Consider the following 144,179-nt stretch of genomic DNA (forward strand, 5'->3'; position numbering starts at 1 on the left):
TCAATTAAATGAATAAATCATATTTATTCAATTTAAATCCCCATTTCCTCTTTTAAATAAATAATTAAAAACATTTATTTAAATCATTCACCCCCCCCATTTTCCTACAAATGCAAGTTGCAACCACAAGTTGAAATAAATTAATTTATTTTAATTTAAATCCTATTTTCCCTCACCCATCAAACCCACTTGCAATCCTAATCCCCTTCTAGATTCTTCAAAGCCCTTCCTAATTAGCCTAATCCATCCCCTAAATATTGTCACATTCATAAGCAACTTGACGTCACTTCTCAAAGACTCCAAAGTCTTTGAAAAGCATTTAATGCTTTATGTGGTCAACAAGCTAACCTCTAAAGTCTTCTAAACCACTAATGGCTCTTACATGACCATTTATGGTTAAACCCTAACTCAACCCTCATGTGATCCATGTGTCTTCTAAAGCATTTATTGCTTTGACCATGGTTATCCCTTTAACCTTTGCACAAGAATTTATCCATTGGATAAAAGCATTATCCTTTGGATAATAAATTTATTCACTCAACCAAACCTTAACCTTAACTCCCAAGTTAACCCTCGGGTCATGTCAAGCATTTAATGCTTATTCCCTCTCCTCTCAACGCATCTCATGTTGACACTATTCATCCTGGGATTGGGTTGAAAGTCTTCACATGGATTGAATATCATTCAATTCTGACCCTTGTTGAGATTACTCAATCTCAACCATCCATTTCTCCATTTTTCCTATAAATAGAGCCCATTTCTTCATAATCCAGATCCTGAAAACTTGTATGCATTTACATTATAGCAATTTTTAGAGAGCATTAGATAATCAATCATATTCACTCTTTTGTCATAAAATCAACACTAGCTAATTAGATAATCTCTTATTTTAGCTCTTGTTTACATTTGCATAACATTTTAGATTAATCATCATTTCAATCTTGAATCTTCATAAGCCATCCATAGTGCAAAAAGATGTTGAGAGCTACACTAATTTCGAACTTGGAGATGAGAAGAACAAAGGAGAAGGAGCTAAGAGCATGGTAGATCACATTTGGAGATGTCTTGTTGTATTTACTTCCATAGTTAAATATTTCATCATGTTTTTAGTGTCTCTTTTGGTATGCCTGCTTAGACTAGTTTTTGGTTGAATAACACTAACATTTATCTTTGTTTTTTGTGTTTTTGTGTGTTATACGACAACAGGTTTTTAGTCTAACATTGTTCTTTTTGCAGAGCAACAGAGACAATCAGGGAATTGCACAGCTAGTGATGCAAGAGCATCCCCGGTTCATAGCAATCTTGCATCAACCAAAAACATTTTCTTTCTGTTTTGCTTTCTGTTTGCAGTTTCAATATTTATTTCTCTGTGTCCCAGTTTTGGCTCATCGGATCCTGTGGAGTTGGATTCTACTTGAAGACTTGATCATATTTATTTCTAGACCGCATCACAATTGGATCATTTTCCGACAAGATATCGCTATCGGTTTCCCTGATAGTTTCCTTTTACCGGTTGACAGTTCTTGTTACCAGTTGCCTGGACCTATTTTGGTGATCTACTAGAACCCCTTCTAAAGCTTGCAGAGCCTTAGGCATTGATTTCAATGTTCCTTGGCGTGCGGCCGACCTTTTCCCGCGATCTACACTTCATCCTTTTGATTTTCTGGAGGAATCTCTTGGCGGAGGCCGACCTTGTTTATTTTAAACGTTAGGTCTTGTTCTTCGGGTTTTGATCCATTTTGGGCCGACTGGATCCTTTGGATCACATATATAATTATAATTGTGCATTAGAATATAATCGATCAAAGAATCAAGTAGCAAGACTGTGCATAGAAGATAGATCTTAAGATTCAAGGTCCTGGTTTTGACCTATTTTATAAGTTCTACCAAGCTTGTGAGCCGGTTATGTTGTAACCCGGTTGTTACCGGTTGGTTGTAATCAAATTTTCATGAAATAAAAAAATATGTTCTACACTGCCTCCATCATATCTTTGTGTTTCTATTGTGTTTACTCTTGCTGACTGGTCTGGATTGATCTCTTTGAGGTCCCTCCTCACCGGTGACTACTTCAAGTGGTATCAGAATGAAGTTTCGTTCCGGAGGTTGCGTGTCCTGAAATTTTGTTGTAGGATGGCAGATTGTGGATCCGACCTGCAATTACAGAGTACCAGCGTGAACGATTGCCCGAAGAGGATCTAGGAATGGTGGAGTGCATGGGAATGTAGACCCTATTGTGATGGATATGTTGTGAGGTATAGCAGCCCAGTTGGAAGCCATGGAGACAACCCAGAGAAGAGGCCGACATATCAAATGACAAAGATGTAAGTGAAGATGAAGGAGAAGAAGCCCCTACAAAACAAGCAAACCTACCGGCACTTGATCTCGATGAGGAAAGGTTTTTGAGGGTTTTGAGTAGGGCGAGCACTAAACCTCATTTTACCCCACCAAAATATGATGGGAAGTTAGATTCAGATGAATTGATGGATTGGATCTCGGAGATGGAAAATTACTTTGATTTTGAAAACACTGCAGAAGAAAGGAAAGTGAAATATGCATGTACCCGGTTGAAAGGTCATGCATCTCTTTTGTGGGAGAATTTGCAAGTTGATAGATAGAGAAGAGGTAAAGAGAAGATTAAGACATGTGATTAGATGATTGCTAAGTTGCAGTCAAAGTTTATGCCAGCTAATTATAAAGTGAATCTGTTCCGGAAGTTGCAAAATTTCAGACAGAAGGAATCTAGTGTGAAGGAGTATACCGAAGCATTTTACAAGTTGAATATCAAATCCAGACATGTTGATGATGAAGTTGAACAAATTGCGAGATATTTGAATGGATTACAGATGTCTATACAAGATGAACTTAGTTTGATTAAATTGGAGAGTGTTGAAGAGGCTTACCAGTATGCCCTAAAAGCGGAAGAGAAGATAAACAAAAGACATGAGAAGAGGCAGAGAGGCAAAGGTGGAAGGTTTACCAGAGGAATATTTCAAGGAGGAAGAGGATATGCCTGAGGAAGAGGAACTAGTACAAATTAGAACAAGGATAAGGAAGTGAACAAAGAAGGTAATTCATACCAGAAAGAATATAGAAATTTCTACCGGAGGAGAGAACTGGATGGCTACCAGAATGACAATTTTGGAAGACAAGACAAGTGAACATTCAGAGGAACCTACTATAAGTGTGGAGGAGAAGGACATTGTGCATTCGAGTGTAGAAAGATACAAAATATCGGAAGAGCAGCAGTGGTGGAAGAAGACCCCACCGGATCAGACAATAAACTAGAAGATGGAGAACTTTTGGTGATGAGAAGAGCTTTGTGTCATACCGGAGGAGATGAAGAGCCCTTGCAGAGGAAGAATTTGTTCAAGACCAGATGTAAGATATCTGGTAAATGTTGTAAAGTTGTTATTGATAGTGGTAGTTTTGATAATATTGTTTCAGAAGAGATGGTGAATAAGTTGAAATTAGAGAGATTGAAACACCCTAAGCCATGTCAGATAGCATGGATTCAAGATGAACATAAGTTGTTAGTAAGTGAGCAATGTTTGGTAAAATTGAAAATTGGGAATTGTCATGATGAAGTCTTGTGTGATAATATGCCTATGGGTATTTGTTATCTTTTGTTGGGTAGACCTTGGCAGTTTGATACACAGGCAGTACATGATGGAAGAAAGAATACATACACTATTGTGGCCAATGGGATGAAGCAAACCTTGTTGCCTTTGGAGGAACCTTTGAAGAATGAAGTCTATACGAATGCTAGAATTTGTTTTGTAGATGCGAGGAAATTCATGGATGGATTGAGACATGAGAATGTGTCTTTTGCCTTAATTCCTAAGAAGACAAAGAAACTGGAACCGGGAGGAGAACAACCAGAAGAGATAAAAGATCCACTGATAGAATATGAAGACATAATTTCAGATAATGTACCTGATGGATTGCCACCTGTGAGAAGTATTAGTCATTGGATGGACTTGGTTCTCGGAGATAGTCTGCCTAACAAAGCTGCACACTGATTGACACCGACAGAGAATGAAGAATTGAATAGACAAGTGCAGGAGCTATTGAAGAAAGGTTTGATCTAGGAAAGTTTGAGCCCTTGTGCAATACCGACAGTATTAGTACTTAAGAAGAATGGAGAGTGGAGAATGTGTATTGATTCCAGAGCAATAAAAAAGATCACAATGAAATATCGGTTTCCTTTGCCTACGATGGATGACATAATGGATTGTTTGAGTGGAGCAAAATACTTTACAAAGATAGATTTGAAGAGTCGATATCATCAGATCAGGATCAAAGAAGGTGATGAGTGGAAGACAACATTTAAGACAAATGAAGGACTATATGAATGGTTGGTGATGCCTTTTGGGTTAACTAATGCACCGAGTACTTTCATGAGGCTGATGAATGAGGTATTGAAGAAATTCTTGGGTAAGTTTGTTATTGTGTATTTAGATGACATTCTGATTTTCAGTAAGACAAAAGAGGAGCATTTGTTGCAGTAGAGACAAGTTTTGTAGAGGTTGAGAGAAGAGAAGTTGTTGATAAATATCAAGAAGTGTACTTTCATGAAGGATGAATTAGTCTATTTGGGATTTGTGATATCTGAGGATGGTTTGAAGATGGACCCTGAGAAAGTGAAAGCAATTGTTGAATGGCCTACACAAAAAGCATTGGAGAGGTAAGATCATTTCATGGATTGGATAGTTTTTATCGGAAGCTTATCAGAAATTTCAATTCAGTTTGTAACCCTATGACTGAGACCATGAGAGGAAATCGGAAGGAATTTAAGTGGATCACCAGAGCAAACAAAATTTTTGAATTGTTGAAGCAGAAAGTGACTGAGCAGCCTGTGTTGGCTTTACCGGATTTCAACAAAGTATTTCAAGTGGATTGTGATGCAATTGAAACAACAATAGGAGCAATCTTGAGTTGAGAAGGGAGAGTTGTAGCTTATTTCAATGAGAAATTGAATGATGTCCGGAGGAGATATTCAGTGTATGATCAGGAGTTTTATGCCATAGTTCAAGCCTTTAAGAAGTGGAGACATTACTTTTTGCTTAAGGAGTTTGTGTTGTATACAGATCATCAAGCTTTGCAGTATTTGAACAGTCATAGTAAGTTGAATCAGAGACATATGAGATGGGTAGAATTTTGTAGAGTTACACCTTTGTGTTGAAGCATAGAAGTGGGAAATCTAACAAAGTTGCTAATGCATTGAGTAGGAGAAGGAATTTACTGACAAAGATGAAAGTGATAGTATTAGGATTTGAAGAGTTGAAGACCTTGTATGATGATGACCTGGATTTTGCAGAACCTTGGAAAGCATGTAGAGAACCGATTACGGTAGATAGAAGCAAGTGGTTGGATTATTTCATACATGATGGAATGTTATTCAAAGGAGCTCAGTTGTGCATACCTAAGAGTTTTATGAGGGAGAATTTGATAAAGGAGAAACACAATGGAGGACTAGATGGACATTTTGGCATTAACAAAACAGTAGCATTGGTGAGTGAGCAGTACTTTTGACCCCAGATTCATAAGGATGTTAAGAGATATGTGCAAAATTGTAGAGTTTGTCAAGTTGCAAAGGGCAGTAGTCAGAATGTGGGATCGTATAAACCTTTGATAGTACCGGTAAGACCTTGGGAGGATATAAGCATGGATTTTGTACTTGGATTGCCTAAAACACTAAGAGGGAATGATTCTATATTTGTGGTAGTGGATAAATTCTCGAAGATGGCTCATTTAATACCTTGTAAGAAGACATCTAATGCATTACATGTAGCAGACCTATTTTTCAAGGAAGTAGTGAGATTGCATGGATTACCTAAGAGCATAGTTTTAGACAGAGACACTAAGTTTGTTGGCTATTTTTGGAGAACACTTTGGAAGAAGATGAAGACAAATTTGAAGTTCAGTTCTACTTTTCATCCACGGACTGATGGATAGACGGAAGTAGTTAACCAGAGTTTGGGAAACTTGTTGAGATATTTAGTTGGAGATAAAACCGGAAGTTGGGATTTGATCCTTGCACAAGAAGAGTTTTCCTACAACAATTCAATGAACATGAGTACCAGAAGAACACCTTTTGAGATTGTTACCAGAGTGCATCCTAGAGGTATATCAGAATTAAGAGATATTAGTAGTGAAGACTGGAGAAGTTCAAAAGCAGAAGACTTTGCAGATCACATGGAAGCCTTGCATATTCAGGTTAAGCAGCATTCAGAAGACATGAACATCAAGTATAAGGAGAAGGCAGATGAGAAGAGGAAACATAAGGAATTTGAATTTGGCGATGAAGTGATGGTATATCTGAGAAAAGAGAGATTCTTGATTGGAACTTATAACAAGTTGTAGATGAAGAGGTTTGGACCTTGCAGGATTTTGAGGAAGTTAAGTTATAGATATGCATATGAAGTAGAGTTATCGGATAGTCTGAGTATTTCACCTATGTTTAACATTGCAGATCTTCATGAGTATCATGAACTAGAGTTTAGTGAGGACAGTATTACAGACTTGGAGAAATAGTTGCCTCGGAAGGAACCAAATCAGATTGAAGAGATTTTGGATAGTAGGACTGGGCGTAGTACCCAGAGCAGTCAGTATAAGGAGTATCTTGTGAAGTGGAAGGATAGACTAGTTGAAGATTCATCTTGGATTTCTCAGGCAGAGGTAGACTACCTTGGTTTTCCTCTAACCCCAACAAAGTGAGAGGCTGACTTTTTCATTAACCCCATATGTCTAATGCAGGAGCATCCCCAGTTCATAGCAATCTTGCATCAACCAAAAACATTTTCTTTTTGTTTTGCTTTCTGTTTGTAGTTTCAACATTTATTTCTGTGTCTCAGTTTTGGCTCGTTGGAGCCTATGGAGTTGGATTCTACTTGAAGACTTGATCATCTTTCTTATTTCGAGACCTTATCGCATTTGGATCATTTTTCGGCAAGATATCGCTATCAGTTTCCTTGATAGTTTCCTGTTACCAGTTGACAGTTCTTGTTACCAGTTGCCTGGACCTATTTTGGTGATCTACTGGAACCCCTTCCAAAGCTTGCGGAGCCTTGGGCATTGATTTTGATGTTCCTTGGCATGTGGCCAACCTTTTCCTATGATCTACGCTTCATCCTTTGGATTTTTCCAGATGAATCTCTTGGCGAAGGTCGACCCTGTTTATTTTACGCGTTAGGTCTTGTTCTTTGGGTTTTGATCCCTTTTGGGCCGACTGGATCCTTTGGATCGCATATATAAGTGTAATTGCACATTAGAATGTAATCAATCGAAGAATCAAGTAGTGAGACTATGCATAGAAGATAGATCTTAAGATTCAAGGTCCTGGTTGTGACCTATTCTATATGTTCTACTAGGCCTGTCAATCGGTTATGTTGTAGCCCAGTTGTTACAGGTTGGTTGTAATCAATTTTTATGAAATAACAAAATTTGTGTTGCATTGCCTCCATCATATCTTTGTGTTTCCATTGTGTTTACTCTTGCTGACCAGTCTGGATTGATCTCTTTGAGGTCGGAAGATGGTTGTAGGATAAATTCCACCTTTTGAAATGTTATCTTGTTATCACATTTTCATATCCACTTATAGTGGAATGATAATAACACCTTCGGTGGGTGATCCACCTTTAGTGTAATTATCTATTATTTCTCCTACCTACTCCTAACTATCCTTGCATCTCATTGAGCCACATGTCATTATTGTGTGCTCTATGTTCCCTATGGCCTTGCCTTTATAAGCAGACTCATTTGCATTGTATGTAATCCAATTTTATCAGTTGGGCATTTGACATCTTGATGAGAATACAGTTTGTTCTTTTCTATCTTTGTCTCCCTTGTTTTTTGTGCTATTCATTGGCCTCTAGATCTTGGTTGTTATTGACAAATTCTCATAGAAACATTACACAAATTCAAACAATACATTTTATTTAGCTTGCAAATGAAAAGATTCATTTTTCTTTTAATAATTATAATCAATCAATAGTTCATCTCCAATCACTAAATATTTTCTAACTTCAACATGATATATTATTTCAATCTTAATAGGCAAATATTCCTCACAATCATCAATATACTCCATAAATTAACAATTGGAGACCATTGTAAATCTCTCTAGAGAGATAGTAACAAAATGAGTAAATCACACCTTTTTTCCTACATGCATTATGCTTAAATGATATAAATTTTGTTTTCAACAATGACGTATGTGGACATCTTAAACTTATACTCAACAAATGTAATCAATCTCAAGAAATTATACTCTAGATTTGATAATGAGAAAATCCAAATCATGCTCAATTGCTCAAAAGTTGGATATGTTGAAGAGATGTATCAAATATTTATGGTCCTAGAAAGGTAGTAGATCACTAACATAAAAAGAAGGGCTCATGTAAAAAGGCTAATCCATATAACTTACAAATATATTTATACTTTTATGAGTGTTTCATATTCCCTAGAAGGTTGTACTCTCCCTTACCCTCTAAATTATATTCCATGTACTCTTTTCCATCATTCCCAAGGCATCTCTTCAGGATTTCAAAGTTCCTACCCCTTATATCATAATTTTGTTACTCTATGTTATTTGAACAATTAGATGTCGAACCTTTATAAATATGTTAATGAAAAATAATGTACAACATTCTAAAGATTTTGATTGATCAAAATATATTAACAACATAAATTTGCATCCACCATTGGTTTCTACTCCTTTATGCTTCTTCCTCTTGATCTTCCATACAAGAATCTACTCTTTACTTGTATTTTGTTGTCATGCCAAAATAATTGTATTAACAATTGCATTGGCATGTTACATAAGAAATACCATCAATATTTCTTCTTAAAACAAATATTATTTTATCAATGATGATAACATAAGCTTGATAAATGCAATTCTATATTGGATCTTTTGAAAACCATAATTCATTTTCTTCAAAATTCCATGTTTTCCAAAATTTATGTATCTAGAAAAAAAAAATTAAAATGATTAGATTATGGTTTTCATACAAATTTCTAATAAGTGATAATTTCATTTAATATTTCATATATTTATTCTAAATTTATTTATACAATTTAATCTAATGTTAATTGTGATAAATGATTTGATAAATGTTAACAAAAATAGTAGTAAACATGCCAATTTCTAAAAATAGATAAACCCTCCAATGAAATTCAATTAAATCCTATTTCTCCAATAAGATTATATAAAACCTCTTCCAAAAAGCATATTAAATAAAGCCCCTTCAATCACAATCAACAAATTATTGGATAAATGATTAAAAAATCCCTAATCTTTACTGAGATGTAGGGTGAGTATATTATTTGAAAATAAAGTCAACTCCAATCAAATTTAAATAAACCATCTTTCTTATCAAACTTTCTTCCACCAATCAAATTAGGTAAGGCCTCTTCAATCAAAATCTACAAATAATGGATGGAGAATTTAAATAGGCAATCAAATCATGTGGAGTGAGAAAATGCTTTAAAAAAGGTGAACTGTATAGATTTATATAGATTTAACAACGGTGAACGGATATCCCGCCTCATTGAATTTGAATGGGCCTACTTCCTGTGCCAGGGATGGTGATGGCCCTCTGCATCTCCCGTCTAGCTCCCTTGTGGTGCTCTCACCCTCCGCTTTCCCTCCCCTTACCCCTCACATTGAAGTCATTGGTGCTTCCCATGCAACTGCTTCTACTCCCTTGGTTCCCATCGCTATGGATGTCGTGTTTTGCGATGGTGGTGGAATTGTGCTTGCTGTGGGGATTGGTGGTGACTTCTCTATGCTGGTTGTGTCCATGCCTGCTACAAGAAATTGAAGAGGCTCTGTGTTTCCCCCAACACGAAATGCTAAATCCTCCCTAGTTGTGGGCAACGGTTTTGGGGATTTCGTTGTTGCTAGGGGCAAGGTGACCCATTATGTTGCTACGAATGTTGCTCCCCCCAAACCTCTTGCTGGTGGGCGAAGCTTTACTCGCATGGCTAGATCTGTTGCTCACCCTTCCAAGGGAATTCGTCCCCTCCCCTATGCCAAGACCTCCTCTGTTGTGGTCTATGATCAAGAGGTTGTGGAAAATGTTGATTTCTTTCAACGCTACACTTTGCTCTGCCAATTTAATGGGTTTTGGCCTTCTCTTTCGGACCTTCATCACTAGGTGAGCAATTTTTGGAAGCCTCTTGTTGCTTACATCATTGATCTTTTTCCTTGTGCTAAAGGCTTTTTAATTGCTTCCTTTACATCTACTCTTGATTGCGATCTGATTCTAGGTAAGTTGTGGGATTGGGGAAATAACTCTCTCTCTATTAAGCCTTGGACACCTTTTTTTCAACCCCCTTACTAAATCCCTTAATGTTTTTCCAGTTTGGGTATGTCTCCCTAATCTACCCATACATTTATGGGAGCCTTCTTGTTATGAGGCTATTGGTAACTCTATTGACAAGTTTCTCAAGGTTGATGATGTCACAACTTCTATGGGTTGTTTTACTTTTGTTCGTTTGTTACTTGATATTGACATTTTGTTGCCCCTCCCAAGGGATATTGTTCTTATGGTTGGGGATAGGCCATGGACTCAACTGTTGGATTATGAGGGCCTCCACTTTCGATGTAGGCGATGCTTCTCGACAAGTCACTTACCTTCAGAATGTTCTCTCTCTCGTCGCAAAGGTATTGCCACTTATTGGATGAATGCTATTGAAGATCACTTGACAGTTAATGCTGCTAAACTTGATTTTGTTCACTCCTCTTAGGAGGATGATATTAGAATATCCTTATTAATATCCTTATTTCTATTTGTTTAATGGTTAATTATGTATGATATTGTAAATATTAGAGTGTTTCTATTCTCTCTTTTGTTATCGTTTGTTTCTAATTAGAAACATCGATCCTTGTAACTCTATTTAACGATCAGTTTGATCATTAGTAAATATATAAAAAAAAATTACCAAATACTTTTGTATTATTGGTACCAGAGTCGTAGGTGAATTTTTAATTTTCTTTGAAATTATTTTCTAGTTTAAAAAACTTGTCTAGGGTTTCTGTTATTCCTGGGCGCTCTGTCTGTTTCACGGGTACTAGTTTTTTGCGAATCGCGTGTTTGTGGTCGTGATATGTTTTTGGCGAAGTTCGTGATTTTTTCATTTGCAGGACCCGCATCGTGGTTTTTCGTGATCCATCTAATCTCTGCAATTTTTCAAATGTTTTTCGCGCAACCTAGTTTTTCTATTTTGAATGTGTGAGATCCACACGATTTTATTTCGTGTTCGTTTTGTTGTCTGTGTGATTTTTCGTGCCCGACTTTTGCATTTTTTTCAGCCCTTGCTGCCCTGCACGCGATGTCTAGTTTTTTCGTCACGTTTTTTGACGTGAAAAAAAGGGGCTTCAAATTCGTGGCGGATTCCTTGGGTTTTTCAACCCACGTTTTGCATTCTTCATGTAATCTGTTGTCTCTCCAAACCCTATTTTTGTGTGCATATTTGCGGATTTTTCACGATTGTTGGCGATTTTTGTATACCCAACCTACGTCGGGGTTTTTTTTTTTCCCGCCGACCATAGATGATATTCGATTTTTTGCATTTCGGCCTCTATGCTTTCTGTCTAGGGTTTTTACCCTCAATAAAATATTTTTTTGGCAGCCAGTACTAACTTTCCGAGTCATAGGTTTACAAATTTTCACGTCTAGGGTTTATATCGAGCCCTCTGTTCTGTTTTTGCGGCCAGAGATTTTCAAAAAATAATTTTCAAATATCAGTCGCCTGGGTTTTACTGGGTTTTTTGAAAACTCATCTGGGTACCTGTCAAAAAATTTTGGGTCTTCACAAATCCATACGTTGGGATCCATGTCGAACTAGTTTTCAAAATCTGCATCAAAATCAGTGGTTGTTTTTTGCCTCTGTCCTCTTGCATGTGTCGAGTTTATGCGATTTCACACCTTTACATCTGCCTTGATATTTGTGCCATTATTCGGTCAACCAACTTTGACCTCAGTCTTCCATAATGGCATCTTTGACGAATATTCTGCTCGAGGGCAATCAGAAATTCAATGGTAGAAACTACAATACCTGGAAATAGCAGATGCTCACCATTTTCGAGTATCGCATTATAGATGTTAGCTCTTGGCAAAATCCAACATCCTTCTGTAGCTGGTCCTGATTAGACCAAGTTCGATGAGCAAAATCATGAAGTTGTCATGCTCATCAAGCTATCAGTGACCGACAATCAGCTTCCTCATATTGCTTCTGGCAAAACAACTACTGAGATATGGGAGCACCTCAAGACGTTGCATGAGACATCTGATAAGAGCAAAGCCTTCTTTCTAAAAAATATGCTCTTCTCTATTGTCATGGATGAGCACAAATCCCTTGAGGATAATCTCAATCGGATCAAAGAAATTGTGACCAGTTGGAAGCCATCGGCCAAAAAATGGAGGAAGAGAAGATGGTTGTCATAACTTTGAAAAGTTTGTCAAAGTCATATGAGCATTTTGTCGAAACCCTCAACATCACCTCCACTGGTGTTGATTTAAAGTCCGTTGATCTCTGCACTAAACTTCTACAGTAGGATTGGTGGAAGCAACAATTTGGCAGTAGTCATAGCTCATCCTCTTCAGAACAAGCATTCATGGCCAAATCCTTTCAGAAGGATAAAGGCAAATCTTCTCAACCCTCTCAGTAGAAAACCTATACTTCGTCATCAGAAGGCTTGAAGAAGAAAAATGTTCAGTGCAATTACAGCCATAAGTATGGTCATATGAAGCTTGAGTGTCGTAAACGCTTGGTTGCATGGGCTAAGCAAAGTGGTTCACAACTAAAAGCAAATGTAGCAGAGCACACTAAGTAGAGCGGGTCTTCCTTTTATGCCTTCATGGATAAAAGACCCGCAAACCATGTCAAATCCTCTGCCTGGTATATAGATTCAGGTGCCTCACGCCACTTCACTCATCACCGGGACTGGTTCACTAACTTTTAGCCTTACTCAGATTCAGTTATCTTTGGAGGAGGGGAAGAGTACACCGTTGTTGGAAAGGGTAATGTGCAGATTCGGACTAGAGGGAGGAAATTAATTTTCCTCGACGTGTACTATGTTCCAGGAATGGAACTCAACCTTCTCTCAATCAATCAAATTTTGACACATTCTCCTTGGCTAGACGTGACCTTCAGTTCACTTCAGTGCAGTATCATTGATCGAGAGACTCAGACAACTGTTGTTGTGGGTCGTGAGGATTATGGTCTATTCAAACTAGTTGATTCTGGCGATTCTCGAGAGCTCGCCATGGCAGCCAAGTGCTCCTCTGTTAGTACACTCTGGCATTAGCGATATGGGCACTTGAATGTGCACTGTCTTTCTCAGCTTGTTCGGGAAGATCTTGTCATTGGATTGCTAGAAATTTGGATCCAGAACCTTGGAGTTAGCGGATCATGCCAGCCTCGCAAGCAACATCGGACTCCATTTTCGGATGGCAACTCCTGGAGAGCTTTTAAGGTACTGCAACTAGTTCATGCTGATATATGTGGGCCTATGGCTGCTCCTTCTGTTACTAGGTCCAGGTATTTTCTACTTTTTGTTCATGATTTCAGTAGAAAATGTGGGTGTATTTTCTTCATCAAAAATCAGATTTGTTTGTTGTGTTTGAAAAGTTCAAAGCATTAGTAGAAAAAGAGTCTGGTAATCATATTATTACTCTTCGGTCTGATAATGGGGCAGAATTATTTTCTTCTGCCTTCTCTCATTTCTGTGAACAACATGGCATCAAGCGCCAACTCACTACACCTTACACCCCTCAGCAAAACAGTGTCGTTGAGCAGAGAAACTGCATGATTATCGAAATGGCACAGTCTATGCTTGAACACAAGAGTGTTTCGAAGAAGTTTTGGGTTGAAGCAGTTTATATTGCAGTCTATCTTCTGAATCAGCTTCTACAGTGTTTGTGAAGAAGAAGACTTCGCAAGAGGCTTGGTCAGGCTGCAAGCCTAGAATTAGTCACCTGAAGGTTTTTGGCTCCACTACTTTTGTTTCGATCCCTGATGCTAAGCGCACCAAGTTGGATGCCAAGAGCTAGAAACTCATGCTCACTGACTACAGTGATAATCATAAAGCCTACCGACTGACTGACATCAAGACAAATCGTCTCATCTTCAGTCATGATGTGGTTTTTGATGAGGGTCGAAGGTCATTTCAACTCTCTCCTCCAGTTGTGGATCCAGAAGGAGCAGCCTTTGACGGCTTCAGACTTGGGTGTTCGTCCTCCATTAGGTCCACCTAATGGGAGGGCTCCAGTTGTTCCAACTCCTACTCCTACACTAGTTCCTTCTCCTACAGGATCGCCTAGAAACACAACTACTCCACCTGATTTTCCTCAGCATTCATCTGATCTTTTGTTTGATGAACCCGATCCTGTTGCACCTCCTGCATCTAATTTTGGAACTTCTACTCTTCGACCTGAATGGTGGGCTAAGACACTTGCCAATCTTCATGATGATAAGCTCATCGAGGGTAGAACTGCTCAGAAGAAGAGCAAGCATCTTGATTATGTTAATTTTGCTCCCATGGTGAACATTCATAGTGTGTATGAACCTCAATCATACACAGAGGCGAAAGGGATACCTAAGTGGGAACAAGCTATGGCAACTGAGCACCAGAGCTTGCTGAAAAATAATACTTGGGTTATGTTAGATCTTCCTCCAAGGAAGAAACCCATTGGATGCAAATGGGTCTATAAGGTCAAATACAAGGCTGATGGTACTTTGGATAAGTACAAGGCTCGTCTCATTGCCAAAGGCTTCTCTCAGTGTGAAGGAATTGATTACGAAGAAACCTTTGGTCCGACTACAAAGATGAGCACCATCAGATTAGTCCTAGCCATGGCAACTCAGTGTGGTTGGAAGGTCCATCAAATGGACGTCAAGAGTGCCTTCCTGAATGGTGAGTTACAGGAAGAGGTCTACATGACACAACCTCCTGGATTCAAGGTTGCTGGAAAAGAACACCAGGTGCTCAAACTGGTGAAAGCACTCTATGGCCTGAAAGAGGCTCCTCGGGCATGGTACATCAAAATTAATAAGTACCTCACAAATCAAGGTTTCTAGAGGAGTCCTTCCGACTCAAATTTGTATGTCAAGACTACTAGTAGTGATATTGTCATTCTGGTTATTTATGTTGATGATCTGATCCTCACTGGAAGCTCGACATCTTTGGTTCAGGGAATCAAGTAGAATTTATGCCAATCTTTTGACATGATTGACCTTGGTCTTTTGCACTACTTCCTAGGTGTTGAGGTTTGACAACAGTCTCATGGCATCTTCATTTCTCAGTCCAAATATGCCAGGGCTCTACTAGACAAGTTCCAAATGTAGGACTACAAACCTACATCTACACCTATAGAAAGAGACCTAAAGTTGTTGACCAAATCCGGTTCTCTAGTTGAGAATGAATATGATTATCAGGCAACTAGTGGGCAGTTTAATATATCTCACCTCCACTAGACCTCATCTGAGCTATGCAGTGAGTTAAACATATCCCGCTTCATGACAACTCCTACATAAAAACATTGGGCTGCAATGAAGCAAATCTTGCGCTATGTCAAGGGCACTGCAGACTTTGTTATCCTTTATGGACGGGCCAAAGATCCCAGACTCATCGGTTACACATATTCGAACTGGGCGGGCTCTATTGATGACATAAAGTCTACATCCAGATATGTCTTCAATTTGGGCACAGGTGCTATCACTTGGACCAATAAGAAGCAACAGGTTGTAGCTCTTTCCTTAACTGAAGTTGAATATAGAGGAATACTCAAAGCAACTTGTGAGGCAGTTTGGCTTTGTCGAATGCTTTCAGACATCCAATTGTCCCAAGCCGGTCCTACACCCCTCTTATGTGACAATCAAGGGATGTTGAAACTCGCTAAGAATCCAATCTTCCATGAGTGGACCAAATATGTTGAGCTTCATTGTCACTTCATCCGCAAGCTAGTTGAACACGGATCCGTGGATTTGCACTATGTTCCTACAGAGGACCAAACTGCAAATATCCTCACCAAGTCCCTACTTCCAGATAAGTTTGCTAAGTTCAAGGGGCTACTTCGTGTAGTAGATAGATTAACCATTAAGGGAGGGTATAAGAATATCCTTATTTCTATTTGTTTAATGGTTAATTATGTATGATATTGTAAATATTAGAGTGTTTCTATTCTTACTTCTATTATCGTTTGTTTCTAATTAGAAACATCGATCCTTGTAACTCTATTTAATGATCAGTTTGATCATTAGTAAATATATAAAAAAAATTACCAAATACTTTCGTATTAGATGATGCCTCCTCCCGGGATGAGTTGCCCCTTACTGCTCAAGATTTTGTTGCTCCTGCTCCACTACCTTCTCTAGCTGATCTTGCCCCTACGATGGTTCCTCTGTAGCAAACTATTGCTAGTTTACTACAACCTACTATTGATCTACGACAACACGCTACTACCACTACTGATCACAACCCTAAAGAGGCCCTTCCAAACGATCTTCCTCTTGATGGTCCTAATGATAGTATCGCCTAGACTATGGTCTGTCGCAAGCAGAAAGGGAAGTCTTCTACCCTTCCCCAAACTCCTCCTTGTCAAGGCTTGGGTGCCTCTACCCCTCCTTATGTTGGATTTGGGGTGCTGGCTTGATAGGTTTTCTTTTGCCTATCAGCTTTGTTTGTTGTGGAAGTGTCGTTTTGGCTTGTTTTAATTTTTGTAGTTGCGATTAACGTGTTGTTAATGTGCTGCTACTGGTAATCTGTTTGTCTTTACGCCCTCTGGGTTGTTGTTTGTAAGGGCCAACACCCAATTTTTGCTACTTTTAATATAAAAAACAATGACATGCTTTACAATACACTTGCAAGATACAAATATAATGGTAGGAGAGAAAAATGCATTTTTTGGCATTGATGAAGATATAGAACTAGCAGACTGGCGGGGATTCTGATCACTGGAGGGGTAGATCCATGTACTCATCAACAGTTTGTTGATGACACAATGATTATGGGGAAAGGGAAGCTAAAGGAAGCTAAGGAAATCAAGAAAATATTACAATCTTATGGATTGGCTTCCGGAGAGATGGTAAACAAGGAGAAATCGGAAATATTCTTCTTTAATATGGAGGCACAGGAGGAATACAAGATAGCTTCGTATCTAAGGTACAAAATAGGTCATCTACCATTCTCATATTTAGGGATGCCTTTGGACAAAGGTATCATAACCAACAAACTCTGGGATCCCCTGATTGAAAGGGTGAGGAAGAAGTTGTCATCTTGGAAATCCTTATGGCTAACAGGGGTAGGAAGATTAACCCTCATAAAAACAGTATTAGCAGCAATGCCTATTTACCTTCTATCATGTATACCACTTCCAAAAGGGGCCTATAAGAAACTATCTCAAATAATTAGATATTTCTATTGGAATGGTGTAGAGGATATAAACAAAATGAAACTGATATCATGAGAAAAGATATGTCGAGAAAAAAGTGATGGAGGCACGGGAATAAGAAAATTACTATGGAAAAATAAGGCTTTAGGGGCAAAATTGGCCAAAATCCTTAGGAGCAAATACATATCACAAAATCAGAGAGAGGCAGTATTTAGGGAAACAAACCTACCCAAGGGATCTAGAATCTGGAATTTTATAAAAGAAAGTCGATCGCTCATAGTGAACCACCTATCCTGGGATATTCGCAATGGTAAAACCGCCTTGTTCTGGGAAGATTCCTGGGGGGGTTACCCCTCAATAGACAGTCTAATGAATACAACTGGTATAAAGGAGCAAATGAAATCTTTATGGGGTAATCATGTAAGGGATTATACAACATTGGCACCAAAATCGACAATGGGATGAAAATGGAAAAACGTGCTCCCATTCTTGGTGGACAACAAAGACCAAGAATTGTTGCAAATTCTTGAGGGTACAATAATAACACTCAGACCTGGGCTAGATGAGCTTATATGGTCGAGATCAAAGGATGGACAATACAACTGCAAAGATGGTTTCAGAACCATATATGATGAGGCAAACAATATCAAGGACTATATCCTTAACACAATATGTTGGGACAAATTTTGTCTCCCAAAAGCTGGCTTCTTTGCCTGGGCGGCATTTCAGGGGAAGGTCCTAATTGCGGAGCATTTTAAACTTAGAGGCTACGAAGGACCCTCAATTTGTTTCTTATGCAAAAAAGACAAGGAAACAAATGATCACATATTCACAACCTGTAACTACACACAGAAATGTTGGTATTGGCTGATGGCACAACTAGGTTGGTCAGGTGCCCTTATCCCTTACCTAAAGGGTTGGTTCAGAAGTTGGCCAATTATCAAAAGGAATAGCATCTTCCACAATTTATGGATATGCAGCCCAGCAATAGTAATCTGGGAGGTTTGGAAGGAGAGGAACGGGAGAATTTTCCAAGAAACAGAAATGAAGGTAGAGAATTTGATAGCAAAAATAGAAGCCTCCATCACAGAAACCTCCAATAGTAGGAATGCGACCATTCCCCAACATGACAAGACATTTACAGACTGGGATAACTGCATCAGAAAGCAGTGGAAGGGGATTAAAATCTCTCCTTTCTTTAGGAAGGGGAACAGAGACAAGACCGAAGTTAGGAAAGCATGCAAATGGGTGCTCCTGGAGACTAGATGGTGCAAACTCAATTTTGATGGAGCATCCAAAGGCAATCCAAGGGAGGCATGGGCAGGATGTATAATCCACTCACATGAAGGGATATGTATTGGATCGAGATCTCGATATCTAGGTCATTGCACTAACAATAAGGCTGAATTGTTGAGCCTAATAGAGGGTTTAAACCTATGCAAACAATTAAAAATATCCAAATTGGAAATAGAAGGGGACTCAGCCATCATAGTTAATGCAATGAGGACTAGGACAATGCCAAACTAGGAACTCAGAAGTTTATTGGATAGAGTCATTTCTCTAATGGAAAGCTTCTTAGATTACACACTCAATCACATATATAGGGAGGCTAATACATTGGTAGATAATCTAGCTAATTTAGGGGCAGATGGAACAAATAGAACCACATCATTAACATACAGGCAATCAGACCAGGATACTCATAGGCAGGCAGGGATTTAGACATAATCCTAAACAGCACATTCACACACATATTGGAAGGTATACATATGTATATGCACAGATAGCGATATATATGTACATATATATTTGTACTTATATACTTATATGTGTACACATGCATACATATGGTAGCAAATACATATATAGATGCGCGTATACATATATAACTATATATAGATACATAATCACACATATACAAATATATGCATATATAATCATGTATATACCTATCAGTAGTATTCTTAGAGCAGAGCTCACTCCTTTGGTTCTGAATAGACTTTTATAGATGCATATGATCATTTGTATACAGAAAGTATGTTGGTATGCATATAGGGTTATATGCATACAAATATATGCATATATGTACAAACATATGCATATGTATATATATATATGCATACAGCTATATATGTATATACACACACACAGACATATATATATATAGGTCTATATAATATATAGATATGCATAGGCATCATCATACGTCAAGACATTATCATTTAGGCACGGTTCGAACCCTTAGCAAGCTGGAGATGCTAGGGTGTAAGACAAACAGAGAATAAAGGATAAAAACAATCAACAACCCTACAGTCGATATGACAGGACAGAATAGGGATGGAACTCTCACAGATGTGACAGAGATACATATGCTCATTTGTATACATATAACAAGATTATATACTCAAATCTATATAGATATACATATATATGCATATATATAGATATACAAATATGGATATAGATATATGTGCACACACACACACACACACACACACACACACACACACACACACACACACACACACACACATATACATAGATGTATGTATATATATATGTATATACATAAATGTATGTATATATATATAGGCATATATATATATACATACATGCATATGTATGTATGTACACACGTAAATGGACATAAATATAATTAAGCATATATATACTTACACAGAGATATAGATATATATGCCCATATATATATATGATTAAACATCATATGCTAGAAATCATCGTGAAGACACTGCTCGACTGCTTGAGCAATCATGTATTGGAAAGGCTAGGGAGTAAGGTGAACCGACAATCATGAAAAAGTAATCAACGCTCCCATGGAAATATGTCAGAGTTATCATAAAACAATCATAATATATACTGAGAGGCAGATAGGAAACCATCATGAGATTAGCCTGGCATAACCGGGGTTACAAATTGTCAATAATACCGGTTAACATAACCAGTACATCTAAGTAGAAGAACCCACCATTTATCTTTGTTTAAAAATGGACTCTGGTATTTGTCTTTGCCCTGAGAAGCGTGAAATGTCCTTCCTCGGAGAGATCTATAAAAAACGTTGGTCGGTTATTTTGAGATCAGAAGATGATCTGGTCATATATGCGACCAAAAGGATTCTGGGTGATGAGATTATACACTCGGAACACAGAAAACGAGTTCATAGTAGCATTTCAGTAGGGTTTGCAGCAATACTACTCACAATGGGAGAAGAAAAAGTAGTCACAGTCACACTATGCAGGCTAATATTCAAAGAAGAGTACTTGGTTAACTTGGAAATGGCTATTAAATGTGTGGATGATAAGCTTCATATACCTTACCCGGAAGATTACACCAAAGTTGCAGAAGCCATACATAAGGAAGAGGTGCTCAATATAGAGTTCACGAGGCCTATTCTCAGTAGCAAGGATCAGAAACTATGTCGTCAAAGACAAACAGAGATAGCAAGGAGCATTGCATTCCTCAAACAATGGCTTGGTGTGGTAAAAGAACCAAAAGGGGAATGGTGGGTAAGTTATATGGTAGAGGAGAGGTGGACCTTGTTTTAGGCTGATAATCCTAGCGATATGGAGGCTGAAGAAACACAAGCCTCTGGCATGGAAGCCGTAGATGACAAGGAGGAATAATAAGTTTTCATAGCATAGCTTTGTTTGCAGTTACTAATATAACTAATCTTATACCCAGGGATGTAGGATCTACAGTTAGCACAAGGGACATATTGAACTGTTTACAAAAATACTTTGATATAGCATAGATAGCGAAGGGTAAGATACTCACTTGATGACATTTTCAAAACATATAGATATACTAAATAAGTGAAGTTTAGAATGTGGATGTTTCTTGAATCAGGCATATACTATTATACAGTAATAGGAAGTACTCTAGTAACTCTTGCATATTGGTTTACTTCAGCATTTATATTTAAACATATATAATTCTCGAATATCATGGTAAGAGCATGAACTATAGGCTAGATAAGTTGTGTTATTATCAGTCCTTTGCTGATCAGTGTTTATACCCCAAATATTATTGTAGACTGGGTAATCTTTCATAGTATAGCCAACAATTTCTGATTCTGACTTAATATGAAAGGAATCTAGGCTATAATAACAACAGGGGTAAGTATGTAGAGATAATATTAGCTCTTCTTCTTCTCTTTGGCACTAACACTTAATAAAGTGGTTTGCAAAAGGATTGTTTTGAGAATCTGTTTTGCAGGAAAATCAGAAGATGGCAAAAATGGCAACAGTCAACTATGAAGTCTCGCAAAAGCATATTATCTCATGGAAATTATAGATGCTACCTATGAAAGGCTTTTTGATCAGCCAAACTAAAGAATTTGTAAAAGATTATATGTAACTCAATAAATGATATTAGATACTGACTGGACCTATGGTCCTGAGAAATGCTAGAGTTTTTCTCCTCTCCGCTCTTTCCTACCGGCACCCGCACTGAGCGGAGATTGTAATACTATTTATTAATAAAATATGGCTTAGGCCTTAGATACTGACTGGACCTATGGTGTCAAGCAAGGTCGAAGGTTTTCTCCTCTCCGCACTTTCCTACCGATGCCCGCACTGAGCGGAGATTGTAATACTATTTATTAATAAAATATGGTTTAGGCCTTTTACCGAGCAAAAAAAAAAAGATATAGAACTTAGCAAATGAACTTAGGACATGAGACTAACTTTAATGTGAAATTGAAGCATTGCAATGCAAATATGTCAAAATTGATGCATGAGAGTTGTTATGCAGATGCAAATGTAATGCAACATCAATGATAGATGGATGGTTCCCAAAGAGACTTGGGAAGAAAGAACATGTGATTTCTACAATAAAGGAGTTGTTGAAACTGAATGGCACTTCATTTTTTAGTGTGCTGCTTACCAAGATATATGTGGGCAGTATGAGAACAACTTGAAAGAGGGTTGTCTAAACCTACTTTTTAAAGAGGAAAGGCTACACAACTGTTGGTTTCTTTATAAAGATCCATAACCGAAGAGCAGATATCAAGAACAACATGAAGACGACATAAGTTTGGTGATGGGTCCCTTAGACTATTGGTCCCGTGGATGTCACTAAAGTAAGTTCATTCATTCATTCAAGATAAGGCCTTAGAGGATGGGGTAGGTAGAGATTTAACTTGCTACAGAAGCGAGTTTTTGGAGGAGTGTAAAATTTTGGCAAGCTTAAAAAGTATTGTGTAGATAAGGACTGAAAAAATAGCAACAAGCTCAAGAGGAAATGGAGCAAGGAGCTAAATAGAGGCAAAGAAAGAGTGAAGAAATAGGCGGCTGCAAAACAAAAGAAGGTTAAAGATGAGATCAAATGATTGAATAAGAGATCTTAATAACACTTTAAGGTGACCCTTAGGAAGAACCTGTAAATGAAAGATGGCAACAACTAAAGAAAGAGCACAAAAATATGTAAGGAGGACATTGACATAGTCAAAACCCATTAAGGAAAACAGAAAGATTCATTCCAATAATGATGCAAGCAATAGAGGAATATGGGGAATTAAAAAATAGAGTTGCAATCAAAGAACCGTGCAATCTTATAAGAAATGAATAAGTAATGAAAGGGAAATACTAGCTTCGAGGAAGGCTCATCAGCATGATAAACTACAATTGAATTTCAGTCAATACCAATGTCCACCCACGTACTTGGGATAACATATCTAGTACCACTTGGCAGTTTGAGAAGACAAGTGTGGATACAATGGATGAATCTAAGTATGTTGGTATCTAAAGCCTAGCCTAGAGGAAGGCTTGTTAATACCCATGTATGGGTCATTGAGAGGACTACTTGATAAGGTATTACTTATTGTAGGGAGGGGTTAGTTGTAGAGGAAGCCGAGCATCCATTTAAGGATGAAGATCAGCTACACAATTTCTATGTTAGCATTTGTTGGGATGGAATAGTAAAGGAAATGAGCATTCATGTTCTATCTTAAGCTTCCATGGCTCAAAATTCTAGCCATTAAACTTCACAATTTCCATTGTTAGTGTTTGTTATTTCCTTCACATACAAGATTCATTTATGCAAAGCTCACTCAAGAGAAGGTTTAATATATGGCCAATATGCCCTTCCTCACTCAAAGTTCTGGCCATTAAACTTCTCAATCTCCATTCTTAAAGTGTTTGTTATTTCCTTCATACACGAGATCTATCCATGCGAAGCTCAAACTCAAGAAAAGGTTTATTATAGGGTCAATATGCCCTTCCTCACTACAGATCCAGCTAAACCTAACTCTGATACCAAATCAAGAGAAAAAATATTGATATACAAATACAAAAGAAACAATGCTTAAGACATGATATTTCCACCAACCATGTGATGAATTTGTAAATGCTTCAAGAGAAAAACTATATAGTTTTTTTAGCATCAATATTTTGGATTACACTTTGTGATACATCATCAAGATGAGTATGAAATTGATGGATAACAGAGTGTGATCCAGAATGTTTATGCAAAAAAAGCTACATACAGAAGCATTTACAGAATCTTGAATGCAATAGAAATAAAACAATGGCACTCCCTTAATAACATGATTAGTTACCTTGTAAAACCAGTTTGGAGCAAGGGCCAGCAAAAACAACCCTTGCAGTATCATCTCGACCTCCACAATACAACAGATATTTCTCTCGTCTTTTTAATATTAACTCATTTGCAATTATTTATACACACATCAGTATGGAAACTATAATGATTTTATTTATAGACACATCAGTATAAGAAACTACAAGTGATTTTACAAAACAAAGGGTATAGAAATATAAGTCAAAAAACCCACTATTGTGGACAACTGTTTGGTATATAAGGGGTATATAACATGCAAAGCATACAATACACATACAACAGAAGTTTTCTATCATTTGCTTTTTCTAAGTTAAAAGAATATTCTGACTATAGCATCTATTAAAAAGTTGCTGAGAGTGAAAACCTACATTTAGATGCTTGGATCACAATTAACTTGGATAATATCAAGGTATACAAATAAAATTTACAAAGCATGTATTTGAAATAGATAAAAGAATGCAGTGTAGGCTCTGAAAGCCATTCATGCAGGACACAACTGAAGGAAGCTAAAATACATTGACTCTGAAATTCTAGATAATTGTTTACCTAAAGAATTAGATTGTTTACTCTCTTTCAAGACGAGATCAGGATAAAACATGCTATCTGTGTTATTTACATAAATGAGCTGCTGAAGCACTTGCTCATAAACAGAATCACAAATTTAATGCTTAGTATGCATGTACTGATGAACTCTTTCTTGATAATTGCTGTATTTTCTGATGACATTACTGCAACTTTGAATAGATCTGATATTCAGTAACAAATTGATGACAAATTTATCTGGAAAACACAATGAAACTGTTGAGCTTATCCTGTAAATTAATCTCATTAAGTTTTCACCCGAGAAAATTGCTGTTTCTTTTGGGAATTCTTTCTTTTTCCCAGTTTTTTATATTTTTTATGTCGCTTTGCTGCTTTTGAGAAATTATCATTCGCTTTTCCATTCTTTCCAGTTTGGTTTTTGGCAGGGTGATGATCATCTTCAAGATCTTTTTCACTATCATCTTCAAACTCTTCAAGTGCAGAATCATCTTCATCTGAAGAAAATTCTAGAGTTTCTACTATGTCATCCTCTCCAATTGCTATTGCATCATACATATGAGACTTGCGGGGCATTTTGGAGTCGGAAGCAATATCTCTGAGACAGATTTTTAACAAGAGAAATTTCAATATCTCAAAATCCATTTTGTTTCTCTTTAAGCAAATAATAATTGATATAGAAAAATCAGAAGGATAATGGATGAGTTCAAGTATTTCATGCAACAACTTGAACAATAAAATCAAGCTTACTTATTTGACTTCTTTTCAGGCAGCCAATTCTTGCTGAATACTCTAGATCCATCTTCAACGTCATCATGATCACTTTCATCAGTAGTTTTAGAAATATCCTTTGTTAAGTGTGTACTTTTGTCATCCACAACATTAACACTGTTGACAAAAGAAATTGCTTGTTAATGATTTGGAATTGATTCATGTAGATCTTACGTAAACAGTAACATAGAGAACAATGCAGCACACAATAACCTGACCAACCTGGATTCTCGCAGATTTGCTTTTCTTTGCTCTGACCTTCGTTGCAGAATTACAAGATATTGTGACAAGGGACTTGCACCAGCTTCCTTATCAGTCTACAAATATAAAGAATATTGAAAAGATTATGATATCAAGATTGAAACAAAGTGAGAAAACAACAACAACAACAACAAATGTACAAATTGTACAGTGTATGCTCATTTATTTGGGATAAAGTTCAAGTATTCATATTGATAAAAGAGGGGTGTTACATCAAACACAGTCCCTAAAGAAAGCAAAACTCAGGGAACTGGACTTCTGTTGAAATAGAAGTACATCATCACAAATATCTCTATTCCCATGCATGTTCTAGTTACATTAAAAAATGCTCATATATAGAGAGAAATAATACCATAGCAACATAAATCTTTTGGAAAGAAAAATTGGCAAACCAAAAGTTTAAGAATTTTTCAAAAAATTGGGATTTAATAGGGGAAAAATTGAAGTTTCAAAAAATGTACAAAAACTCAAAATATTTGCATTTTGGAAGATAGCTAGTATTTTTCATAAGAGAATAATTGCAAAGTGCACAGGAGACGAATCAAATTTGCACAAAGGCCATCTATTGATATAAGGTAAGTATTTTAAGATGTTCTTTCTAATTTTTAATGAACTTTTCCAAGTTTTTTCTTTTAAATTTCAATTTTCTTTTCTTAAAAAAAAGTTTCACGATTTTTCAAATACATTTTGGTGTTTGTTTTGAACTTTTATTAGTTTATACATATTCTAAGAATGCTCTTTTTTTAAAATTTAAAATTTTGTGAATTCTTATAACAACAATCTGAATGGAATGGCCACTAGTTCAAGTTTAGTGGACCTTGACACAAATAAACAATTTAAATATGATAAAGCATCTCCTCTATGGAAATATGTTTAATGCTTAACAACTTACAAGAGGTGGGGCTTTTATTTGGATTTGTAACCAATGCAGGGTCCAATTTAAGAGCTCATATAGTCGAGTGAAAGCCCGCTTATGTGATATAATTGGGCATGGAATAAGAAAATGTGAAGGGCAAAACAAGAAGAGGTTGCTAAAAGAGAAAACTATGGTATATAAAATTTTCTGATTGCACAAAGCTATTCAAATCCCTACAACCTGGAAGGATATGTGGCTCTAGTACTATTGGAAGGATATGTGTTGTCATTGATGCCAAACTTGTTTGACTTGCTTGTTCAGATGAAATCTGGACATGGTCTAGTACTGTACTGGACAATAGTTGATGAAAGTTGCAGATGTTCAGTAGCGTATATGGTCTGGTGATGTGTGCTCAGATGTTGTCATGTTGTTTGGAGAAGATGTTGTGCATACACGAGGTTTTTCCAGAAGGTTTCAGTAGAAGTCTCAAAATTGCAGGAAACAATATTTAATGTTCCAGTGGAAGAATGTTTTGCATCCTTCCCGATTATGAAGATCATGATGTGCAGATTTGGATATAATGTTTATGTTATGTGAATGATGTACCATCAGGTGTGCTGGTCCTTTGATTGCACAGATGATGAGGTTAGTTGTTGCTATTTTTGGCAGTAAGGTTGTCTGTCATAGTGGTCTGGAAATTACCAAGTGGCTTCCAGATATGAGGATTCAAGAGTTGTGGTTTGGCAGGCATGTTCTTTTGGTTTGCAGTATTCTGGTTCAACTTTCAAGTTTTGGTTTTGATCCGCAAGTTAGTTATGTTGGTATGTGCTCGGCATGCTCTATTGTGTTGAGTCTTAGTTGTTCCAGTTGATCTATCTTGTTTGCATTATGCTCCTTGGTCTGAATATACTTTGGAGGATGAGTGAGATTGTTGATATGGATCTCACCATGGTGTGGTGATCTGCACTTAGTAATTTGGATTGGAAGATGTTTTTGGGTCGATCGATTGATGTGTTTAATTATCTTTCTAAACGTTTCATTTGACGTTGATGTTGGAGATTGTGCTAGGGTGTGTGGTTCGCTGGTATCTACTTGAATGAATGTATGATGATGTGTTTGGGCCGATCGGTTGATGTGTTTCATTATCTTTCTAAACGTTTCATTTGGCGCTGATGTTGGAGATTGTGCTAGCATGTGTGTGTCGCCGGTATCTACTTGAATGAATGTATGATGATGTGTTTGGGTCCCCTTTATCTCCTAGAGAGGACCGGTGTGATTGTTTTAGGTCCGGATGATCCAATTTTTGTAATATTACTTATTGTCTTGACCCACCTAATTGAAGGTTTTGATGGACTTTGTATATAAGAATGTATGGTTGTATGTGTTGAGGTATTAAATGTGCGTGAATCATTGCGAAGTAGATGAGAATAATATTCAAGCAGATTTTTTGTTGGTGATGTGCGGAAGTCAGTAAGTGCCTTGATAGTAATATATACAAAGCAACAGTGATCAAAGACAATATTTGTGATCAAATTTGGTTGCCATGATATCATTCGCTTGACACCAAGATTCAAGGTCAATTTCATGTTCTAAAGATCCTACTCATTTCAATTTCAGCTATTTCTCTTGTCTGTCAGTGGACAATGAGTCTGTTGGTAGACTTTTGTATCTTGCCCTAAGATAGTGCATCTCAGTTCTTCAAGTCTCTTTGTATCTTGCCCTAAGGAAGTCCGCCTTAGCATTGCAAGTCCATTAGGTGCATACTGTAAAAGATGTTCAATTCTCAATTCAATGTGCAAGATATATTCTAGTTATTTTTCTTGATCTATGTTTTATCTATTTATATGATAAATCTGATTATCTTCTTTTGTATGGCAGGTGACAGGAGCATTTATTAATTTCTATATCCTTTCTCAGAAATGCCATTCGATATATATATAGCAAGCGGGGTGCGATCAAGCAATGCCTTGATCGGTCATGACCGATCAAGACATTACTTGATCATGCTCCTTTGCTAATTATATAACTAACAAACGGTGCATATTAATAACCAATGTCAACCGGTGCATGTTTATATTTTAACAACCGATAAATATCGGTGTATGCTTAACCTTAATCAACCGATAACTATCGGTGTTTGCACGATACTAACAGCCAATAGTTATCGGCATGTTAGCCTTAACAACCGATAACTATTGGTGTAGGCTTAACAACCGATAACTATCGGTAACCTTTATTATGCCACCCGATATGCAACCCGATATTAATCGGTGCCTTGATTAATCATTTATTTATTATCACTTATGTTAGTCGATATAAATCAGAGTGCAAGATTTAGAAATCGATGAACATAAACAAAAGATATAATATGATTATCAATGTTAAGGGTTTGATCGAACTAAATAGGTTATTTATATGCAAATGTAGAATGGCTGTCAAAGAGGAATTAATTGCTTGAAGGTTTTATCATAGTTATCGATATGATAAATGATTGAATGAGAGACTTCATTTATCTCTCATTCAATCATTTATTTTACCCAAGCTATCATGCATTAACACTCCCTCTTAGCTAGGTAAGATGAATGTAAACAATATATTCAAGCATACCACCTAATCATATGATATGAAGTATCACCTAAACACGTGATACAATTGTCCATCACGTCAATCTTGTGATGACAAGATATCACCTAAGCATGTGATATCAGTATTGCCTAAACACGCAATACTTAAGGATAATCATATGAGAAAGATTTAAATTCTCATCTTAGAAAATCATATCACCTAATCACATGATATGAAGTATCACCTAAACACGTGATACAAATGTCCATCACGTCAATCTTGTGATGGCAGGATATCACCTAAGCATGTGATATCAGTATTGCCTAAACACGCAATACTTAAGGATAATCATATGAGAAAGATTTAAATTCTCATCTTATCCAAGTTGTGGTATGTGCACAAAACACCTTACACAAATGTTTTACCACAACACAATCATGGTACATCCATGACACACCAGAGATCCAACATGATAACTGGTTTGGACATTATAAGATCATCACCTTATAATGTCTATAATACAAGTGTTCATTATCTTGAGAGATCGTCACCTCCTAGATATGAACCTAGGGAATAAAATCCAAAATGTCCTTTCATGATAAAGAAGTTTACACATTAAACATCTTATTGATATGCAAATACAGATTACAAAGAAAATTACCTTTCTATCATACCTAAACCTTTTCTGAAGTGATCAACCTTCACTCTGGAAAGAGGTTTGGTCAGAATATCTGTAGTTTGATCTCCAAGGGAAAATCCTCCTACTCGAGGGAGAAATACCCAGCATAAAATGTCTTCTTTATATATCAAATATGTCTAGCAATAATGCAAGATACAGGCCCAATATATGTTGCTTCACTCCTTGAAGCAAATTTCACAAGAACAAATCTGATTGGCCTTCACAGGATCGATCTACTCTAACTAATATATAAACTGCTCTTCACATAAATTGAATGGATCAGAGAATGAGTTTGCATCTTCTATATATATGAGGGAGGCACCCTTTCACCATATGTCTCTTCACAAGGGTGGCCACTACAACATCAACACTCCCTCTTAGCTAGGGAGGAATCTTTGTTAATAATATAGTCATGAAATGACATCCACCATGGCTACCCCTAGAGGGTGGAACATGATTCATCACAGTACTCAACATGATGACATCCATCATGGCTACTCCCATGTATGAGAATGCATATGAACACAAGTGCCCATCACGGAGTTGCTCAACGTGATGTTTTCATCTCATCATGACGTTCACCATGACTACTCCCAAAGGGTGGAACAAGGGCCTCCTCCTCAAACTTCTCCCTCACAGAGAAGAGTGTATTTAACAAGGGCTTGCTCCTCAAACTTCTCTCTCACAGAGAAGAATGCATTAAGCATATCTTCATGATGGTATGGCTCCCTCAGAACCTGATATCAACCTTCTGACCTCCTTGTCTAAGGTTGCTTCTGATGAAATGTAAGACTCCCTCTGAATCTGATATCAACCATCTAACCTCCTCTTCGAAGAACCAGATCGCAAGGACAAACTGTATGGGTCCTTCTTCTTCGATAAATACTTACCACCATTAACTTAGTCCTATGACTGCAAACATCGAGTTCTTTCTCCCTTGAATGAAATCTCTTATGCTTCTTGATCTGTCCTTTTTTTATCTCGAAAGATCACCTGCAAAACATGACTTATAGAACTCTGGCATGTACTTAGCAAATTCACCACCAGTAGCATAAACAAGAGCCCCTATGGTCAACATTGCTTCCTTATGGACTGTTGCACTTCTGCAGGCAAACACTTGTTTATAGAATGGAAATGTGAAATCTTAGAATCTCCACTAAAGTCCCCTCCATATTCTTCCTGAATGCTTCATCACAAATAGTACTTCAAAACTCTATAGCCTAAAGAGCAACAAGCTCTTCATCACTTTTAACTGCTTTTGTTGTGATTCTAAAGATGTCTTGCATGTAAGGGGCAAGTTTCTCATAGTACGCTGAAGAAATTGAACCAAGATATTCAAATGCAGCTTGTCGTGTGTGGACACCTACTGACAATGTTGATTCACAAATAACACGCATAATGTAATTGCATGAATTAATAACTACATATGAAATTCATGACCATTAATCAAACCTGGATTACTTATCTCTTTGTTTATTAGTCTTCCTCGCAATCCAACAATTGTTCATTCCTGATTCTTTGCACTTGAAGATTTAGATCGCATTTGATGGTTGCTCTTTGATACACATACTTTTAGTTGTTGTGTTCATCTGACATAACCAGGATCTGTGAGATGATGAGCCCATATTCACAGGACACTCAGTAGTATCAATGTGGCATCGATCTTCCTCAATAATCTTCCCAGCCATGCATTCAAATGAAGACCCTTCTCTGCAAATTTGTACATGCTATGAAAGAGAGCATCGAATTGGTTTTGTCTACAGTAAGACTGTCGCTTCTCATGTCACTCTCTGACTGGCAAATATATGAGTATTGTTTCCAATGTTGTGGCGCTAGCGCCAAACAACATTAAAAATAAACCTTAATGCCCAATTCAATAGATGGAACTTATCTTGATAGATTTCTTGTTTTGACAATGGATTTATGCTGATCATAAATCTTCCATAAAACTGATTACTATCTCTTTACAATCTGCTATAGAACTTCTTACAGTCTCCTCATAAGTTTGTCATAGAATTCTTCACCATCTCTTCACCTAATCCGTTCATACAATCCTTCATGAATCTGCGAAAAATCTTTGTACATTCCTATTCATTGGACCTGCGGTTCTGATCCCCTTTATTAATGTATGATTGTTCTTAATGAATGGTTCACTGCCTTTCATTATATAATTGCTTTGTATTAATTATTACTGTTATTAATTACAACACTTCTATTAATCGTTGAACTCAATATATGTGCATGGGCCCTTATTATATTCGCAATTGCTATCTTCCTTTTATGAGAAGTCCTTCTTTAGTCTTCCGCAGGTCACATATGATAACAATTCATTATTGTGTCTGATCATTCTTTAAAATATGCAAATAATGGTGTTGAATCCTGATTGTTATATCTAATCTGGGCAACCCTGAACGTGCCAAAAGTAGATGCACTACTGGAGTCCTCATCGATGTTGACTGCAATCATCTCGTGGCCAATAGTTGATATTAGTTTGATCGCTTCCCTCAACCGGACTTAGCTGATAATGAATATATCGATTACAAATTTCCTTATTCGTTCTATCTAAGTATGGTTTATACGTACAGATTACACCATACTAGACTAATCGTTATAATTCCATTAGTTTCTTTGCTTTTATCGATCCTTCATATGCATTGATCAAATATCTTGACCGTTTCCAAGCAAAGGCATAAACACTTGTATCTTCGTTTGGTATTCATATATGATTGATATGCTTAGATGATCATTGGCTGTTCATAAATCGAGACTCGGTCTCTTAAGTCACTGTTTATACATTAGTTGACCCATTGCTTCTCTTCGCTGCATAATCTCTTTTCCCTTTATCAGATAAAATAGTTGGCACTTATCTTATTCTTCCTCATAAGATCGCATGCATTTCCCCGTCTATTCCGCTATTTCCAGTGCCGTAAAAAATGAACTTCCTTCCCTGGTGATTCCACAAAGAACTTGGCTCTTAATGTGCAAGCTACAGTTGATTCCCTGAGAGTAGAGTCGATCTCCCTTAATATCCAGATTGCATTTAAAATAGGCAATCGGGATATCCAAATCACCACGCTCAGAGAAGTTCTGACCTAGACAAGGAGTTGTCTAATTGCTTCAACAAATCTGATAGGATTTTCAAATCTGATGGCGCTACCCATTAGAAGAATTTTGATGTTGAATATATGCTTGTTTGAATTTTCCACAAAATTGAACAGCCTCAGGTTCGATTTAACCTGGCTCTGATACCAAGTAAAAGATGTTCAATTCTCAATTCAATGTGCAAGATATATTCTAGTTATTTTTCTTGATCTATGTATTATCTATTTATATGATAAATCTGATTATCTTCTTTTGTATGGCAGGTGAGAGGAGCATTTATTAATTTCTATATCCTTTCTCACAAATGCCATTCGATATATATATAGCAAGCGGGGTACGATAAAGCAATGCCTTGATCGGTCATGACCGATCAAGACATTACTTGATCGTGCTCCTTTGCTAATTATATAACAAACAAACGGTGCATATTAATAACCAATGTCAACCGGTGCATGTTTATATTTTAACAACTGATAAATATCGATGTATGCTTAACCTTAATCAACAGATAACTATCGGTGTTTGCACAATACTAACAGCCGATAGTTATCGGCATGTTAGCCTTAACAACCAATAACTATCGGTGTAGGCTTAACAACCGATAACTATCGGTAACCTTTATTATGCCACCCGATATCAACCCGATATTAATCGGTGCCTTGATTAATCATTTATTTATTATCACTTATGTTAGTCGATATAAATCGGAGTGCAAGATTTAGAAATCGATGAACATAAACAAAAGATATAATATGATTATCAATGTTAAGGGTTTGATCGAACTGAATAGGTTATTTATATGCAAATGTAGAATGGCTATCAAAGAGGAATTAATTGCTTGAAGGTTTTATCATAGTTATCACTATGATAAATGATTGAATGAGAGACTTCATTTATCTCTCATTCAATCATTTATCTTACCGAAGCTATCATGCATTAACACATACTGCTCCTTAGCAGTGAGCCTAAAACCTTGTAATCAGCTTTATTATATTGTGAGTGTGATTCTCACAGTAGTTTTTTCCTTTGTAAGGTTTTCCATGTAAATCTGGTGTTCATGTGCTTTGCAATTACAGTACAGGGTCAACAGTTATATAGCTCTGAAAAAAATTGATCAGGACTGATTCACCCCCCCCACACCCTCAGTCCTGCGGTGTGTTCAACAGATAACACCGTAATGTGCTGGCCTAATATGATTACGCTCGTGCAATTATTTGATAAGATACCAGCAAAATTCTTTCTCCAAAATGAATATAATTACCATTTGATCTTAAGCCTTATTTAACCACAAATCAAATTTGAGAATTAGTATTATGAAGGTAATATTTTCTCACTTTTTATAAATTTTGGGCTTGCTTGAGGATTTTATGATTCCCCGTATTTCATATTTAGTCAAATTAGGTTCATGATTGAATCAAATTCATATTTGATAAGAATCCTTATTTTTTGATATCAAAAAGGGTTGATTTAAGTTTTATTATTTTACATTTCAGATTTTTGTTGTGGGCTATTATTGTGTGTGATAGAAAGCTGATTTATACTAAAAATAACTAAATTGCTAACATGGCCAAACATAGCCCCTAGACTTGCCTTACTGCCACCCATAGAAATGAAACTTGGACTCGGCGCGGACTCAGCAAGGCTGACCCGACTCGGGACTCAGCAAAAAAATTGGCAAGATTCGGCACGACTCGGCAAAAACTCAGCAGGGCAAGGCAAAAAACCAGTTTCTAGTGAGTCTTGCGAATATGTTGGCTTACAAACCAAGAATGGACTTTATTCCTTCTTAGCTTGTGTTGTTGTGAACTGTTCACAAACAATTCAGAGTACTAATATCTTCAGTATTAACCTATTTTAACATATGAGAAGCAAATCAATACATTTGATATCAAATAATAATCAAAGAACATAAATACACAGCTTACAATTTGTACATTGCATGTGTTATTTATTTTCAAAAACTGCAATGCTACATATGCTTATTTTAGTTTTATGTGATGTCCCCATCCTTGACATCACACCACTAATATTACACATGATTCTTCAATTTTGTGAAGTCTCTAAAAGAGACAAAATTATGCCCGTTTCAGGTAACAAGACCACCTTCACAGAAGAAGAATTGGATCAGGAAGATATCAGAAAACCAAACCATCATTGGCATGAACATCCTATCCAAGACATTATGAAGCAATAAGTATTCTTTACGTAGAACATATCCATATATACAAAACCAGCATAGATTATCACATTCAGATCACCAAAGATATAAATGATCCTTCAATATTGGTAGAACAATATCTATCATATCCATATCTAAGTTGCTTATGCTGATAATCGATATTCCTTGATCAATATCAGTTAATGATGAAAATCGTTATGAATCAAGAGATGGTGATTAGCATTGTTAAGGGATGATCATTGATGATCAGAATATAGAACTGTGGAATGTCTCAATATCCTTCGACTATCAAGAAATATCGATGCTTGCAAACATATCAATTTTATTATTATCAACGAACCTTCAGCCAGATCAGGATGAGCATCCTTATAAAAGTATGAATAGGCAGATCATCACATTAATCATTGTCATCAAACATTCTCTAATTTGAGTGATAACAACAATTACGAATGGAATGGTTTAACTAACCAACTTTATTGATGTTAACCTTGTTATGAAAAGGCATGGATTGAATAATCAAACGCCATCGGTTATGCTTTATTGATATGAAGGGGCACGATTAGAGTAACGATTATTAAGAGACAAGAGTCATGTCTCTTAAGACACCTTTCCCATCGTATAAGGAGTCAATCAAATTCATTTGCAGAGGATATCGATTGTCTTTTACTTTTCATATATACCCATTATTGGATCACTGTATCGAGCAGTAGCCTTCATAATGCAAATCAGGCCACACAAGCTTGCAAAACTCAGCGAGCAATTCAAAAACTCGCGAGTAATCGCGATCCATAATGCCGCGCGAGTTAATCGCGGAAATACTCGAGGCGATTTTTTTATATACTCGCCGCGATTTTTTTGGCAAATAATCGCCGTTAATGGCCAAAACCCGCCCGAAACGCGGCACAAAATGCGAGAAAAACGCGACTTAAGTCGCAGGCAAAAAAAAAAACCGAAGTCTTTATTCCATTTCGCGGCTCACGCGACTCCGGAAGGCAAAAAACGCCACGCGATTTGCATAGGGTTTGCATTTGCACGCACGACCAGGTATCTTTTTGTATTGTTTTATTTCGAATACACAGTCATTTTGACTGTGTAATACACAGTCATTTGAAATGACTGTGTATTACACAGTCAAAATGACTGTATTGTTTGCATTTGCACGCACGACCAGGTATCTTTTTGTATTGTTTTATTTCGAATACACAGTCATTTTGACTGTGTAATACACAATCATTTGAAATGACTGTGTATTACACAGTCAAAATGACTGTATTGTTTGCATTTGCACGCACGACCAGGTATCTTTTTGTATTGTTTTATTTCGAATGACTAAGACTGTGTAATACACAGTCATTTGAAAATGACTGTGTATTACACAGTCTTAGTCATTTCAAATGACTGTGTATTACACAGTCACAGTCATTTCAAATGACTGTGTAATACACAATCATTAGTAATTACAATTTACAGTCATTTCAAATGACTGTGTATTACACAGTCATCAGTCATTTGAAATGACTGTGTAATACACAGTCATTTGAAAATGACTGTGTATTACACAGTCACAGTCATTTCAAATGACTGTGTAATACACAGTCATTTCAAAATGACTGTGTATTACACAGTCACAGTCATTTCAAATGACTGTGTAATACACAGTCATTTCAAATTTTCAAATGACTGTGTATTACACAGTCATCATTACACAATCACAGTCATTTCAATTTTCAAATGACTGTGTAATACACAGTCATTTCAAATTTTCAAATGACTGTGTATTACACAGTCATCATTACACAGTCACAGTCATTTCAAATGACTGTGTAATACACATTCATTTTCAAATGACTGTGTATTACACAGTCATCAGTCATTTGAAATGACTGTGTAATACACAGTCATTACAGTCATTTCAAATGAGAAATGACTGTGTATTACACAGTCATTTTCAAATGACTGTGTAATACACAGTCATTACAGTCATTTCAAAATTTCAAATGACTGATGACTGTGTAATACACAGTCATTTTCAAATGACTGATGACTGTGTAATACACAGTCAATTGTGAAATACTCATAGTCATTTGAAATGACTGTCAACTGTGTAATGTCAATGTGTATTAAAGTATTTCATTTAAATTTAAATTTGAAGTTAAAAACTTAAAAAAATACACAACCAATTAAAAATTTTAATTTTAGAGAGTCATCTATTAATAGATGACTGTAAATAAAATACAGTTATACAGTCATTGTAATTTTTGGATGTTTGTGATTTTTTTTGGTAACAATGTTATTTATCTCTAAATGTTGCCTCTCTTTTGCTAGGTTCTTTTCCACATCTTTTTGAAAGAAAATGGATTCAGCTTCTACAGTTAAAGTTGGTCGCAAAAAGAGAGACCCTTGTTGGAAACATGGGAGACCAGGTCCAAAACGAGGAGATGTTTTTTGCAACCATTGCAAAAAAATTGTAAAAGGTGGCATTAATAGGTTCAAATATCACCTTGCAAAAATTCAATGCCGAGATACCACAAGCTGTACGGAATGTACTGAAGAGGCTACGAGAGATGCAATAGCAACGCTTGAAGCATATGATCAAAGGAAGGCAACAAAAAAGAGAACAGCAGAGGCAATGGCAGCCCCAAGGGCAGATTTGAGTTCCATGGGGTCACATACAGATGTGGGGACATCTGGTTCTTCCCTTGGGCCACGGATACGAGCAAAGGGAACTTTGGACAGCAACATGGAAAACTTCTTTATTCCACGTAACACTCCTGGTGCACAACCTGGATTGCTTGGCACTGCATGGAATAAAGAGGCTCACCAACAAGCCAAGGTGGCGTGTGCTAGATTTTTTATCTACAACGATGTTCCGTTCAATGCTATTTCTAGTCCATCTTGGGACCAATTGGTCACCGCGTTGACTGTGGCAGGTAAGGGGTTCAAATCCCCAAGCCGTTACGAGGTAAGTGGACCGTTATTGCAGGATGAGGTCCAAAACACTCATGCATTAGTGGAAGAGCAAAGGACTATTTGGGAAAAGAATGGCTGCACCATTCTTTCTGATGGATGGACAGATGGTAGGAACAGGACACTCATCAACTTTCTAGTTGCTTCAGGAGGACAGTTAGTATTTTTAAAATCAATTGATGCCTCCAATGAAGTGAAGAATGCGGAGACCTTGTGCAACATGTTGGATGAAGTGGTGATAGATGTGGGAGTGCAGAATGTCATCCAAGTTGTGACTGATAATGCAGCTGCATATGTGGCAGCCGGCAAACTTCTAATGGCTAGACATCCGACATTATTTTGGAGCCCTTGTGCTGCCCATTGTCTTGACTTGCTCCTTGAGGACATAGGGAAACTAAGTTGGGTAAAGAAAGTGGTTGAAGATGGAAGGAATATCACCAAATACATCTACAATCACACATGGGTCCTGAATCTTATGAGAGAGCACACTGAAGGTAAGGATCTTGTGCGGTCGGGGGTTACACGCTTTGCTACCAATTTCCTCACCTTGCAGAGCATACTTGCTACATTGCCCAACCTGAAGCGGATGTTCGTGAGTGAAAGATGGTTGGGGAGTCCTTATGCTACAAAGCCTGAAGCAGAGAAGGTTGTGATTGCCATTTTTGATACTAATTTTGCCAAGATAGTGGAGGAGATCATCAATGTAAGTTTTGAAACTTTAATTGATGATTTATTATTTAATTTTCTAATATTTCAATCTGCTGATTTTGTTAGATTTTTTATATCTAGGTGTCGGAACCGTTGGTGAGGGTGCTACGAATGGTGGATGGGGATCATAACTCCATGGGGTATCTATATGAGGCCATGGATAAGGCCAAAGAGGCGATTCAACACTTGTATGGGTCAAACAAGACCAAGTATGAACCCATATGGCGCATAATTGATCGGAGGTGGAACCATCAACTCCACCAACATATTCATGCTGCTGCCTACTTCTTGAATCCCAAGTTTTTTTACTCTCCGAGTTTCAGAGCAGATGCAGAGGTTAGAATTGGCCTTGACACATGCATTCGGAGATTAGTTGATGATGAGATCCTTCGAGACCTGATACTTGATGAGTTGCAGAGTTATAAGAAGGCCTTAGGGGAATTGTTTTCTTCACTTGATTGCAAACGTAGGAGAGCCACCTTACGACCAGGTAAAAAAAAGCATATGTTTAATTTTTACCATTTATTTCTCTCTTTAAGATTATTGAAATCTTTACAAGTTATAAATCACATTTTGTATCCTTGCAGATTTGTGGTGGGAAGATTATGGTGCCACAACGCCTAATCTTCAAAAGCTTGCCATCCGCATATTATCACAGCCTTGTAGTGCTTCTGGTTGTGAGCGCAACTGGAGTGTTTTTGAGAACATCCACACAAAAAAGCGCAATAGGTTGACTCAACAACGCTTGAATGATCTTGTCTATGTGCGGTACAACATTCGATTACATGAGAAGAAGGTGCTAGGGCAAGATTCACATGAAGCACTTGACTTGGATGACATTGATCCATATGCAGCAGAATGGGTTGCTTCTCCTGATGATGTTGATAATGATTTGGATCCATTCCTTACTAATGAGCAGCTGAGTGAGTTGGAGAGGGCAGGAGAGGAATGGGATGCGGAAGTGGCAGCACGTGAGGAGGAGCAGGAGGTTGATCATGCAGCAGAGGCACCTGTTAGTGTTGAGGATGTTGCCACTACTTCAGCACCACCCACCCAGCGGCCACAATCTGTTTTGAGCTTTAGTCGTAGACGCAATTTATGATTTCTTATTTTCATTGATACCAAACTTTGAACTTGATATGTAATTAGAATTTCAAAGGTTCTTGTTTTGTGGTCTATGACTCTATAACTCTATGAGACTGTCACTATGATACGTTGATATGTATTGAACTCTTATACATATGTTGCACTTGGTTTTTGGTTTATGCTATGATACTTGCATTTGTTGCTATGTATTACCAAAAAAATTTGATTTATATATCATGGAAATCATATATGTTATACAAATTTGGTGTAAATGTGTGTTTTTGAATTATATATAAAAAAAAAATGTATTTTCAAATGTTCGATAAAGTTGCCGAGTTTTGCCGAGTTTTTTGCCGAGTTTTGGCGAGTCCCGAGTTTTTAAAATTTTTTGGCCTTGCCGAGTTATTGCAAAATCCAAGTTTTTCATCTATGAGGCCACATACATCCAAAGATTGAAATCAGGAACAGCTCCATAACCTTTGCATATTTTCATAGCAAAATCTGAAACAGAAATCTATATCGCCATAGGCACTATCTATCTCATTATATATAGCAATAACATCTATCTCATTGTATATCATTTCACTGCAGTATACTTAATCATGTAAATCAGAGACAGCCAGTGACATTGTTAGCTGTCATAATTATATACATTTGTCTTCATAAAATTCATCTCATAGATTCATTGCAAAAATCAGACATTGTCATTTAAGAATTATCAGTAAGTGTCTAGAAGGGGCATTACGTTTTAGTTTCACATATTTTGAATTGTATCATGTAAAAATAGTCCCTTTTTATATTTATGACCCCATCCCCAAAAAATGGCTTCTCAGCACTGCCATTCCTAAAACAAGTCTCATGTCTCTTACCATCCCCGTGCTAGAAACCCATTGAATGTAGAATCTAACATTTGACATTGAACTTAAACTTTGGGTACCAAGATGTGTTTTGCCATTCCAGCTGATTTTTTTTGCACTTTGGAATAGTATCAAAAATCAACACCCTCAGATCTACAAAAAAGTTTATTTTCTCCTTGCTATGGTGCAGAAATTTTGACATGAGCTTCCCTCTTGCTGTAGTTTTAAAGTGTGTAATTCAAGGATGAATTGAATGATTTTTTTCTGTTTTCTTTGGTTGATATTGATCAATGATCGTGTATAACAAAGGTGGTGTTTAGCTGTTACTAATTTAATTTTGTCTGTCCATCAAGATCAATGGCAGATGGCTATAGTTCCATGCATTGCAAGTGTAGAAATTTATCGAATTCCTGTAAGTTAACGCAGTCTATCTATGCTTCAGGTTTGAGGCCTTTTGCACAAGGGAAGGCATATTTATTATTTATAAATCTAATTCAATGTTGTTAATTATTCACCCTATCATTTAAAAAGTTGTGTACTATCAAATGTGCCCTTAGATCTATATAATATTTATCACCCATATTCATTTCTAATTTTCTACTAATTTGTTTGATATTCTTTTTGTATTTATCATAAAAATGTAGCATTCTCCACATTTTTTGTGCATGTCTACTAGGTACATTGTAACCATAACATGTAGATTTGTAGCTACCTATGTATTTTGAACTCCTTCAATCTCAATTTTTGTCAACCAAAAATTTGAAGGGACTTGAAGGGTAATTTGCAGTGTTCCACGAAAACGCATTTTCCCTCCTTCATACCCATGTTTCCAAGACAGGGACGTTTCCAGGACAAGGAGATGGGGACGTGGCGTCTCCCGCCGTCTTGCCATCGCCACTGATGCTTCGCCGAAGACGGGGAAACATCTCCGCGTCTCCAAGGATTCTTGGAGATGCTGAGATGTCTCCCAAGGGATGTCTCCATGTCTCCTTGGGAGACATCTAGGTGTCTCCAAGAATCCTTGGGAGACGCCCAAAGGTTTCTCATGGGATGGGGAGACATCCAGAAGTCTCTCGTCACCCAACACAAAAAAACATTGTTTTTTTTTATTTTTTAAAATAATGAGCTATTTTTGGGGGTTGGGGGGTAGCCCTAATTTGACGTGGGCCCCACCCCTTCCCCCAATACAACATAAAACAGTCTGATTGAAGGAGTGAAAAGAGTGAGTGCAAGTGTGAGAGGAGTGAGAAGGAGCAAGAAGAGGAGGAAGAGGATTCTACAGCGTTTTGGAGAGATTTTTTAAGCACAAGGCAGTTTTTCTTGTTTTTTGTTTGTTTTATTTTCTAATTTTCAATTCTTTGTTTGTTTGAACTTTTTTTTTTATTCATTTCAAAATCAGATTTGATGTTGAATCTTGAGGGAATCATTCATCATTTTGCCCTCAAGATTCAACATCAAATTTTAAATAATATAAAATTATAAATTTTGTTTTCAAATTTGAAATTTCAAATTTATATTTCAATTTGTTACTAGGCTGAATTAATTTTTATTTTTATTTTGTGAAATGCACTGTCATTATCACAATGAGCTCCCATGACATGAGTGAGGATGAGATGGAAATCCATTCTCATAGTGAAAATGATTCAGATTTTGAACCTGATGCTAAGGGGGGTGACCATGGGGCTGATCCTAGAGCCCAATCTAATTCCATGGTGAGTGCAGCAGCTAGTATAGGTTGCCCTTCAGAGTTGTTGGCACAGCATGCTATCGGTGCTTATGATCCTAAATCTCCTCTAAGACAGTTTGCTTCAAGAATACAAGGCAAATCACGTACCAGAGGGGAAAGCGGAAGTGGCAGTGCAAAATTTGTGGGGTTGCATGGTTTGGTAGCATCACTAGAGTGAATGCACACTTCCTTTTTTCGAAAGGAAAAGGTGTGGATCCATGTAAGTTTTTGGCAGAACCTAAAAATATAGAGTACAAAATTGAGATGAACAAGCTTTGGGGCATTCCAGATGATATAGAAGTTTCAATCCCTACTACTTTATCTGCTAGGGCAGCCCTTTAGCAGAGCCAACAAGTGCAACATACTTCTCCTCATACATCGCAAACGAGAGGAATGATGTCTAGACCTTCACCCAGTTCCACTTCTAGTGCCATGCCCCAATCACAAGAGGCTAAGGGGACAAGGAAATGCAAGATGCAAAGTAACTACAAGTTAAACAGATAACACTGAGAGGGGGGGGTGAATCAGTGTTATGACTTTTTAAAACTTGCAGCAAACTCAGAAATTATCAAACATGAAGATATGAAGATAACAACACAGCACACAACAAGAACACGAAATATATCACATGGAAAACCCTTTCCGGTAAAAAACCACGGTTCAAAGTTTCTTCTATTTCAAAAAGGACACCAACCTAGATTACAAACTGAGCACCAACTCAGTGAAAATGAGACATCAATCTCAGATTAACTGAAGTCCTTGAGACAAAGGCTCCAACCTCTATGAGAGCTCCAACTCTCATAAACTGATGAACATATATAAGGAACAAATTTTGACCCACACTTGAAGGATAAGCACCAAATTCTTTTCAGATCTTCAAGAACAGTACTAATTTCCGAGAAACCATTCACCTCTATCAATGACAGCAAGCCCAGATAATGTTTAGTTGACACATCTGAACATTTTTAGTACTCAGCTCACAGTCCAAAAAGGACACAGAAAAATGAGTATAATATATATATATATATATATCAACCTGTGTCCACTCTTCTGAAATTTGAAACAACTCCTCCTCTGAAGTATATCCCCTCTGTTAATCTCCAGCACACCCAGAATCTCTGAAAAAATTCAGAACCCCTTCACACTTCCAAGATACGAGAAGTCTCTTGCGATAACTTTAGTCTATCAGTTACACTTCCAGAAAATTCTTTTTTCACAGAAAAAAAATAGCATCGATGCCAAAAAAAAATTCAGAACTTTTTCTCACGTCTTCCTTATTCTCGAGCCTCATTAAGAGCTAGCAGATTTAATTCCACTGACACCAAAAAAAATTCAAAACTTCCAGCCACAATGATTATATTCAAACCACGCACCAAGAAAAATAGAAGCAGCTCCCGATTTTAATCATCTCGACACTTAATGCACATTCCGCTTTTAAATCTTTTACACACCCATCATGGAGAACAAGGATATCTGCAGAAAAATAAACAACGATATCGCCAAAACTTTAAGACCGAAAATAAATCGTTCTCAATAAATGAGACTACTGCATGATCAACAAAACTCAGAATTGTGGCCCACGACTTCAGCCAAGAAATCACTCCACAATATTCAATACAGCACCCACGATAGCCTTAGCTGCCAAAAATAATATATCCATCGACCAAAAAAATAACACCTGGACACAGATTATAAATAATTTTAACACAAAGCCTGGTCTTCATTTTCAGACACTAAGAATAGGAATTCTCTGTTACTAACAACCACCGAGGAATGACAGAAAAAAAAAAAGAGATGCTTAAAAAATAAATCCCACGAACTCTGCCCAAAAAACCACAACGCATGACTTGAGCCAGAAATAAATTGTCCACGATAGCCTCCAGAAAAACTATGATGAAAAGTAACGCACAAGGATGAGAATTAAAGAAATAAGAAAGCCGCCACTCTCAAACAATTCGATACTGAAGATAATAAATACATGTTGAAGGCACATGTTAAAGATAGCCAAGATAGAATATGCGCTAAGTGCATAAAATAAATAACCGTCTCCCATAAATTTGTGAAGCCGTCTAGAAACTTTATAATAAACTTGGCTTTCTTATCCAAATAGATTGATTCTTTTGAAAAAGCAATGCTAACGTGGCAAGAATCTGATATAGCAGCTAATAAATTGACAAATAAGCATTCACCCTGCTGATGCAGACACACACATAAGCTCAAGCTGACAGCCAAACACCTCAAGCAGCCAACCAAGCACGTCAAGCAGCTCAAGCACATCAAGCATCTCAAGCAAAAACGAGAAAATTTAATGAATAAACAGTAGCTCAAAAAACACTTCAAACTTAGTCCAATAGTATCCACTTGACATCAATGACAATGTCTAACAGTAACCCCATAGCTGATTTGTTTAATGTGCGGCTGAAAGATGAAATAGATGAGTCCATTGGCAGGTTCTTCTTTGCCAATGGCATCCCATTTCATGTTGCACAATCTCCTTATTATATGTGTCATATCCTGTGAAGACAGCGGGATCATGAAAGGTAGAAACCTTATGAGAATACACATATATGTAAATTCGTCCACATTTCAAATTAATAAAATTATATAACCCATTTAATTGTTTACACCTTAACTAATCTTGGTAACGAAAGGTTGCATCCATTGCCAAAAACCGTCGCTGAAAGGACACCACGCCTTCAAAAGGGGTCACGTGTGTTCCGGAAGGTATTAAACACGCCACCAAGGGGAGTACGGTGGAAGAGGAGGCGGCAGAAAGGCTGGAAGCCAGGCAGAAGCAGCAAATAGGTAACGTTGTTACTTAGCCATGATATTAATGTAATTGCATGATGATGCTGAATCCTCCAACGGGCTGGTCTGTGAACGGATCAGGTCGACGCAGTATGGAGGGAGGTGCTGCTGGTTCTTCCCAGCGATGAAGAACCAGCGAGTAGAGCACCCCTCCCCATTGCTGGCAAACCGGTACACCCTCATGCCAATATAAACCATTTTTGCCACATGGATTAACCCTTTATAAATGATACTTATAGGCAAATAATATGCAATTCGATTCTCTGTAACTTCATTCTAAATCAGATGTGACTGAACATAAATCCAGGAAATGTATAGATAAACTACTAATCAATTATAAATCTGAATCAACATATAAACCATTTTTGCCAAAAGGATTAACCCAAATCTATAGCATGCTAAAGTATATCTCCTGCCAACATATGACCTGCACATCTCGGTTCAGTTGTAAGTCGTAAGATATACTCTAGGAATAGATGAGGATAAACGTAGTCATCTGCATTAATATGAATTAAGGAAAAGAACAGTAATCTATGATAGGGGTGTTTCTGAAATTAAACTAAATATAATAAACTCCAAATAACAGAGTGAATAAAGGATAATTAATTAACACACAATCTGAAACTGTTAATCTCTGTTATATGATTTTTTCTCTGCTGTTTCTTATTGGTTAATACATTCAGAATAAGGGGATTCCAGCCAGGGGTATGCTGGTCCCATCCTCAGGTAACCCTAGGAGCTCTAAGAGACGGGATGGGTTTGGATGGGCAGCCCAGCCAACCTGGAGCATCCCCGACGTTCCTGAATGGGTCTATCTTTCAAGTATCAGTAATGTAATTAATTCACTATTATGGCTAACATAGATTTATCTATTGCAATTCTTAATATGTTGCAGGGAACCCTAGATCCGATTCATTGCCCTGTTCAAACCCTTGGGGTAACAAATTTGACCCTAATCTCAAGCAGGCAGGCAGGTACAGCAAAGGTACGTTACAATATGGAGATGATGTCTATGGCAGCGAAGGGAGGACCATCATATGTGCCATTAGGTGAGACGAAATTGAGAACCACGATCTTGGATAAGAGCTATTCCAAGATCAATATTTTGATGGAGAAGATAAAGGCATGTTGGGTGGCATCTAGGTGCAGCATAGTTACGGATGGGTGGACAGACATTAGCCATCGTCCACTCATCAACATCATGGTCACATATGCAAAGGGCCCATACAACCTTAGAGCAGTTGATTGTATAGGGCATCGCAAAGATGCTGATTTTCAGTTTGAGGTTCTCAAGGAGGTGATTGAGGAGGTTGGGCCACAAAATGTGGTCCAAGTAGTGACAGATGCAGCCCATGTGTGTAGAGCAGCAGGGAAACTTATTCAGGCAGCCTATAGACATATTTGGTGGACCCCATGTTGTGTGCATGCCATGAACAATGCACTCAAGGACATGGGGAAGATTGACTAGATTAGAGGGGTGGTCAACGATGCGAGAGATGTGCAAATGTTTATCTGCAACCACCACAATTCACACGCACTCTTCAAGACCTTCACGAAGGAGTTCTTGAAACCAGTTGAGACCAGATATGCATCCTATTTCATTCTCTTGGAGAGAATGATTGAGTTGCAAAAGGTATTGCAACTCATGGTTATGACTATAGAGTGGAATAGGTGGGACGAGGCCAAGACAGAGCACGGGAGAAGGCTGAAGGAGATAGTGAAGAGTGATGTGTTTTGGACTGATGCGAAATACATCGTCTCCATCATTTCTCTTGTATTCTAGGTCATCAGTTATGGGGATGGGGATGCACCTAACCTTGGAGAGGTGTAGAAGTGCATCGACTCTATGCTTGACCAAAAGAGGGTTGTTGTGCGAGTGAAGGACCCCACTCTAACTTTCTACAATGAGCACATCCAACCAATCATCAAGCACAGATGGGACAAGTTGAACACTCCTTTGAATATGGCTGCCTATGCCTTGAATCCTAAGTGGTACGAGGCTAGACCGGGTAGAGTGATACCAACTCGGGATGATGAGGTGAAGACGGGGTTCTTTAGTTGCATAGAGAAGATGTATGATTCTAGAGATGTCGGCATAATTCGCACTGAGTGGGGAAAATTTGCCACTCTTAGAAGCTATTCAGATGCCGAAAAGATGGATATAGAAACTATGGCATAGGAGGACCCACTTTTGTGGTGGAATTGTCATGGTCTGAAATCTTTGACCACCGCTCTAGCTATTTGTAAGCTATCCCAATTCCCAAGTTTCCAGGTCTTCAACTGTTGAGAGGAACTAGTCTATATATAGCTTCATCCGCTCTCTTAGAGTCTCTTAAGAGGAACAGACTTAACTCTAAGAGAGCAGAGAAGCTTGTGGTTGTACATAGTGTTTTGCATCTCATGGACCACAAGACACTTGTGTACAAGGAGAGTCCAGCGGCATGATGGGATGTAGAGCCAGAGGAGCCATCACTGATTGATGAGGATAATCCTACCACTTCAAATGCAGGGCTGGTTGGTGTGAGCTTAAGGGATATTGACCATGGGGAGTCCAGCAGTTCTAGTGATGAGGAGTTTGCACTTGCAGATGATTAGAGGCCTCCCTTCACTACCTTTTGAGTTTTGACATTTTGACGTTTAGTCTTTTGTAATGTTATTACTATTTGCTATTTGATGTATCATGTAATCATATTTATAGACTTTGTGATATCTCATATCTCATATCAGATATTCATATTTTCGATATAATAGAAATCTCCAATTTGACAATTTCATTTGTCAAAGTTTATTTAGCAATTAGCATTCAAGAAATCTTCATATTTAGATTTAGTATTTCAAATTTCGCTATTTAGTATTTACTATTTTAGTATTTTACTAATTTCCTATAGTTTCATTTGAAATGTAATTCTTATACTGTTATACATCTTTTCACAACTAGTTTTTCAACTACTCTAAGTATATGTATAACTATATCAGCACCATCACCCCGCCACCCCTCCTTCCCCCCTCCCCCGCTGTTCCCTCGGCGTCTCCAAACCTAGGTCCTTTGTCCTCCCATCCCCGAAATCCATCCCCATGTCCCCCCGTCCCCAACAGCCGTGGAACACTGGTAATTTGCTTTGATGATTGCTGCTATTAGTTTCCTGTACTAGCATAAAACATGTGAAATTTGTTGTCAAACATATTTCTATTGCTCTTATTTGGATTGATTATTGTGTTTTCAAGTTTTGGAGCTGCCTAAAACAGATATCGACCACTTTACAGATTTTCTATTCTTTTCATTATCTTTGCAGGTATATGTTGTCCAGATTTGTTGCAGGTGGCTTCTCTTGGGAAGATTGAATACGGCAGACTGTGCCAGATGGCCACATCCATGTTAGATTCTATGCCTACAAGGCACTCAACCTGGTACTTGCACTTAATTACTTCCATATCCAGTACTAATCATTCTAATAAGAGGGCTTCTGTATCTATGTTTACATGAATCTTCACATAGTTGTATATTCCTAGATGCTTACTGAAATCTGAAGCAGTCAAATATTATCCTCTTGTTCCTACCTTTCTGAGAGAGCTTTACTGCAAGCATTTGCTAGGGAGCAATGAAAGTCTGATCAATATTGATACTGTACCAGATAGGGTCATCTGTAGGATTGAAAGCTGGGGACCAGTGCTTCATTAATAGGCCTTCTTTTTCATGAACAAGGGCACTTCCCTAAAAGACCTAGCCTTTTTTATTTTTTAAGAAAAAAATAGCCATGAAATATACATTTGGAATCATAAGTTTATCCACTAAGCCTGATGGTTTTCAGTTTTCATGCACCAATGCTTTCAATGGTGTCGATCCAATGAATAATACCATAAATCTATAGATTTCCTCTTTTTATTTGATTAGCCATATTCCATTCACGTATCTATTAAGAATTTGATCTTAATTAGGGTCTTAATTATATGATAACAGCCATTTCTTTTTTTGTACGAAAAGGCAGTTAGCAGTCCTACAGTGATGATCAATGAATTGCAATTTCACTTATTACAGATCTGGATTGTCTCATTGAAGACAGGAGACGCAAAATTTGGATTTTCATTGACAGGGCTGGTTCTTTGAGACAAGGCCATAGTAAATTCAAGGAGGTCCGGTGCAATATCCAGCCAACCTTTGTTCAAGAAAAATATCACATGTTTGGGTGGCAGGTGCATCCTGTTGTGGTGGTGAATGCAGCATAATTAGAGGTGGTATCAAATTTCAACTCCAGTAAAATTGTGTTGCCTTATATGCTTGTTGTGGTTATTAATTTCCCAATTTCCATTTTTCATGTTTCACTTCTCTGTTTTCTTCAATTGGCACATGAATTATATATGCCATACACTGATCTGTATTACATAACATAAATATTAAATATACATAATATGTAAAAGGAAGCTTCTAAAGTAAGATATATAAACATAGAGATGCATAATATATTTAATAATATACAATAAGTAAATTTGTCTGCAATGCATCAAATAGTCTCCAACTTTGAAATGAATTCAGCAATAATTAGAGGAAAAATTTGCTAAATGCAAGGAAAACCATAAGTGAACCTGAAGAAATGTTGCTACAGAATTCTGATCCTTTGGTGCAAAGGAAATATCTCCCCGCTTTCTTGCAATATATTCAATGTTTTTCTCAACCTGAAATGTGCCAGCAAAGCCAACCCATATTTCAAAACAATATAAAGTTGCTCAGTAATGCATTCAAAATATGCTACTAGAATGGACTATACGTTAAAGCTTAATCAAATAGGTGTAATTCCCTGTCTGCAGAAGAAATGTTGAAAAAAAATAAATGGGCACCAAACTATTGGTTGTACCATTATAGCTAAACTAAAAATGCACGCAATAGATTGCAGGTTGCAACCAAAAAGATGATAAACCTATTAAAGGTGTATTCACTACCATATCCAAACAAGAGCTAATAGTTCGATGTTCACAATACTAAAGCAAATAAAGACCAAATAAGGGCATTAAAAGAATTATTTACCACATTAAGAGTATCATGGAAACTCTAATGAACCATGGCACCAAATCATGTAGCTTCATGGCAATGACATTATTTTGATACACCAAAATGCATAAATATAACATCCCTCATCAAATTCATTTAGGTACAAAACAAAGTTGAATTGTTATGATGATGCAGGAGCATCTGAGTCTTCCTATCTTGCCTTCTCAGGTTTTTTCACCTTTTCTTTCGTTATTTTTGTGTTGTAGGTGCTGGTGATGGAGGTTAATCCTTAACCCATGTGTTTCTCCTATTTTGGGTTCCTCCTGGTCCTCTAATTTTGGTGCGCCACTTCATATTCCCACGCTTCTGACTGCTCATCAAGGCAGGGATATCCTAAGCATTTCCATTCTATTTTGGGAGTCTCCCAAATGGGCGACTCGTGAAATTTTCTAACATTGACCTGACAGCAATTACTTAACCTTGTCTTCATTTTGTCCACCTTTGGCTGATGTTTCAAATATTAAAGCTTTTGTTTCTTTCACTGGCATCAGTTACTTATACCGGACACTCTTATTCCTTTCCAGTGGTTGCTATTTCTCCTCTACTGGGCAAAACCTTCAACAAGGATTGTGCCTTATGAAGCATTCATTATAGAGCCCATTTGAATGGATTAAATCCTAGCCGTTGATGTAAAATGTAATATCTATAAAAGGCCAGTGCCTCTCTCATTGTAAGGATTAGAAATTAGAATTAGAATTAGATTAGAGGTAGCAACAAACAGCAAGTAGAATTAAAAGTAGAGTAGAAGTTGTTGAGCATAGATTGTTGTACTGGCAGTTGAAGCAAATGAATAAAGCATTGAAGTATGGTGTTTTGCCAGTTGCCTTCTCCTGTTTGCATGGTTTCTTTCATCAAATTAGTTAAAGTTCAATGATTTTAATGGTGAAGTGTGAGGGTATTTCATCAAATTAGCTGATTGTGTGTTCCTGTGCGTTGTTAATCTGAGCCTATTATTGCTATTAGTTCAACTGTGGATGCTCGTTTGAGTTGCGCCAGAACTGGGTACTCCATGTATGTTCATGATCTGAAAATATATTATTTTCCTTTGGAGACTGCACTATTTTTGTGGCGTTGTGAGTTTATCTCTAGTTAAGCAGGAATCAGTTTATGTCAAATCTGTCTATCTGTAGCATTAGCCATTACTATCATCGTCCCTAGATTCTTTGAGCCCTATCTTTTTCTCTTTATTTAAATCAGTTTAAGAAGTGAAGCATCAAGTAGATCGCCATATCAGATGCAAACCAGCTTGTCAAATGTGTAATTTCCTTTGTGATTACCAACAAATCACATCATCACTAAGTTATCCTAAGCACAGTCAAGACCTACCATCCAAAACCTTGAGGTTATCTTGTTTGGACAGTCAGAAAGCATACAAGGTTTCCTTATTCAAGAGAGAATAGGATATACTTTGTGTATTTTATTCTGTGTTGACAGAAGTGCAAACTTCCCCATCATCGGAATTGGCGCTAGAAGGAGGGCATTCGAATTTGTAGCAAGCTAAGTGTAGTATGAGCTTTCAAAAGCCAAATCAGAGATATGTCAAATCTCTTTCAAGTTGAAAAATAAAATAAAAAAGTGAAAAACCAGAAAATACCCCAAAAATACAAAATACAAAAATTCGGAGTCAATGTGGGAGCAACCACTTTTAGAAATAGTCCCCAGGCTGATATTTCTTAGCTTCATAGGAGATTGAATGCACAGTTGTATCCTAGGAATTTGTCTGAATTCACATCTACAAGAAATTGTAGAATCCAAGACACAACAGAACATGATGAGTTACATTGTTGACATTCTTGTCAATTGTTGAGCTAGCACTACAAGGAAAAATATTCATTTGGGATATAGCTAAGCAAACCTGATAATTTCAATGCTTCGCAATGCAATGATGAATTCAAAAAGTTCAAAGAAATGATCGAAAATCAATTGAGTCTTGAGAATGGATTATGCTTAGAAAAAAATTTGTTGATTCATTAGTGCAGGATTCACAACAAATCTCATTCAGAATTTACTTGTTCATTGTGTCTAAAGGTTGTTAATCAAGTTAGATACCAGTTTGGATTGCCAGAGTCACCAGATGAGTGCATCAGTGACAAAATTTGGAGTGCACATCTGCCAGCTGACAAGTATAGAAGAACAAAAGAAGAGTGTATCACAACATCTTCCAATGATGAAAAGTATGAATCACAAGATGGTACAGATGTGCTTGATGATCAATGTGTAGCAGTGAATGATAGCTTTGTGTTCCTTGCACCTAAAAAAGAGTGTGCTGAATTGAGAGTAGAGGAAACAATTGAAGATATCCAAGCAAATGAGATGGTAGCAAGTAAAGATCAATGTATGGAAACATCAAGGCTTGGGATTCTACAAACCATGGATACTTGAGAAGAGCATCATCAAGGAAATGAGAATGACAACGTAGTAGATGGCATAAAGGGTTATCATACATTTGATGCTTCATCATTTCAAGAACAAGGAGGTGATTTCCATACTTCCCATAATGAAGCGGTCCTAAATGAGGATTCAAATGAGCATTTATCACCTATCCAAATGGAAGATATCGTTTGGTAACCATTCATCCCTACAACAAGAGGCAGATGAAGAGCTTCAGGTCATTCCAAGTATAGAAATTTTGAGATTCATGGGAGAGAGTGACCAAATTACTCTTGTTAACATTGAGAACAGCCAAAAATCTAAAGAAGAATGGAATGACTTAGATGATTGTCCAGATCCATCATTATTCAATGCTTCATTGATTCATAAGGAGGACAGTCATTTTGAGGAACTGAAAAAAGAAGACATTGTTGATAGGCATTTAGATCTGCCTGCTTTTCAGGAAGGAGAAATCGCTGAAGATATTGAGATTAAGTTAGAGGAGCACCCTAAGATGATATTTATCAGTGAGGCCCTGGTGTTTGAGGATATGATTACAAAAATAAATAAAGATTCATAGTTCATGCAATATGATGACACCCAAATGGATGAGATATTTCATGCTCCCGAGTTCAACCTTGAATTTGATTTTCAGTATGCACAACTCACTGATGAATACAAAGTTGATTTACATATGCCAAATGCAAGCGGAATGTTGCACCACCAGTTGTGACCTACTGAAGCTACTGAAGATCTCTTACCACATGACACGGCGAATGGTAAACATGATTTGTTGCATGAGTCAAATACGTCAGGTTGTCTCTTTCCCTGCTTCTGTTAAGTCTGAATCTTATCAATTTGATTATGGATGTTTAGGGAAAACAACCTGCATATGGATCAATCATAGACCCAATGAATTACCTCAATTGTTGATATTGCCTGATGTCCTGGTTGAGCATGAGAGGGGCCCACTGAAAATTTTTCTTTCAAAGTATAAAGACGAATCTGCCACACTTAGGACTATGCCCTTTACCCTATTAATGTTGCATATTTTGAGAAGTCATCTTGGGTCAGGGGTTCACATGGATAGTCCATAGTTTGCTCAGTCAACCTTTCCTTGTACATATTTAGTTTAGTTTTGCTTTCTTGTTTAGAGTAGATTGGTTTTCTGTTCTTAGCTTACATTTCATGCTTTCAGCTTTAGATCAGGTGTCTTTTTGTCTTTAGCTTAGTTTGCTTTAGAGGGGCTAGCTTTCAGAAATAAGGAACAACTTGGAGATGGGAGAGATTGTGGGAAAACCTCAATCTGATTCCTAAAAACTGCAAAAGTCAAACTTCATCCTCCCCGAATTCGGTGGTAAGTAGGATTTTAGGAATTTCAAAATTCTGCGAAGTATATGTTTCTATCCATATTCAATGGTGGGATACAAAACCAGATTAATCTTATTCCTAAAAACATTCCCAACGCCGAATTTCTAACCAAAACACCTCAAAATTTGATGGTTGCAATCAGATCAAGAATAAACTCTTATTCCTATAAAGTTTCCTATCACCAAGCTTTTGACCAATTCAACTCCGAATTTCTAACCAAAACACCTCAAAATTTGATGGTTGCAATCACATCAAGAATAAACTCTTATTCCTATAAAGTTTCCTATCACCGAGCTTTTGACCAATTCAACTCCAAATTTAGTGTTTGCACTCTGAATGGGAACAAGGCTTAGTTCCTAAAACCTATCCTAGTACTGAATTTAGCCCCATGACCTCCCCAAACTTGGTATTGGGAAGAACTTTAGGAATTCCAAAATGCTGCTATGACCAACTTTCAAGGACCAAAAATTGGTGGTGGCATTAAAATTTGGATTAAGCCTCAAGTCTTACAGGACTTCCTAGCACCGAATTCTGCCCCTTGACTTAAGTTTTCTCTCCCCAAACTCGGTGATAGCACACATATCAGGAATAGGCTTAATCCAAAAGGTGTTCCTAGTACCGAATTTCATGACAATGTCATGCTACTTCAACAACAAACTCAGTACTTGCAGCCAGATCACGAATAAGTGTTATTCCTAAATGTTTTCCATACACCGAGTTTGCAGCTTATGCACCATTTCAAAACAGAAAATTCTCCATTCGAGCTGCACCCAGAGATTCCATTTACAACAGTCTTAGGCCAAAGTTTCAAAGTGACATTCCATGTGGTGTCTGTTAATTTTAGCACTTTCAGATTAATCTAAACTCAGAAAATCAGAATTTAATTACTAATTAAATTGATTAGATGAAGGGTTTGTTATTTTCCAGATTTAAGCATAACAAAGAAAGGAACAAATAAACACAAGACAAGGTTACCCTGGGAAAACCTCCTAGGAGGAAAAACCCAGCCAAAAGATCCTCAGATCTGATTATGAATTATGTTCATATGAGAGTTACAACACTTATCTCAAGTACTTGAAGGTGTTTGATAATGTCTTCCACAAGACTGCACTTTCACAAGCATCAAGGAGTCACATCTGCACCTTTAACCCTTCAAACAGAAATCAGGTCCAAACCCTAGGTTGGTAATGCATGAAGTCTGTTCTTTGATTGACTGCAACTTCAGTTTGCCCTCCTTCACACCAGTTCGCTCTTCACATGAATGAATTTCACACTTTAATTGGCAGAGGTAGTTCACTGATGTAACTGAGGTATTTCGCTGTGATGGCAGATCTAATATACTTCCTTTAGCTTGCAATGGCAGACATATGTTTATTCCTCCTTAACTCACAATGGCAGACATATATTTCTTCCTCCTTAACTCGCAACTGGCAGAGATATATTTCGCATAGGGTCAAATGAATAATGAATGTGTGTTTTGTGTTTTGCAATTGATCTTTACTTATATGAGCATTTAACCCATATAACCCCAAGTCGGCCTTGATAGAATATATGCATTTTGGTGCCAAGTTAATTTAGTGTGGCGTGGTACATATGTGGCGTGGAGTTATGGGGCTGGTCCTGTCTTGGGGGCACGTCACCCTTTTAGGATAGGACCCAGTCCTATATGGGTTCGGATGTTGCCTTAGGGCAATCCGAACCCTCTTACCTAGTTATAAACAACACTCTCTAGGCAAATTTAAGCATCTCTTTTAATCAAAATCAAAGCAATCCCAAACTGAAGTTGTGAGAACCCCTTCAAATTTGGTGTTAGAACACAAGTCAAAAACTGGCCCTTAATCCCAAAAGTATTCCCAACACTGAATTTCTGACCAAACTCCTGAAATTCGATGATTGCAGCCAAAGTAGGATGTAATATCCTGAACTGTCAATCTGAGTCAGACTGCTGATTTGTTTCCAATATTTGTCTTTGAACAGCGAAAGAGGTTTTTGCTGATTTTTGTTTTGTTTTGATGTTTTATGATTGTTTTGTGTTTTTTTGCCTTGAATGAATAATGAATGCAAGATACAAGGAAATAAATGGACTGAAAATAATTATTAGAATTCTGAAATTTACAACAGCAAATTATAATTACAATTATAAAGCTTATTTCTCCACAAAAAGACAATTTTCATACCAGGAGTCCAATCGCCTAGCCTAGATAGTGCTTTTTAATTGAGAGATCTCACAAAAATGGCATTATAGGGGGCGTTCAGGTTGCAACAGCTCCTCCAATAAGGTCTATTAGCATCCACTATAATTATCAAACCCTTTTATTGAAGAAGTAATTAAAACTGCTACAAGTTCTAACAGGCTCTCAGGAGAAATCACTGAATTTGCCCTCTAATCCTCAAAGAATTGCTCATACTGTTCAAATCTGACTGAGAAAGTCTGATAAAACCACTTATTTATTGATTCCTACCACTAACAATGAATTTCCTACAATATTCAGACCCATATTGCTGCTGAATATTTTTTTTAACCCTGTTGATGTCACCAAGAAGGTACGGCCAGCATAGGATGACCTCCTGGAGCTGAATAATGTTATTTGCTGCCCCAACTTCGAAATTCAAAAGGATTTACACGTTGCTCTTGTTTAATTGTTAATACAGAATTTGATTGTATATTAATATAAGCTGACGACAATGGGAAAAAGTGATTGAGGATTCCATGGCCAAGGACAACTCTGGCCTGCAGAATATGATGTGCATTAATTATCAAGGGTTTTTGTCATCAACTATGCATAAGATTCCTAGGATGACATACAACAATTTTGTATAGAATACTTTTACAAATCAATACAAATTACTTTTGTTCATAAGAAAAAAGCAAACTATATCCATGATCAAAACAAGCTATGCTGAATGACCAAATCACATGAATTATAAAATGATTCCAAACACCACAACCTGCTCTATCAGTTGCTTTACTTGTCGACGGAACCTGTCAACTTTGGTATATTTGTTGAATTGTCGCAAACGAACAAGCGGAATAAATGCTAACTCAGGGAAAGATACAGAATAACTCCACTGAGTCAAATGTTCAGCTAGATGTTCAAGCACAGAAAAAACACACTCCTCTTGGAAAGCACGTGTTTTAAGGGTTGGTTTTGGAACCTGTTGCAGCAATATTTAGTCATTTTTACAAGTAGCAGTGCAAAACAAAAACAAGATATCAACTAAGGAGATACTGACCTTCAAGATTGTCGAAAAGTCAACCGCTTTCCCAACTCCTCCAGTAGGTGGCCTATTTAATTCTTTGAACTCTAGCATATCCAAAACAAGAGAAGCAACATGAATATATGTCTCTGTGGCAAAGCCAAGCCTGTTCAACATTTTTGTGCACTGCACTCTCAATGGAAAGTAACGAGCAGTGGGTACTAATCGGGCAACTCCACTAATTATCTGAGCTACTGGATATGCCAATGGCTGAAGATCATCCTTCCCTGTATATCTACAAAGCACCTTTACCCAAAGTTCAAGGCAACATATGAACTTCCAGCAATAAACTTGCTTGAATGCTTCCTGGACATATCCAATCATATAATCAAGATTTGCAAATAAGACAATATCTAAATCTGGAAATTACAATTTAAAAAGGAAATTTTTTTATAATTCATCAAAAACATTTGAAAGAATTTCAAGAAACAACAGTGTAAATTTCAGTCCCATTCTTTGCTTCCTTAACAGTGAAAAGTTTGTTATATAGTTTTCTTGCTTTGTTCATATATATGTGTCTGTTTGAATATACTTATATGAGCCGTAAATTTGTAGGTTTTATTGTCTAATACTAATCTTGTGTTGACCTTATGATTGTAGTGCAGAAGCATCTAGGATCGAGCAATCTTGCATCACCCACAAAGAGATACCTTTCTTTTCTGTTTGTGTTGTGTGTGTTGAGTGTTTTACTTTGCAAATTGGTGTGTTTCTCTAACAAGCTACTTCTATAGCAAGAGAATAATGCAAACTAACTTAATAGAACTTGAGAAAAATAGCTACAACTTTTTTTTTTTTGCAAACATAAGGAAATGAAAATTTAACTTTTCTTAAAGAAAGTAATATCTACAACTATCCATGAATGATTACATATGTTTAAAACAGATTAAGAACTAAACTATCAATAACAACATTATAAATTAGCACAAGAGTAGTTTAGGGTTTACTGATTTTGGATTCCATTTTGAATCTTTAAGTATCACTTTAAGTATCAGTGCATTCTGATAAAGAGGGAAAGTATCATCAGGGTGATTTTCCGCCCAACCACAAAATTAACAGTCCCCTGTGCCTCTTCCGACTGGAAGGGCCCAACCCTTCGCTAGGTATAAATAGATGATAGATACAATGCAATCTGAGATGGGTGTTTTGACCCTACACAACCCTAATCGATCACACACCATAGGCAACTCCTAACTAGTATGACCTCTGACTGGGTTGTATATACGGACCATATAAACTAACTAACACTTGCTTATCATAGCATCACCTTGGCCAAAGGTTTTACATGTTTGCAACACGATTAAAGTGTGTAGTCATTGCTCACCACCCTACTCGGCTAGATCAATGATGGTGTTGGTCTTTCAACCCCTCAAGATTGTCTCTAATGCTAAGTGCATACTGACTTGAACTTGAGACTTACTGAGCTCTAAATTTGTGCTTCTAACTAAGACAATCTAAAAGCACACTTTGTTGTTATAAGAACATTGTCATCTACCATTCTCAATGAGATACGTTTACATTTTTTTGTTAATTATTAGTTGTTGTTTTTTGTTGGCTTCATACTTGTGCACACGAGCTAGGAAACCTGCTCTAGCAAATTCACAAGTATGTGATTCTAGTCTAAAACTTCACTAAAGTTATGTTTCCATCTGTATACTGTTCCAAGATTTCATCAAGTCAGAATGTATACTTATTTGCAGCAGTCATTGAACTCTATGCTAAATCTTTCTTAGAATTTCAGTTCTGAAATCTGCTTTTTGTTAGTTAAATCCCTTATTTTGTTATAAGAATCAGTTTGGGTGTGTATGATTCTTGGTTCTAAACATAGCTACGCTTTTCCAGGTTTATCTTTGTTATAATTTCTCTAGCTTCCAAACGAGCCTCCGCTTTTCATCTCAGTATAAAGATGTTGATTGCATTCCAGGTTTCCTTTCCTTAGGAAATTCTAAGTTAAATGATGTGTTTGATACCACAATTTGAAAATGCTTATAAATGTTCATGTCAGTTCATTTCTATTGAAACTTCTTTATAAACTTATCTAAGTTCTTATCATGGTACATTTACTTAACTTAGCAATTTAGCTTAACAACTCAGCTACGGTTTGCTCAGATATTCATCTTCATGCAATAAGCAGTAAGTAATGATATGTGCTTAAAAAGTAATCATCGACTCTGTAAATGAAAGCATTTCTTAAAATATTGCTCATTATAGTTTAATTCTTTTCAATTTTCATAAAGCATAACACAATTTAATGGTTCGTAACCTGGCAAAGAATTTTGCCTTCCTAGCCCAATCCTGAAGTTAAACTTCCTTTGCTAGCCTTTGTTTTTCTTCTGCTGTTTATTACTTAAGCTTTACTTTTGGTGAGTAGAAAATAAGAGCTTAAAATTGTATTCTGAGAGCCGAGTTCTTTTACAAGGCTTCCCTTTTCCGTATATAACATACGGATTTCAAAATTAAAAGTTTCATTCTATAACAAAGTGGTTATAACAATTTCGATGCATTTCCAACAGTTTCATTTCATTTCCCAGAAATTTCCAATCCTTTCACCAGATTCTTTTATCCTCATAATGAGTTAAACCAATTCCTCAATAATAAGGAGGCAGTGGCATTCACTCAAGTTTATTTGTATGCTGTTTGAATACAACAAATCGACTTCACAGCCAATAGTACACTTCATGAACTTGGCGCCTTATTTAAATGATTACTCATTCACATAGTTACTTGGCTTGTAGCACTTATATAATTTTATATCTTTTATACTTAAGTATGGTCCATTTGATACATTGAATGTAACCAAACAAATACATAACTGACTATGTATACGCAGAATATTAAATTCTTATATTCTTATACATATGTATATATATATATTTGTGCTAATTGTCATGTAGCACAAACACACACACACACATATTCTCCTATTCAAACCAAAATGCTTCATTTTGGTTTCTAACCTAAAAAATTTGTTGTGCTGTACCTCTTGTATCAATTATCAATATTAGATAAATTGTTAAAGTAATCTTGAGATTAAACAAATGTTTAAATAACAAGCACCTAAAGCAATAATAGAATGACCAAGATGCAAGAAAGCGGTGGAGAATCTGGTCCACCAAAGACTATAGTGGCTAAGTTAGATAGACTTCTTCTTATGATGCAAGATACCCAGACCAGGCTCCGAAATCTGGAGCAGAGAGCAGAGGGCTAAACTAAAAACAGAAATGAGGAACGAGTCTCAGTACAGAGACAGCTTTAGTAAACAAGTACACACTCGTCAAAGTGAACAAAGGGGAGAATAATCCCATACTCAGTGGCAGGAGGCGCTGCCAAGGCATGGTTGACTGAAATGGAAAAAAAAATGAGATCCATGATTATACAAAAAACATGAAAGCTATTTGGGGAGCCTACCAACCAAAAGGAGAAACGACTGGTTGGTGGGAAAACAAGAAGGCCGGATTAGACCTAAGGTCAGCTGATGTAACCTGGGATAGGTTTGTGGAGGTCTTTAGGCAAAGATGGCTGCCACAGCTCCTTTTTTAGCAGAAACTAACAGATTTCCAATATCCAAGACAAGGGGAACTCTCCATAAATGCATACTGGGAGAAGTTTACCCGATTACTCAAATATGTACCCTAATTCTAGACTGATGAAAAATACAGGATTAGAAAATCCATCATGGGTTTCAATAACCATATAGGAGGATCAGTTGATGTCCTGGCACCAACCACAATGGATGAAGCCTAAGAGAAGGCTATCAGACGAGCAAAAGCTTGAAAAAGATGACTCTATCAGAGACATAAACAAGAAGGTCAAACGGCTTCGATCCTCCCAAACTTTTAAAAAGAAGGGAGATAGGTATGAATTTAACAGTAAGAGTGGTAAGGGGTTCAAGGGAAGTCATCAAGAATCCAGAGGAGATCGAAAACAGTTCAATAATTCCAGAAAGGACAGTGAGGCAATTAACAGAGGGACGGAGAAGAAAGGACCTCCTGGGGGTGTTATACATGTGGAGGTGAATACTATGCTAATCAATGCCCGACAAAAACTCAGGGAGGGCAGCCCCAAAGAACCCTTTGCCGCCTCAACAAGCAGCATTTCAACAGAGGATACATGCAGCAGTAGACAACTGGCAGGTAGAATATCAGTTCACTCCAATCGAGACTCCAGGTATGCTCTATGGGAACCCCGTAACAATGCTTATAGATACGGGAGACACAAAAAATGTTATTTCTCTTAGGATACTGAGTAAATTTCCAAAAAGAGTTGGTTTCATGGCTAAATCTTGGACTGTAGAATATGCCAACCAATCAAGAACTCGAGTAGAGCAATGTCTATTTGAGGCTAAGGTTGAACTTCCTAGCTTCACAACAGAAGTTGACCTATACGTAGCACGGTAGCACCCTTAGGCAAGTATGATATTATCCTAGGGATGAAAACTGGTTAGGAAAGCACCAAGCTAGGGTTGACTGTTATGATAAAACGATAGAGAGCTTAGATGACCTAGGGAACAAGGTGTTTTTGCAAGGTACTTGACAGGAAGTCAAACTGCGACAACTCTCTGGTATCCAACAAAAGCGAAGCGAAAAGAAGGGTTGTCAAATATTTGCAGTTAAAATGGAAAAAATAAACGAATCCGATGAAATCAAATTCCACGATGATATGATGATTTATGAGACAAGTTATCATAATGAAGAAGAGCATCGGGAGAGAGGAAGACCAAAGAAATCTTTTGAAGATAGATATCCCTATCTTCGAAATTATCAAGACGTGTTTCTTGAAGAACTACCCGGGTTACCACCCAAGAGAGTATTCGATTTCTCTATTGAGTTAATGTCAAGAGCAGCGCTAGTATCAAAAGCCCCATACTGAATGACAATTGTTGAACTCATGGAGTTGAAAGCGCAATTACAAGAATTATTGAATAAGGGATTAATTAGACCTTGTGTATCACCATGGGGGGCACCAGTAATATTTGTTAAGAAGGAGGATGGTACCCTTTGCCTTTGCATTGACTACAGGATGTTGAATAAATTAACCATCAGAAACAAGTACTCCTTGCCATGCATTGATGATATGTTCAATCAAATGCATGGAGCCGCAGTATTTTCCAAAATAGATCTACGATTAGGGTATCATCAGTTTAGGCTTAGAGAGGAGGATGTTCACAAAATGGCCTTTAGAACTCACTATGGACATTACAAGTTCACCGTGTTACCATTTGGACTTACCAACGCCCCAACCGCATTCATGAACCTGATGAATAGCATATTCCATGATTGCCTCGACAAGTTTGTACTAGTGTTCTTAGATGATAATTTGATATACTCTAGGAATGAGGAAGAGCATCTACAACACTTGCAAACAATCCTACAATGTCTCTACGAGAACAAATTGTATGGAAAGATGTCCAAATGCACTTTCTTTCAGAAAGAGGTGCAAAATCTAGGGCATATTATCTCTGCTAAGGGTATAGTTGTGGATCCAGCTAAGATAAAGACTATTTCAGAATGGCCAACCCCTAGAAACGTACAAGAAGTAAGAAGCTTTATGGGCTTGGTAGGTTACTATAGGAAGTTCGTAATGAATTTCTCGCACATAGCTTATCCCATAATATCACTTCAAAGAAAAGGAAAAAGGTTTGAAAAGACCGAAAGGTGCTAGAAAGCTTTTGAACTCCTCAAAGAAAGACTGGCCATGGTACCGATTCTAAAAGTGCCAGATCCAAAGGGACATTTTATGGTGGTAACCAATGCATCTAGAGAAGGACTAGGTGGAGTCCTAATGCAAAATGGGCAAGTGATAGCTTATGAGTCCCGAAAACTCAAGAATTATGAGCAGAATTAGATGCCACATGATGCAATAGTGCATGCTTTACAAATGTGGCATCACTACCTTTTAGGAAAACCTTTTGAACTTCGAATTGATTATCAGGGGTTAAAATACATTTTCACCCAACCAAATCTTAATACGCGACAGAGGCGATATTTGGAATTAATTTTCGACTATGATTTTGAGATCAGTTATATCAAAGTAAAATCGAGTGGCAAATGCTTTGAGCTGTCGACGTCATATAAATGCTATTACTGCAGTTCATACAGATTTCAAGAACCGGGTGCTTCAACAATTAGAGGATGACAAATATTACCAGCAGGTAAAAGAAGCCCTACAAATTAATCCTCAAGACCCAAGCTATGAGGGTTTCCGAATTGAATCCGATGATTTACTAGGGTATCAAGGCAGAATGTATGTGCCTAAATCCCTAGAACTAAGTAAGAAACCTAGCATGGAAAAAGGTGCACTCAGCACCATACTCAGGACATCCAAGAGTTACTAAACTCTTAGCCGACATTAAACCTCTATATTTTTAGAAGGGTATGAAAAAGGATGCCACAAGATTTGTAGCCAATTGTTTAGAATGTAAAAGGGTTAAAGCAGAGCATCAACATCCGGCAAGTTTGTTACAACCCAACGCTGTCCCAGAATGGAAATGGCAGACAATCAATATGGATTTTGTCCAAGGATTGCCCATGTCGAGAAACAGACATAATGCTATATTGGTAGTGGTTGATAGGCTTACCAAAGTAGCCCACTTTATAGTTTATACCAAGAAACCTAACAGATGGAGCACCCATTATAGCCTATAAATTTGTTCAAGAAATATTTAGACTACACGAAGCACTGGAAAAGATAATATTAGATAGGGATGCTAGAATGACCTCCAGATTCTGGCAAACCCTGTTTGCAGTCTTACATACTCAATTTAACATTAATATACATTAGAATATGATTTACAAATGTACCCAACTGAACATTAATATGCATGTAGGGCATTCCATAATTTTAATATACATCAGAATATGATTTACAAAGGTTCATGACTTCACAGAACTGCATGGTAGAGGGCAGGGATTTCAAATTGAACCAAAAAATCTCTTAATTGTTGTAATTCGGCAGGTTTTATGACATGATTTTTTTTCCTCAGAAACAGCTCGAGTCTCCTAAAATTCCCATCAAAGGAGAATGAATAACATATTTAATTTTTAGACACAGCAGAGATGGAGATAGCTATACTATTAAAAGCATCTACTAGACCTGAAAGGGAAACCATATATATTCATTATGTTCAACCAAACTTCCAGCATGACAGGGGTCAGGGGGATGATTTCTAAGACTGATTTACGGGTGTCCATTTTTAAGGGATGCCAGGGGACTGCAGTTTTAAAAAGAGAAAACTTAAAAACATAAGAAATTTAAAATATTCATACGATAAGGCATTCACTAAAATTTTAAATATTCATATGAGAAGGCATTCACCATATTTATCATATAACCATATTATGAAACATTGAGCTGAATTGAGAGTATACATGAGTCAACATACAAGTTAACAACATTTCAATGTATAATCATTTGAGTTTTCATTATCAAACTACACATATAACAAAATGGAAAGGCTGTAAGGCTACAAGTACAAAATGATAAAATGTAGACAACTAGATGTGCTGCTGATCTGCCTCTATCTCATCTACACCTAAGGCTAAATGAAAATTAGACTCTGAATCTAAGTCACTGCCAATATGAGGAGCTGCCTCATGCAATAGAACCCCCAACCAATCCCTCATGTGCCTGCTCTTCATCAATCTGTATGGCCTCTTTGGGATCAACATCCCATGATGTAGCTAGAGGTTATCAATTCTCTAGTGGCAAGGCACCATGTGTGGCCACCAACTTCTCCACTCATAGAGAAGCAAATTTATTCCTCTTGACTAATGAATTTGTATATGTACCAATTCCTGTCTGCAACAGAGGAACTTGACTGATGAATTTGTATCTGTATCTGTACTAATGAATTTGTATGTGGCGAGTGGCAAGCATCCTCAACTCTATTGCATCCCTACCATCCAATAAAGTCAACTTGAGCTAATGTAGTGCTATTTGACCTCACTTCTATTTTGCTAAATGTTGGACTCTGAAGATTGACGAAAGCAAACCACTGCATTTGAAGTTCCTTTTTGTTTTTGGTTGTTTGTGTCTTTGTTTTAGGTTGACAGTTATTGTAAAGGTCCCTGCGTCTTCCCCTTATTTTCTCATTTTTGTGTTTTTCTAAACTTTATTTGTTCTTTTTAGGGTTTGGCTGTAGGGGCCAGCTAGCCATTCCCAAGATAGTCTGGGGGTGCCTGGGCATCCCCTAGCTGTCCCTACCATGTCCATGCAGTTTTGCAATGTATGGAAATGTTTCAAATTTTTTAGGGTAGGGAATAGCTGAGGGATGTTTCCTACCCATCCCCATCTCCTAGATATGTTTCTGGTGCAAGACAAGGTTAAAAACACAGTGGATGTATTCCCAATTTACATAGATACATATTCATCCAAGTTCAATGCACAGAAAAAAGTTAAATAAGATGGTAAATTATGTCTCCTTCAATAGAAAGGCTGACTTTTCTTAATACAATTTTCAGATCAGAAATAATACTCCATAAAAGCAAAACAAGTTACCAAATGAGCAGAATATTCTACCTCGTGCACATAAACGAATCTTTCATTTCATCTTTGATGCAATAAGCCTAGTACCACAGAATCTCAAACAATGTACTTACCTTAGTCTTCATAGTAATGGCATTCCTTAAAATCATTGCCAATTGTCGAATGAATACAAATGCATGCTGGTATGCACTAGCTAAGTCTACCCCATACAGCTCAACCACACAGTTTCCGAGAAACTGAATTTGCTGCAACCTTGCTGAATTAACAAACTTGCAGTTTGCAACATAAGCTTTATATATACCTTTCAAACAGGCTTCAAGACAATCTGAACCCATCCGTACAGCCATGTCACGAATAAATAAAAATGAGACAACAGAGAGAGCTCCTTCTCCACTACCCCAGAAATGCAATGCAGCCTGTGAATGGAACAAATTTGAATGATATTGAAATCTAAGTAGCAATTATTTGAATTTCACTTCTTACAATGAGAATCATTTTACTTAATCATATATAAACTGCTTGAATGTCCTACCTTCACATACTTACGTAATAGAGTTGGAAAGACAGCCAAAAATATAATTGATGATCTAAGGCGGCGAATTGTGAATGAAATCATCCGATTGTCAGTCATTTGATTTAGCACATGCAGAGAATTACTGAGATATGATTTGACGAGAGACCCAATTTTCGCCCATCGTCTTGTTTGTTTCAATTCTAATATGGTGTCCTTCTTTCCACCAGAGCTAGAAATTCCCAACAATTTTCTGAATATGCCATCAACTTCAGTAAGAACAAAAACCATAATCTTATTAAATACATTACTTGTCATCACTCCTAGGTTTGGACCAGAATCATCTGTATCACTATCACCATAATGGCATGCTGTTCGAAAAGCTTGCATAAGTGAGCGAAGAGCACCCAAACTTTGATCCTCTACTATTGATTTACACCAACCATCTACAATTGTGGTTGTAATGATCTTCCTTGACAGCTGTTTAAAATCTTTCATGTCATTCATTTGTTCTTCGCCGGGCATTGCTAATTCTTCATCCTCACTTTTGTCATCTTCTTCAAATTCCTATATGCATCCACCAAATCTCATAATAGTCTTACAAAGACCAAGATATAAAGCTTTTTAGCTTTACAGACAAATAAGAAAAACAAATACATGACTAATCAACAATAAGACAAGAAAGAAACAGAAAGAAATAATTTTTCCGAAAGTAAATGTTCACACACATCATTATCTTCATCACTAAACTGAAGAAGTTCCTTGTCATGATCTTTCAAGAACTCGAAGAACTCAGGATCCTGCCAGAGAGTAAAGATTTAAAATGTAATTAGTGATGAACCAAGACTGCTCCAAATCTATTTGACGTGCAAAGAATGAAACATACAATAGCATTTTCTTTAACTGTACTGTATAGTTTGCAAGCTATAAATAGGCCAAAATGTATATGACAGACTGAACAGAAATCTACATAAAATATAAAATCTGCTACACTTTTTAATACTTGAGGAATATAAAATAAAAAACAATTGCCAATAGCAAGGTCGTAATATTCTGCAAAAAACATAACTTCATAGGGTTTAACAATATACTTGGAAGCAGGATGTATGAGGAAATAATATTATGGCATGCCTAATGTGGAGATACACACACAAGCAAAAGTTGGATTGACTTTTTAATGCTTAAAACAATTCACTTTTTGAAAACTATAAATTGTAAAATCATGCATACAAGCTTATGTCGTTATGTTAGTGTAATCAAGAGTGAATCAATGGTACAAACACTTATCATTGAGCATCTGTTCAGACTGCTACAGCTCTACCAAAGCAGCCATAGGTCAATGGTACAAACACTTATCATTGAGCATCTGTTCAGACTGCTAAAGCTCTACCAAAGCAGCCATAGGTCAGTGTAAACCCTCCAATAGTTGTACCATTCCAATCCTGCTATGGACTTGTTAAATACTTGAGTTTTGGGGAATATGAAGATCCTTATTTGCCAAAATATATAGCTTTCAACCTGTTGTGACATATTCACACATCGCCCCATTGCAAATGGGGACCCTCCTCCTTTTTTGCTTTCTAGGTTAGTCTTCTTGGCTTAGTCTTTTAGCTTCTTGGCTATTGATCTTTGCATTGGAGAATTTCTAGAGAGCTCATTGGGATAGGATGGTCTCTTTGGGCTAAAGTGAGTAAAATGAGTAGCAAGTGAATTTGGATTTACTTTTTGAAACCCTCCCCTTGGTTAGGCCTAAGACTTGTTTCTAGGGTTGAGTCTTGATTGAATTTGTGGAAGTCATTGTATCATGCTAGGAGTCTTGCCTTTTGAAACCTATGCCATTGAGTCAGGTCGAGGATGTGAATGAAGGTGTGAATCATTTGAGTCAGAGTGTTGTCAGGACCTCTCTTTTGCCTTTCAATCAAGCTAAACTCCTGCTTCAAAGCATCAACTAAGGAGAAATGAACTTAGATTTTACCTTCGGCACTAATTCGAGCAAATTTTGATCATAGACCATGAGAGCTAAACTTGAAAATTTGTCAAAGAGCCGAGAATTTGAACTTAATTGTCAAATTCGCTCCTGACCCTTCCAAGGGTACAGGAGCGAATTCTTCCTAAGCTCCCTTTGGCTCTCTTAATACGTGCCTTTGGAGTAAAATTAAGCCAAGTTAAATGATGAAGTATGGAGGAATTGAGCAACTTTGTCAAATTTCGCTCCTGACCCTTCCAAAGGGTCCAGAGCGAATTCCTCTTAGGGTCATGTACCTTCCAAGGGTACAGGAGCGAATTTCTTAGGGTCCTCTCTTACGCCTAAGTTTAGACCATAAGCCTTGCCCCATAGTGATTGGAAGAGTGTTGATGACTTGGAGATGAATTTAAATGAGCTTTTGATCTTGGACAATGAGGAATTTGAGTGAAAACCTCAAATTCGCTCTTGACCCTTCCAAAGGTACAGGAGCGAACTTCCTAGAGGGTCTTGTACCTCTCAAAGGTACCTAAGCGAAATGAGTAAGGCTGGTCTTTAATCCATCTTTTGAACCAGGTGCCCCCTTAAGGTGATTTGCTAGCATGTCCTAAGGCCAAGGCAGCGTGAGTGAAGGTGAAGTTTGAATGTTTGATTGATGTCCAAGCCTAATCCCTCAAATTTGCTCCTGACCCTTCCAAAGGGTCCAAAGCAAAATCCTTCAAGGGGACCTCCTATCTCACCTAAGACATTGAATTGATCTCATTTTGAGCCAAGGCGAGGACAAATTGACTTGGTTATGGTGGGAAAAGGATTCAAAGGTCAAGTCTAAGACAAGATCATGAGAAATGTGAGGTAAATTGAGCAAAATGCCAAATTCACTCCTGACCCTTCCAAAGGGTCCAGAGCGAATTTTCATTATAGGTCCTGTCCTTCCAAAGGGTCCAGAGCGAATTTTCATTATAGGTCCTGTCGTTCCAAAGGGTCCAGAGTGAATTTTCATTATAGGTCCTGTCCTTCCAAAGGGTCCAAAGCGAATTTTCATTATAGGTCTTGTCCTTCCAAAGGATCCAGAGCGAATTTTCATTATAGGTCTTGTCCTTCCAAAGGGTCGAGAGCGAATTTTCATTATAGGTCTTGTCCTTCCAAAGGGTCTAGAGCGAATTTTCATTATAGGTCCTGTCCTTCCAAAGGGTCTAGAGCGAATTTTCATTATGGGTCTAGAGCGAATTTTCATTATAGGTCCTGTCCTTCCAAAGGGTTCAGAGCGAATTTTCATTATAGGTCTTGTCCTTCCAAAGGGTCCAGAGCGAATTTTCATTATAGGTCATGTACCTTCCAAAGGGTCCAGAACGAAATTGATCCTAGCGCCTTCTTGTTGATGGTTTTAAGTGATAAATACCATGTTAGGATGAATATATCATATGTGCTTGACACCATCTTTTGTTTGTTTTGCAGTTCTACAAGACCAAGTTGGAAGGAGATTAGGCACGGACAGGGGCGACCTCTTCAAGCTTCATCATCATCAAGGACACCTCAAATGTATGGAGGAAGACTCATAGTGCTATTGAGTTGAAAGGACTTTGAATGATCAACAATTGCAAGCAATGGAGCTAGCCATCCTCAAGGACCTCATTGTATCACATAGAGAAATCACAAGATATCAGAAGAAGGATCATACAGGCACTTCAAAGAGCATCAAGCACAAGAGAGTCAAGGAAAGGTACGTCATTCATCAAGTACATCAAGGACGAAGGAGGATCAACAAAGGTCAGTGCAACGGTACGTTGAAGAAGCAGATAGTTTCAGAAGAGTTAATCAAAGTTAGCTTCTCATCATCATCACATTGAATATCAAGAGATACAACGTTCCTTGACCAAGCACAAACGCAAGACAAGGTGGCATCCCAGTCACTGTTCCTCCAATCAGAAAGGTCCACATCAGCATGTCCAGATTCGATGAATCACGCTTATGTGCGAAGGCACAAACTCCGATGTACCTACCCCTATTTCCTATTCGTTCTCATGCATTGAATGTAAATTTATCATTGGCTAGAGGAGTTTGTTGTAACAAACCCTAATTAGGGTTTTCATCTTGAAATCCTAGCCATTGATTGTAAATCAATCAGAGCCATTGAAATGTAAAGAGCTCTCTATATAAAGCTTTGGCTCTTCATTTGTAAAGGTTAATAGTGGATAGCTAATAGTTAATAGCTAATAGTAAGTAAAATAGAATAGCAAATAGAATAGAAGTTAGAGTAAAGTACGAAGAGAAGGCAAGAGATTGTTGCCCAAAATTGTAAATAAACCTCATTTTTCATTGAAGTTAAGGTGAAATGTGTTGTTTCTTGCAATATGCATGGCTTCTTGTTGGATCTTCAAGTTTGATGGTAGATAATTAGATTAAATGGAGAAAAATTGTTGAATGCACTCGTGTGGAATCCACCTAGTCCATACCACTAGCCTCTTACTGATTGTAAGTGTGCCTTGCATGGTCAACTGGCATTAAAGAGCTTAATTTCAAATTGTTATACATCCATTGTTCATGCATTAACTTGGATGGTGATCAGCGTTTGATGGTGATGATTTGAACATCTTCAAAATTCCCTTAGAAGATTGCACTAAGTTGGTGTCGAATTGTTCAGTTTGATAGTGAGACCTAGCCCAGTAGGACTCCACCTAGTCGTTCATCTATCTTCTTGCATTCTAGGTCTTAGAGTAGACTTCCTGAACCCTCAATCTTTTGCTTTTTTAATCTCCCAGCTAGTAGATAGGACTCAAGATCCAGCATATCAAAGCCTTCAGGCGATCAAATGTAAGTCGCTTTGTGAATCCAACATAATCACATCAGACCAAATTGAGCTTATCCACACGTAGGGACCCTACATACCAGAACCTTGGAGTTATTTCGATTGATCCTTAGGCAAATCTTCAGCATTCGAATAACTTTGTTCAAGAGAGGATAAGATACCTTGGTATTTTATTCTATGTTCGCATGTGCATGAAAAACACATCAACACAACCCCCTCACAAAATTTCAAGGGAAAGATCCAAAGTATCACACCAAAGGCACAAGAAGTTCAGTATCTATAGTCGACTAACTGAATGCAAAAAGAACACTGAATCAGATCAAGAAGTTGCAAAACTTTATCAGTACTGACATTGAACCCCTCAATGTTTTGAAACAGGAGATAGTTTACTTTAAAATATACGCAGGAAGACATAACAAGTTGTTGCCTAAAACTGATTCATTTCACAATAATACAGAAGATAAATTATGAATCCTATAAACTTTAAATACCATAAAATGCTAACTCACTTAGCATCAAAAAAATCCTCCATATTAGTTTCATACATGAAGCATTCGCAACATATAATTATATCCTCCACTATTAAGTTTCCATCATATATGCTGAAAAACAAACTTTAAAACTCACTTGAAGAAATTCAGCAGACCCAATTTTGATACAGACTAGGTAACTAGAAGAGACTCAGCAAATTATAAAAATAAAAACATTCATCAACTCGGAAACACTTGGCGTTGAGCAAATTTTCAGCACAGACTCACCAAGTACTCACAAGTGCTCTCAAAAAGTTCTGGCCTGCACCTAGCCTGCAAGTAAATGGAGAACTACTTGGCACCCTCTACAACTCAGGAGTCCTCACAATTTCTGTGAATTTTTGGTGAGTTTTAAAACACTGCTTAAAAAAAACACAACACGTAATATTTAAGGAAAGAACAAGACAACTACATGTGTGTGTGTGTGTGTGAGAGAGAGAGAGAGGGAGATCTTATACGGTGATCTAATAAACCAATAAAAGAAGCCATTAAGGAATCAAAAGCTTTTCTCGAATACACCGGTCATGGAGTTTCCAGTGGAGAAATTAGAAGTTAGGAGTATTAGGGTGAAACCAAATCCTTAAATTACTGGGATGTGCCACTTTGTCTGTAAGCTGCTTTTGTGAGAAAATTGAATTTCACCACAAGATAACAACCACAAGCTAGAAAAGGTTCAGAAGGTTAAAGGGCTCGCAATGTAAGGACCAAAGGGCGGGACGCAAACACCAAAAAAGATTAAAATTATATAAATGTCCTCAAATGACCAAGACTATTTCAGTGGAACTCAAAAGTATAGAAAGTTTTGTTAGCTAATCAGGAGTGCTGAAATGCTGAAAGGAACTCCAACAACCAAAAATATATGTTTTCTAAGACCAGTGCTAGAAAGCAATTAGCCCTAGAAGCCCAAATATGTAAACCCTAACCAAGCAACTTATTAAAATGCCGCAATAATCATTTGGCGGACTTCAGGTCAAGTTACAGTGACAATGTGATGAATAGGAACAACCATACAGACAAATATAAAGGCGACTTTTAAAAAATTTTAGGGTTTTTGTTAGAAGTCGCTGGATTTAAATTTTAATGAATAAAATAGAGCAAATTCTTTCGACTTCTAATTTATAGGAGTTAAAGACTTCATGCTAATGATAAGTTATGAATGAGCTTGAACGGTATGAGATTCTCGGAATCACTTTGGTTGTCCATGATAAATCCAACATCTATTCTCAAAGAAAAGAAATTCAAAGGACCTGGAAATGTAAAGCAATATCAGGTCATGATTTGCACAAATACTACAATAAAATCAAACAGGATCACATGCCAGGACTTCTAGTAGTAAACTTACCATTTAAAATTGATTAAGCACGCAAATCATCTTCCCTAAACATTTGAAGAAACAATTTTCAACAAAATCCCCACTTCTAGTAGTAAATTTACCATTTAAAATTGATTAGGCACACAAATCGTCTTCCCTAAAAATTTGAAGAAACAATTTTCAACAACTCTCCCACTTTTCAAATTGTGTCCAATTATTTAATACTAACTTGATGAAGGTCATTTGTAAGGCATTCCCTGGTACATTAGAAATCTAACCTTCTCTTTGAGTCTCTCTAACTGCCTCTTATGCTTCTTTGATTCAGACAGAAGCTTCTTGTTTTCACCTGGCAGGGTATTATCATCTTCCTCCTTGTCTGCAGTTAAATCATTTTCCTGACAAATTAATCTGATCCAAACTTGGAATTGTTTCCCCAAACATCACATACATTGTATTTAAGCGTTGAAAGACTTAGAAAAGGCAGGCCATTTATCCATTTTGAAAATAAGAAAATAAATAATCAAACCTTCAGAATCATCCTCAACTCCATCAGGTGTAATATCAATATAATCTTTACCATCCTGCATACTCAAAGCAATAACATCATCAAAATGGTCCCAACGTGCAGATTACCAGACTAAACTATGTAAGCAAGCAAGCATGGCAGTGTCAAACCATAAAACCTTGGAATGCATGTCATCATTAATGGAAACAAGTTCCTTGTCTTCAGTACTTGTGCTATCCATAAAGTTACCCTCCATTAGCTCATCCACATTCATGTCTCCCAAATTTCTGCAGTATGACATTTTAAGCATCATATAAAAATCTTAACTTCTGAAGCCCAAAGTATATTTAAGAAATGGAACGTGGCATAAATAGCATATGTTCATGTTAATGCATACTAGCCATAATAAAGTAAGGAGAATAAACATGCATGTAGTACAACTTAACAAATTTAAGGCAACACTATCTTATGAATATGAATTATAAAAGACTGTCCTACAAGTTTGTATACGGTATACCTATTCCTTGGTGTAAATCTTTGCTAGCCCAGAACAAATACATCAAGGATCAATTTTTAATAAAAATGCTCCATTTGGTAGAATAATAATATAAATTCACATACACATAAGTTTCAAGCACCTCCCTAACTTTTAAAATCAAGTTGCAAGCAGCTCCCTAACTTGTAAAATAACAAAAGGGAAAAATCAAGTTGAACAGAACAAAAAAAAAAAGATATTTCAGTTAGATACATATCCATACACTAATGAATGCTCAAAATAATTAATAAAGATTATTTTATTTGATGAAAAGAACAACAATAATTCTAGTGATGGTTAGATCATGGCTCTCTTGCCGCATTTTTTTGCAAGCAAGCTAAAAAACTTCTTTTTGATATTAAGAGCAGCAAAACAAGGGTGCTGTCCCCAAATACAACATCCCAGAGGGCATAAAGCAAATCAGATAACCAGTAGCAGCACATTAACAGCACATTAATCGCAAACTACGAAGAACAAAAACAAAGACTAGCCATAATGGCACTTCCACAACAAAACAGACGAAAAGAAAGTCCCATCAAGCCAACAACCCAAAACCCAGCTCAAGGAAGGGAAGAAGCACCCATGCCTTGACAAAGAGGAGTTTGGGGGAGAGGGGAAGACTTCCTCTTCCGCCCACGACAAACGATAGTCTAGGCAATACTGTCACTACGACCCTCAAAGGAAGGATCGGGCGGGGAGGTCCCCGCATCGAAACTATTCACAATGGTAGCAGCCGCAGGCTGTTGTAGCAAAACAGCAGGAGCTTTCTGCAACGCAGCAGCACAAGAAGCAGGATCAGCAGGAGCAAAACGAGGCTGCAGAATAGGAGAACCAGGGGTGGAGGCCTCAGTCTAGGAGGCCAAAACAGTAGAAGCAAGAGGATCAATAGGAGCTTCAGCAGCAGTGAGGGGCAAGCTAAACACTTGCTATTAAAGGAAAGCCCTTTAAAAATAAAATATGCAAGCACCATCTAAAGCTCTTTGAAAACAAAATAAAAGCTCAATCAAAAATTTCCTATTTCTTTTAGATTATTATTTAGTTTTAAATTTAAACAATTTGTAGAATTTATAGGATTTCTTTGTTTTAACTTTTAATAGGCTTTATTTAGTTTTCCAATTCAATTTTTATAGCATTTTATGATTAATTTTAAATCATTAACATCCAAAAGATTTGAGTCTAATGGTGGGGAATGAGGAGGTTTACACTTGTATCCATATTTTAGTTTTACAAGTGGAGCAACCCTTGTGGTTTGTTTGGCCATGGGGGTACCTAGAGGTAGGGATCACACTTCAAAAAATGCATGGACAAAACCTAGAACCCATGTTTTGCCATTAGGGAAGCTTGAGGTATGATAGAGTGCAACCATATAAAAGAATAAAGCCCACCCCTATGTCTTCTATAAGCTGCCCCAAACTTACCCCAAATTCGCAAAACAGGTATGGAATTAGTGGTGAAGAATGAAAAGTTCCACCCCATAAAGCCAAGTTCAATCCCATGGTCAGGGCACCCTATGTAGTGGCCATCGGGACACCTAGAGATAGGGTTAATACTTATATCAAAGCATGGACTAATGCCCACGCCTATGTTTTTCCATGAGGAACCTTAAGGTAAGGTCCAATATAGCCAAATTAAGGAACAAAGTCCATCCTCATGTCTTCTATGAGTTGACCAAAAACCTACCGAAAATTTGCCCAACAAGTTTTGGAATAGTGATGAAGAATGAGGAAATCACAATAGAAACTCAAGTTCAAATCCTAAGACAAGGCACCCCTTGTGTGGCCATGGGAAAACCTAGAAGTAGGTGTTACACTTATGGTGATGCATAGACCAACGCAAATCATAATGTTTCCCCATGGGGATACCTTGAGTTAAGGTCCAGTGTAACCATATTAAGGAAGCAAGTCAACCCCCATGTCTTCAATAAGCTACCCTAAATGGTGCGACAATTTGTCTCTTGCTTGTTTCATTGGAGATCCTATTGTCAAGTCACATTATGGACATTTGGATGCATTGGTATTTGATAGACGTTTAAAATGTTAATGATGAACCCTCCTTAAGTGGGCACAATTAAACCTAGAATAAAATAATTAATAACACATTTATGTTCTGAAATCTTATCTCATAGTTACCAAGACATTTGTATCCTAGCCATTGGTAATCATCTCACATATCAGAAGAATGTTCCCATCTCAAAAACCCATATGGGGAGACTCCCAAACATTTAGAGATTTTAAATGAAGCTTCTAATTGACAACTATTTTAAAACAATTGTATCATGTTTTGGATTACACTTTGTGATCAATCATTAAGCTGAGCACAAATTACTTTTAAAAATAATATGCAATGGAAAACAAGAGCCCAATGGGGAAACCTAGAAAGATCAAAATCACGAAAAGCAATAAAAAATTAATGAGATTCTATAATGTAATCTAATTATTATATTATTATAAAAGCTTTATAGATATAATAATATGTATAATTACAAAAATATTGTAGTGTTATTTTTTTCAAAACATGAAGTTGCAAAGGTTTAGTTTACTAGAGTTAATTTATAATGACAACGGAATTGCTAATGTTAATATAAGAGCTTAAAGATTATAAATTATATCTAGCATTTAGAAGAAATGCACAAAATATTTGTTTATCAAAATAAGCTTTTTCAGACTTTAGCACATTAAATTCAACATCATTAATATATATTTACATCCTCCACAATATGAGCTTGATAAGAGGCAAGTAAAGGTAATAATTACCAATAAGCTTGTTTTATATGGCCAAGACAATAGACACAAGGGTGAAAAAATTTGACAATGGTAAAATGGTTCGTTAGAGCTCATTCATATTGATACGCACTTGCTATGATGACCAAGCATTACAAGTTAACAGATTTTTCAATTCAGCATGTGATGGGTGTTGATGTGGCTAAAGTCGCATTGCTGCAACTCTATCCGGCCAACGCAAAATAGAATGATATCGCCGAGTATCCTATCCTCTCTTGTATAAGGAAGCCCTAAGGTTGCTTTTAATCGATCAAAGGGGACAACCTCAAGGTTCCAAATGTCAGTCCTTGACTACAGGATAGCTCAACGGTCGATGTGTTTTGTTGGGAGCACAAGGGGCCTCACGTTTTGCAACAAGCTGGTCCGTATCTAATTCTCGAACTGGGAAATAAAAAAGCAAAGGGGAAGGGATAGGAGACCTAAAACTAACCAGGCTGGTATGCGGGTAGACGGATTCAACATAACCAATCCCTACTTGGCCAGAATGGCTCACAACCTTGCACAAACGGTGCAATCTTCAAGGGGACTTGGAAAATTTTCAGACTGCAGGAGCATGGCTAAGCACCCAATTCTAGCGCAGCTCAGACGAACACCTACAATTGAACTAAGCACGATCAAAGGCTCAGGTTAACCATACAAAAGGATACACAATCAGTATATCCTCAATGGTATGAGCCTGAATCCATCAAATACCTGCACACCCAAAACAGAAAGATCCATCTAAAATGTTAAAAGAAACCATGCAAACAAAAGAAAACAAAGACAATAAACACCATATTTCAATGTTCATATATTTGCTTCAGCTGCCATTACAACAATTTCTGCAACATCTCTATGCTACTCCTAAAATTTAACCTTCTACAAAAACTCTAACCTATTCTAACTGAAATCTAACAACCTAACTGCCTAAAAATCTAACAATAATCTAACAGTCTAACTAGAGTCTAACCATCTAAAAAAAAACTCTAACCCTTTACAAAAGAAAGGCCTTTGCCTTTTATAGAATTTACAATATGAATCGATGGCCAAGATTTTGACTGCATGCAAGGGCTGCAGTCTGCCTTCCAAAAGCATGGCAGCTTTAACCCATGCCCACTCAATTCTCAGTTATCCATCCAACCACTATCTCAACTACCGACAACTGTTTGGCTTCAATTTGGGTCTATCTGGTAGTTGGAGATAGCTGTCCACAATTGACCTATGTCAAAATATCTAAAGTGAGATCCACAAGTAGTTCTTTACAATAAACAATTTCAGTTTTTAAAACTATAATTCTAGAATTAAATCCAGTTGTGCATTTTTTTTGAGAATGCATAATTTGGTAGCATTCTGAATGTTCTTCGGTCTTTGGTCTCGGTGGTGGACTTCAGCTTGTTGTCTAGTGATGGCACGCTTCTCCGTGCTTCGTTTCGCGCTCTGTGGTGCGATCCTGCATTTCCTCTTCTTTGCTTCCCAGCTTCGCTTCAATCGCATCTCCAATCTGAGCTTTAGGTTGACGCTCTAGCTCTTCCTCGACATCGTTTTCCTGCGAACAATCAATTTCACCTTTAATCAATCAATTTGAAAAAATTAATAAATTTAATTGACAATATTAAATTTAACGTTCAACGATATCGGGTGTCGTCTCAATGGAGTTCGGGTTTGAGAAGCTCTTTGTGAGATGCATCTTTTAAAAACAAAGTGTCTTCTCACTTGCTTATAAATTCGGCCACTTTGGAGATTTTAAGAGATTTAGCCTTTCTAAGTTATAATCCATTGTTTGGCAAATTCGGACTTTGGGCACATTCGTGCTCTCTGGATGCTCGATGCGATTTGCATGACTCAAGTTTAATAGAATTTGATGACTTTGGGCAATTTGTCCTCCACCTCACTTTCGGCCTAAAGAGATGAAATGCAAACTTAGCCCCTTGTCGACATTTTAAGAAGAGTTGCGAGTTTGGATTTTTTTCTACTTTGTTTATTTTCGGGCAAACAGGGCGAATGTTGCAAATGGTCTATGAATTTCTTTTACTTCATTTCGGCTCTTTAAGCTTGCTTGTGGTTTTCGGCCTTAGAGCTATTTTGGAAGCTTTAGACGTTTTTCAATTTTGGCCAATTGACCGAATTGTGCGATTCTTACTTCTTAGTTTCCTTGGGCAAATGAGGTGAAATATACGATTCTTGCTTGGGAGAAGTCAAGTGATAGGGAGGCAACCTAGTTTACCATCAATTAGAATTCTTCGATGGTTGCTTCTATCCCTTCCCGGGTTCCAAGTCTATCCCTTTAGACTTCTAAGGGCTTCCCTACCATTTGTTTGCTTATCTCACCTCCCTCAAGCTCACAAAGTAAGCTTGCTCACTATATCTTTGCAGGGGTGCGGGACACACACACACACATGTGTTCTCTCTTTGCAAAACCACCCATCCTGTTTGGTTTGGCAAATACACTCCTTTCAATTACACAATGTCTAAGTTTCAGGCGTATAGCCTTCTAGATCTTCTTCCAATTCTCAGCAAATTCCTTCCCCCTACAAGTTATCTCCTTCAAGTTACTGACACCTAGCCGGACTATCACCAAGCTCGCCTAGGTTTAGTATGCAGAAATGGCGATTTCCATTTCTTGGTTTGCCCCTACTACTACTCTACTCTTACTGTACATTTTTGGCTCTTCCTGAAGAACTCCAATGGCCGCGTGGATCCCACGATGGAGGTTCAAGACACTCTGAATTCAAAACACCGAAACGAACAACAAAAAGGAAACTTAAATTACAAAACTGTAATGAAAAACTTAACAAAACAAGACAATACAGCACACAACGAAAGAAAACCAAAAAACAGACTGTATGTATTTCCTGTAGTATTCAACCATCCAACATCCAACCCTTTACAAATGCCCATTGGGTCTTTTAAACATTCCATCCGTCGTGAAACACAGACGGTTTCAAACTGAAAAACAGTTACAAAACAGTCCATCGGCGTAGCCACAGAACCTGGCTTCCAACTGCCAATGTCGACTTTCTGCACTTCGCACTTCCTATCGGGTCATCGGGAAGACAATAAAACTTCACTTCCGATGGCCGATGACAAAGTCCATCTTTCGCACTTTTCCCATCGGGCGTCGGGCTAACAAGCAAACAGCTAACCTGATGGCCGATCTTGCTCGATCTCTCTTTTTGCACTCCGCCACGTTGTTATGCATCCAGCTAAGCGCCACCTGATCCGCCACGTGGCAACCAATGATTCGTTCCGAGGGCCCTGCCCTGCCACCTTAGCACGGCCTCACTAACCGCCTAGAATGTAACTTCACTTTTCTGCTGGGTCCCACCATGGTCGCCAAGCCGCAATGGATAAACGTTGATCATTTTCCCATCGCAGTATAGCGACAATCGTCCGATCCTCCCAGACTTGTTCACTTGTTATCGGCTAGCACTTTCCTATCGGGTCCGTGGGATAGCATAAAAACCCTCTCCCCGATATCCGACAACTCCCATCGGGTCTTCAACGTAGCGAACAACAACTCCGGCCGATATTCGATGGCTCATCGGGTTATCGAGTTAAGTGTGAACCAGTCCTATCGATACCCAATACAACTACTCCAACTTGGGCGACCTCATCGGGTTAAGACTTGTTGATCGCGGTAGGTCTTGCCGATAAGGTAAAACTTCAAAAACTGCAAACAAAACACCAAAAAGTAATTACATGACCACAGGAAGGTCTCACAAGCCAAAATTGCTCAAGGGCATTTCAACCCTTAGGTGCTCTTGCACCATCAAGCTTTGGAGTGGAAATGGAAATGAACGATTTGTGCCATTGCCTTTCGACCATTTAGGCCCAAATGCACGATCAGATTCCTTGAATGATTTTCGGGCTTTATAGACCTTTTATGAATTTGAAACCTTGAATATTTCGGCGTCTTAGCTGATTTGTGAACTTTGTCAATTTCAGCCTGGAAGGTGATTTTACAAACTTAAGTCGTTTTTTTGACTTTATTCGGCCTAAATGAAGAATGCGCGAGCTTGGAATTTTCGGCTATGAAGCCTATTCTGCACAATTTCATTTTCGGCTTGGACAGATCATTTGCGAGACTTTAACTTTAAGTTCTTTTTTCAACAAACTTCGCCCCTTTTGGGCCTTCTGTGCGATTTTCCTTTCATTCCTTTTGCCAAATACACCAAAGGGGGCGAGTTGGTTCTTGATGATATCGCGCGACTTAGGGTTTTTCTCCTTTTCGAGCTGAAAGCCAATTTTGAGATTTCATAGATGTCGAATTTGGCTTTGTGTTCTCTTTAAGCTGAATTGCACGATTTTTCCTACACCTACTTTCTCAAATTTGGGCCCTTTGACAATTTGGTGCGATTTTATCTTTGGCGAATTCGGCCCTCTTACACGATTTTGAACTCAACTCTAGTTTTCCTACCTTTTCGGCTTCTCACGCGATTTTACAAACCTGAGGATTCTTGGCTAAAATCATATATCACGCGATTTTCCTTCTGATCATTTTCGGGGATATTTAAGGTATTGCGCGATTTTCCTCCTCTAAAAGTTTTAAGTTTTCCAATAAAAACTCGGATCTCTGAAGTGATTGGCGCGATTTTCCTCCTCTAAACGTTTTAAGTTTTCCAATAAAAACTCGGATCTCTGAAGTGATTGGTGCGATTATGAAGTGTTATCCTCTTTGGCCTATGAGGTTAGAATGTGCGACTTAAAGTTTGAAGTTTTCAGCCAAATAGACCTCTTTGCACGATTTAGACTTTGATTTTTGGCTCAATGAGCCTCTTTGAGAGCCTTGGAGAGTTTTCGGCTTGCAACTACGTTCTGCGCGATTTTGCTCTACTTCGTAGTTCGGCATTATAAGGCGATTTAAAAACTCTTGACCTATTATTCTTCTTTTCGACTTTCAAGCCGATTTGCATGAATTTATAGCACGTGTACAAAGCTTCTCAGCCTAGAACAAGAAAATGCGAACTTGAATCTGTTGGCGTGATTGTAAGCTTTAAAGAGTTTCGGCCATAACACTAATTTTGCGAGTTTTGTGTTGTTTTCCAATTTCTAATGGCTCTGCTCTTAAACACCAAACTCAGGGGTTTTGGAAACAGCAACGACACATACTCCTCTCTCACACAGAGCAACGAGGGTCCCTATTTGGAGAAAATGGGGTGTGTGTGCGACATGCACAACAATGGGTTAATTGCCATTCTAAGCAATGATTTCTATCTCTTGTGCAAAACATTTGGAGGTTGCTTCAAGGGATGGTTTGCTTGTTGAAAACACCTAAATTCTTTTATTAATAACTTATGCAGCCCATTATAAGATGGGATTCAATTGGTATTCTAACTTTGTTCCTTCTACTTATTAAAAAATAGCTCAGATAAAGAACAATGAGCACATGAAAGGGAAAAAAATAGAATGTGAGACATTTAAACAATCATAAAGAAGCAACCTTACTAGGGTAGGGAGAATGTAGGAAGGGTGGCAAAGAATTTTGTGGAGTACATGGTGAAGGAAATCTCCAGTCTAGATTTATATTTACGGCTTATATGAATATGAACCTTTTGGATGGCTCTCTATGTGTTGGGTTGAGAAATCCCATGACCTTTTTACTATTTGATACAAGGAAATCAAGTGCTCAGTTGTGTTTATTAGAATAATATCTTTCTCTTTGTGTTATTAATGGTCATTTAAGTTGTTTCTAACTTCGCCTCTAGTTAACGATTGTTTCTTTTAGAAACATCGTCTTTGTAACTCTATTTAAAGGAGCTTTGTCTCCTTGATTAATTGAACAACATCGATTCTTTGAAATCCATATGCTTTTGCATCTGTATTATGGTATCAGAGCAAAGAATTAAATTTTTTTGAAATTTCTTTGTTATTCCAAAAAATTTCGAAAGGATTTTTTTTAGAAAAAATTTCAAAAGTGGTTTGCTTCCAGTTCGTGGAATTTTTTGCTGCAAATCGCGTTGTGTGTCTTTGCCCTCGATCCATGTCTATTCTCCACATGTTTTTGCTCGATCTGGTTCATTCATGGCCGCTTAGGTTTTCTGCAATTTTCGACTAGGGATTTGACCCTTCAGTTCAAGTCGAAATTTTATTCTTGTTGCAGATTCTTGGTGGGTTTTTCAAGACCTCAACTGGGTCATCGTCATATTTTTCTGGGTGCATTGTTTTTCGTGCCTCGATTTTTGAGCCCTCGGATCTGCATTCTGATTTCAAATTCTTGGTGGCTTTTTTGAGAGCTTTTCTAGCTTGGTCTCAGATTCTTTTGGGTGCCTCATTTTCCATGCCTCAAATTTTGTGCCAAAGAATTTGCCTTGGAATTTGTGCTTGTACTTGTCTCAATGCATTGAACTTTGTACCTCAGGTTTCGTGCTTTCAACATCTTCTCAGTACCTCGCTTTTTGTGCCTTGAAAAGCATGAAGATGGCTCCTAGGCATCGATGTTTGTTTCGGTTTTTAATATTTTTTTCCCTTAAAAAAATTTGTGGGTTTTAATAATTTTGTCCTCAAAAATTATCTATGGGTTTTTAAATATTTTTTGTCCCTGAAAAAAATCATGGGAGGGTTTATGATTTTTTTCTCAAAAATTGTACTTTATTGCAGTCTGTTTTTAGTCACACCTGGAGTTGTTGTGCAAACATCTGCACTAGTCTCTTGTTTGCAGTCTATTTTCGGGCATCTTGCTCATCTGCAATAGTTTGGAGGGTTTGCCGATTTTTTCCTCAAAATTGTGACAGTTGTTCTTGGTGTGTCTCTGGTTATAGGGAGGGACAGTTCTCCAACATCAGGTTGGACAGTGGGTGTCGTTTCAGGTATCTCCAGAAGTTCTACAGTTTCTGGGAGGGTTGGTGGCAGACTTATCTCAAGTGGCAGAGTCAGTGGCAGGCTCTTGTCTTCTATTGCAGCGTGTTTTGAGAAGAAGGGGGCAACCTTCTCTGTTATTTCTCTTGGTCGTTAGAACAATGACCATTAAGGGAGGGTATTAGAATAATATCTTTCTCTTTGTGTTATTAATGGTCATTTAAGTTGTTTCTAACTTCGCCTCTAGTTAACGATTGTTTCTTTTAGAAACATCGTCTTTGTAACTCTATTTAAAGGAACTTTGTCTCCTTGATTAATTGAACAACATCAATTCTTTGAAATCCATATACTTTTGCATCTGTATTAGTGTTGCGATACATTCTATAGTGGTTGGTGCCTTCATGATCTTTGAGAATGTAGCAAGAACAATAATTAGAACGAAGCATTCTATGATCGTTATCTTAATCATTTTCACCAAATTATGGAAAGGCTCAATAAATTGCATAAAGGTTTGAAACATATTGCTAGAGCACTCGAGGTAGTACTTTCGAATGAGATGGTACAATGTAACAAGAAGTGTTGTTATCCTTGGGTTTCCAAGGATGAGTTCAACAATATCTTAAGTGATGTACAGGTTGCTGCATAGATAGATGAAGGCCTTGGTTTCTATTTTATAGTACTTTTTGTGAACATCATCTATATATGCATCTATGTACAATTTACATAACATGATAGAAAGGTGAGGCAGGACAAAGTATTGGATAAGACTGTTTGAATGTCTTCAACACAAATAATATAAGTGATTTATTGTAATGCCTATTATGGCCATGATGTTTCGATTCATTCAAATCTATGCTCTCATTTTTGTATTTATTATTTTATATAATGGGCATAGGATTTACTTATGATTTGTGGATTCAAAAATTATTAATTAATAGACAATTTTTCTAGAGTCCATATCACTGATCAAGAGGATGTTTAACAATGATCACTGAAAAAGAAAATTATAAATGAAGTAATAAATACTAAAATTAATATATTATGCTTATTGTATTATATTATTATAGATATTAAATAAAATAAAAGCATTGAAAATATTTTTAAAATTAAAGATTACATAAAATTATACAAGTATTATAATAACTATTTATAAAATTCCTGTGAGTGAAAATAATTAAATAAAAAATTTAAAAATATGAATTTATAATAAATCAGTTAATTAAATTAAAATATATGTTAACATAAATTATACCAATCTAGATTCTTATGCTTCCGCTTCCGCTTCAGGACAAGAGGTTAATGTGGCCAAATCCGAAGTTTATTTCTTCTTCATGGACTCACACAACAATGACCAGCAAGGAAATTCAAGACTAATGAATAGCACAAATGAATTTCTGGAAAATAATCATGAATGAGGCCATAAGTGAATGACCATGAAGATATTGTTTATCCATTCCTAAAATTCATGTAACATCATAAAATTCCATGTGACTGAGTGGCATCACAAAATTCCACATAGCTGAGTACCATCATAAAATCCTATAAGACCTTATGATAGTATGTGAGCTTCCTTCTCAGAGTTATTATAATGAGATTAAACAATATTTGTGCTCATAAACTCAGAGTTTAGAAACTGATATTTCCAATGTAATATAAATCTCTATGCCGTGTGTGTGCATCTGTGCAATAATTTTATCCTATTGACAATTAAGAAATTAACAATAAACAAAACCAACATAAAAATAACTCTCCTACTGCTCGTACTTTTTCAATGACTTCCTCCTAGCCGTCTTGCTTTTGATCCTAGCAGTTCCTTCGTTTCCCCCTTGCAATCACCATTTGAACATGTTGAGATCATTCAGATAAATTTTAAAAAGAATAGCAATATTTCAAATTCCAGATTTTACAAGGAAACTCAATTTTATTATCATTTTCTAGATTAAGGTGAGACATAATGGGAAAGCACACCTTCAGAGGTACTTTTCTAGGATGATTCAATCTAAAATACAGATGAAAATGACATACCTAAAACAGAACAAAAAAAGAAAACAAAGACAACAAATCACAATTTTCATAGCCTTTCCAATAACAGAACATTTTGTTTTCAAAGAGAAAGCTACATGCATTTAGATTATTGCAAAATGATTCTCAAAGTTGACAGGCAAGCTTAAGAAAACCCAAGCCACGGAGAGGAGGTTGAGTCAAAAAATGGATGCTGTTTGAGAATGGAATCTCCTTCAAAACCTCATTTCTACAGAAAAGAAACTGAAGAAAGACTCTGGATAGTAATGAAAAAGCTCTCATCTGTCAATTCATGGGGCCAAAACAGTAAGTTTGTCAATAATTGACAAATGAGAGCTTGTCTTGTAGGGCCTTCCCTCTGGCCTTCACAGAAAACTCCCTAATCTTACTTCAGATCATAAGCTTGTTGTCTTGAAATTCAAAACGGAATTAACTAAATCTCCCTATTCTTCTATTTGGCTCAAGGAGGAAGGATTCGATCAGCTAGTCACCAAAACCCGATAAAGCCCCGCGTCATTGTCACCCAAGGCAAAATTGGATGAATAAAATCCAATAGACTGGTCTTGTCATAAGCAGTTGGCTCAAAAATCAACACAAAAATTAAGATTTGAGAGAGCTTAAGGAACAGATAGAAAATATTCAAATGAAAGTAGAAGAGAAAGGTCCAAAGGATGACTTTAATCTCCAGTAGCAAGAATGCACCAATTAGTTGTTAACTGTGTTGCACAAGGAAGAAACCACCTGAAGACTTAGATCAAGAATCTTTTGTTTGACCACAGGGGGTCAAAAACTTCACTGTTATCAAGACAACTCAGAAACTTCTACAGATTAACAAGACAACTTAGAAACTTCACTGTTATCACCAAACTACAGAACTCACAACAACAATCGATTGAATTTGTCCAAGGCATCAAAGACCTTTCACCATTTTGAACAGCTATACAAAGATGAGAATACCAATAGAAACCAGCAGCTTCCCAAGCTTATTCCAGCATCCCAAAAATTCTTACTCAAGCTCAAAATAGAGAATACAGTAAAGAGATCAACATATAGGAACTAAAGAAAATTGTCTTTGAAATGAAGTGAGATATTGTCTTCCAAGATTTTTGGGATGACATCAAAATGGATCACTTGGAGTCTTGGAGATGGTAGAGGATACTTGCAAGTACTTCAGATTTCATGAGGATGTCAATGCTTGTTTCTTGGCACTTAGTCCCAAGTTACAATAGGCTGCAAGAGTAGATGACGAAAAATTATTTAAAAAACATTTGAAAAGGTTCTGCCCAACCTAATCTCTGAAGAGCAAACAAAACTTGTCCCTTGTAGACACATCAAAAGGTATCGTTCTCTTGCAACAGAAAATTCACTCGAGCAAAGGGTATACAAGGAACATTATGGCCATTAAGCTAGATATGGTTAATGCTATTGACCAGCTGGACGATATGACCATATTCCACACTTCGCAAAAGCTGGGACTTGATGGATCAAAGCCTACATTGATAGCTGAACTTCTTAGGGCTTAGGCAAGGGTACCAATTCTCACCATTGCTATATATTATAACAGCTTAACTTCTTTGAAGAAGACTGGAAGAACAAAAACAGCAGAAGATTTTAATAGGCATGCCCACCTTCTAGGTATGAATTTTCACCATCAATCTGTGCACGTGTTCTAGCAGTGTTTACAATGGGAGTTCTTTTCCAAGTGCATGTTGGTGCAGCATCACTTGTCTTCCCATGTTTTTTATCTTTTCTTTGCATAATGACAAGAGTTTTGGATGAAGAAATATAAGTGAATCACGTAATCTCACTACAATCTTCAGCTGAGTTGTATTTTATTTATCAGCAAAACTATTTATGTGGCATACAACTCTCATAGTTGTCATACAATTCAATTTTGAAACTGCAAGTTGTCTATATAAAGTTCAGAATCACTTAAAAACCCACATCCATAAGTGTAATAGAGAAATATGCGCCACATTCAAAAGAGTTGAGAAGTTTTCTTAGTTGACTAATATTATTTAAGCCAACAGACTTTTTTAAAATTAAATCATTAATTAAAGGATTGTATTATAAAAGCAGTTAAACTTAGTAAATGATAAATGAACACAAGTTTAAGAAATATAAGAAAAATAAAAAATAAAATAGCCAGCTCCAAAGGACAGAATGAAAAGAAGCAAACACATCGCAAAAAATAGATAAGAGTTACCAACTATAGATGCCCTGGTATCAGATTGTTTGCGTTTGAAAGCAGTTTTCTTGGGCTTAAGCTTGTGCTTTGACTCCATAATTGTTTTTGAGTGATTCTTCTCGATGTTCCGAAGTTTGCTCATGTTTCTCTGCAAAAAAGTTAAATTTTATTATGGATCAGAGTAGAGGAATGTCTGCTTAGGTATGTCAAGACAGTCTTTTAAAATGGTTAAAAACTGTGACTATTTATGGTACCTGAGATAAAGTTTAATAAAGTATCTAATAGTTACATTGAGAATAAAAGATTAATCTGTATAACATATCCTTTCTTTTAATATATGAGGTTTTACTAAATTTAGAATTTCATTATCATAAGTTTAGTAATGCCCGAAAGGGCCATCAATTGAATAATTTCAAGAGAATATATTAACTATTTTTTGTCCAATCATTTGAGATGTTGCTTTGTGCTATTTTAACAAGATGATGATGGTCACAGCTTGGACTCAGCACTCTGCCAAGAGTTGACTGAGTACCAAGTTATGCATAACTAGAAAGGATTCTTATAGAGCCACTTCCAGAAGGCTGTTGACTACCATAGCTATGTCGTGTAGGAATTACCTATTTAGATAGCAGCCAAGGCCATAGTTGCTAGAAGTGTGATACTTAATTTGGTCCATAGTTATGGAGTGTTTTCCATTTGGCATAATATTTCGGCACATAATACATGTATTATAACCTTATATACTTTTAGTCGTCAACAACTTATAGTTTAAAATACCTTTAATACATTTACTTTTAGGCCTCAACAAATGATATTTTGAATATGGAAAATAAATTACATCCTTCGAATTGTATGGCTCTTTATTTTTTGGATATAAATGTTGTTTTATCTGTAACTATTTTGAATTTCAACTTTTGAACCATGAATCTGAATGTATAAATTCTTCTCAGTTTGACCAAAATAGCCTATATATATCCTGCCAAGAGAATGGCTTAAAAAATATCTAAGTTCAGCCTGGTCAAGTGGTTACCTCCCACGAAGAACAGATCAAACTGAAAATCAATGGGGCAGCTAAAGGATACCCTGGGACAGCAGGGGATGGGGAGATCTTAGGAGACCATACAAGATGCCCAAGCCTTGTGAACTACAAGGATAACGGATGCTAGACCAACAACACGACAGAAGCAAGTGCTTTTTTTCATGTTCAACATGCTCTAATGACAAAGGGAGTTAATTAAATCTCCACAGACCATATTGGAATTGAACTTAAGACCTCCTATTTGCTGATTTGGTGATCTATAACTAAGCTACTTTTCTCTTCTCTTTATGATTCATAGTGTGGATTGTTCTTCCAAATCCACCCATCCCTCCTTCTTAAGCCAAACTTGTGTTCTGGACTCCTAGTCTGGCTCTCACAGCATGTTAATTTCCATTGACAAGCTATGACTTGAACCTAAAAAGTCACATTAGCTGCTAGCAGGTTCCGGCTCTACCTGAGCCACTAGCCCCTTTATGACCCAAAGTGCATATTAGTTTTCCAACAACCTGGACATAGAGGACAGCTCAAATCTTATTACCGAAGCAGTTAGACAGGGCAGTTGTTAGAATTGAATGCTTCATAGAATAGTCAAGGATATCAACAGCATATTTGGTAATAAACCTAATCATTAATTCCAGCACATAAGATGAACAGGTAATAGACTTGCTGATTGCTGCTACTTCTTTCTATTTATTAGTAGCAACTCAAACTTAGAACCTTTCATTTGTTCTCAGGCTACTCTACTATGTGTCATACTCCTAAGCTACTTTTTTCTTCGCCATATGATGTGTGAATTGTGGTTCTAACAAATTATAATTACCTGAAACTTAAAAGAAATGGAATTTCAGTCCAAAGATGGCAGAAGAAACCACACATACAATCTCATGTCCTTGTATATCATCAAAAACGAACAATTGAATGAAAGGGGTATTTGATGTAGATGACATTGTGCCTCTAAAGAGATCATCAAATCTAACAAATTTTTATTGTGTTATCTAGAAAAGCTTTGATAGATGCGTCTTCTGTAAAATAGCTTTGTTCTGAAACCTTGTATTTATAATAAATGCATCATAGATTCATTTATTCATAAAAATAAAATTTAAAACTGCTTTGGCAGCAGCAAATAGCTTGTACTGCACTGAAAGCTCCTTTCTGCCACTGACAGGCAACCTTTCTTTGTTGAAGTTTCTTCTTAGAGTATGTATGGTATTGACTGTATCTAGTATTTAAATGATTAAGCTTTTCTTTTCAACATCAGGTTTAAGAGTGGACTTGCATGTATTTGACCCACAGGTTTTAACTTTCCTAGTGCAGTATGGTTGAATTGAATTGTTTACTAAACAATTGTTATGTATTTTTTAATGATCTCTAAATTTAAAAGTATTTAATAATAGATATTAAGTTACTTTTTTAAATAATTAAGTATTTTTTGGGGCTATCAGATTGAGAGCAAAATGCCATAGGGCCGACCTAAACAAGGTAAAGTGTAAACTCAATGGGGTGAGAGGATATAAAACAAATATCGAGATTTGTGCTCTAAACCTCAATCAATAAATCCAAAGGTAGACAATAGAGGAGCACAATTAGGTGCAGCCGACCTAAGGAGCAGGTATATATGTGCAAATTTCATCAGGTTTTAAGGATAATTTCCATCAGATTTGGAGCGAACTGGATCTCTGGCGAGCAGTGGACATTGAAGTGATCTTCATTGAAATTTTTCCAGCAACTTCTTTTTATATAGAGAGCGAACTTTATCAGACATGGAATGAATTTGACAGGGCTCAAGTGGTGTGATTTCTGGAAATATTTTCACTCATTCTTACAGTCCTGATTTGGTGCAATCAGACCTAGGCGAAATATGAAAGAAGAGATCTGAGCAAATTTGGGAGGAGAACTACAGATCTGATTAAAGATTATGCCCTGCCCTAAATGTTCATTTCCAATTATGAGAGGGGAGTTTTGACATTTAATTGATGATGAATTTGTGTTAATTTCATGGGATTGAATTCATCTTATTGCTGTTACAATCTTCTTAACTGTAAAATGTTTTCTTTTCCAGGTCTGATGCGTAGAAGCATAAGGATAAAAGAAAAGATGCAGCATGGAATGGACTACATAAGGATTGCAGTACAAATCCAAGGAGGTCGACCATAAGAAGGGAATTTCAAGTTCAAGGAGGTGGATGCAATGAAGGTGAATCAAGGGCAATCAGTATCACAACATGATTGCAAGATCAAGGTCCGCGTCACCAAGGAATCAATTCAAGGTTATAAGATGCATGAAGCCTAGGTATCACAAGAAAAGTCTACATCAAACATCAAATCAAGGCAATGTTCACAACTCAACAACAGGGTCGTGCAAGAAGTGGATAGAAGAGGATTTGATGTTGGCAAAGACTTTCAAGATTAAGGACTCCACCACGTGAGGCAAGGCAAGTCATGCAATGAAGTACTTCAAGGAGAGAGCACGGAGAACTTCACAACAAGTCCAAGAGATCAAGTCATACAAGAAGAGGGAATGCTAAGGACAAGATCAATATATTCAAGGTGATTGCAACGGATGAAAGGCTAAGATGAAGAAAGTATAAAATGAAGGTGAATGCAAAGCACTACAGTAGGAGAGATGGAGCAAACGCAACATGGGGATGATGAAAGATCAATACATTTGAAGGTAAACTTTGAGAGAGGTTCATGGTCGTCACACCAAGAGGAGAACAATAAACATGAGGAAATTTCGCAATTATCTAGAATTTCCTCCACAAATCCAAGATTTAAGGCTAGTACACCATGGAGATATCCCTACATCAGTACTAATCAAGAGCAGTCAAGGTGAAGGATCCCAAGGGTGAAAGGTGAGACACATCATAAAGTGAATTCCCAAGTACGGAGAAGGATAGGTGAAAGTGATCAAATCAGATAAGATGATGCAATTCGGGAATATCTCCCACTATCATCACATCCGTCATGAAACAAATGGAAATGTTGAGTATCAAGAGCTATTGCTTAACCACAAACACTTGTGATGATCTACAAGGTGTAAGATGAGGTGGAGACAACTCACCTTCATTCATCAATCAAGGTCAACATGTCCAAGTTCAATGACCCTGATTCATTCAAAGATGGAGCAAGCAACACATGTCACTTCATCAAATATTGTTTATCTTACCTAACCTCGATTCCTATTGATTAGAATTCAATGTTGGACATGTGTCCATTATAATATTATTTTCTCATTGGCCGAGAAGAAGTTAGTTGTAACTAACCCTAATTAGGGTTTTATCTTGTAATCTTGGCCATTGATCAAGGATCAATCCTGGCCATTCATTTGTAAAGAGAAATCTATAAAAGGGCTTGCTCTCCTCATTTGTAAAGGTTAAGAGTTGACCAAGAGGTTGATAGTTACAAGTTCATAATTAGGAAGCAACTAGAGTAGAGTAGGAAGAGAAGACAGAAATTGTTGCCAAGGCATGTAAATAAACATACTTTTCATTGAATTTATGATGGATAGCGGAGTTTCTTCTATATATTGTATGGTTTCTTGATATATCCTCAAGTTTAGATAAAGTTCATTGATTATGATGGAGAAGTGTGATGATATTTGATGAATCCTTCAGTTCATACCATTTACACCTTGTTGATTGCAAGTTGTAGTGGATGGTTTGTCTGAACCTAATATTTATTGTGGCTAAGTTTGATTGCGAAGACTTCATTTGGATTGCGCCAGTATTGGGTATTTGAATGGATGGTTTACAATATGAAGATCTTTCACTACCTTAGGAGACCACACTCTTTCTATGGTGTTGTGAGCTATCTCTGGTTAAGTAGAAAGTAGTTTCATGAAGGATTTGTCTATCAAAGCATCATTCATTATTGTCATTGTCCTTAGGAATTAGTAAGTAGCATAGATTCTCTAAACCTTTTCCCCTTTTGTCCTTTTTTCATTTGATTTTGAATTAGTTTAGGAGAAGAAGCATCACATGATTGATACATCCGATGTTCATGTTCCAATTGTAGTTCATAAACGTAAGTCCCCTTGTCATTCCAGCAAAATCACATCACACATTGATTCTATCCATGTATAAAGTCAAACCTTGGAGTCATCTCGTTTGATCACTTAGTTTAGCATCTAAGAGGTCTTTGTTCAAAAGAGGATAGAGTATTCAATACTTTATTCTATGTTCGAAGTGTCACAAAACACACATCAGCAGATTTTGGCGCTAGGAGGGCATATCATCATGAATGCCTAAACAGCTGAAATCCAAACTATATCAATTCATATTTGCGGAAATTATCTCAAGACTTTTACCCTCCTCAATGCTCAATAGAATTTGCACAAGAAAAGAAGGTGATCCCTGGACTATCAACTGGGATTTGCAAAAGAAGGAAGACATTCGATATTCAAACCTTCCACAGCTGGAACCAGAATGAGCTTTCAAAGCCAAATTTGAGATATGCTAGATCTCTTTTATGTAAAATTTGAAAAGCAGAAAAGTTGAAAAAATTCAACAAACAAAAAAAAGTGAAAATTTTGAAAAATCAAAAAATCCAAAAAAAAAAAAAGATTTCTCAATGGAGGGGCAACAGCATCGTCAAGATGATCAACAAGTTGATATCCTTCAACTTTGGTGGGCTTTGAATTTACAACTATATCCACGAAGTTTGTCCGAATTTGCATCAAGGAATAGTTGTAGAATTCATAACATTGGTGGACACAATGAGATGCATTGTTTAACATTTTTGTCAAGGATGGAATTAGCGTTGCAAGGGAAAATTTCCTTCTCAAAGGTACATGAGCTGGTTGTACTCTCAAAAGCAGAACTTGAGCCTCCAACTAGTGAAAGTGAGTTCTTCATGAAGTTCAAAGAGATGATCAGCAAAGGGTTGAGAATGGGGAAGGACTTATGTGTAGAGGACATCTTGCTCCCTTGTTGGTGTTGGATTCACAACACAACTCACTCGGAGTTCACATGTTAATCATGTAGAGAGGCTATCTACCAAGCTTGAGTGCAGTTAAGTTTAAAAGAATCATCAAAGATGCACACTATAGAAAAGTCATGGAATGCTCACCTTCAACAAATCAAATTAGTATCAAAAGAAGAATGTATTACTACAGTATCCAATAGTGAAGATAGCACAATTGAACATAACAATCAGCGCAGTACAATTGAGGGAAAATTTGCGTACCTTGTGCCCGAGGAAGGATATAGTGAGGTAGAGAATGCTCAAGCTAAAGAAGTAGTGACAAGTGATGATTAAGGTGTTAATTCAGCAATCAAGGAAGAAAGTGATTCACATCCATTGCAAGAAGAGGAATTCCTTGATGAAAATTCATTCATGCTACAAAAGGAGATTCTTGAGAATGAATTGCAAGAAATTTCATATAGAAATGTTGAATGGAGAACTACAAGTTATCACTAGTGAGTCCAAGTAAGAAGAACAATTCAAGGGGGTGCTTAAAGATATCATCACCATAATGCTATTCGAAGGGGCGCTGAAAGGTCTCATGGAAGAAGCACAAAAGGAGTCACTGCAAATGTTGCTCCAAGACAAGCGAGTTGCTGCAAGAGGCATGATTCATCATCAACTTCGGCCTCATGATGCATTACTAGATGAATTGCAAGTCGATAGCACAATTGACCTTGATGATCAAAGCATCGCAATTAAAGATATTCAAGAAAGCAAGATGGTAGCAAGCAATGATTGAGGTTTGCAAACATCAATGCATGAAGTGCTACAAATCGTGGATTCTTGTGAAGATAACCATCCAAAATCTGAAATAGAGAACTTAGCAGAAGGATTAAGCGACTCGAAATATTCTCATCATTAACCATCACTTGATGCCTTCATTAGGTAGCTCCACAAGTCAAATCATCCCACAATCTGCAGCACATTATCAATAGTTGGAGAATCATTTTTTGTAAAGTGGCCCTTTCTTGAACTTCTCTTCCCATTGCCTTTTGCTCCTATTTTGTGTAGTATTGGAGTTTCATGAAGACTAACCTAGCATTCTTCTATACTAGACTGGCGAAGACATGTTTTAGGACTATGAAGCTATCTAGTCCATCTCCACGCACCTAAGGGAAATGAACTCTATCAAACCATTGTCGTTTATGCACAAATATGAAGCCATAAAACTTTACTTTTAGTCAAGTTAAAGCAGTTATTGCAAACCAACACATCAATACAAGTTAGATTCTATTCCAGTCCAAATCTTCAATTACTAGGTGAAGTTAAAAGTTGTTGATTGTTCAAACAAATCTTATTGGTATGATAGCCACAAATGTCAACCATCAAATGGTCAATCATGGCTTATTTAGGTGAAAAAGAGATTTGAATGTCAACATAAATTACAAGTACCATGTTCACGTGCAATTGTCATTTATAGGGTGCGTAAATCCATTTTGGCTTTGAAGCATGAAGCCAATGTTCTTTAGGTTGTGCTATTTGGACCTTATCACAAGAATATAAACCCACAACTCTTTGCAATGTATGAACATAAGCTCAAAGTCGTAAGAAGAAACTTAATAAGGCTCGATTGTATTACCATCATTACTTTAATTATTGAAGTTTAGCAATTAGATATGTAAATTAAAGATTGCTATGAAGAACCTATTGACTACAATGGAAGAACTTTTACTTTGATGTTCACAATGGATATATGCTTAAGAACTCCAAAGCTTAACAAGGCTCAATAGTGTAGTTTACCAATTACATATGGAAATTAAAGATTGTTATGAAGGACTTGTTGACTACAATGGAGAAACTTTTGCTTTGATGTTCACAATGGATATATGCTTAAGAAATCCAAAGGGACACTATGATCAAAAAAACATCAACCTTGTTTTTCATAATGTCAGCCATAGGAATGCTATATCATGGGAGATAATGAAGGACATATTTAAGCCAGCAAACCAAAGGATTATTTCAACTATATATGAATGATTACATATTGAACCTGATCATGTCATCAAAAGTATGTCTATCAAAATGCAAAAGTGTCAAAAAATAATAAAAATAAAACTGCCTCAATTGTAACCAGATGCACTATCGCTTGTATGCAACATCCATCTTCAAAAGCGGTATCCTAAAATTGAGCCTAAAAGACAATTTTGCTAAGTGGCAAACCTACTACGGGATGGAGGCATAGGAGGCTAGAGGACACGTACCAACCTCTTGCCAGCCACTAGAGATGAGGTCGCAAAATTGTATTTTGTGGCAAAACTATTTGTGCCAAAATGACTAAAGCCAAGATTAGTTCCCAAATGATAACAATAACTATCTCATATTGTTTGTGATTCTAATGGCAATGATCTATAATGATGGCTAAAAATGCAACAATGTAGACTTAGTCGTCAAACTTTTTATGTAGTAATTGGATGCAGTTGTCCCCAATCACAATAAATGGTTTTTTGTGATTGGATGTATGTATCTCCAATCATGTTGAGTAATAGTGATTGGATGTGTTTGTCCCCAATCTCAGTCGGTGATTATGGTTGGATGTGTTTGTCCCCAATCACAATAAATGGTTGTTTGTGATTGGATGTATGTATCTCCAATCATGTTGAGTAATAGTGATTGGATGTGTTTGTCCCCAATCTCGGTCGGTGATTATGGTTGGATGTGTTTGTCCCCAATCATAATTGCTTAAGCGTGTGTGTCCTATTGATAACTATGATGTTGGATAGATGTGTTTGTCCATATCCATATTTGTTTAATGAACTTGGATGGAAGTGTTTGTTCCTATCTTTGGATAAAATTCCACAATGGTTAGTCCTACTAGGGAAGCATAGTGAGACAAGTTCCACCATTGCTTGTCATGAGTAGATGTGTATGTCTCCTCACCTAACTATTGTTTTTTATGAACTACTAAATGTGTCCATCAAGTATTATTAGTCCACCTATCCCCATTTAGAGAATGATCTAATAAGAGTAAGTGTTAGAAATATTACATTATTCATGTGTCTTTAGGATATGTAAAATAATCACTTACTTGTTAGGCTTGTTAGTATGTTTACTATTGTTTGTCATGGGCATGTTAAAAATTATATTATCTACAATAATATAATATTGTATTTGGTTGTACGAGTTTTTGTAAAGATTTGAGTTGTTAGAAAAACTCATCTATTCAAAGAAGTTATTATAGGATCTCTCCTATAATACAAGAGGAGCAAGTCTTATAAATATGTTATATGTATTTAACAAATGAATTCAAGCATATTATTTTTCATGAATAAAATTTGCAGCTTGAATTTCAATATGATCCTCTTTTAAAACCCTATAGAACACACATTGTGTACCTCCCTCCTCGACAAACAATATTCAAAGGTGAACATATTAATGGAGTAAATGAGACAAACATAGATGAGGCCTGGCTGTTCCATTTTTATGGTGTTAATTTTAGTACTTTTAGATTAAATAAAACTTAGAAAATCATAATTTGTTTCTAACTAGGTTAATTAGATTTATTGTTTTCCAGATTTAAGCATAGTAAAGACAATGAATGCATAAAGACAAGGCACAGTTACCCTAGGAAAACCTCCTAGGAGGAAAAACCTAGCCAGAAAAGATCCTCAGATCTGATTATGGTTTTGGATTCAACTAATAATTACACACTTATCTGGAGTATAGATGTTGCAGTCACAAGGAAGATGACATAGAAGTCTACACGATTAATTTACTGACAGAGATCATGATTTGCAGTCCTTCTAATCTGACTTGCTGTGCATAACAAGGGTTAGCTGCACCTTTCAACTAGTTCACAGTCCTTCCATAGGCTTTGCTTGAGCCTTCAATGGAGTTCTCTATCTTTTAATGATGATCTGCTGCCTTTAATGAAGTTCGCTGTCTCCTACTAATGATCTGCTGCCTTTAATGAAGTTTGTTGTCTCCTACTAATGATCTGCTGCCTTTAATGAAGTTCGCTATTATCAACTGCCTTGTATATGTTTTTCGATTCCTCAAGATATATTTCGCATCTGCTTGAAAACTGAATGAATGATTATTATGTGAAGTATATGCTTATTTATAGGAGTAGCAATACTTCTAATCATGTCAACTTGCCTTGCAAATTAAACCTTTTAATTTATTTAATTTCTTTTATGCGAAATGGATAGGGTCGGCCCTATCATGGTGGCGTGTTGGGTTTGAGTGTAGCGTGGGACCTTTTAGGAGAAGCCAAGAGGTATAGGGCCTGGCCCTATATGTTGGAGAAGGGGTTGGCCCCCTTAGGCGGATTCCAATGTTGCCCAAGGCAATTGGAATCCGCCAGCCCTAATTACAAACAACACTCCCTCTTAATTAGGGAAGAGAATCATAACCATAATCTTCCATCTTGCACACAAGAAAAGTATGGAACTACATAATCATAATCTTCCAGCTTGCACACAAGCATAGACTGGATCCACCTTACATTGCCCGCAAAGGGTGGAGAGGATCTTTTCTACCACCTTACATTGCCCGCAGAGGATGGTCAACAATTACACTAATACCATCTTACATTGCCCGCAGAGGATGGTTTAACAATTACACTTCTCCCTGAGAAGATTTACAATACCATCTTACATTGCCAGCAGAGGATGGTTAATAATTACACTTCTCCCTGCGAAGTTTACAATACCACCTTACATTGCCCGCAGAGGGTGGTTTGATACAACACAATGTATCGCTGAGATTGAGACTCCCTCTCAATTAGGGTTTCATTTTCCATAATACCAAGTCTGTCCCTGAAGTACACAAACTTCACTTTGGATAGAGGCTTGGTAAGAATATCTGCAACCTGCTCATCAATGCTGACATACTTCAGCTGAATAGCTCCTCTTTGCACCATATCCCGAATGAAGTGATAGTGGGTTTCCACATGTTTTGACCTGTCATGAAACACTAGATTGATAGACATTTTAATACAACTCTGGTTATCATAGTGAATAACTGTAGGATCCCAAGGCTGACCAAACAGCCCACCAAGAAGCTTATGAAGCCACACTGCTTCTCTGGAAGCTACACTTGTTGCAATATACTCAGCTTCAACAGCTTCAGCAGTACTCAATGCCACTGAGGATTGTTTTCTGCAACCCCAAGAGATCACTGCGGCTCCCAAGCTAAAACAACTACCGGAGGTGTTTTTCCTGTCTTTGATGCTTCTAGCCCAGTCTGCATCTAAATAACCTTTTAAGGTTATTGAAGTGTTAAGTGGATACTTCAGCCCAAAACCAACTGTGCCTCGCAAGTATCTTAGGATGTGTTTGGCCGCAACAAGATGAACATGTTTGGGCATGCTCATAAACTGGCTGAGAGCATTCACAACAAAACATATGTCTGGTCTAGTGTTAACTAGATACATCAGTGATCCAATCAACTGCCGGTACTCTGATGGATCTGCAAAATCAAAGTTAGCTGTAGAAACACTCAACTTCTTTAAGTTAGATTCCATAGGAGTAGACATGGGTTTACAATCCATCATTCTAAATCTTTTCAAAATGTCAATATTATACTTTCCTTGACTTAGAAAAATTTCGTTAGATCTTTGCCATACTTCTAGACCTAGAAAATAATGCATTAAACCTAAGTCTTTCATTTCAAATTCTAAAGCTAGTTCTTTCTTGCATCTAATAATAAGTTCATCTTTACCAGTAAGGAATAGGTCATCCACATATAAAACTAGAATTAGCATTTCATCATTGGCTACCTTAAAGTATATGTTAGAGTCGGCATCATTTTTACAAAAACCTAGACTTAGCAAGTATTTATCAATTCTTTCATACCAAGCACAAGGAGTTTGTTTAAGGCCATACAAAGCTTTCTTCAACCTGCACACATGAGTTAATCTATCCTGAATCTCATAACCCTCAGGTTGCTCAATATAGACCTCTTCCTCAATGACATCATTAAGGAAGGCATTCTTAACATCCATCTGATGTAGTTTCCAACCCCTAGCAGCAGCAATAGCTATTATCGTTCTAATAGAAGTATATCTAGCAACAGGAGCAAATGTTTCTTCATAGTCTATGCCTTCCTTTTGAGAAAAACCACGAGCTACAAATCTAGCCTTATATTTTTCAATACTACCATCAGCATTATGTTTAATTTTAAATAACCATTTAGAGGAAACAACAGATTTATCTTTGGGTCTGAGCACAATATCCCACACATCATTCTTGATGATTGACTGATACTCTTCATCCATAGCAAGCTTCCAGGCATGATGAATCAAGGCTTCTTCAACATTGCAAGGTTCAATTTCAATGAGATTGCACATCAATGCAACGTAGTTGGAGAATACCTGAGGTCTCTTAGTTTCACGGAAGGTGCCACTGGGAGCAGCAAATCTTTCGGCTTCTTGAATGGTGTTTCTTACCCAAAGAGGCCTCTTTTTGGTAATGACAATGTCACTAGGAATATCAGTGGGATTCATGGGCTCTGGTGGATCATTATGTTCTTCTTGAGGTGGAGGTTCAACCAGCTCCCTCTGAATCTCAGGGTTAGTATCAACATTTATATCTTGATTGTCATTAGCTTCATCAATAACACAAGAACCTTTCGATTTCTTAAAAGCAATGTCTTCTTCAAATGTAACATCCCTACTTACCTCAACATACCTTTGACCCGGGATGTATATCCTGAATGCCTTGGAAGATTCACTGTAGCCGACTAGCATACCTTTCTTTTCGGAAGGTTCCAACTTTGTTCGCTTTTCCTTGGGCACATGAACATAAACGGGACTTCCAAAAATTTTGAGGTGACTGATGTCTGGTTTGGATCCTGTGAAGGCTTCTTCAAGGGTCATGTTCTTTAGAACACGGTGTGGACATCTATTCTGGATATACACTGTTGTTCTAGAAGCCTCAGCCCATAGGAAGGTCTGCAAGCCTTGATCGTGAATCATAGCCTTTGCAGCCTCAACAATAGTCTTATTCTTTCTTTCAGCAACACCATTTTGTTGAGGATTGTATGGAACACAAAACTCCCTCTTAATTCCTGACTCAACACAAAAATCATAAAAGCTACCGGAGGTGTACTCACCTCCATTGTCAGATCTTAGACATTTAATTCTTTTACCAGAGGAGTTTTCAGTTAATGCTTTAAACTCTTTAAATTTACTTAAGACTTCATCAGATTCTTTAGATTTCAAGAAGTAGATCCAAGTTTTCCTAGAGAAATCATCTATGAAGATTACGTAATAAAGAAATCCACTAGGAAATGCTATAGACATAGGACCACATAAATCAGAGTGAACAAGTTCTAATTTGTCTTTAGCTCTATTTTCACTTTTATGAAAAGGACTTTTAACATTTTTACCTATAGCACAACCTTTACAAGTGTTATCATGAATTTGACTGAGTTTAGGCATACCTTTGATTAACTTTTCAAGAGATGGAAGAGCTTGATAATGCAAGTGTCCAAGTCTTCTATGCCATAGCTCACAAGATTCAGGAGCCTCATTAATGAGGGCTTGAATAGGATTAGTAGAGAGCTTATAAAGACTATCATATCTATGACCAATTATACGAGCAAATTTAAAACTAGATTTCTTAGGCCAAGCAAGAACTTTTCCCTCAGAAAATGCAATTTGATAACCTTTATCTTCTAGAGCAGAAATGGAAATTAGGTTTCTTTTAATTCCAGGAACAAACAAAATATCACTAAGATGCAGAGAAATACCAGAGTCTAAATTTAGAGAAGTAGAGCCAGAACCTCTTACCGAATAACGAGCGTCATCACCAATTACCACGTGAAGGCTGGTATCCTTTTCTACTAAGTCTAAAAGATGATCACAGTAGCCTGTGATGTGTCTGGAGGCACCACTGTCAATCAACCATGTATTACTATCTGAAGGGACACTGCTAGACAGAGCGGAGATGAATAAGAAGTCATCATTTTGTTCTGAGACTTCATTTAGGTTGGCTTCACTTTGGGTAGGGTTATTCTGACATTCTTTAGCATAGTGACCAAATTTGTCACATCTAAAGCATCGGACACGCGAGGTATCTCTTGGTTTCTTCCAAGGGTGTTGGGAACTAAATGGTCTAAATTCCCTATTTCTTTTTGGATAAGGCTTCTTCCAATTTCCCCCTTTCTTGCATTAGGCTGCAAGCATGTGATGATCATCTACATGGGGACTTTTGGTTTGCCCTTTTGTGATGAGGCGAGACTCTTCTTGGATGCAATCATTCTTAAGGCGATCAAGGGTAGGTAACTCAGTCCTGCCACTTATGGTTTGGATAAATGACTCCCAAGAGTGAGGTAGACCATTTAGGGCAATCATGACAAGGTCTTTGTCTTCCATGTTATGACCAATTAAACCTAGTCGATTCTTTAGTTCTGAAATTCTCATAAAGTAGGAAATAACAGAATCTTCTTTTGCCATTTTGATATTAAGTAGTTGTTGTCTTAAAGTAATTGCCCTACTGAGATTGTTAACTTCATATGTACCTTGTAAATGGCTGAACATTTCCCTTACAGTGGTAAATGAGGCAATAAAGGTGACTAGGTGGTCTTTGACTGAATCAATGAGAATCTTCCTGGCCTTGACAGCATCCTTTTTGAATTGTTTTAGCTCGGCTGCATCCGTAGATTCAGTTAGCTCTTTCGCTTCAATGAATTGGAGAAGATCTTCTTCCTCTAGTGCCAATTTGATTCGAACCTTCCATGCAGTGAAATTGAGATTCCCATCAAGCCTATCTTCAACTTTCAGCCCCATTGACCTGATCTGCAAATGCGACAACAATCTGGAAATAGAGGAGTACTGAATTCTAAAATCTGAAAGTTGATCTAGCCTATAGCTCTGATACCATGTTAATTTTAGTACTTTCAGATTAAATAAAACTCAGAAAATTAGAATTTGTTTCTAACTAGGTTAATTAGATTTATTGTTTTCCAGATTTAAGCATAGTAAAGAAAATGAATGTATAAAGACAAGGCACAGTTACCCTGGGAAAACATCCTAGGAGGAAAAACCCAGCCAGAAAAGATCCTCAAATCTGATTATGGTTTTGGATTCAACTGATAATTACACACTTATCTGGAGTATAGATGTTGCAGTCACAAGGAAGATGACATAGAAGTCTACACGATTAATTTACTGACAGAGATCAAGATTTGCAGTCCTTCTAATCTGACTTGCTGTGCATAACAAGGGTTAGCTGCACCTTTCAACTAGTTCGCAATCCTTCTATAGGGTTTGCTTGAGCCTTCAATGGAGTTCTCTATCTTTTAATGATGATCTGCTGCCTTTAATGAAGTTCGCTGTCTTATACTAATGATCTGCTGCCTTTAATGAAGTTCGCTATTATCAACTGCCTTGTATATGTATTTCGCTTCCTCAAGATATATTTCGCATCTGCTTGAAAACTGAATGAATGATTATCATGTGAAGTATATGCTTATTTATAGGAGTAGCAATACTTCTAATCATGTCGGCTTGCCTTGCAAATTAAACCTTTTAATTTATTTAATTTCTTTTATGCGAAATGGATAGGGTCGGCCCTATCATGGTGGCGTGTTGGGTTTGAGTGTAGCGTGGGACCTTTTAGGAGAAGCCGAGAGGTATAGGGTCTGGCCCTATATGTTGGAGAAGGGGTTGGCCCCCTTAGGCAGATTCCAATGTTGCCCAAGGCAATTGGAATCCGCCAGCCCTAATTACAAACAACATATGGATGGGTGGACTAATATTCAAAATCGGCCTCTCATTAATATCATTGTTACATATCCTACTGATTCATATTTTCTTAGAGCTCTTGTTTGCTACGGAAAACATAAGGATGTTGATTACCAATTTTCTCTTTTAAAGGAGGCCATTGAGGAGTTTGAGTCTTATAGTGTTGTTCAAGTTGACATATTCAACTTGTGTTTGTGAGTTAGCTAGGTTGATGGTTAAGAGTGCTTACAAATATTTTTTTGGACTCCACGTTGTGTAAAAACATCAACCTACGCAAATTGGGAAAATGTTTTAATGAGATTAGATCAAGTGGTTTAAAGCATTGAGATTTTCATAATGAAGCCTCAGGTCTAAATCAACAGGAGATGTAAGTATTTATATTTTAGTAAAACACCATATCTAACGTCCTAAGTATAGCACAAATCAACAAACAAAACTGGGTTCGAGTCCCAGGTGAGTTCAGCTTAAGGAATAAGGTTTAACAAAAAACTAGGGCAACTAATCAACACGGTAAACTGTAAAAGTAATGGGGCCTTCAATACAATTTGCCAATTTTGAATCCCACTATTCAAATCACTGAGATACATAAAAAAGTGTTTGGACTGAACAAAATACCGGATTGAAATTTGCAAGTGCAGTTATTCCAATGAACAAAGCATACCCACTCCCAAGTGAATTCGGTAAATATGACCCGAGAGATAACTCTTCTATCGGTGGCATAAAACAAATGCAATCCAAAGATTATCACTACAAAAGCAATTTACAATATCTAATAAAACAAATACACAATGATTTAATTAACAAATTGAAATGTTAATTCCATAGTAATTTCATTCGGACTTATTTTTGAAAATGGAAAAACCAAAGAACAAAAGGTGCATTCAGATACTTACGCGATTCCTCTGAAGCTCCTTTGATGTTGGATGCTTGAAATAGCTTTTTGCGATGATGATGATTTGATATTATCTTAACGACAGGTCTTAATATTATTATTTTCTCCTGCTTTTTCCTTCTCGGATACTGGTCGCTGCAAATAACAAGAGGGCAGAAGAATATTGATATGCAGTTGTATACAGAAAGAAGAAATTGAAGTTTACAGTGAGGCTTAAGGGTGAAGTAATGGACCTTGTCCTTAATACAAAACTTGCAGAGACTAGCTACTTGTTGAACAAAACTAGATGTTGGATGTACTAGTTTGAAATCTCTAAACTTAATTGGTTCAGTTTTGTTACATGAGAAAAAACAAACATTTATAGAGTAGCCCTAAATTTGGCAAATACCACAGCTGAAGCCAAAGTCGCTGCCCGTTGTTTTAAACTCCTAATATCTGCTTTGAATCAAGGCCAAAAAACCCTAAAAAAACCTTAAATTTGATGAGGTTTGTTTTTTCGAATTATTTGTTTTACCGTATTATTTTTTTTTGTATTTTTTTTTTTATATTTTTTTAAAATTTAATTAGCCTAGTTTAGTTTATTTAACCGAAGGCGTACCTTATTTGAAAGGAGCGAGCTGATTTCAACGATCAACGGTTGACAGTATCTTAAAACCGTCAAATGTTCGTCAGTCGTTCGATTTCGCCGTTGCGTTGCTATTTTTCCCTTCGATTTTCCGTTCGCCGTTTGTTATTTTTTTTTTCCCGCTTCGAATACTTAGACGGTGATTAAACATCAGTTCTCAGCAGCGTGCAGCAGAACGAAGGGAAAATGACATACTTTTTTGGTATGCCATAGATTTCTCAAGTCATTCATAATATTAAAGAAAACATGTTCTTACTGCATTTCAAAAGCTCAAATGCCCGAGCTTTTATTGTCAGTAAAAAAGGTTATTAATAATATAAATTATAGGTATTTATAATATTATTTATATATTATAGGTCTATTTTATTAATAATTATAAAATATAAATATATATTTATATATATTGATAATTACTTTATTAGTACTTGTCGTTAGGTTATACTATTGTAATGAAAATTCATTTGTCATATTTAAATGGTTATTAAATAAAATTATTTAGACCAATGAAAACAAAATATTTTCTTTTCTTTATTTTTATTTTATTTTATATATAATATAGATGCATGTTTTTTAACTTTATAATTTACAAAAATTATTTTACTTGTAAATGATTGGCTAGTATTCTTTTGGCTCTTATAGGCAGGTTTTTCGGAAGCACACTCCGTAGAAGATATGAGTATTTAATCTCACCTTAAGCTTCTTCGTATTGATTTTTAGCTTGTTTTGTATCACACTATTTTCATTGTTACAAGAGGTTTTTGGGATAATCTATGTTATTTTTGGGAAAGTTCCACTTTTCTCGATGTCACTCCTCCTTGTTAAGCTTTGTTGTTTGCTTTGTTGTCTGTCATGCATAATCTTTTCCCTTGACTATCGGCGTTTCATTTTCCTATTATCGGAAGCAGCATAATCTCGTTTCCCGGAAGCAGCATTATATCTCTTATTTTGCGGGCAGTTCCATTTTTCTAGATGTCACTCCTCGCCATTACATGCATAATATGTTTGCCTCATAATCGGAGTTTTATTTTGCTATTTAAACTGCTTATTGGAATCGTATTTCATTCAGAAAGCTTCATCGATCTCTGCAAGGAATACAAAATGTAAGCCTTATAGTAGCATTTTCAAACTTATTAACTTTCTCGTAATACTTTCTTCTGCTATTTATCTAAACATTGTTTGGGGTTTGTAGAACTTGTTTTAGGTTTATTCTTAGCTATTGTTTTTATTGCACAGTTGCTTAGGGTTTCTCCAAACCAAATGATGCAGCGGTTCACTTTCTAGCTGTCTTATATCTTGAACTACCCTGTCGCCCTCATTTACTAAGTTGATTTCTCTAACTTCGCCTATTTTTCCTGTTAGTCAATTTATGGGCGACTCTAAGGTAAACTAGTCTACCGAATGCTAAAAAGCATGGCCCAATTGGAACTCGAACTTATGACCTTCCCTGTGGGCATGATGAACACACACCTCAAAAATGCAAATTTAATACGCACAAAGATCTTGCTTGGGTTTCAGATGGTTTCTCGCTATCTTTCAAATGCGATTACACTTAACAACATGCTTGAGTGTTTCATATTATTTCTCATTTTTCATATGGTTTCCTTTTGTCTTTTCAAGACAGTTCTTTTTTACATTTCAAGTTTGTCATAGTCCTACAGGATCATCTTCCAGGCATGAGGTTTTATGTTTGGCTTAATTACATCAAGAATTTCACCCAGCCTCATCTGGGTATGGTCCAATTAGCTTTATGATGGCAATGTGACACCGGAAGCTTGCCTTGAGTCATTTTATATATCCTTTTAACGATTAGTAGAAAATGGCTCCTGGTTGAGATGGAGATAATGTTTAAAATTTCCATGGACTTGCCAGAGACCGAACCAAGAAACTCCTTGTTCAGGTGTTTTACCACTCAACACCCTTTTGCAAATTAATGTCACGAAAACTGTATCTTCATCAACGATGGCAGTGCCTCCACTGCTAAACTGCTTAATTACAGGAATCTGATCACACAAAATGGGCTCCACTTCAATCAATTGCTCTGGTTTCCTGCATTGCTCAATTTTTAAGTTCAATATGAAAAAATTTAAATATAGCAAAAGACCAAATGATGGAAGTACCCTGAAATGCCCATGACGATAGTGGGAGCATCTGTGCCATCATTTATAATGCACCAATTGTGCGAAGTGGTGCGAAGTAATCTCTCCTCTAGCTGAAGCTCCTGCAATATGGATAACCCTTTCACTCTAATGAGGCGTATCAGAGGCAATATTGTTAACCCTACCTACCTGACCCAAATATATGTTTTTTCTCAATTTTAATAGCTAAGCTGCATGAATGAGAAATTATTTAAAAAAATATTCTGAATGGCAGACGTCTCTTCACTCGAGAGTTTCAACCCAGTCGTACTAGTGCAGCTCCTAATGAGGGATTTCCTATCTTAATTAAAATGAGATGTATTTGAGCCATGAATTTTCTTACGAGAAAATGTTGAAAGACTGAGCAATAGCCATTACGATCTTGGTCTAGTCACTGAGAAGGACAAAGTGTTTCCATTGTAAATAATTATAGATAGGACTTGATTCAAGTAATTGCAGTCAAGCGGGCAAAGAATCACCCCACTAGCATGCTCAACCACTCATCAGTCGGCTGAAGCAGAGAATCAACCTACTAGCATTCACAGTTGCCAGTTGCATTCCAAACTATGCCCTTGAACTTGTAAGATGCAAAACCAAACACTGGTAAGGCTATCTTTGAAGAGCCCATTGTTTAAGTGGTTACAAGGTACCATTTTCTCTCCATAACTGATATTCATGATTCCAAGCACAAGGAATTCCTATATGTACCTATCACTATCATACCTAATGATATAGAATTAATATATCCTCGCCACAATAGAAGACAGGGTAGCAGATTAATGACTGCACTTTTCCATCTGAAATTGGCTATTAATACCATTGTCTTAATGACTATTATTCATTGTTCTAGAATACTGACGTTCTTCCTAATGATTTCAATACCTTTAATCCTTGCTTAAATGCTTTTGACAATGACATTCATGCTTATGAGCCCCTTACACTGTATCCTTCTCTTCATTTAATCATTTGCTAAGGCAGTGTCTTTTATGACACTCGTACTCTTGCCATTGTTAAATCACGGACTGCTCACTATGATCTTCTTCTTCTCTTTTGGAATTGCTAACTGAATGAAGTCATTTCATCTCTGTGTTGTCATTCTGAAAGGCTTTTAATGATTGCAAATACACAACTACACCATAATATATTTGCTTTCTTTGTCTCTTTAACTGCTGCTCTAATGAATCTTGATTCTCTCTGTGTATTAAAGCTAAGGTCTAACTTGCTAATAAAGTAGATTACAATATCCCTTTAGAATTTAGGTGGCTTGCTTAATTGTTTAGGTACGAGATCTTTTGCCTTTGTTTTCTCCATGGAATGGAATCGCATGACTTGGAGAAGATTAAGATAGACCTCTAATTAATAGAGAACTTTGGTTGGCATTTGTTTTCTTCTATATTTTTTTTTGTCTTTACCAAAAGACAGAAGCCCTACCCTGGCTGTATAATATTAATGGCATGTAGCAGAAGCCCAACGACAACCAGCAAACATTTTCTGGAGAGTACTCTAAACTTTATTACGTGTCTTATGCCATACAAGAAATAATATACTAGTATATTAAATCTTTACATTTGTGATTTCCACCTTGAGAATACGCGTGGCCACCAAACACCAAGTTTCTTGCATAGTGTTATTATCCATGTGTCATTGTTAACGCACTGCTCGTGACAAGTGATATGCCCTGTAACATTTCTATACTGTCATTAACAATTACATATTTCTAAGCATGTCTTAAAATCAAACATTGACTATATATAGTTACACAAATTATCAAACAAAAAAATAATCTTTTTGTAGTAGTTTAGGTCCCACAAAAACACTCACTCTACCTTAGTTTGTAGTAGTTGGTTGCTCTGAAACTACTTTCGTACCCTCTACCAAGCAGTGCAAATCTGTTTGAATCCTGTAATTTTTGATATTCCAGTAGTCCGTCAATTGAAGCTGCTTCCAAAAGATTCCCCATAAAACAAAAATTTCGCTCTTGAATTCAAAGTTACTTGCAGTATGATGCAGGAGAAATTGAAAGCCATTAACAACGAATCTTTAAATGGAAAGCACAAGATTCAGGAGGGCAAATCCTCTCCAGAACAATCGTCTGTCCACTGATACTCAATGAGGGCAACCAGATTAATCATTCATTTTATTTTTTCTGGTAGCTCAATACCCAAGCATATCAGTAGTTTGGTGTTAAATATTTAGATTAATTAGTTTTATTGATGTTTTTTATAAAAATATTATCATATAGAATTTATTTTATTTTATTAATATACATAAAAAATTAAAAAGTCATGACAATTAAACTTGAACTATGATCTATTAGGAATTATAATTTTTTTTAAATATATATAATTTATCATATATTTATAATATTAAATTAAAAAATCATATTGAAAATTTACTTGATAACAAAATTAATATAAAAAATAATAATAAATCAATTTATTATTATAAAACGTAAGGAGAGTAGGGGTCTTAGCAAAATGGAATACTAAAGATTAGCTCATGATTGAGTTTTTTTTTTTGGAAAAACATCATTTTTCTGAAACTCTTCAAAATTTATACAAGTATATTTGGTCCCCATTACAAGTCACAAACAATAGCTAACGATATTTTAAAACATCTTTTATGCATATTTGTAACATTGATTGTATGGATCTAATTATAAATCATTTTAATATTTTTTAAAATTATTCCTTTACCTAAAATTGCTAGGTATCTTACATCCAATATAGTTTTTCAGGACTATTCAAGCTCTCAAAGCATGGCTAGACTAGTAAGTACAAATGCAATAAGACTTATGCATGGTGAAAATTGTATACAAAATAGCACACCAAATAGCAACAAATGCATTTGATGTAATATCTCTCTTGTATTTATTGTAAACATATGTAGTAAAAACATTTCAAATAACAAAAACATTTTGCATAATTTATTGGTATAAATTAAGTTAAATTAAGTTGTGTACATTCACATTCAACTTCGTTTACATTTTATGATCAAATCACTTATATTGTAAACAATTATTGCTAACAATGCCAATATTCATTTCTCGGGACTCTTCAGCCATCTAATATACAACTCAAATTATTTAAGATTTCAATTACACTCAATTAAAAAATTAACAAAGGCAAGTACTCGCCACTATGTGGCACTTGTTAATATTATATTTTTATAATATATAATAATTATAATTTTTTTTATTATATATTAAATAAATAAATTCACGTATACTATATTAATATAGTTTATTATAATGTAGAGTTATTTGTGTTTATGTCATTTAATTATTTAATATATCTTATATTTATTATTATATTAAAAATTAAAAAATTATATATAATATCTTTTATTCTAATACTTTTTTTTTTTGGCTCGGTAATCTCTTTTGACTGGAGCTATGAACCAGTGGGGCCATAGAGGGGGGCACCCCATCCCCAAGTACATTTATCTTTGAATGATGAGCCATATTTGGTTCTTGAAGTCATCTCACCTTATCACTCCATACATCCTTATCGCTCCAAGCACGCCTTATCTCTCCACTTCCTTATCACTCCAATCAAACCTCCTTATTGCTCCATACACCTCCTTATACCTCCCACTCCTTATCTCTCCACTTGTCGCCTTATCCCCTCACAGCCGCTAACGAGCTCCCCTTATCACTCCACCAATCGCGGCCCCTCCTTATCACTCCATCTATGAGGGTCGGCAGTGCATGTAATCTCGAATCATGGGTCAAGCAGCGATGATTCCATCCAAGTCCAATCCATCTGCGCAGTCGCCAGCGGGGAGTTGACCATTGAACACCATTGTACCAGAAGGCATTAACATCACAGTCTCTACACATGACGTACCAACAAGTTGAGGAGTTTGAGTAGAAGCTCGAACACAAAACCTCTTAAACAAGAGGCTCACAGCTTTATCGTTGTGCTACGGGGTCAACCCCCAATACATGTTTAATTTTTGTTTATGTAATTTAATGATTTAATTTTTATTTTATTTTTTATATATTATTACACATTATACTCACATAATAAATGCAAAAACTAAAAAAATGAACATGAAAAAGAAAAAATATATATTTCACTTATTTTCTCCTCTCAACTACCACTTACTCTAAGTTTAACTGGTCAATCAATTCTATCTATCTCCATCATCAATCAAGCAATCAAATAACTTTGTAATTATCTCAATCTGATATTATAATAATAATATAATGATATGATAATATAATAATAGTAATATATAAATTGTATAAATATTTAATTTAGTGTATTGTTTTTTAGCAATAGAATTTGTAATAGAGTAGATAAAAAAAATTAGCATTATTTTTTTTTTCTTTATGAATAGGCATTTCCATTAAAATTATTTAATAGTACACTATCCAAAAAAAAAAGTAGGGGATGCAAGATCACCCCTCAAGAATCATATAACAATGATAATGATTTATATTTATTTTTTGTTACATCTAATTGTAATTGTTTTAATATATGAAATTTGCATATTCATGTCAATTTTCATTTTTGTTTTGTATTTATTTAGAGATAATGTCTTGATATGTTTATATCATGCAAACTAAAGCTCCTTCTCTCATCTTATTACTCTTCCATTAACATGCATTTACACATCCTTTATCCATGCTTCATACATATTTACCCACACTCCCAATATTTCTCATTTGTTGTAGTCTCTCAAACTAAAATATTTGATAATATTGACAATAACCTAGTACTCGTGCACAAATTTCAATACTTTATTATCGTGGAGATCCTAAAATGAGCAAGGTGAGTTTATATGATGGCTAGAATGTGAACGATATTTAAATATATTTCACTTATTGGTGATGGATCACATAGCTAAGGTGCATACAATGACAAAATATGAAGGATGGTATGCCTGGCAATAATGCCTTCTAATTTTACCAATAGTTACAACAACAATATCTATATCAATATAGCAAAGAACTACTGAAGTTTCATGATGAAACAATAATTTACTAAAATATCTTAATAAGCTAGTATAGTAGTAAAAATTAACTCACTATTAATGAACACTACTAAAATAGTGTTATTCATTATTACTTGTAGCGTTGTAAATTGTACATCTCTAATTAAGGTTGTTTAATTCCATGCTTAGGTTAGCACCTGCCTTAGTGTGTCCCATTGCATTTTGCATTTTTCAAAGTTCTTTTAAGTATTTAATTAATTAATTAATTAAATTAAATCTAATGTCCTCTCTCATCAATTCACATATTATAAAATTGGGCCCTTAACCCTAAGCGCACCCCTTTTTATTTTATTTTAATTAATCCTAATAAAGTCATATTTCTCATCTTCAAGGCACATTTTCACATGTCTAAATACCTTGTATTGACCTACCGTGTTGGATTTGACTTTATAATCACCATATCTTGTGTCCCTAGAAATTTGGAAAAAAGTCAGCCGGACCATAATGGACTTTTTCTCCCCAAATTTTGAAAGCTTAATTTGATGGTATTATAATGTTTAATTCCCCCTTTGTGTCAATTTTCATCAATTCTAAGTCGGCCTATTACCAAAATTAAAGTTAGGGTTTCATATATATAACCTTTTTTTCCCTCATTTGAGGTTCCATTCTCTAGCAATTGAAGGAGATCCTTTTGTGAAGTGAAAGTACAGGTTTATATGAAGTCTTCAATCAACAAATTCATCATTGATCAAGTCTTCATCAATCATGGATGCTTAGGAGATGTTGAAGAATAATAAGGAGATCACTGACTGTTGATTGGATTGTACCTCTCCCTTAGGGTTTGGTATAGTTTCTTGTTATTTTCATATCTCTAGATTTACATTATTAATTTATATCTATATTTGCATTTGTGATTTGAAGCACTGCATTCACATTCATTTAGGGTTTTTACTCCAAACATAGGGTAGAACTCTAGTTCGCATTTTTGCTCATAGGAATCTTACAAACACATGAGGTTCTAGGGCACACACACTTTTCAATATTACATTGGCTATTTGTGGAGGTGGAAAACACCAAAACAAGGGGTTTGACTAAGGCAAAGCCCTATATAGTTGCATACACACCATTTTTCAAATTGCAGGTGTAGGTACATGTTTCCGTCTAAGCTGCAAGTTTCTGAGAAGTCTCAATCAACAAGCACATATCCAAATCCAGAATCAGGACCCATACCTCTACGACCAAAGTGCTCAGTGCCATGGTCCCCCTCAACTAGTTGTAGACTTTGGCAGTTAAGATCTAGAACACCTCAATTTGTAGATTTTCAATTTCTGCCATAGTACAGTAACAAGGACCAGAGCGCCCAGTGCTCCTGTCCAGCTCAATTAGGCTCAAATTTCAGTTTTAGGTGCACATCAAAATTCCCCTCTCAGATTTATACTTTGTGTCTCAGTTGTATTTTTATATCAGTCTATTATTTGTTGTTATTCTAGCTATTCTCATTACTCCTACTAGCTTAGTTTGTTTGCATCTTTCATTTGATTTATTCCTCTTTCATATCAACAAAGGAATATAAACCTTGAAAGTATTCCTTGACTCTCTTCTATAAGAGAAATTCAAAGTGAATCACTTCCTTAAGCTCTTTTGTATTACAATGTATGAATGAGAGTGGGATTAGGTCCTAGTTTACCTGATTCCATTTGCATCCATCACATTACCTAGCATCAAAGTATGAATGATACATTACAAATGATGAACATCAAATAAACTTGGAATTATATAAATTGGTTAAGATTAGACAAAAAACCCAATTGCAATGGTACAAACTAATAATAATAAACCAAATTGTTGTTCTATAGACTACATGTTGTAATTCTACAAAATGCAACAAATAATCATAGACAAACTATTTGAAAAATTCTATATATTCCTATTAGCAATTCCAATATTGTTAATGAAAAACAACAAGCCGATTATGACCTTCTAGTAGATGTACAACCACCCAAGATGGTACAACAATCGTAAAAAAATGCTTAAGATATAGTTAACAGTAATATTGTATCAATAATGGTATCATTGCAGTTGATTGATGTGACATGAACATTAAGATTATATTAACAATAACAATAATGAGAATGATATACTTTGGATGAAATTCTTGAAGGTTAATACTCAAAAATAGAGAGGAACATCAATACTTTCTTTGATATTTTCAAATATGATATAGTAGTTGTGCCAACATACAAAAAAATAACAAACCTTTGTCCTACTTACCAAGTTGAAATCACACCACATAACAAATCACACTAAAAAAATCAAAATCTTCAAATAAACCTTTAGCGATATAATGAAGCACTATAGGAATATGGAAAGTATTATAGCTACATGGAAAGTATTATAGCTACAATACATATATTATTATAGTAATAATACGAATTGTAATAGTGAACTTCAAATATTGAAAATCTACATTAACATTCATGAAAATAGATCTCCTTTAGACTTTTAGCTCAAATCAAACCTCTCCATGAAACCAATATAAATGAACTAGAGGCTTTTTATTCTTCAAATCTCTAATGCCAAAAGGGTTTTCATCCTATGACAAAACAGATGAACACAAGTGCTCAATCTTTAAAAAAAAGGTTTGATAGCAAGTGACAATGGATTATCCATCTTCTATGCCCAACTCCTCCAATTATAGACTCTCTAAGAGAAAATAATTAAATATTATATTATTTTCCTTTTTTTCCTCCAAAACTTTTTTTTTAGGAAGTGTCTAAAAAGACCTTAAAAAAAAAATCCCTCTAACTTAGTGACACTTTATTGAACCTATTTTAAATATCTTTTAATTCATCCTTTTATAGACTAGTATCAAAAATTGACTAGGACAACTAAAGTTATTTTTTAAAAACATTTTTCTTATTATTTTTGCACTTGATTATCTTCAGCTAAAAGAGGGGACATGAAATTTGTCATTCTTATTTATACACCTAGTTGATTTCAATGGTCAAAAGATAGTTGTTTGTTGTTTTTCTCGTAACTTTTGAAATAAGATTTAGGATTACAACTTCTCATATGAATTGGAAGCATAAATGGAATCTAAACTAGGTTGCTCTAAAAATTTAGTAGATTGAACTCACATGTAGAAAATTGATCCTAGTGCCACGTTAGTTTCATCCTTCTTCATTAAGTATAGAGTTGAGTCAATTTGTCCTTCACATTTAGTTTTTACAATTAACATTTAGTGTTTTACTATTCTTGATATCCATGCCCACAACTTCTTATTTAGAAAGGGGTGAGCGACAACCAAAGGAGCCTATTATCATAATCAATTTAGATTGACTTATGTGTTTATTATCCATACTAATTAATCTTCAAGGTAACACATTTAGGGGAATTTTATTTTCCTTTACATTTTTTGAACTCATACATGTGCACAACTCCTAGGGTTTGACATTAGAGATATAGCTTCATTGGTTGTAAGGTAGACCCGGTATTATTATGATTTTATCATTCATTTTTTTATATCATAGGTTTGGATTCACTCATGCTTATTATACCTTGATTAGGATTTTGATTTGACATGGTGATATACATCTTTTACCTTGAATTATATTCTTAATGGACAGTCTTATCAAGTATGGTTCCTTTATATCTTGTTTATTGATTGATATGCATGCTTTCATTTCAAATTTTTATAGGCTCGTCTTTCAATATACATATAATGATTTTATACTTGAATTCTTATGGCACGTGATTATTTTAAGGACAAGGATATATCTTTTGTAGATATGTTATTTTATTATGTCTCATCTTTTGTCTCCTCCGCGGAGTTGATTGGTACTAATCCATGCTTGGTACATACACTTATTTTATTTATCTTTGAGTGTAATAATGATCATATTAATGGTGATAGCGATGAGTGCATATTGTATATGGTGAAAATATGATGATGATAAACCTATTGTAAAACCATAAAGATCCAACCAAAAACAATCTTAGTCCTACAATGAAAGATCCACCATACACCAATAGAGATACCTAAGATCACGCAAATGCACAAAATAAAACAATATTACCATTCACATGTCAAGTAGGGTTTCAATCTCTATTGTCTCCTATCTCCATTGATCTTGTTTGATATATTTGCTCTCAGATTTTATGTGTGCACAAGAGCTCAACAAAGAACGGATTGTGGTTGATAGCTTGATCGCAAGAAGGCTTGATTGAATAAGATTGATTAGGGTTAGGAAAGGAAGAGGGCATCCTCTTATATAGAGGACACTGTAGGAAATGGAAGGATAAGATTAAGAGGTGTAAAGATAAATGGTCGGCTAGAATTAAAAGGGTAGGTAGAGAAAATAATAAAATAATGATAGGGTAGGTGGTGTAGGAATTAAGAGATGGATGACATTTGTCATGGGTAGAAAAGGCTAATGAATTAATTAAAGAAACAAAGATATATTTAATTAATAGAAGAAGTGGGACCAATTAAATAAATAAAGATTTATTTAATTAATAGAAGACTTAGGGTAAAACAATTAAATAAATAAAAATATTTATTTAATTAAGAAGGACAATTTTAGGTGTCTACATTTTGCCCCTCTTTGAGACAATGCATCTTGTTGCATGGGATCAAATAAGATAAAATAAAATGATACCAAGTTGCCCCAAGACGAGAAGGATATGCCCCCTCGAGAGATTGGATGAAAAGAGTGAAAAGGGGTTGCAGACAATCTCTCGATAAGAGAGAAAAGCTAGAAAGGACGGACGAGATATAGATTGACATGAGAAAAGAAAGACGATCAGGAGAGACTAATGCGAAGCAACCTATATGTACAGGCCACAAGGAAAACATCCTCATTTGCATCCACACACTTAAGAGATCAGAGTGCATAGAGAACTTAGAGAGCAGTGAGCTGAGCAGGAGATATGGCAGATAGACTACACAGGTTCGATCGTGTCCGCCGATTCCAGAGGCTAGGCGACATGGGTGAGTTGGTAAGTACATCAAACTCATCTTGTACAATTTTGCATTCATTGTTGCATTTAATGCATTTTAAGCTAGTTTTGCAAAAATGTGGAAGCGACATTTAGGGTAGAAATGCATATGTGTTGGGTTTGCACGCGTTTGTGTTAGGTTTGCACGCGTTTGTGTTAGGTTTGCATGTGTTTGTGTTAGGTTTGCATGCGTTTGTGTTAGGTTTGCACGCGTCTGTGACAAACAGTCACGTATAGGTAGGTTTTGGTCGCGTCTAGGAATGTAATCGCATCTAGGTATAGAAATGGGTGCATCTGTGATGAACATGCACATCTGCGTCAACAAAGTGCGTATAGGTAGAGAAGCCCCGCATATGTGGTGAACAGGCGCATCTAGGTTGCAAAAGTGTGTTTAGGGTAGCTAAAACCGCTTCTGCATAACAAAAACCCATCTATGTTTGATTAGGCAAGAATCGACAGTTCTGTGATGAACATACGTTGTCAATTGGATAAGCTGCTAAGAGGATACACTCAAACAGGTTCCCTAGGGAGACAAACTGAAGGATAGGCTAAAATTGACAAATTTGTGATAAACATATGTTGCCAATTGGATAAGCTATTGAGAGGATTCACTCAACAAATGCCCTAAAATAGGTAGGTTTACTAAGCTGAGTATAGGATAATTCATCGAATTGATAAAATCTGGTGAGTGCTCTAGCAAAACAAGGATCAAGTGCAATGTGTGAAACATATACACTTAGATAGGATGCAACGCCCTATGATAAACATAAGCACTAAGATAGAAGTAGCAATATGTGATGAACATGAGTACCACTAGGATTGACACGATTGATTTGATTGGATGCAAGAGTACTTACCCTAGATTGAGTCTAGAGAGTGATTCCCTATGACTCAGAGATTACGTGCAGAGTTGACCTTGGAGGAGCATGCTGCTATTGAGGGTATGGGTTTGAGACACGTCCTATACATGCTAGAGATTAGGATGAACACTAGATTGTTGACTGCTCTTGCAGAGAGATGGCACTCTAAGACATGCACGTTTCATTTGTCGACTGGAGAGATGTTTGTCACATTAGAGGATGCATACAGGATATTGCAGGTTCTAATCCATGGGGATCTTGTAGTTTATGATAGAGAGGGAGACATATGCATTGTGACAAGTCTTTGCAGACCCAGAGTTGGAGCTGAGACTAGCACACTTGAGTTGGGATGTTATGCATTCCAGCGGACAGAGGCTATCAATGGTGGTAGGAGGGATGAGGAGGAGGATGAGCTAGTCCTGTCGCGAGAGCTCACAATAGGACGAGCCAATGAGATCAAAGATCTCGAGAGGGTCATGACTCGATCGAGGCGACAACTAGATGATATGCAGCGAGAGAGAGAGAGAGACGAGGCCATATAGAGATATATGACCACGAAGGAGACCATACGGGTTGCGAGGGCTATAGTTGCAGGTGATACTGCATCAGGTTTTGTTTTTTGCCTCCAAGAAAGCAATGAGATAGGCTACTGGAGGAACCTCTACTATGCAGTAGTACTGCCAAAGCTGTGGGCAAGGAGCTACAAGAGAGCTTCACTCTCTACGACTACAGGGAGAGATAGGAGAGCAGCATCTAGTGGCAGGGTCATGGGTCCACCCACACCACTAGGGGGACGAGGGGACAATGAGGAGATCCAGGGGCTAGATCTTCAAGAGCTTAGATTCCTTCGAGGCCTACTGGCTCTAAGGGAGGGTATTCATCATAGCTCTCTTGGATCCATTTTGTATCAGTTTTTGTATGATGATATAGACACCTATGGGTGATTTTGTAGCCATATAAGATTTTTTACATCATTGTATCATGACACTTTATTATTTTGATATATATATGACATGACTCATTCCTTGCGGCAGTTATATGCATGTGTTCCTGTGTGATCTATGTGATGTTCTTACATGATGCATGTAACTATTATGAAAATGCAATCTTATGTATGCACGTGTTATTATGATGCTTATGATGATTATGATATGTGGATGCATATATGTACATGATGAGATGCGTTATTAGTTTTGTTCTTTTTTATGTTTTTTATGATGCAAATGTATGCAGGATGTGATGCTATTTGTAATATCTACATGTATGCCTGAAATGAGATATGCTAACATGTTATGATGCAGAAATGCAAATCTTTTTGGCACGTCATTATACTCAGTCATGTAATAGCGGGCTACACGGACTTATGAAAGGACGATGGAGGACAATCAAGAAAGGAGGATGGAAGGTAGAAGATATGGAAGTGAAAGAGCTTCTTGTGTGTTTATCATCATTAAGCTTTATTATGGCAAATAGGTTATGACAATCTAGGTATAGGTTCAACCAAGAAAGTCATTGTACCCATTTGCATGGAGATCAAACAATCATGAACAAGGAATGCCCCAGTTCATACTAGACTCGCAACGTCCTCATATCCTTGGACAAGCCATAGCATTACTAAGAGACAATCCGCAGGCAGCAAAATAGGTGAATATATCATGTCCTTGCCTTTCTAGTCAAAGACATCCAGGAGATAGAATCTCTAATCAGATACATCCCAAAAAATCTAAAAGACATGTCACCAAAAAGATAAAATCAAAAGAAAACTAGGACTTGATAGCAACATACAATGAAATCCTCAAGTTATTTGTGTTTCTTGCCACATAGTTTAACATGTTTGATTTGGTCACAATGTTGTTATCCTGATAAAGGATAGAGTATGTTGAAAACCATGTTGTTGCCAAAGTCTATTGAAGGATTTGATTTGTTGAAATCCCTTTTTTGCTTGTGTCTCATCTAAAACTGATTGAATCCATGAAACTGATACTTTATTGCGAATAAGAACGGAGCTTTATTGCAGATTGGCAATGCAAGTGATCTTTTATTGCGGATTGTGTGCAAAAAGGAGGAATGAAAAGATGTTGCTCCTCAAAACATGTGATGCTCAAGGTACCACTTCCATCACTAGATTGAGAATTTTGCCTCAGTTGTAGATTGGACCTGATTTATTATGGAAGGAAAGGGTGAAAAGGGAGATTTTATTATGAATGGCTAACCAACCTTAGGTAGATCAATAACAAGTCATGATGGGAATGGGTAAATTTATTATGAATGGATAGGATGTGAGTGTGTGCAAGGTGAAAGGATGAGATTGAATCCTAAAGGAGGGAGGAGCAATGTCTCTACACATGGCGTCAGTAACCCAGTTTTCACCATGGTACTTGCCTAGGGCGCCACCGAAGTGATTTTCACCATTGGATGAATTTATTTCTCTTTACTTTTTATTTTTTTTATTTTTTTTTTGTGTTACAAGGCGCCTGTTTGCTAGGTTTTCACCAAGTAACGATTTTTCTATTTTTATGATTTTTTTGTATTTTTGATATTTTTTAATATTTTTTTGTATTTTTGACAATGGGATATTCTGAAAAACTGTGTAAAACATACGAAGGTGCATGTTGTTGATTGGATCTTCCAAAGGTTCTCCATCTGGTGTTGAGAGCTAATATGCACTTGATCCATAGACTATTGTGATGACAAAAGGACCAAGCCGATTTGGTTCAAACTTGCCCTTCTTCTCTCTATCTTGCTGATTTTTAGGATTTTCTCTGAGAACTAAGTCACCCACCTCAAATGTGCGAGTCCTTACCTTATGATTGTATCTGCGACTCATTCGTTGTTGATATGCTTTGAGATGATTAAAAGCAGTTTGTCTACACTCATCCAATAATTCCATATCTAGTAAGCAAGAGACCCTGTGATCTTCATCATTGATTAGATTGTGCAAAGAGACTCTTAGGGATGGTAACTCAACCTCAATTGGCAAGATAGCTTCGACACCATAGAGAATTGAATAAGGTATATATCCAGTAGGTGTACGAACACTTGTGCGGTAGGCCCAAAGTGCGGGGTTAAGTTGGATATGCTAGTTATGACCAACGTCATCAACTGTCTTTTTAAGGATTTTGAGAATGGTTTTATTAGATGCCTCAACTTTACCATTACCTCGGGGGTAGTATGGGGTGGAAAAGCGATGATGGATATGAAAATGATCACAAAGATCATGAACATCCTGGTTCTTGAAAGGATGCCCATTATCTATGACAATGGAAAGGGGAACACCATAGTGACAAATGATATAATAAAGGATTAAAGTTGCAATCTACTTTTCGGTGACTTGGGTGAGAGGAACGACTTCAATCCATTTTGCAAAATATTCTGCATGGCTGTGATAATGAATTTATGGCCATTAGAAGGAAGATGAATCTTACTTATGAGGTCGAATCCCCACTGGCAAAAGGGCCATGGAGTGGCAATTGGCTGGAATTCCTATGTTGGTGCATGAATAAGGTCTCCATGAATCTAACATTGCTTACATTTTTTGACAAACTGATATGAGTCTTTTTCCATAGTAGGCTAGTAGTATCCAGCCCTCATCAATTTCTTGGCTAAGGTTGGACCACTAGAGTGAGCACCATATATACCTTCATGAACCTCACGTAACACAATTTGAGCTTCGTCACTCTCTAAGCATCTAAGAAGAGTACCATCTAGACCTCGACGATAAAGGGTATCGGCTAGAATGACATATCAGGAGGATTCACGAATGAATGTACGACATTGATTGTTGGAAAGATCAGGTGGAAGGATATTGTCATGGAGGTAAGTGAAAATGGGACCGTACCAAGGGGAATCATGACCAACAACGCATATCATCTCAATAGGAGTAATTTCATATGAGGGAACCAAATGATTATCCACCAAGAACTCATAGCGGATCTCATTTTGAGGCATATCGATTAATGAAGCTATGGTAGCCATGGTATCTACAACTCAATTGTTATCCCTTGAAATTTTCTCAAAGACTATCTGCGTGAAATATTGCTTGAAGTCATCCACCATTTTCTTGTAAGGCATTAACTTTTCATCTTTAGTTTGATAATCATCATTTGCTTGATGAATTACCAGTTGAGAGTCCCCAAAAGCATGAAGTTCCTAGATCTTCCACTGAACTACAAGTAGTAGTTCTGTTGTTAACGCTTTGTATTCTACTATGTTTTTGGTGCAAGGGAAGGACAATTAGTATGATTTAGGAATGGAGTCCCCTTGAGGTGTGATAAAGGGGATACCAGCTCCTGCGCCATGTTGTGTGTATGAACCATCAAAGTATAATTGCCAAGGTTTTGTCTTTGTCACTGTGAGAATGGATTCATCTAAGAATTCACAGATAATAGGAGTGTCATCAATCATAGGTGCATCTACCAGTTTATCTGCAATAGCTTGTCCTTTAATTGCTTTTTTATCCACATATTCGATGTCAAAATCACTCATAATCATAACCCATTTAGCTAATCTACCAGTGAGTGTTGCCCTATTAAAAAGATATTTTAGTGGATCCATCCTCGCGACAAGCTTTCTCTTATGAGTTAGCATGTAATGTCATAATTTTTGCGAGGAAAAACCACAACAAGACATGCACGCTCAATTGGTGTGTAGTTAAGCTCATAACCAACCAATGTACGATTGATATAGTATACTTCTCTTTCTTTGCCTTCATTATCCTGTTGCGCCAAGAGTGCCCCCAATGTTGTTTGTTTAGCTAATATGTATAATAGTAGGGCTTTTCCTGGAATAGGTGGTGTAATATGGTGAAAAATGATGAGGGGAGATCAAGTGGAAAGCTTTACTCCCCTCAAAAGAGGAATGAAAGTTTCACAAAGGATTCCCTTCAATTTTTTCACACATTACATTCAAAAGAGGGGTTGAATTCACTAGATCCAATCCCCAATGGTAAGAGATTGAATACTAAGTGAATTGCAATAAATTTGCAAAGTATTGGGAAAGTAAATTAACCCTCTTTTGTAATAGACTAGCTGAATTAAGCAAATTGAGACTAAGTGCAGAAATGACAAAGAAACGATTATATCTTGAGATAGAGATGTGGGATGAAGTTGTGCACCTAGAATTAGCAGTAGAATGTCGAGATGAAATTTCCTTGCAAATCTGAGAAAAATTTGCAGGGAATGTGCATAAGTTATGCACGGTCCTCCAAAAAATCTGCGCGTTGAAAATGGTTTTTCCATATTTGAAAATGATGCCTAAACCTACAATTACAACAGCAGACCTACAACCTACACACAAAAAAGAGAGGAAAATGTTGTTGGGATTGGGGGTTTGCCTTCAAGTCAAACCCCATTTTGGAATTAACCAAGTGGTTGTAAAATGCTGCAAGTAAATGAAAGGAAATGTCTGAAGTAGAATCCACCTCAAGAAGGGGATGTAATTGAAATGTCGATACCTTTGTAGATGAATTTGCTTGAATGGGTATGTGAAATAGGATGTCTTGAATGTTGATAGAAATCTCCTCTTCAATGGTTGAATCCTTGTCTTGAATGCAACACCTAGCCTTGAAAGGATACTTGAAATGCTCAATGCTTGAATGAATGCTTGAATGTTTGATGATAATAATGGAGACCTCTCATTTGTTCGCCTTACTTCCACTTATGCAAATAGGAGGGGAAGTGCTCCTTATATACTTGTCAATTAGGGGTGTTTAGATAATTTCCTGTCTTAGGCCGACATAGGAAAAATTTTCCCGCTCAACAATTGACAAGCCCGATGCAAGGGAGGACCAAAGGGGTCCAAAATAGGGCTAGGAGAAGGGCGCCACGCCCCTGTCTTGCCCTAATTTAGGACAGGCAGTGTAGAATGATGAAAAATGCAAGTTATTGATGTCTTGAGCATGTTTTGGGTCTTCGATCAGGCTTAGGGATTCGTTCGCTAAAGCAAAGACCCAAATGTAGTCGAAAATTGCAAGGGTCGCAATTTTATGACGCTACAAGTGGCATCAATATTGGTGGAATCAAAAGATAGTCCTCGAGAGTTTGAAAAGCCTATTGACACTTATCATCCCATTTCAACTTGATATTCTTATGAAGGAGATGCTGAAAAGGATGACATTTATCTCCAAGTTGTGCGATGAATCTGCATATCGATTGAAGTCTTCCTCGTAGAGACCAAAGTTGACTGATATTATTTGGTGGTGGCATCTCTAATATATCTTTGACTTTGGCTGGATCTTCTTCTATTCCTCTTTGTGAGACAATGTATCCAAGGAATTTCCCGAAAGTCACCCCGAAGACACACTTCTTAGGATTTAGCTTGACTTTGTATTTTTCCAAACGTTCAAAAACCACTGATAGGATATCTAGATGTGTTGCTCTTGTTATCGACTTTCCTAGGAGATCATCAACATAATCTTCCACAATGAGGTGCATGAGCTCGTGAAACATTATCATCATTGCTCTTTGATATGTAGCACCTGCATTCTTTAATCTAAAAGGCATGACATTCCAGCAGGAAGTACCCCAAGGAAAAGTAAATGTCATTTTGTGCTGGTCTTTAGGTGCTATTTTGATTTGGTTATACCCAGATAATTCATCCATCAATGATAACATTGCGCAACCAGCTGTAAGATCCACTATCAAATCAATATTCGGTAGCAAAAAACCATCTTTATTACAAGCTTTATTGATATCTTTGAAATTTGTACATATACTAATGTTGTGATCTATTCAAGGTAGTCAATTGGTCTAATGAATCCCACATCCAATAATTTATCCACTTCTACCTTGACTAATAATGCCACCTGCGGATGCATCTTTCTCAATTTCTGTTTTATAGGCTTAGCTCCTGAGTAACTGTCAAATGATGCATTACTAAATTAGAGTCCAATCTAGGCATATCTACATATGACCATGCAAAATTGATTTGTCGTTGTGTGAAGAAACTTATGAACTTTGGTCGTCCTTTTTCTGTCAAAGATTGTGTTAAAAATATGTTGTGTGGAATCTCTTTCGCGTCAATCTTTGTCTTGATATTCTCTTCCACCAGCATTGATTATTTCTCTTCATATGATGTCATAGGGAGAGTGTCAAACCTTCCATCCTCGGGCACCTTAGAGAGGTTTTCACCCTCAGATATGTCCTTTCCTTTTACTTTTTTAGAGTCAGATAGTGCCACAATGTGGTTTTCACCTTAAGACTCATGATTTGTTTTTATTTTTATATTTTTGTGACTAGAAGGTTTGGCGTTCTCTCCAAGATATGTTGCGCTATCAAGTTCTATGATGAATCCTGCTTTGTGGCCCCTGATAGGTAGATTATTTCTTCTGCCAAGATAATCAATAAAGGCCTCATCATTTTGAAAAGTGTCTAATTGTGGAGGCTCATGTTGGTCCCAATCAATGAGTTGTGGATGAATGAGAAGTAGGCCATCAAAGCTCTCAAAGTCAACAGGGGTAAGGGTAAAGACACAAGAGTCTTCGGGTATCTCAATGCAATCATTAGGGTCATTGCTAGAACTGTCCCCATCAGCCTCAATCATGAACAAATCCAAATAGACCTCACTAGAGGGACACTTAGAAATGGGAGTCATCACTCTTCGTGGTTTTGACCTAGAACCTTGAAATGTTGAGGGTTCGGGATCCCAAAATATTTTTATCCACAAATCTCCACTATCATTATTTGTTTGTTATGTAGACTATGATAAAGTTAATTGAACAACTCTAAATTTTTTATTACTCTTCTTCTTCTATGGGTTCACTTGGTTCTCTAAATGTTTTGATGAGTTCATAATCACTAGATTACTTATCTGAACCCCATTCCCATTCATTAGAATCTGTGGAGCAGTGTTTCTTTTCTGGTTGGTCATTAGAGTTTGTGATTTGCAATGCTTATGTAGGATTATGAGTGCCTAATCTATGAGGTATGAATCCAAATCCTTTGGAGTGCTGATTTTTGAATGTTAGCTCTGGTTGCAATGGTTCAACAATTCCTTTCTTTTGTAACCCAAGAGGGCTCTTGGTGCAGGGCACCTAACACTCCAAGCATGCAATTCTGACACTCCAAGCATGCAATTTTGGTTTCTTCCAAGTTTTTGTGTTATCTCTCATGCTATAATAATGGACCAACCATTTGGGACTCAGTAGAGCCACAGTTGAGTTGTCCAAGCTTTTGGTTGTGTCATTTGTGTTCAGGATGCTATCAACCTAGGAAGTTGTAATGATAATGTTGATCACAGGAGTAGTACTCTAAATTAGAGTCATCATGTAATAGGGCTCTATTGTATTGTGTTTAGGTCTTCTAGGATTTTTGAAGTCCTTTGGGAGTCTTGTAATACACTTGAATGCAAAGTTGCATCCTAAGTGACAAAAAATGTAAAAGTTGTTGAGCAACATTTTGCAACATTTTGCAAAAGTTGCATTTTTGGATGTTGGCATTGAAAGTTGGTTCAACTAACTGAATCATGGGTATATAAGCCAAAAATAACTTCATTGTATGGGTTGGAGGATTGAGAATACAAAAACAAGTTTTTGAGTTGTAAGGAAATCTTATTTTCTTCACCGTTTTGACAATTTTTGTTTGTTTTTGTTGCATTGTACGACCCAGTATGACCTTGACAGAGGGAATTACTTGTAGGTGATGAAAGGTTATTAAATATACTTTTCAATAAGGTAGATTAGCAAGTCTAATTGTGTCTAGTTGCAGAGATCTAATCCATTCTCTGGGACTAGGTGTAAAACCCTTGCAAAGTAGGGTTTAAGGGGAAAATGACTCTAACATGAGCATCCATTGATGGCACCAGTTGAAATCAAATGGAATGATAGGTCAGGGTCTATACATATGTCTAGAGTAGGTGTTTGGTTTTTTGTAGGCATTTGTGGAGGAGCTACAATGAAACCCTAGTCTCACTACTAGGAGTTAGTGAGTTAGGACAACAAAAGATGTGCAAATTATGAGCACATGTGGATTGGTAGAAGAGAAATGGACCCATGGTTGGAAAGACCTGTGAATTCCCTTAAATAATCCTCAATTTATTTGAGTAGATGTTTTGACCGGTAAAGTTTTTAAAGAACAAGTTTGTAAGTCACCCGGGTAGGCCAAAACCCTTGAAATTAGGACAGATTTGGTTCCCATATGTGTACAACGAACCCAGATGCAAATTTGCATTATTGTTTTTAACCCTGAAAAGGGTATCCAAATCTATAATTTATTTGTGGTCTTATTTGGGATGTATAGATAGAAAAACCCCAACCAAGTACCATTGGATGGGCTTGAGGAGTTAGAGGGTTGAGTAAGACAAGAAACCAAGAAGGTGAATAGGATTATCTCCAAGTCTCAGTTGAGTAAGACAAGAAACCAAGAAGGTGAATAGGATTAGCTCCAAGACTCTCTGCATCAGCTCTTTCTATCATATCCAAATTTTTGCAAGAATTTGAATCCTTTGCCATACTTTTCACATGGTATTTTGATGTGATCTTGTGCAGATTCCTCTTTAGGTTCCTTATAAAGAATTTTGTAGAGATCTTCTTCTTCCATCTCAGCCCATCTGTAGAATATAGTGGGATCCCATTTTATAGTAATGGTGGATACTTTTTTAGAGGGACATGGTCATCCATAATATTTAGGAGAATCCACTATTTGTCTTAAATACATGGTTTGATTCAAAGTATATTCTCCCATGCCTTTGTCCTTGTATTTTCCTTTAAGCTCACCTTGTTTTGATGTGGAAGGTTTTAATGATTCTGGATCCACATATGCTGATGATGGAGTTGCTTCTCTATTGATTGGAATTATTATTTATGATCCTGTTCATAGGTTATTATAATACATTAATGGATTTTGATAACCTCTTATCGTTATTTCAACTCCATTATAAGGGAATTTGATACATTGATGGTATTGCTCTCATATCATGAATCCATGGACGTCCCAAAAGTATGTTGTATGTGAGATCTAGGTCAAGGACTTGACAAACCACATCCCTCATGATTGGCCCAATTCTTAAAGGTAAGGTGATTGTTCCCTTGGATGAGCGTTCTTCGTCATCATACACTTTAATGGTGATTTTGTGCTTTGAATTCATAGTTTGTTCCAAATATCCCAATTGTTTAATAGTGTTCAATGTACAAATGTTCAAATCTTCTCCTCCACCTATCAAGACTCGTTTGATATGATTTTTAGGGAGAAAGACTTCAATGTAGAGAGGTGCATTGTGTGGTTGACATATGGAGACATCATCGACTTTTATGAATGTTAGGAAATATGGAGTGGAAAGGTATCCCACCATGGCTTGAAACTGGTCCATGTTCAAATCAGTGGGTACAAAGGTCTCTCTTAATGCTTTTTCAAGAACGGTCTTATATGAAGGGGATATGCATAAGAGCTCAAGAATGGAAATGAGAGCGGGTTTCTTCCCTAACTGATCTACAAGGTCATACTCATTTTTGGTAGATGATGAGGCTGTGGTCTTAGATGGAACTCCTTGCAAGGTGACTTTACCTCGACGAGTTATGACATTACATTTGGAGGTTTCATCTTTGGAGGATGAAGAGGATGGTCCAATGCCCTTCAAAACAACTTTACTCCTTTGGGTAGAACCTTCGAGAGTTTTTTCCTTTATGATAATGGTAGAAACATAATTGTCCACTGAAATGTGATTAACGATAGAGTCATAATCATAGGACATCTTAGCATAGTTGGCTTGATTATCTGTTTTGGTTTTTCCTTTATCATGTTTAGAGAATGGCATGAGGAGCACTAGGTTTAGGTCGATACATGTCATGATCATGAGGATAGGAGGTATCATAAGAGCGATCTTGGATATTGCCCCCAAATGTGACATGGGGTCTCCTCGTGTCATGATTTTGAATGTTTGCCTGGGTGTAATTGTATGCATTCTTATGATCTTGGGTATCATCATGAGTACGTGTAGTGGTAGTTCTCCTCCATGGGAAAGGACAACTGTGGGGTTGTTCATGAGAGTTCCTAGTAAAATTAGCATGACCATAGGTATTGGGAACTTTTGGTTTTTGAAATAAGGATGAAGGTGACTTAGGCACGAAACACTCTCTCCTATTACCACCATTATGTCCTCTAAGATTTGCATTTGTTTGATTTCCTTGATTAGGGTCCTCCTCTATAATTTGCGACACATCAAAACCATGAGGTAGTTTCATTTCACTTTGCACCATGACTTGAAAGAATTATTTTCTAACTCTTCTCATGATTTCTTCAACCAATCTATTGAACCTTGGATCTATGATATTCTCTTCAATGTCTGTGGAAGTGATAGATGCATTTTCATTATCATTGTTGTTCTCATTGTCATTGTCTGGTATATTATTGCGATTGTCAAATGGGTTGTAAAATTCATCTCCATCAAACTCATAGGTACTCATGTTGAGAGATCTTAGAGTTTATTTGACTTCTCTTCTAGACCTTTGGGAACGGGTTTCAACCATGAACTTGACCTTAGCTAAAATAAAAGATGGAAGGAAATGGGAAGATCATGGAAGACCAAGAAAGGATATGAGATAAAAGTGTAACTGGCCGAAAGGACAAATGGGCCCCACCACCAGTTACAAGGCTCTTAAGTGAGTCACTGCAGAATGAACTTATGTCCAAAAACATCGAACATGACTAAACGCCTTTAAGTAGTAGCCCACCCGTTCTATTGATTGAGAACATTTGCGATATAATTTAGTGCAAGAGCATAGATGGTTTTGCTCCCAAGATACTCACCATACATATTTCCTCAAGTAGAAACATAGCTTTTTGAAAAGTCACTTGTGGCTTGATAAAAGTGGTGACTCCCCCATCATAGGGATCATCTATTTGTTATGCTCATGCAAGACTTAGTATATCACATCCTTACCTGCCAAGGTGGGATTCATAAGGTATGTAGTACCAAAGTCGAAGAAATATCAAGATGTGGGCTAAATTTATCACAACTGGCCATTTGACCTTAGGGATAAAAAGTGTTTGAAGTGTGTTCGTTTTAGTCAAGACCAAGTGCAAATTGAGCCGACTTCAGGCTTTGGAAATACACCTTAAAATACATCTAAAGGAAGGGTCATATACAAGTCCAAAGATTGGGTTGATCTAGACCCATACTCATTTGTGCCTTTGAGGCAACATTTTGGTGTTTGTGTGCTTGCTTTGTTTTCTTGTCAAAGAAACATCAAATCAGAAAATCAATCCCAAAAACAAAGTATTCATCCAACCAAACATCTTTCAAAAACAACCAAAAACATCAAAAACAAAGTGCAAACAACAAAAGAGTCAAAAATTTTATGACCATTCTTCACATCTTGCGAAAGAAGAAGCGTCATCAAAATATCAACTTGAAAAAAAGACAATTAAGCTCAAAGGCTTTGATCAAATGAAGGAAATTCTTCTATATCAATAGACAAATCTTTGTCTCCCATAGAGTTTTCTTGCATCACATGTGTCTCTATCTTCAAGGCAAAACAAACGAATTTGATTCCAAATCATTGAACTGCAGAGCTTTTATGCAATATAGAGCTCTGAGTTATCACAAAAACCGAGGAAAGATTAATCCCAACTTCTTCCCAAACGTCTGTATCACATACAACACAGCTCAAGAAATACCACCAACACCCAAAAGGGAAGAGATAGAGTTTGTCCTATTTGTAACACAAAGTTTTTATTGAAGTTGAAAACATTTTCGTCCATCATCTCACTCATACATCATCACTTCATCATCAATCCATCCCAACTCTCAAAACATTAAGAGGTTCTTGTCCCAAAGTTCTCTTTTAGATATTGCTTGAATCAAACACATCACATCACTTTTTAGATTGTTTCTACATCTAGGATAAGCTCATCCTAAGAGACACATCTACGCAGGTTAAAACTAGTTCATGAGTGAATCCTCTCATTACTAGGTAGTTCAATCTGTAACACATCTCAGATTTCTCTACACCTTATCACATCAAATCTTATCAAAAAAGCAAGCAATTCAAAAACAAGGAATTTCGGTTACATCTACCTTAAAAGTGCTAGAGATCCACATACAACACAATTCACCAACCATCAACCTTTCATTTCATCAAAAACTCATCATTATTTTCACACAACTTCAACAAAGACTCATAAAGCAAAAATGGCTCAAACCCGATCACGGTCAAGACAACGAGAAATAGAAATGGAAGAAGAAGAAGAGGACAATCTCAATGAATTTCAAGAAGCACTTGGAGGAAATGCAGATGACAAAAACCCAAGTACTCCCACTCCTGCAACAATAGAAAGGGCTCAGCATAACCCTCTCTTTAACAGACTTTTTGACGAAATACTCAGGAGCAATGCAGATGCTCACTTCTTAAGACTCGCTCAAGAAGGAGCAAAACTCCCCTCTGACTTTGATCTTGCCCAATTAAGACAAGCATCAGAAAGACAAAGTCACCATGAAGAGGAAAGAGGTAGAGATCCCATCAGATATAACATTCCTTGAGGTAACCCACCACCTCCTCCTCCAAACGAAATGGAGATGTTGCGGCAACAAGTCGAGAATCTCGCCCAACAACTTCATAGTGGTGTCAAGACTAACCAATTCTCACTCAATGACATCTGTCCCTATCCTTTTGATAGGGATCTTTACATGCCACCATTTCCACGAGGAATCAAAACACCCAAATTTAAAAAATATAGAGGAAAGGGAGATCCTCGTGATCATGTTAGAGAATTTCATTCCGCTTGTCTTGAAGTGGCATATGAAGACACCTACCTAATGCGCCTTTTTCCCCAAAGCTTGGGAGGAACAACCACATCATGGTTTTCTCGACTACCAGGTGGCATTAGAACATTTGAGGAACTCATCCAGAAGTTCCTAGCTCATTACTCTCATAACATTGAACGTGATGTCACCATGGCTGATCTATGCAACACCAAACAAAAACCAGGTGAGCAATTCTCAGTATTCCTGCAACGATGGCGTCAAATGTGTAGCAGACGTTCTCTTCAATTACCTGAACGAGAACTAGTGGAAATATTCATTTCCAACTTAAACGAATAAATGGAATTTCACCTGGATGTCAAAGACACTGACTCTTTTAATGATATGATCACCAAGGGTTTAAAATGTGAACGAGCACTCATCAAGAAAGGACTCATCAAAATCTTTAATGAACCAAAAGATGGTCCTTGCCCGCGCTTCAATAGTGATAAACCAAGCTTCTGGAATAAAAACAAGAATATCGTCAACGATGGGGTTGTGGATGCCCAGACTATCCAAAACGCACAACCTGTGGTTCGGTTTGCAGGACAAAATCCTCCACCTCAAAACAACACAAATGTTCCTTCTAATCAAGGTCGCATCACATCTCACGATGAACCTAGACCTCGTCAGCAAAAACAGAAATGCACATACACTCCCTTAGGGGAACCCATTGAAACAGTATTGCGACAACTCATTTCTCAAAATTTGGTCACTCTACCTAAACTATCAAACTATGAGCCTCAGGTCAAACCGGCATGGTGGAGAGATACTGAACACTGTGAATTCCATCAAGGAAGAGGACACAAGACAAGTAATTGTCACCGATTGAAAGATCTCATTCAGGATCTTATTGATCGAGGAGAAATTGAAATTGAAGGACATAACCCAAAAACAACCAATAATGATCATCTGATGTTCAAAAATCCACTTCCATCACAAGATCAAAGGGATCCTTCCACTCCCAGATGAGGCACTGATACCACTGATTATACGCAGGCTGCGTATAATTACACTGTAAATCATCTGTATGATGCCAATGAACAAGTTGCAACCATAACCTTCAAAAATCCCAACTCAAATTGCAATGTTGTTACGCGTCACGACAAAGTTACCATCAAGGCAGCTCCACAAGGCACCACCTCCATCCCAAAGCAGTACAATCTTGTGGAACAATTAGACAAAACCCCTGCGCTTATATCCATTTTAGAGCTTCTGCGCCTATCACCCTCTCATAAAACTATCTTGGATTAAGCACTCCAAGAGGCGTCAGTCCCTACAAATCTGAATACAGACCAATTTCAAGCCATGGTTGGAAGTCTAAAGTCATCACCTTGTCTCACTTTTTCTGAAAGTGACAACTCTTCCTTCCAACAACCGCATAACGCCTCACTCCACATCGAAGGATTTATCAACCAGCATAGGATCAAGCGAGTCTTGATCGATAATGGAGCAGGCCTAAATATTTGTACACTGCAGTTGGTCACAACATTGGGATATGCGGTTGAATCAGTGGATCCTCGTCAGAAGATCACAATCAAAGCCTATGACGATGCGGAGCGTTCATCCAAAGGAGCTGTGGTACTACCAATCCGAGTGGGCCCTGTGGTAAAGCACATCATTTGTCAAGTTCTGGACCTTCCTCTGCCATATAATCTATTGTTAGGAAGACCTTGGATACATGCCATGCAAGCTGTTCCATCTACCTACCATCAATGTATCAAGTTCCCACATAACGGTGTAGAGATCACAATCCTGGGCGATGCAAATCCCTTTGCATTTTGCCATAATATCAGCCATCAACCAGAGATTACCGTTCCTAATAATAGAGAAGCCATTTCCTCCACATCATATATAAGTCCCGCCTCTCTTGCCAGTTCAAACACCACTATACCAAAGCAAGAAAAGCTTAAGATGAAGATCGCAGAGGAAGGTCCTGGGGAATACAACCTGAGTCAACTCTTTTGTGTGGGACAAATGCCCACTTCTCCTAGAACTCATGGTAAACCACAGCGGGTACTCCAGCAACCACTAAACATACCAGCATGTGCCTTGACGCCTTTCGTTCTTGGAAAGAGTCAAGAGGAAGAAACACAAGATGATGACCTGGCGGAATGGATCTATAAGGATCCCATCACCACTGACATACCGTGAGTTACACTTCCTACGGACCAGTATGGCAAAGGCCTCCTCATTATGCAAAGAATGGGGTATGATGGTCAGAGTGCTTTGGGATATTACAAACAAGGACGACATGAACCCCTACTGCCGAAATTCAAGCCCAAAGGTAATACAGGCTAGGCTTTGAAAAAGAGATCTTTCCTAAACTCAAGTTCAAAGGAAAACCCAGCAAACAATTTTGTCCACCTATGGCAAAAAAGATGCCTTTTATCATTAAAGCAGCCTCAAGCACCATCCCAACTACCCCACTGAGGCTCAAAACCCCAACACAGCCATCACCAATGCCACTCATCCCACCAAACGAACCAGTAATCCCATCAGCAACACCATTAGCAGCAACAACTGTATCAGAACCTGCAGCAGCATCTATGGCACCAGTAGTTCTAGCAGAAGCCACTGAGTCAACATTACCAATACTCCCCGTACCAGATCCTTTAATCCCCATCGACCTTCTTGCAGCACCGATCATTACAAAGGTACATCAACCAATCACACCTGCAGTATTTAACTCAAAGGACATCCCAGTATGGTATAGCAATCGGATGCTGGAAAGTGATTCAGAGACTGACTCACATGAATGGGAATTTGATTCGGTACAGCTTAATACTTCAGATGAGAAAGACACATCACCACCTCCACCACGCAAAGACATCCCTGTTTACGGAGAAGCACAGATAAAGACCACTTGGGTTCCTGAACTGGAAACATCTTCCACAGACCCTACGTTTCATCCTACGCTTGATTCTGACAGGGAGAGTACCATTAACGACCTTCACCATAATGTCTTAACCCTCACTGATACATCTAACGAACTTAACCTAGTCGATGAAGTAATGCCCATTATCCACCCTGAACTCATTGAATGGAACCAACCAAATCCCCCATGTCTTGACTTCTTCCAAAATGATGAGGCCATCATTGACTTTTTGGAATTAAGGGATAACCTACCAAGCGGGGATCACAAAGCTGGATTCGCCATAGAACTTAATAGCACAACATACTTCCGGGCGGATGCCAAACCTTTTAGCTGCAAAAATATAACAATAAAACATGGATCTTCTAGTGAAAACCACACTGTGGCACTATTTGATTCAACAAAAGTAAAAAGAAAGAGCGTATCCAATGGTGAAAACCTCTCTGAGGCACCCGAGGATGAAGGGTTTTACATTCTCCCTGCTAGTACACAACAGGAATGATCAATGATTCTCATCGAGGAAACCAAAGAATACAATGTGGGGACTCCTGAAAATCCTCATCTCATACATCTAGCATCTCTTCTCACTCCAGAAGAACAGCCTAAATTTATAGAGTTCTTCCACAAGCGTCAGATCAACTTTGCATGGTCATATGCAGACATGCCTGGGCTTGATCCTGATTTAGTCATGCATCACCTCATAGTAGCAAAAGGAGCCAAACCTGTCAAGCAGAAGCTTCGTAAGATGCATCCTCAGATTGCAGTGCTAGTCAAAACAGAACTCAAGAAACTCCTAGATGTTGGCTTCATTAGCCAATTGATTATGCAGAATGGATCTCCAATATTGTGCCAGTTGGCAAACCAAAAGGGTGCATCCGCATTTGTACTGACTTCAGAGATCTAAATAAGGCCTATCCTAAGGATGACTTCCCCCTACCAAATATTGACATCATAGTGGATCTAACAGCGGGACATGCCATGCTTTCACTCATGGATGGCTTTTCAGAATACAATTAGATAAAGATCGCACCAGAAGATCAACATAAGACAACCTTCACATGTCCATGGGGCACATATTGCTGGAATGTAATGCCTTTCGGCCTCAAGAATGCAGGAGCAACCTATCAAAGAGCAATGACCACCATCTTCCACGACATGATGCATACCATGATGGAAGATTACGTGGATGACTTACTAGCAAAATCACTCACCAGAAAAGGACATCTCCACATCTTAGATAAAATCTTTGATAGACTAGAACAATACCATGTTCGACTCAACCCAAAGAAATGTGTCTTTGGAGTGACCTCCGGGAAGCTTCTAGGATACATTGTCTCAAGCAAAGGTATTGAGGTCGACCCAGCAAAGGTAAAAGCAATCATGGACATGCCACCACCAAAGAATATCAGTCAGCTAAGGACATTACAAGGACGAATTCAATCCATCCGAAGATTCATTGCACAATTGGCTGATAAGTGTCACCCATTTACACATCTGCTACACAAGAACATCCGCTTTCAGTGGGATGCCTGATGCCAGCAAGCATTTCAGACGCTTAAAGACTATCTCATGAATCCACCATTGTTGATGCAACCAGATCCAAGTAGACCGTTGTTACTCTATATCTCAGCAACAAGTACAACATTGGGTGTAATAATGGCACAACATAATGCAGAAGGAAAAGAGTGTGTTGTTTACTACATTTCTCGCACATTGGTGGGCTATGAACTCAATTACACCCCTATTGAGCGAGCTTGCCTAGCAGTAATCTTAGCAACCACTAAACTGAGGCACTATCTGTTAACACACAAGGTACAACTCATTGCAAAGATTGATCCACTCAAGTATTTACTCAGAAAAGCAGCATTGACAGGCCGCTTGGCCAAATGGGTGATGATTCTAAGTGAATTTGACATCGAGTATGTAGACCGTAAAGCTATCAAAGGTCAAGTCATTACGGATCAGTTGGCCGATGCACCACTCATAGGCAATCATCCTCTCATTTCCAATTTTCCAGATGAAGAGATATTCATGATCACAACAACACAAACATGGAAACTATATTTTGATGGTTCATACACTAGGCACGGCTCGGGGGCAGGCATTCTGTTTATCACACCTCAGGGTGATAGCATCCCGAAGTCTTACAGGCTCACATTTCCATGCACAAACAACATAGCAGAGTATGAGGCCTTGATCATAGGACTCAGGTTAGTCGTACAATGGAAAATACAAGAACTACAAGTATATGGCGATTCCCAACTAGTCATTCGACAAGCAACAGATGAATATCAGACCAAAGATGATAAACTCATGCCATACAAGAAAATGGTGGACAATCTAAAGGCATCATTTACTACTATCACTTTTGAGCAGATACCAAGAGATCAGAATCGAGCTGCTGACGCCATGGCTACCATCGCATCTCTACTAGATCTTCCACATAATTCAACATGTTATGAGTTCTTGGTCGAACAGCTTTGGATCCCCGCTTATGATATCCCTGAATCTGAGATGATATGTCGCCTTGTCGGTCCTAAATCCCTATGGTACGGTGAGTTCTACACCTATCTTCGCGATCATACCCTTCCTCCCAACCAATCGAATAACCAACGAAAAACCTTCATTCACCAAATTGCTCGATATACCATTATTGCCGAAACCCTATACCGACGCGGTCTTGATGGTACTCTCCTTCGATGTCTGGAACAAGGTGAGATAACAAAGGCTTTGGAAGAGGTACATGAAGGAATTTGCGGGACTCATTCAAGTGGTCCGTCACTCGTTAAGAAACTCCTGCGAGCCGGATATTATTGGCCATCTATGAAAAGGATTCCTACTACTTTGTCAGAAAATGCAAGAAATGTCAAGTTTATGGCGACTTGATACATGCACCAGCTCAAGAACTGCAACCAATCATGACACCATGGCCTTTCTGTCAATGGGGCCTTGACCTTGTGGGTAAGATTCATCCATCTTCATCCAATGGCCATAAATTCATTATTACCGCCACCGAATATTTCACAAAGTGGATCGAAGCTGTTCCACTTACCCAAGTCACCGGCAAGCAGATCGCCTCATTCATCCTCAACTACATCATCTGCCAGTATGGTGTACCCATGTCCATCATCACAAATAACGGTCTTCCTTTCAAAAATCAGGATGTCCGCGAACTTTGTGAGAAATTTCATATCCAACACCGCTTTTCCATTCCCTATTACCCACAAGGCAATGGTCAGGCCGAAGCATCAAATAAAAACATATTAAGAATCCTCAAGAAGACAGTCAATGATGCCGGCCGTGATTGGCATGTTCAACTAAATCCAGCACTATGAGCATATCGAACTAGCATTCGAACCCCTACAGGTGGAACTCCTTATTCATTGGTCTATGGTGCAGAAGCTATCTTGCCTATTGAGGTCGAGATACCATCATTATGGGTTTCCTTGCACAATCTCATCGATGACGAAGCCTACAGAGTATCCCGTCTTCAGGACTTAGAGTTACTTGATGAGAAACAACAAGCTGCATACAATCACCTCAAAGCCTATCAGCAGCGCATGAGCAGAAGCTACAATCACCGAGTTAGACCTCGTACATTTGAGGTAGGTGATCTTGTTCTACGAGAGAATCCTCGCAACCAACCAAACAGAGAACATCAGGGCAAGTTTGAATCAAACTGGCTGGGCCCATATGTTGTCACTGCTGTGTTCGGGTCCGAGGCATATCAGTTGGCTACATCAGAAGGAGAACCATTAGTAGATTCGATCAATAGCATGCACCTAAAATAGTTTTATACCTAAGCTGTATAGAGCATCAGGCTCCCCTGCATACCAGAAAATACCAAAAAAATTCAGAAAAATATCCTGAAGAAATACAAAAACATTCAAAAAAGAGTAAAGAAAAATCATGCATCCAAACGGTGAACAACCACTCCGATGGCACCTTGGGTAAGTGCGATGGTGAAAACCTGGCAAACAGGTGCCACTCGTAAAGGCTATGGCTCCATTGTCTTTCAGACTTGTTGCGATCACATCTACTTCATACATACATCCATCCATCCATCAACCATGGGTTTTTATTCCTCTGCAATTATGATAGTACTCCATACATCTTGCATCCCACTTTTTCATAGTCATGTCTAAAACTGGGGGCAATGCCTTTAACCTATTGATGGAAGTGGATTCTACATTGTCTTATGATTCATTAAGTTCTTCATTCAAACAATCATCAAAAATCCAAAAACATTCAAAAATATCTCGCAAAAATACCAAAAACATTCAAAAATGTCTCAGAAAATCCAAAAACATCAGAAAACATCAAAAATTGCACAAAAACATGGCAAGACATTGTACATACTCATCCGCACAGATACCAAACAAACATTGTGATATACTCCACAAAATGACCACTTATCAATCGACCACAGAATCAACATTAACACTCAAAACTGTCTTCAACAAGGATGCATCCTTCCTTACCAAAACAAAGACAATATGACATTTTCTTTGACAAGAAAATTCTGTTTACACTATCAAATACTTGGTTGATTTATGGTCTAGTAATTTATATCAGGATCTTGCAGCATTGTTTTGTATCATTTGCGCATTATTTCTGATGAAGTTCTGGGGCATGTACTGATGGTGTCTACATGGGAAGTTCACTAAGCTATGTGATCATAGGCAAAAATACAATCATAGATCACTACGGCTTGCTGACTACAACGTATACCTCAACCATATGAGCATGAACCATTACCAAGGATCCATATTCTTTATTCTTTATGTATATATTGTTTGTTTGCAGGTACAATTCTCTTTCTTTGGTTTTTCCTACCTCATCCAAACTGGATAAAGGTTTTATCTCTTATTACGGTATGCACTTGTCTCAGGATATGATCAGCCTAAGATCAAGGAGGACGATCCAAGTCATGCATGAAAGGAGATAATCCTTGTCTGTTCTGCAAGCAATACTCAGGTCAACTTGATCCATTATATCAAGTTGCTTGTATTAACTTGCTATATAAAATCCATGTAAGAAATACTCTGGTCATCTTGAATCTATATGTCAAGTTGCTTGTATTTTCTTACAGCATTTTAAATCTCAATGATGAAAAATAAAGCACCATGGATCATCATTCCATCTCATCTGTATATATTGCATTTCGTTGCATTCCACCCATCCCTACATTCATAATAGCTGCATATCATGCATACATAGTCATAATAATGCATACTCTATTTTACTCATCTTCTTCCATAGGACTCGGTCCTAGTCCTCCATATCTTCTATCTAACATCAAATCCCCCCTCACCCTCCCCATCTTGATAATCACCATCACATACCCTACATCGTGTCCCAATCAACCTAATCAAGCCACGTTCATCACCATCCCTCTCTATATAGGAGGGATTGTGTTTCCTATCCTAAGTCATCCAATAAGTCAAGAAAGTTACTCTATCTGCATAGATACATCGACTCCCACACACCTAGACTATCAACAGATACTTTGATCAAGTATCTTCGGGTCTCAACAGGTAATCGATTATGGTAATTGTAGACTACATCAGGCATTTATCACAATGACCTAGTCTCAACGGGGCTGCCATGATTCCCCACAACCATCCATCACACGCACACATTATCAATTGATCAAACCAATCAAACACAATCACATCGGACAATTACATCAATTGTCTACGTCTTAACGAGTGTTTTGCTTCATATACCTTGACTTCATCGGGCAATTATATCAATTGTCTAAGTCACATCAGGTCGCTTTGATTCACTTACTCAGACTTTATCATGTCCAAGTGACCAACTGACATTAACTGTCACGCTTTGACTTGATCGGGGCAATTAAACCGATTGCACCAGATTGTCTAACCAATTTTGATCAATTGTATAGCATCAATCCAAACCCCACACTACATCTGCTATGTATCTCTTGCATGACCTCAGGGTACTCGCTGGCTTGTTGTTTCTTCATATTCACTCCATTTTCTCCCATTCTTTCATCATTAGTTCTAATTTCTTCTATTCTACATCCCCTCCACTTTTCATTCTTTTTTGAGAGATCGCCCGATTTTTCAAAAAAAAAAAATAATAATAATATTAAAATTCGGCCCATCTCTCGAGGGGGCATACCACCCATTAAATTTACATTTTATGGGGCATTTCTTCACACCTATTTTTCTTTCTTTGAAACGACGCGATAAACCGCACCGTCTCAAAGAGGGGCAAATGTAGTCACATAAATCTGTCCACTTAATTAAATGAATACTTAGTATTTATTTGATTATTTAACCATCAATTAATGAATTAATTAAATTAATATTTAATTAATTCATCTTAACCCTCTTCTCCTATTAATTAAATAAATTATTTGATTTATTTGATTTAATTCACTTAACCAAATTCAGACCATTAATTAAATAAATAAATCATATTTGTTTAATTAAATCTTCTCTCACATTTAAATAAATTAATATTTATTTAAATCCCCCAAAATCCCACCTCTCACATTTAAATAAATTAACATTTATTTAAATCACCTTTATCCTCTACCCACTTGTATTTTCCTACAAAAGCAAGTTGCACAGTTATTTTAAATAAATAATTTATTTAAATCACCTTTATCCTCCACCCACTTGTATTTTCCTACAAAAGCAAGTTGCACAACTATTTTAAATAAATTATTTATTTAAAATCCTATTTATCCTCACCCACTTGAAACCTTTAATGGTTTCCCTTAAAGTATTCAAACTTGATGGCTTTAAAGTCTTCAAACTTGATGGCTTCCTTCTATAGTCTTCTTAAGACTTTAATGGTTTTCCTTAAAGTCTTCAAGCCTTTAATGGTTTCCCTCAAAGTCTTCAAGCATTTTAATGCTTTATCTTCATTTTTCTCATTTAAATAAATTAATATTTATTTGAATATTTATCCAAATGCAAATTACACCATTTAATTGAAATAAATGATTTTATTTTAATTGAAAATACCAAAATTTCTCCCACTTGCATTTTCCTACAAAATCCACTTGCATGCCTAAACCCCATATAGAATTTTCTAATCACTTCTAAATAACCTAACCCCTTCTCTAAACTTTGTCACATTCCTAAGTAAAAGGGAAGTCACTTCTCAAACCCTCAAAGTCTTTGATAACCATTAAAGGCTTTCAACCTTCAACCACTAAATGGCTCAAAGTCTTTGATAACCATTGAAGGCTTTCAACCTTCAACCACTTAATCCCCAAAGTCTCCAATAACCATTGATGGTTACCTCAAACCCTCCCACATGGTTAAAACATTTGTTTTGACTCAACCTCTACCCAACCCAAAGGTCTTCTTAGGCCTTTAATGCCTCCAACTTCTTCTCTCAACCCAATCCTATGTTGACACTTGTCACCATTTTATTGGTGCCAATTGTGCACATGGATCCCCAACTTTCAAACTTGGCCCTTGATTAAACCATTCAATCTTAACCCTTCATTTCCCCATTTCTTCTATAAATAGAACCCTTCTCCTCAAGCAAAAAAAAAAGAGAAGCATTAGAGTATTGTTGTTATACTGGCATTAGCATAGAGCTTTCTCATAGCATCACTATATACACTTGCATAGCATTTGCTTATCATATTCAACTATCTTGAATCTCCACATGGCATCCATGGCTAGTGCTAAAAGCTGAGAGCTACACTCATTTGGGACTTGGAGAGGAGAGGAACAAGGGAGGAGCAACTATGAGCATCTTGATTAGCTATTTTATTCTATGTTTATATGCTTTCTATTTCATGCTTAATATCTCTCTTGATATGCCTGTTTAGGATAATCTTTTGTTGCTAACACTAACGTTTGTTTCTTGTGCTCTTGTGTGTGTTGCCATCAAACAGATTTTCTAATCCTTTTTGCAGAGCATCAATATGTGTGTGTCTCAACTTGAATTTCATCATCAAAATACTACCTGCAACATATTAGTTTCACAAAATACAAAGGAAATGCTACAGGAAATCCAAACTCAACCAATGAAACTACATGAAATGAATATTAAAATAAAAAACATTATTTTTACCTTCATGATTTAAGTCTCATGTGTCCTAACTCCACTGTTCCTAGTTGCAGATGATGTGCTCTCAAACAAGCACTGATAGCTTCCAAGATGACATATGAAGAATGGACGGATAACTGATAGTTAACTGATACTATGATATGCAATGCTAAATGATTATGCTATTTTCTTCAAGATTAAAACTCACAGATGCATAAGTTTTCATAAATGGTTAACTTGAAAACTCACTTGAAGACTAGCTCTTTCTCAACTCAAACTCCCACATTTATAGACTTTGAGAGGATAAGATGATGTGGCCTAGATCAACGGTCATGATCGGATTTGTAAATTTGGATGGTTGTGAGCAAAGGTGAAGGTTGAGAGAAAGGGGGAAGGAGAAGACAAGTGTCACTCATCTCACCTTGACTGAGTTGCTAACTAAGGGAATCTAGGGATGGTTGGAGAAGATTTAGGCATGAGAGGACACGTTGACTCAAGTCCTTCCTAAGATATAGGGATGTTGGAGAGAATATAGAAGAAAGTTAAGAAATATGTGTACGTACACAATATTTCATTTATTTTGGAGGTCGAAGATAAGTGGCTAATAAATGATTTATTTATTTTATTTTTGTTGAATTAATTTAGCCACATGGTGGATGAGTTGGCAAAGGAAAGATGAAGTGGAGATGGAAGAATGAGTTGGAAATGAAATTAAATAATTTAAGAAATCATTTAATAATTGAGACTATAGGATAGAGGAATAACCATTAAATATTAGATATTTAATTGATTGAAGGAATAATTAAATTTTGGATATTTAATTAATTGATTAGAAGAATAGGATAATTTAATTAATTAATAAAATGTTTCAATTAGATTAATTAATAGAAAGACATGAAATGAAAAATAAATTAATCTTTTCAAATTAACTATTTAATAGAAGAATATTTATTTAATCACTCATAGCCATTTTTACGTGTATACAATGTGATCTAAAGTAAGGTGTAGCTTCCAAAGAGATGATAAATCCCTTGATGAGGTAAGTTGACCTTGACTAAAGATGACCAAATAGGACCCTAAGATAATAGATCTGATGTGGGAACCACTTAGTGATGTGTTGTAACCATTTTACAAGATATGATGAGGACAATAAACAACCTTTTGACTCTAGTTTGGAAAAAAAATGTGTATGAGGGATTGCAAATGAATGACCAAGACTAGTTGACCGAAAATGATGAAGCCTTATGGGAAATGCCTTAGAAGCTCTTCAAATCTCAAAACTTAAGCCCATTTTTCTCTTTTTTTTCAAGTTTTTGTAAAATATTGTTTTGAAATAGAGACACAAAATTGTTTTGCACAAATGTGCTTTCTAATCAAAGACACAGTTTCAGGTGACACTAACGTAGTTTTAACTGTTGTTCTGACAATGTTTTTGCTTCCTAACAAAAACATGATTTTGCCCTGCACAGACGCGATTTTTGAATGTAAACTTGTTTTCAAGGAACAAAGATGCAGTTTAATCTGTTGAACTGACACTGTTTTGCTTTTCTGACAAAAACGTGATTCTGCTCTGTGCAGACGTGATTTCCCAACCTAGATGCGATTTAAACTGTCTGATTTTGTTTGAATGTGAATTTTTTGAATGTGACCAAATCTCAATGTTGAATGTTTTTGTGGCAAGAAAACACAACAAACAATGAAGACACAATGTCTAAAGGTGTGTTTGTCGAAAATGTTTTGTGTATGTTTAAACGATTTTCACTGGTATAGCACAAATTGAAGACACTTGAAAACATGCACAACCTATGCTAGAAAGAGAAACCATTAAATGCCCCCCCCA

General features: G+C 36.9%; 1 protein-coding gene across 4 annotated transcripts; it reads right to left on the reverse strand.

Annotated features, from left to right (window-relative positions):
- Positions 1 to 24,405: 24,405 nt before the first annotated feature.
- LOC131041127 (nucleolar complex-associated protein 2) lies at positions 24,406 to 104,974 on the reverse strand. Of its 4 annotated transcripts, none has more exons than XM_057974105.2 (16): positions 104,730 to 104,974; positions 104,133 to 104,266; positions 87,567 to 87,696; positions 85,103 to 85,163; positions 73,428 to 73,536; positions 73,271 to 73,325; positions 73,023 to 73,120; positions 66,862 to 66,933; positions 66,155 to 66,700; positions 65,736 to 66,038; positions 57,118 to 57,447; positions 56,833 to 57,039; positions 49,680 to 49,769; positions 25,527 to 25,621; positions 25,284 to 25,421; positions 24,406 to 25,131 (listed from the first exon to the last, which is right to left on the reverse strand). In XM_057974105.2, exons 3-16 carry the CDS (start codon positions 87,688 to 87,690, stop codon positions 24,822 to 24,824), a joined length of 2,538 nt encoding a protein of 845 aa, XP_057830088.2. In that variant the 5' UTR covers positions 87,691 to 87,696; positions 104,133 to 104,266; positions 104,730 to 104,974; the 3' UTR covers positions 24,406 to 24,821. The 4 variants fall into 4 exon arrangements, with proteins under 4 accessions (XP_057830088.2, XP_057830089.2, XP_057830087.2 ...); XM_057974106.2 differs by lacking the exon at positions 104,730 to 104,974 and adding an exon at positions 104,520 to 104,652; XM_057974104.2 differs by lacking the exon at positions 104,730 to 104,974 and adding an exon at positions 104,365 to 104,584.
- Positions 104,975 to 144,179: the final 39,205 nt, after the last annotated feature.

This window comes from Cryptomeria japonica, chromosome 5 (assembly GCF_030272615.1).
Source record: "Cryptomeria japonica chromosome 5, Sugi_1.0, whole genome shotgun sequence".
In the NCBI taxonomy this organism is placed as follows: domain Eukaryota; kingdom Viridiplantae; phylum Streptophyta; class Pinopsida; order Cupressales; family Cupressaceae; genus Cryptomeria; species Cryptomeria japonica.

Excerpts from the sequence above, each read along its gene's own strand:
- LOC131041127 (XM_057974105.2), bottom strand. The coding sequence starts at position 87,690 with ATGAGCAAACTTCGGAACATCGAGAAGAATCACTCAAAAACAATTATG. Across the intron at positions 66,039-66,154 it reads TATTACGTAAGTATGTGAAG|GCTGCATTGCATTTCTGGGG; the intron begins GTAGGACATTCA and ends TTCCATTCACAG. Across the intron at positions 49,770-56,832 it reads TAAAGCAACTGATAGAGCAG|GTTGAGAAAAACATTGAATA; the intron begins GTTGTGGTGTTT and ends GGCACATTTCAG.